The sequence below is a fragment of the Thamnophis elegans genome, chromosome 17 (assembly GCF_009769535.1).
Source record: "Thamnophis elegans isolate rThaEle1 chromosome 17, rThaEle1.pri, whole genome shotgun sequence".
Lineage (NCBI taxonomy): Eukaryota > Metazoa > Chordata > Lepidosauria > Squamata > Colubridae > Thamnophis > Thamnophis elegans.
The window spans coordinates 1911312-2031366 of NC_045557.1; the positions used below are offsets into that span (position 1 = coordinate 1911312).

At 49.0% G+C, this 120055-nt stretch overlaps 7 protein-coding genes across 12 annotated transcripts; 2 read left to right on the plus strand and 5 right to left on the minus strand.

The window, feature by feature from the left end:
- Positions 1 to 3824: 3824 nt before the first annotated feature.
- LOC116520104 (methanethiol oxidase-like) lies at positions 3825 to 8980 on the minus strand. Its single transcript, XM_032234257.1, has 11 exons — positions 8959 to 8980; positions 8541 to 8653; positions 7570 to 7758; positions 6835 to 6955; positions 6438 to 6620; positions 5929 to 6107; positions 5601 to 5679; positions 5100 to 5221; positions 4763 to 4855; positions 4193 to 4311; positions 3825 to 3984 (listed from the first exon to the last, which is right to left on the minus strand). The coding sequence occupies exons 1-11, from the start codon at positions 8963 to 8965 to the stop codon at positions 3825 to 3827; spliced, it is 1365 nt and encodes a 454-aa protein (XP_032090148.1). The 5' UTR covers positions 8966 to 8980.
- A 3891-nt stretch (positions 8981 to 12871) lies between these two features.
- Positions 12872 to 18048, minus strand: LOC116520105 (methanethiol oxidase-like). The gene is made up of 11 exons (XM_032234258.1): positions 18027 to 18048; positions 17606 to 17718; positions 16650 to 16835; positions 16231 to 16351; positions 15845 to 16027; positions 15336 to 15514; positions 15010 to 15088; positions 14500 to 14621; positions 14163 to 14255; positions 13164 to 13282; positions 12872 to 13031 (listed from the first exon to the last, which is right to left on the minus strand). Exons 1-11 carry the CDS (start codon positions 18031 to 18033, stop codon positions 12872 to 12874), a joined length of 1362 nt encoding a protein of 453 aa, XP_032090149.1. The 5' UTR covers positions 18034 to 18048.
- Positions 18049 to 22141: 4093 nt separating this feature from the next.
- On the minus strand, positions 22142 to 29187 carry LOC116520000 (methanethiol oxidase-like). 2 transcript variants are annotated; one of them, XM_032234125.1, is made up of 11 exons: positions 29145 to 29187; positions 28327 to 28439; positions 26355 to 26540; positions 26020 to 26140; positions 25589 to 25771; positions 25074 to 25252; positions 24519 to 24597; positions 24166 to 24287; positions 23583 to 23675; positions 23246 to 23364; positions 22142 to 23086 (listed from the first exon to the last, which is right to left on the minus strand). In XM_032234125.1, the coding sequence occupies exons 1-11, from the start codon at positions 29149 to 29151 to the stop codon at positions 22924 to 22926; spliced, it is 1365 nt and encodes a 454-aa protein (XP_032090016.1). In that variant the 5' UTR covers positions 29152 to 29187; the 3' UTR covers positions 22142 to 22923. The 2 variants fall into 2 exon arrangements, with proteins under 2 accessions (XP_032090016.1, XP_032090017.1); XM_032234126.1 differs by lacking the exon at positions 26355 to 26540 and having other exon boundaries at positions 29145 to 29175.
- A 4800-nt stretch (positions 29188 to 33987) lies between these two features.
- On the minus strand, positions 33988 to 47051 carry LOC116519929 (methanethiol oxidase-like). Its single transcript, XM_032234034.1, has 12 exons — positions 46940 to 47051; positions 42231 to 42284; positions 41621 to 41733; positions 39668 to 39853; positions 39327 to 39447; positions 38859 to 39041; positions 37837 to 38015; positions 36996 to 37074; positions 36394 to 36515; positions 36200 to 36292; positions 35438 to 35556; positions 33988 to 35093 (listed from the first exon to the last, which is right to left on the minus strand). Exons 1-12 carry the CDS (start codon positions 46941 to 46943, stop codon positions 34931 to 34933), a joined length of 1416 nt encoding a protein of 471 aa, XP_032089925.1. The 5' UTR covers positions 46944 to 47051; the 3' UTR covers positions 33988 to 34930.
- Positions 47052 to 50637: 3586 nt separating this feature from the next.
- Positions 50638 to 69798, plus strand: POGZ (pogo transposable element derived with ZNF domain). Of its 5 annotated transcripts, XM_032233949.1 has the most exons (19): positions 50638 to 50881; positions 56534 to 56657; positions 57605 to 57760; positions 58731 to 58906; positions 59912 to 60020; positions 60263 to 60445; positions 60596 to 60790; positions 60983 to 61092; positions 61433 to 61767; positions 62557 to 62711; positions 63005 to 63105; positions 63583 to 63729; positions 63844 to 63978; positions 64617 to 64789; positions 64949 to 65089; positions 65602 to 65661; positions 65899 to 66011; positions 66542 to 66566; positions 66655 to 69798. In XM_032233949.1, the coding sequence occupies exons 2-19, from the start codon at positions 56534 to 56536 to the stop codon at positions 68276 to 68278; spliced, it is 4062 nt and encodes a 1353-aa protein (XP_032089840.1). In that variant the 5' UTR covers positions 50638 to 50881; the 3' UTR covers positions 68279 to 69798. The 5 variants fall into 5 exon arrangements, with proteins under 5 accessions (XP_032089840.1, XP_032089839.1, XP_032089838.1 ...); XM_032233948.1 differs by having other exon boundaries at positions 60263 to 60790; XM_032233947.1 differs by having other exon boundaries at positions 64617 to 65089.
- A 1494-nt stretch (positions 69799 to 71292) lies between these two features.
- Positions 71293 to 74851, minus strand: PSMB4 (proteasome 20S subunit beta 4). The gene is made up of 7 exons (XM_032233776.1): positions 74659 to 74851; positions 73066 to 73272; positions 72354 to 72500; positions 72114 to 72195; positions 71779 to 71895; positions 71584 to 71672; positions 71293 to 71413 (listed from the first exon to the last, which is right to left on the minus strand). Exons 1-7 carry the CDS (start codon positions 74787 to 74789, stop codon positions 71401 to 71403), a joined length of 786 nt encoding a protein of 261 aa, XP_032089667.1. The 5' UTR covers positions 74790 to 74851; the 3' UTR covers positions 71293 to 71400.
- Positions 74852 to 79914: 5063 nt separating this feature from the next.
- CGN (cingulin) lies at positions 79915 to 112390 on the plus strand. Its single transcript, XM_032233827.1, has 21 exons — positions 79915 to 79994; positions 92484 to 93745; positions 94091 to 94191; positions 95057 to 95126; positions 95341 to 95427; positions 96358 to 96476; positions 97272 to 97413; positions 97508 to 97720; positions 98064 to 98212; positions 100031 to 100172; positions 100796 to 101008; positions 101122 to 101328; positions 101569 to 101826; positions 102040 to 102210; positions 102743 to 102904; positions 103482 to 103571; positions 105299 to 105382; positions 107190 to 107308; positions 107876 to 107984; positions 108462 to 108625; positions 109785 to 112390. The coding sequence occupies exons 2-21, from the start codon at positions 92513 to 92515 to the stop codon at positions 109924 to 109926; spliced, it is 3975 nt and encodes a 1324-aa protein (XP_032089718.1). The 5' UTR covers positions 79915 to 79994; positions 92484 to 92512; the 3' UTR covers positions 109927 to 112390.
- The last annotated feature ends 7665 nt before the right edge of the window (positions 112391 to 120055 follow it).

Below are 120055 nucleotides of genomic sequence, written 5' to 3' on the forward strand. Positions count from 1 at the left end.
TAAAAAGTGGGTCCAACCAAACATTACAGAGTGTGCCCAAGCTCAGGCAATTTTTATTCTCATAAGTAGTAACGTTAATCTTACCACTGTGGTAGAATTCATCTGAATTATGCCTGCTAAGCTCCTCCTGATGCTGAGTGCTAGCCACTTAATGTTCTTTGATGACTCTGAGAGCTGGAGTCTCTTTCAGCTAGAGTTTTACAACTTTTTCAACTTTCTTGCCTCCTCCTGCTCTTTATAGAGGTTTCGCCCTTCTGTCCTCCCGCCTATCACCTTTGTTGGGTTTTGATAGAAAATGGAGCTCTGCCCACCGACATTCGTGAGACCTCGCTGTAGCACCTTCCCGAATAAGGGACCAAGGACTTCCAGTCTGATCCACCTGCATTCCCACACCAGGCCTACTGCCACATACCTCCCAGCGGCCAATAAGATCCCACAGATTGGGCCTCCTTCGGATGCCATCAGCCAGACAGTGTCGGCTGGCGGGCCCCCGGAGGAGAGCCTTCTCTGTGGCTGCTCCGACTCTTTGGAATCAGCTACCCCCGGAGATCCAGACCGTACCAACTCTCATGGCCTTCAGGGAAGCTGTAAAAACCTGGCTGTTCCGGCAGGCCTGGGGCTGTTGACCTCATTGTTGAGGTCCAGCCCCGATTAGAATGAATGCATGAGGTGTTGTGATTTTAAACTCTCTTTCTCTCTCTCTTTTTTTTCTCTTCTTTTTTGTAAGCTGCCCGGAGTCCTTTGGGATTGGGCGGCATATAAATTTTGATAATAAATAATAAATAAATAAAGGCGTTAGTCTACTCTAGTCTATTCATGTTCTCTAGAGAAAGACCAACTGGGCAATGGTTGCTGGGTGCCATATTTTTTTAACACAAAAGGCAGTCTCACGCATTTCAACATTCCATCGCTTTATCAGATAAAGGCTTATTAAGCTACTGAAGGCAAAAGCAAATGAGCTTCATATTAAGGGCTCAGAGGGAAATTACTGCTTATTTTGCTTTCTTTTGTCTCAGTAGATCAGTGCTAGAGATTTCGGGGTTTTAAATGAAAGTGTGAACGTGCTGGGAAGTCTAGAAACATTCAGGTTTCAGACCTGTCAAACTCACACATTGTATGAGAAACAGTCCTTTCTCCTCTTTTTCCGTTGGTGTTATGACGGAAGGTGTGATCACTGATGACTGATGCTGGGGGATATTTGCGTTGGATGCAGGGAGTCTTAAAATCCTGGGTTAGGGCTGCCGTACACCAAGATGATGACTGCTTAGGCGCAATCTTCATGCGATCTTTTTTGGCCAAACAGGACGTGCTCCATTTGGAGGGAACCACACACACAGTCAAGAAAGAAGAAGCATCTCAAGGAAAAAGGGATTCTACACTTTTTGTTGTTTGCATGTTAGACTTCTATCTGCAGAGTCAGACAGTGATTTTTATGATCATTATGATTATCACTATTTATTAGCAAGTAAGCCTTCAGTAGGAGTTAAGATCAGGTGCCAAGATGTAGAAAGAATCAAAAGCTCAGTGTGGTTCAGGGCCTCTCTTGCATCAGGTTAAGTGGCTGGAATTCAAAGTTATATTTGCAATGCCCTCTTGCGGTCAAAGTTGGGGAGTTTGTTAGATGCAGATATTGGAGGTAGTATTGGTGCCGGGAGGGTTTTCAAATTTTCATTCTTTTAAGCTGCCTTTCTTGGTGTCCATGAGTTGTTTTTACATTTTGTCTGTGACAATTAGTGTTATGAGACTTGAAGATTAATGGATGACAAGAATTATTCTTTCTAGGTGTTTGGAGCCTTCATTCCTTGGCAGTGTTCTTGGAATTCAGTTTTAATTGGCATTATTTTTCTTGTGACAGTGTTTTTCATAGGTGTCATCCTATCTCACTACATTACAATTATATTGTAGCTCATTTAATCAATGCCAGGTGAATGTAAAGGCCCTACCACATTAAATGTTGCTCTTTTGCTCAGTCAAATTATCTCATGGAAGAAGAAAAACCCCAGACAAATTGCAGCCTCATTGAGCCTCATAGGTTTAATACAATTAGGCAGATTCACATCTTTCATCACAACATTAAGACAAGTCGGGCAGCTTCTGTTTCAGTCACATTCGCCTTCACAGATTTTGTCACAGTTCTCCACCTCCACCTGGGAAGAATCAAACCCCATGTTCAGAATTTCTCTGACTGTGGAAGGAAGAAAAACTCAAGTGAGACATGTTGGATTCAGAAGACCTTCCCAAAATGACGTTTGGTGATGATGTCACAGCCCTGAGAGGCTGAGACCTCCTCACAGGGATAGGCGTGATCTACCTTCCATCTTCTCCTGAGGAGAATTTACCTCAGGAAAGAGGAGGAGGAGGGAGAGGGATTATGGAGGAGGAGGAGGAGGTAAGAGCAAAAGAGAAGATGGTGGAGGAAGATGAGGAAAAAAGCAAAGACGATGGAAGTAGAGGAGGAGGAGGAGGAGGAGACAACACTTTCCCGCCAAATCTCAGAACTCCCCGTTTCAGGCGCGAGCCAACCAGGCAACCACGCCCCTCGCCAGTGATGTTGCCGCGGCGGCCAATCCAGCGTAGCTCGGCGGACGAAGGTGCCGTGTGGGCGGGACGGACGCTCTGGCGGGCGGAGTAGAGAAGGCGGGAGGGCTCCATAGGAAGGCGGAGGTGGGGGAGGGCGCCTCTATTTTGTCTGGGGAGGGAGCGGTTCAGTGCGCGCTCCGGGCTGTTGACGTAATTGCTCTCTGTAGTATAGAAGTGTGTAGTAGGTAGAAAGCCATGCCCCACAATGTGGTGGTGTTATTATTTTTCTTACGCAGCACGCTTTCTTATCATTCTCCAGTGGGTAACTCTGAAGTGTGTCACGTTTCCTGTGTCTTCCACACCCAGTTGACAAATCTTCTGACAGGAGTGAGACCTCACCACAAAGCTGCATCTGAGGAACCTCAGCTTCTGGGTTAGACACTGGTGGATAAATGGACTTGAGGGAAACTCCTTGCTAGGGACCGGTTCCTGGCCTCACTGGCTGAGCTTCTGTTGGAGCAAAGACCTTTCATGCTCTGCCTAAACTTCTGTGGTTGAGATGTGTATCCTACCAGCCTCACCTGACTGCTGTGGAACTTACATCCAAGGGAGATGAATGTGTTTTTCTGAGAGCTGACATCATTGGAACGCCAGTGCCTACCGTGTCTGTCAAACTAAGCCCCCTGCCAAAGTTGTGTCCTCCCAATTTTGATGGATTTCTTCCTCCCTTTGCTGATTCCCTCTTTTCCCTTGTCCAGAACAGGCATGGCCAGGAGAGCCAGTTTCTTCTCTGATTTGTTTGCTGTGATTACCTAGTAGTGATTGAGGATAGTTAAGTGGAAATCCATCTCCTGCAGCTGACTAGCATTAATTATGGCTTAAGTTATGGATGGAGTGGGAGTGTGGTGCAATTGTTGAAGGTGCTGGATTAGATGCTAGAGACCATAATTTTTACTCCTCTTTTAGGCACGGAAGCCAAGCTGGGTGACTTTGAGACACTTTAAGCCCCAGGAAGGAGGCGTTGGTCCTTAAGGGGCTTTTGAAATGCATTGTGAGAAAAATACATAGACATGGTCAACGGTTGCCGCTCTCATCTTCAAATGAAATTTACCCTCAAGAGTCTGTATTATCAAGAAAATATTTTATTGCAATGACAATTTCTCTGTTCACATCCTCCACAAACATGGAAATCTGTGCAGCGGGATTAAACTACAAACCAACACTCTAGTTTTGAGTTCCTCTCTGCTTCACTTCCCTGCCCACTAAATTCTAGCTTAGCAATAGGGTAGGCTCAAAGGAAGGTCTCAGGCCCAGATGTGTGAACTACAGTCTCCTGGGTAACTCATTTGATGCGCACGAGAGGGACCCCACGGCTCCTTCCCGAAATCCACCAGAAAATCTGGATTCACACAGAGCCCCCCTTTCTTTGTGTCCACGTCGATCTGGAGCATGACTGACCCTTCACTGCAAAGGAAGAAGAATTCAAGGTTAGGAAAAGGATAGTTGGCTTGATCATTTGAGCCTCCATAATGCTGGAAAAAGCCGATTAGGGAACTCTACAGATGGGGAAACTTTGTGTAATTCCAGTATCAATGGAGAGACAATAACAAAGTAGTAGAAAGTAAGGACAAGATTGATTTGACATGTAATACAAGAAAGGAGGAGAACATACCTGGATAGTTGTGGATAGAATTGCTCATCCCACTGTGTATAGAGACTGTTGGTGACATAAAGCCTTTTCCCATCCAAGCTGAGTTGGAGCATGTAGGGTCCACCATGTACTCTCCTTCCCTAAGGTGAAAAAAAGCAAAGACTGGTCAAGAAATATAGGCAGTCCAAGGAGGCTTATATATAGCTCCTTAGTCCAATCTGCGACAGGAGATTTATTTGTGGGCTTTCAAGAAATCCCATAGAAATGAATGAGAATGATTCTTTAAGAGGTTTCCTGAAAGTGTCTCAAACCAGGATTGTCTTTCAGTATAATGCATGACCTTGAAGAAGCAGGAGAAGAGATGCTGCCTAGGAAACAATGGCCGAAAGGAATGGCCGGTGGCTTAACAGTCAGAGAAAGAAACTTAGGAAGGACCATACCTAGTGCATCAAGCAGTTAAAAGTGGCAGCAGGAATGTTATTTGCAAGATTCTCTTAATGGAGCCTTACAATAAAGTAGAACAGGTTCATCTAGTTGTATAACCTGGATGGTTTTCCAGGGAGGGCTGATGCTCAGAAAACGGAGGCTCACCTGGATCACGAGGGGATCTGGTTGGCAGTCCAGCTCTTCATCCTTAACCACAGTCACCACCCCGCCTTTATTGATGCTGCCTCCTACAAACACCTGCAGGACCCAAAGGGTGGGTTAGTACAGGCCCAAAGACAGTCTCCCCTTCCCCAAGCTAGAGTCTTTCCTGATTGTGGTATCTGGAAGTGGACCCCATCTGAACAGGGGAGTTCTTTGCCAATGACTGGATTAGCTTTCTGCTTAACCCGACATCCTGGTTCTGATGGTGGAGGAAGAGACTTCTGCAAGGACCCCAAGACTTCCTCACGGTTGAAAGGCTTTTGGGTGGGTGGGAGCTCACCTGGCCTGTCAGCCGAGGGCAGTGGGGGTCGGTGATGTCATACTGTCGGATATCGCCGTGAAACCAGTTGCTCAGGTACAGGAAACGGTCATCCAATGAAATAACGCAGTAAGCGGCGTACGCTGGAGAAGAGGAAATGCCCAGAAACAAGATCAGGAAGAAAGTAGGGTTGCTTAATTTCCTGGCATGCAACATTTGCAAGAATTTTTGTCTCCCAAAAAGTTGCAGATCTCCTTCAGCCGTGATGAGATTCAGCCTTTTCTCAAAAGAGGCTAAAACTCCTTAAGTTGAAGATGGAGGGTGCAAACCACCTTTTACATTCCCCTCCAACATAGCCAATTCTCAATGTTAAGGCTATATTTAATATTTTAAACTATTGTTGTATCATGTCATAAGCCCTCCTGAGAGCAAAATGGGCCGCATATAAATTCATACGCACGAAGGTAGAGGGTTGAGAGGTAAGAATGAGAACAAAAGCTCTCCTGCACTCTATGTACCTACCTGGCATTTCGGGTAAATACCAGCCGGTGACTGTCTTGTCAGGAATCTGAATTACATTCTCTATGATCCATGTCCCATCCTGCAAGACACACACGGTTGGTTGGGACCTGTGGAGCTTTTAAAGTCAGTGGGGAAGTCTGGTTTTGCTTACTAACCAAGTAATACACTTAATGACCATGTTGATAAGTGGTGGATTATCGATATTATGCACTCCTTTTAATACTGCATTATGCCTGTTTCTTTTATTCTAAGCTGAAGCCTCAGATGCCAATTCTTTATGATGGAAAGGGCGGGGGGGTGGGGTGGAAGAAATTGTACTTGTTTTCACCTCCTCCTTGTAAATATGATGTATGGAACCATTGAAGCAACAGCTCACAAAGCCATGTGAGGAATCTGGGTCGTGCAGGAAGCGGACCACCAGGGGCATAGAGTCCTCCCCCATATCAATGGACTCAACGAGGCAGTGGGAGGTCCAGTCCCACACATTCAGGTGGCGTCCGAAGTAGTCTGCAGGGGAAAGGAGAAGAATCATCTTAACTTCTGGTGAGTAGGAACACCTACTACTAGACTAGGGTATTCAGGAAGGTGTGGAGATTACACAAAGCAGTTCCTTAGAAGGGTGGTGGGCTTTCTCGTGTTAGAGACTCCAAGGAGGCGCTGAGGTGCCATCTCTTGGGGAAGGTGCCCCTCTAGATAGACAAGAGGGTTGGACCAAATAGCCACCAACACCCCCCTCAGTGCCATCCTTCCACAAGGGGTCTTGGGTCCCACTTTAGGTAAGAGTCCAATCTCCCAGACCGATGGACCTTAAGCTCAGGCAACGTTCTGTCATCTCACCTTTCCTCAGAAATTCAGGGTTGAACCGGTCTACAACAAATTTGGGGTCCCCCAATTCAGTGCTGAATAAGACGTTATGCCTTGGTTTGTACGCGAAGTCGAATCCTAGTGGAGCCTCCTCCCCAGGGCGGTTCCAGGTACCCTTCACTTCCCATGTTTCCGTATCCAGAAGAATAAATGCACCTGCGGTTTGGGGTTCAAATGAATTCGAACAGATGTTGGTGATTCCCAGGGCAGGATGGCTGAAAGTAGTTTGCCCCACTCAGAATTGTCCAAGAGGTGGCAATTTCAGGTTTTAGGAGTTTGTGGAGAATGTTTCTCTCCCAACATCTTCTGAGCAACATCACAGCCCCTCAATCCGAACCCCCTTTTTGGAAAACAGATCATCCAGCAGTACCTTTTCCATTGCCAAATAGGTCCCCTGCGGAGTTGATCATGACTTCTCCCTTGCCCAGAAAGCGTGGGGTGAATAGTGAAGCCACATTGGTTTTACAGAAGACCTCTCTGGGCTCAATCACCTGCCAAGGTTGGGGAGAGGAAGGAAAAAAATAAAAACTCTTGCACTTTTTTTCTTTGTAACTCTTCAAATAGCTTGGATCTAAAACCTCCAGAGCCCACCTGAGGTCATTGAAACACAGGGATTGTTGATAGGAATGTGACAAGGGGAAATAAAACTTTTGAATCATCTCTTGTATAATTGGGTTGTTTGTCAGGATTTCTTTCTATACTGCAATAAATTGAAGATGTGGGAATGGTAAACTGGTTTCTAACCTAAGCTCATCTTGCAAAAGTGGGGTCTTTTCTGTTAAATTATTTTCCTTTTTGTTTAAAATCAACATAAACTCCCCCCTTTGGTTTTATTCCTTTCATTCTATGCGTAATTCTGCTCAGCAATTTTGCAGGGAGATTTGAGAATCACAAAATCACAGGTGTATGCATTTCTTTTTGTTCAGTGTCTATGGAAATGGATTTTGGCTTGGATCGGTTATGAAAAGGTCAATTGCAAAACTAAGGCAAGGTCAAGGGATCAATTGTGGCTATAATCAGAGGTTTAAAGTCCCTTGTACTTTCTCACAGAGTCCTTTGCAAGCCATTTCTCTGGTTTGCACCCTAATAAGATGGGCGGCCATACCTTGAACAGGCAGGGTACTTGGGGGTCAGTCCCGATGTCCACCACATAAATCCGTGAGGAGTTGAAACACGGAAGGACCAGCCAGTTGTGTTCCTTGGTGGTGTCTCCGAAGCTGCTGCTGCTGCAAGCATTTGAACCCAGGAAGAAAAGCTCATCATTAATGTAGGGCATTTGCAGCCGGTGAATAACCTGGTTGGGAAAGATTGGAGAGGCAGAGATTAAACGCGTATTGTTAGGATTAGATTTCTCCATCTGTTTCCCAAAAGTTCATGATTTGCGTATCTTTGGTCGAAGACACCATTTGCAGAACAGAATTTTGTTAGTACAAAGGTCTACTCTTATTTGATATTTCTCTCTCTGGGCGACAGGAAGGGCATCCGACCAGTAAACACTCAGCTCCATTCAGTTGCCCAGACTCCACCCCACAAGGGATTATGGGGTGATTAAAAGAAGATGATGAAAAGTTTATTTCTGCTTTGTGGAAGAGTGTGTTGGTTGTGGATTGTTACGGACAGAATACAGGTTTCTCTCTGCCGCATAGGATTCTGCGGCACCAGCTAATGATCCTTTAGGCTTCCTTCAGCTCTCATAGTTCCAGCCTCAGCTGCACCTAGTTAAGGTGTCTGTGCATAGATGTAACTAACCGTGACTCTGCTGACACAAAAATGTGAAAATGGCAAATCTTCCTGACGATACTCCTTAGACACCGAGGAATAGAATGACTAGAAACACGTTGGGAGCTGCTGAGATTTGTTGGGCTTAGAACAAAGGATTCCTGTAATTTGATTAAAGTAAATTGTTCCCAGGTTTCCAGGTGTTTTGAAAACAGAGAATGTGTCTGAACCTGTTGGTATAAATTTTTCTCGACTTATGACTGCAATGGGAATGCAAGATACTAAAAAGTGGTCGAAAGAAAAGGAAATCAAACAAGCATTTGCAACATCGCCCCAAAGGACAGAGTATCCTCGTACTTGGCAATAAGTGGGGGATTTGGGATCCACATCCACCGTGGCCAGATAATCGGGCATTTGGGTCCCCGTCCTGGTTAAGACGCAAAGCACGTACATCAGCTTCTCTGGAGGTCCTAGGGAAAATGTCCACATTTTAGGCTCCTGGGCCTGAACCTGAAAACAGTTCTGTCTTAACTACAACTAGTGTTCACCCATTCTCTTAGGGTATCGGATTAAACCACGCTGTGACCCAAATCATTGGTCAAGGAATTCCGATACCAGATCAGTTGTCCCACACCAAATGGCTCAACTTATTTGCTCCACACACCACAATGAGGCGGCTTAATATGAGGTGTGAGCCCGCCCCTCATCTCTGCGGCTGTACTCAACATCTTCCATGGCCTGCTCTCCAGAAGGGGAGGATATCATCCCTTCTTACCTTTCATGGCATCCAAGGGCGTTGGATAGCAACATTCTGGATAGCAACATTCTTCCACCTCTTTAAAAAAGAAGAAGGGAGATTTAGCTTTGGTGCATCAGGAGAAAGAAAGGAGACTCGGGTGTTTTAGGGAAGGTTGCGGACAGGCAGCATTGGTGAAAAAGTCTGTTGCCTCCGACAGAAGAAACGGATTGACTTCCTACCTTCGCTGGGCTTCTTCGGAAGTTCCTCCTTGTCATCAATTGTTCGTTGTTTGAGCATTTCTGTCTCTCTCTTTTGCTCTGCCTCTGCTTGCATATCTGAGCTTCTCCTGCTTGCTTACAGATGTTTATATACCCCATGGGAGCTGAATGACTCCTTCTCTCTGTCCTTTGGGGCTTTTAAAAAACAGAGGCCCTAATATCTTTGTTTCATCTTTTCTCATCACACTTTTGATTATATCTTCAGAACAGTTTCTCTGAACCCCCATCGCATTTTGTTAGGTTTGCTGACTCATCAGAATAACTAGATTTACAGAGGAAAAGCAGTTCGGTCTACATTGATAATAACCTGTTGGAGACAGAAGCCCGTAAGGAACAGAAGCTATACAATTTGGGAATAGTTTATGATTTGAGACCTCCGGAGGCACAGTGGTTAGAGTGCAGTATCGCAAGCTAATTCTGCTGACTGCTGGCTGCCAGGAGTTCAGGCTGAAGGTTGACTCATCCTTCCAAGGTTGGTAAAATGAGGACCCAGATTGTTGGGGGCAAGAGGCTGATTCTGTAAACTGTTTGAGAGCCCTGTAAAGCACTGTGAAGCGGTATATAAATCTATTGCAATTGATAGTTGAAGGCTTTGTGAAAGGAATGAAGGCCTGCTTGCATGTCACCTGCCGCTCGGGGTAAGACAAAGATTTTTGAGTTGGTTATCATTAAAGGTTCTTTTTCAGAAGACTAGAGTACTTCGTTTTGTTTTATTTTTTTGAAAATATTTCGTTTGTCATCCAAGAAGTATCCTAGGTTTTCTTTTATTTCACAATTTTTATTTTCCGTAGTGGTAACTTCAACCTTATCTTTGGCTTTTGAAATTATCCCAGTTTTTGCATTGGGAGGACAGGAAGGAGAGAGAATTAAGAGTTTCTGCTTTTCTCGCAATCAAGCTGGAAAAGTACCAATTGGAGAACATTGGGGTTCAGCCCTACGTTTCGGCTGCTTTTCAGGAGCTCACCGTTTTTCTTTTGGTGGGTCCTTGTGGTTCATTAGCTTTCTTCTGGTTAGGATTGGCATCCCTTTGAATTATGCCTGCAAAGCACTTCCTGTTGCTGAATTGCAACCATTCATTGGAGCCTTTTATGAGTCCGCTGTTGTTTTACAACTTTCTCTCATCCCCTCCTGCTCTTCATAAAGGTTTTACCTTTCTACCCTCCTGTCTATGACCTTTGTTTGATAGAAGAGGGAGCTCTGCCCAGCAACATTCATGGGACTTCGAGGTTTCACCGTGCCGAATGTGGGAGAAAAAACTCAGTCGGATCCCTCGCATTCCCACACCAGACAAGGGAGTTAATCTAAGTGATCTCCAAAGCCCCTTTTCCAACCCTCACATTCTACGGACTTGGACTGTTCAAAATTTGATTCAACCTCCTTGGAGGAAGCTCAACCGAGCAATGGTTAACCTCGCACATGCCAAAGTTCTGCATCAAATAAAGGCTTGTCAAGCGACTGAATGTGAAAGCAAACCAGTTTCATGTTAAGGGTATAAGGAGAAACTACAGCTTATCTGGCTTTCGTTTGTCTTGCTGATTAATTAAACTGCTTAAAATGATAATGTGAACACAGAGAGGAGCCTTAGAGCCCTTGGCGTTTCACTTTCAAATGGGACAGACTCACAATCTACAAGAGAAACTATCCTTCCTCCTCCTTTGCCACCTGCCCTTAGTGTTGTGACTGAAGGTGTGACCTCAGGTGGCTCCTGATGGCTGGTGGCTATTAGTTGGAGTTGCTTAAAAATCCTGGATTAGGGCTGTCCCACAACCATGGCTGGGCTTGGGCACAATGTGCGAGCGCCCCTTTGTGGCAGAACAGAGCATTATTCCCCCTTCTGGGCGGAGATGCACATGGGAGCAGACAGGAAAGAAGTACAGTAGCATCTCAAGGAAAAACACTGTACTCTTTGCACTGTACTCTTTTTTCAGAGAGAAATGTTGTGATTTCTTCATAATTCTCTGTGATCCTCTGTCTCCACCTGGGAAGAGTCAAATTCCAAGTTCAGAATTTCCCCGTCTGTGGAAGGGAGAAAAACTCAAGTGAGACATGTTGGATTCAGAAGACCTTTCCAAAATGACGTTGAGTGAGGTGGTGGTTGTCAAAACCCTGCGAGGCTGAGGGGGATAGGAGTGATCCACCATCCATCTTCTGCTGAGGAGAATTTACCTCAGGAAGGAGGAGGAAGAGGGATTATGGAGGAGGAAGATAAAAAGGAGATGATGGAGGTAGAGGAGAAAAAAAGAAAAGGAGAAGATGGAGGAAGAGGAGGATAATGAAAAGGAGAAGATGATGGAGGAGGAAGAGGAGGAAAAAACAGGGACGATGGAAGTAGAAAAGGAGGAGGCAACACTTTCCCTCCAAATCTCAGAACTCTCCGCTTCAGGCGCGCGGCAACCAGCCAACCACGCCCCTCGCCAGTGATGTTGCCGCGGCAGCCAATCCGCGCGTGGCTCGGCGGATGAAGGTGCCGTATGGGCGGGGCCGCCGCTCTGGCGGGCGGAGTAGAGAAGGAGGGAGGGCTCCATAGGAAGGCGGAGGTGGGGGAGGGAGGGGTTCAGCGCGCGCTCGGGGCTGTTGACATAATTGCTCTCTCTGAGGAATGGAAGTGTGTAGTAGGTAGACAGCCATCCCCCACAATGTGGTGTTGTTGTTATTTTTCTTACGCAGCACGCTTTCTTACCATTCTCCAGTGGGTAACTCTGAAGTGTGTCACGTTTCCTGTGTCTTCCACACCCAGTTGACAAATCATCTGACAGGAGTGAGACCTCACCACAAAGCTTCATCTGAGGAACCTCAGCTTCTTGGTTGGACACTGGTGGATAACTGGACTTGAGGGAAACTCCTTGCTAGGGACTGGTTCCTGGCCTCACTGGCTGAGCTTCTGTTGGAGCAAAGACCTTTCATGCTCTGCCTAAACTTCTGTGGTTGAGATGTGTATCCTACCAGCCTCACCTGATTGCTGTGGAACATCCAAGGGAGATGAATGTGTTTTTCTGAGAGCTGACATCATTTGAACGCCAGTGCCTACCATGTCTGTCAAACTAAGCCCCCTGCCAAAGTTGTGTCCTCCCAATTTTGATGGATTTCTTCCTCCCTTTGCTGATTCCCTCTTTTCCCTTGTCCAGAACAGGCATGGCTAGGAGAGCCAGTTTCTTCTCTGATTTGTTTGCTGTGATTACCTAGTAGTGCTTGAGGATAGTTATGTGAAATTCCTTCTCCTGCAGCTGACTAGCATTAATAATGGCTTAAGTTATGGATGGAGTGGGAGTGTGGTGCAATTGTTGAAGGTGTTGGATTAGATGCTAGAGACCATAAATGTTTCTCCTGTTTTAGGCATGGAAGCCAAGCTGGGTGACTTTGAGCCACTCTAAACCCCAGGAAGGAGGCGTTGGTCCTTAAGGGGCTTTTGAAATGCATTGTGAGAAAAATACATAGACATGGCCAACGGTTGCCGCTCTCATCTTCAAATGAAATTTACCCTCAAGAGTCTGTATTATCGAGAAAACATTTTATTACAATGACAATTTCTCTGTTCAAATCCTCCACAAACATGGAAATCTGTGCAGCGGGATTAAACTACAAACCAACACTCTAGTTTTGAGTTCCTCTCTGCTTCAGTTCCCTGCCCACTAAATGCTAGCTTAGCAATAGGGTAGGCTCAAAGGAAGGTCTCAGGCCCAGATGTCCGAAATACAGTCTCCTGGGTAACTCATTTGATGCGCACGAGAGGGACCCCACGGCTCCTTCCCGAAATCCACCAGAAAATCTGGATTCACACAGAGCCCCCCTTTTTTTGTGTCCACGTCGATCTGGAGCATGACTGACCCTTCACTGCAAAGGAAGAAGAATTCAAGGTTAGAAACTTTGTGCAATTTCAGTATCAATAGAGAGACAATAACAAAGTAGTAGAAAGTAAGGACAAGATTGATCTGGCATGTAATACAAGAAAGAAGAAGAACATACCTGGATAGTTGTGGATAGAATTGCTCATCCCACTGTGTATAGAGAGAGTTGGTGACATAAAGCCTTTTCCCATCTAAGCTGAGCTGGAGCATGTATGGTCCACCATGTACTCTCCTTCCCTAAGGTGAAAAAAAAGCAAAGACTGGTCAAGAAATATAGGCAGTCCAAGGAGGCTTATATATAGCTCCTTAGTCTAATCTGCGGCAGGAGATTTATTTGTGGGCTTTCAAGAAGTCCCATAGAAAAGATTGAGTATGATTCGTTAACAGGTTTCCTGCAAGTGTCTCAAACCAGGATTATCTTTCTACATGGCCTTGGACCTGGATATCTGCGAGACTGCCTCCTGCCACATACCTCCCAACGGCCGATAAGATCTCACAGGCTGGGCCCGTCGACCGGACAATGCCGTCTGGCGACCCCTCGGGGGACGGCCTTCTCTGTAGTTGCTCCGGCCCTGTGGAACGATCTACCTGCAGAGATCCGGACCCTTCCTACTTTCTCGGCCTTCCGAAAAGCCACTAAAACCTGGCTGTTCTGGCAGGCCTGGGGCTGTTGACCCCATGAACGAGGTCCAGCCCCATGTAGGTTGAGTGTATGGTGCACTGCTTTTAAATCTGGTTTTCTCTTTCCCTATATTTTAACTTTCATTTTTACTCTTGTACTTGTAAGCCGCCCGGAGTCCTACAGGATTGGGCGGCATATAAATTTATTAATTTACAATTACAATTACAATTAATGCATGACCTTGAAGAAGCAGGAGAAGACATGCTGCCTAGGAAACAATGGCCGAAAGGAAGGCGCCACCGGTGGCTTAACAGTCAGAGAAAGAAATTTAGGAAGGACCATACCTAATGCATCAAGCACTTAAAAGTGGCAGCAGGAATGTTATTTGCAAGATTCTCTTAATGGAGCCTTACAATAAAGTAGAACAGGTTCATCTAGTTGTGTAACCTGGCTGGTTTTCCAGGGAGGGCTGATGCTCAGAAAACGGAGGCTCACCTGGATCACGAGGGGATCTGGTTGGCAGTCCAGCTCTTCATCCTTAACCACAGTCACCACCCCGCCTTTGTTGATGCTGCCTCCTACAAACACCTGCAGGACCCAAAGGGTGGGTTAGTACAGGCCGAAAGACAGTCTCCCCTTCCCCAAGCTAGAGTCTTTCCTGATTGTGGTATCTGGAAGTGGACCCCATCTGAACAGGGGAGTTCTTTGCCAGTAACTGGATTAGCTTTCTGCTTAACCCGACAACCTGGTTCTGATGGTGGAAGAAGGGACTTCTGCAAGGACCCCAAGACTTCCTCACAGTTGCAGGGCTTTTGGGTGGGTGGGAGCTCACCTGGCCTGTCAGCCGAGGGCAGTGGGGGTCGGTGATGTCATACTGTCGGATATCGCCGTGAAACCAGTTGCTCAGGTACAGGAAACGGTCATCCAATGAAATAACGGAGTAAGCGGTGTACGCTGGAGAAGAGAACGTGCCCAGAAATAAGATCAGGAAGAAAGTAGGGTTGCTTAATTTCCTGGCATGCAACATTTGCAAGAATTTTTGTCTCCCAAAAAGTTGCAGATCTCTTTCAGCCATGATGTGATTCAGTCTTTTCTCAAAAGTGGCTAAAACTCCTTAAGTTGAAGATGGAAGGTGCAAACCGCCTTTTACATTCCCCTCCAACATAGCCAATTCTCAGTGTTAAGGCTATATTTAATATTTTACACTATTGTTTTATCATGTCATAAGCCCTCCTGAGCCTCATGAGAGCAAAATGGGCCGCATATAAATTCATACGCACGAAGGTAGAGGGTTGAGAGGTAAGAATGAGAACAAAAGCTCTCCTGCACTCTATGTACCTACCTGGCATTTCGGTTAAGTACCACCCGGTGACTGTCTTGTCAGGAATCTGAATTACCTTCTCTGTGATCCATGTCCCATCCTGCAAGACACACAGGGTTGGTTGGGACCTGTGGAGCTTTTAAAGTCAGTGGTGAAGTCTGGTTTTGCTTACTAACCATGTAATACACTTAATGACCATGGTGATAAGTGGTAGATTATCGATATTATGCACTCCTTTTAATACTGCATTATGCCTGGTTCTTTTATTCTAAGCTGAAGCCTCAGATGCCAATTCTTTATGATGGAAAGGGCGGGGGTGGGGTGGAAGAAATTCTACTTGTTTTCACCTCCTTCTTGTAAATATGATGTATGGAGCCATTGAAGCCACAGCTCACAAAGCCATGTGGGGAATCTGGGTTGTGCAGCAAGCGGACCGCCAGGGGGATAGAGTCCTCCCCCATGTCAATGGACTCAACAAGGCAATGGGAGGTCCAGTCCCACACATTCAGGCGGCGTCCGAAGTAGTCTACAGAGGAAAGGAGAAGAATCATCTCAACTTTTTCTGGTGAGTAGGAACGCCTCCTGCCAGAGGGTACTCGGGAGGATGTGGAGAGTTTCCTTAGAAAGGTACTGGGCTTGCTCATATTGGAGACCTCCAAGCAGAACCTGAGGTGCCCACCTCCTGAGGAAGAGCTAACTCTGGATGGACAAGAGGGTTGGGCTGGATGGTCACCAACAGTCCTTCAGTGTGATCCTTTTGCAAAGAATCTTCGGTCCGTCCCTAGGTTGAAGTGCAGCCCGCATGGGTTTTGAATTCCAATGAGTCATAAGATCACGCAGTGCTCTAGCAACTCACCTTTCCTCAGAAATTCAGGGTTGAACCCGTCTACAACAAATTTGGGGCCCCCCAATTCAGTGCTGAATAAGACGTTATGCCTTGGTTTGTACGAGAAGTCGAATCCTAGTGGAGCTTCCTCCCCAGGGCAGTTCCAGGTACCCTTCACTTCCCATGTTTCCGTATCCAGAAGAATAAATGCACCTGCGGTTTGGGGGACAAATGAATTCGAACAGATGTAGGTGATTCCCAAGGAAGGTTGGCTGAAAGTAGTTTGCCCCACTCAGAATTATCCAAGAGGTGGCAATTTCAGGTTTTAGGAGTTTGTGGAGAATGTTTCTCTCCCAACCTCTTCTGAGCAACATCACAGCCCCTCAATCTGAACCCCCTTTTTGGAAAACAGATACCTTTTCCATTGCCAAATAGGTCCCCCATGGAGCTGATCATGACTTCTCCATTGCTCAGAAAGCGTGGGGTGAATAGTGAAGCCACGTTGGTTTTACAGAAGACCTCTCTGGGCTCAATCACCTGCCAGGGTTTGGGGGAGGAAGGAAAAAAATAAAAACTCTTGCACTGCAGTTCCATTTTTGTCTTTGCAACTCTTCAAATAGCTTGGATCTAAAACCTCCAGAACCCACCTGAGGTCAGTGAAACACGGGGGCTTTTGATAGGAATGTGACAAGGTGAAATAAAACATTTGAAAATTAATGTGACATCTCTTGCATAATTAGGTTGTTTGTCAGGATTTCTTTCTATACTGCAATAAATTGCAGATGGCAAACTGGTTTCTATCCTAAGCTCATCTTGCAAAGATGGGCGGCCGTACCTTGAACAGGCAGGGTGCTTGGGGGTCAGTCCCGGTGTCCACCACATAAATCCGTGAGGAGTTTAAACAGGGAAGGACCAGCCAGTTGTATTCCTTGGTGGTGTCTTTGAAACTGCTGCTGCAAGCATTCGAACCCAGGAAGTGAAGCTCATCATTAATGTAGGGCATTTGCAGCCGGTGAATAACCTGGTTGGGAAAGATTCGAGGGGCAGAGATTAAACGTGTATTGTTAGGATTAGATTTCTCCATTTCCCAAAGGTTCATGATCTGCGCATCTTTGGTTGAAGACACCATTTGCAGAACAGAATTTTCTTAGTAGAAAGGTCTTCTGCTTGATATTTCTCTCTGTGGGCGACAGGGAGGGCATCCGGCCAGTAAACACTCAACTCCATTCAGTTGCCCAGACTCCACCCCACAAGGGATTATGGGCTGATTAAAAGAAGATGATGAAAAGTTTATTTCTGCTTTGTGGAAGAGTGTGTTGGTTGTGGATTGTTACGGACAGAATACGGGTTTCTCTCTGCCGCATAGGATTCTGCGGCACCAGCTAATGATCCTTTAGGCTTCCCTCAGCTCTCATAGTTCCAGCCTCAGCTGCACCTAGTTAAGGTGCCTGTGCATAGGTGTAACTGACCGTGACTCTGCTGACACAAAAATGTGAAAATGGCAAATCTTCCTGACGATACTCCTTAGACACCGAGGAATAGAACGACTAGATGCTGGGAGCTACTGAGCTTTGTTGGACTTAGAACAAAGGATTCCTGTAATTTGATTAAAGTAAATTGTTCCCGGTTTCCAGGTGTTTTGGAAAGAGAGAATGTGTCTGAACCTGTTGGTATAAATTTTTCTCGACTTATGACCGCAATGCGAATGCAAGATACTAAAAAGTGGTCGAAAGAAAGGGAAACCAAACAAGCGTTTGCAACATCGCCCCAAAGGACAGAGTATCCTCGTACTTGGCAATAAGTGGGAGATTTGGGATCCACATCCACCGTGGCCAGATAATCGGGCATTTGGGTCCCCGTCCTGGTTAAGACGCAAAGCACGTACATCAGCTTCTCCGGAGGTCCTAGGGAAAATGTCCACATTTTAGGCTCCTGGGCCTGAACCTGAAAACAGTTCTGTCTTAACTACAACTAGTGTTCACCCATTCTCTTAGGGTATCGGATTAAACCACGCTGTGGCCCAAGTCATTGGTCAAGGGATTCCGATACCAGATCAGTTGTCCCACGCCAAATGGCTCAACTTATTTGCTCCACACACCACAATGAGGCGGCTTAATATGAGGTGTGAGCCCACCCCTCATCTCTGCGGCTGCACTCAACATCTTCTTCCCTGGCCTGCTCTCCAGAACGGGAGGATATCATCCCTTCTTACCTTTCATGGCATCCAAGGGCGTTGGATAGCAACATTCTGGATAGCAACATTCTTTCCCCTCTTTAAAAAAGAAGAAGAGAGATTTAGCTTCGGTGCATCAGGAGAAAGAAGGGAGACTTGGGTGTTTCACGGAAGGTTACGGACAGGCAGCCTTGGTGAAAAAGTCTGTTGCCTCCAACACAAGAAACGGATTGACCTCCTACCTTCGCTGGGCTTCTTCGGAAGTTCCTCCTTGTCATCTCTTGTTCGTTGTTTGAGCATTTCTGTCTCTCTCTTTTGCTCTGCCTCTGCTTGCATACCTGAGCTTCCCCTGCTTTCTTACAGATGTTTTATATACCCCATGGGAGCTAAATGACTCCTCTGCGTCCTTTGGGGCCCTAATTTCTTTGTTTCATCTTTTCTCATCACACTTTTGATTATATCTTCAGAAGAGTTTATCTGAACCCTCATCACATCTTCCTGTTTGTTAGGTTTACTGACTCATCAGAATAACCAGATTTACAGGGGAAAAAGCAGTTCAGTGCACATTGAGAATAACCTGTTGGAGACAGAAAGGCCGTAAGAAACAGAAGCTATAAAATTTTGGGATGGTATTATGATTTGAGAGCCACGGAGGCGCAGTGGTTAGAGTGCAGTAATGCAAGCTAATTCTGCTGACTGATGGCTGCCAGGAGTTCGAATGTCACCAGGCTCAAGGTTGACTCATCCTTCCAAGGTTGGTAAAATGAGGACCCAGATCGTTGAGGGCAAGAGGCTGATTCTGTAAACCACTTAGAGAGGCCTGTAAAGCACCGTGAAGCGGTATATAAGTCTATTGCTATTCATATTTGAAGGCTTTGTGAAAGGAATGAAGGCCTGCTTGCATGTCACCTGCCGCTCGGGGTAAGCCAAAGATTTTTGAGTTGGTTATCATCAAAGGTTCTTTTTCAGAAGACTAGTGTAGTTCGTTTTGTTTTATTATTTTTTTTGAAGATGTTTCATTTCTCATCCAAGAAGCATTCCTGGTTTTCTTTTATCTAGCAAATTTTATTTTCAGTAGTGGTAACTTCAGCCTTATTGTTGGCTTTTGAAATTATCCCAGTTTTTACATTGGGAAGACGGGAAGGAGAGAGAATTAAGAGTTTCTTCTTTTCTGGCAATCAATCTGGAAAAGTACCATGTGGAGAACATTGGGGCTCTGCCCTATGTCTCGGCTGCTTTTCAGGAGCTCACCGTTTTTCATTTGGTGGGTCTTTGTTGTGGTTTATTAGCTTTATTCTGGTTAAGATTGGCGTCCCTTCTCTGAATTATGCCGGCTAAGCACTTCCTGTTGCTGAGTGGCAACAATTCATTGGAACCTTTGATGACTCTGCTGTTGGAATTTCAGAAGTGATTAACTGAGTCTGAACCTCCCATTCTTCCCTCTTTCAACCTCTTTTTTTCCCCAGTTCTGCCTTCTTAGCTGGAGTTTTACAACTTTTTCTCATCCCCTTCTGGTCTCTGACCTTTGTTGGGTTTGTTAGAAAATGGAGCTCTGCCACCAACATCCAAGGGCGTTTGAGGTATCACCATCCCAAATGTAGCAGCAAGGACTCCAAGTCAGATCCCTCGGCATTCCCACGCCAGACAAGGGGGTTAATCTAAGTGATCTCCAAAGCCCCTTTTCCAACCCTCACATTCTACGGACCTAGACTCTGTTCAATTCAAGTTCTGTGGAGGAAGCTCAACCGGGCAATGGTTAACCTCGCCCATTCCAAAGTTCCATCGTTTTATCAAATAAGGGCTTGTCAAGTGACTGGAAAGCAAAGCAGTTTCACGTTAAGGATAGAGGTGGATAGAGCGGCTTATCTGGCTTTCGTTTGTCTTGCTGATGAATTAAACTGCTTAAAATGAAAATGTGAACACCGAGAGGAGGAGCCTTAGAGCCCTTGGCATTCCAACGGGACAGGCTCACAGACTGCAAGAGGAACTGTCCTTCCTCCTCCTCTGCCACCTGGCCTATTGTAGCTGAAGGTGTGACCGCAGGTGGCTCCTGATGGCTGATGGCTATTAGTTGGGGTTGCTTAAAAGTCCTAGCAACTAAAGCCACCCCAAAGACAAAGAAATGCAAGAAAGCAAAATGGCTGTCTGAGGAACCAACGTAAGCTTGAATGAACTCCAGAGGATGGTAGAGAACAGGAAAGCCTGGAGCCGGAGGTGGAATTCAGCAGGTTCTGACCAATTCTGGAGAACCGGCAGGGGAAATTTCGAGTAGTTTATAGAACCGGTAAATACCACCTCTGGCTGGCGCTGCCCCCATCTATTCTCTGCCTCCCGAGTCCCAGCTGATTAGAAGGACATGGAGATTTTACAGTATCCTTCCCCTGCCACGCCCACCAAGCCACTCCCACAGAACCGGTAGTAAATTTTGAATCCCACCAGTGGCCTGGAGGAACGTTGTCCATGGGGTCGCAATGGGTCAGACGCGACTTCGCAACTAAAAACAACAAAAAGTCCTGGATCAACCAGGTGACGGCTGTGCTTGGTCACAGTGTGTGAGCGCCCCCTTGTGGCAGAACAGGGCATCCCCCCCATCTGGAGGGAGCCACACACAGGAGCAGGCAAGGAAAAAAAGCAATTCCTAACTCTTCATTGTTTGCTAAAAAGAATCTATGACTCCTGCTACAATGGGTTAATTTATAAGTCTTCAGGGTAGGGAATGGGAGGCTAGTTGCCCAGATGCAGAAGGAATCAAAACTTCCTGAGCTGGACTAGAAGACCTCCCTTCCGACTCTTATTCTGTTAAAACCTCAGTGAGGATTCTTTTGCATCAGGCTAAATGGCCAGATTTAAAGTCCACTTTTTGGTGTCCCCTGATGCTTAGGGTTTTTCTAGGAGAAAATTAAGCCAAGTTTGATTCCTTAATAAATTAACTAGTCAGAGCTTCTGTTGGAGCCTAAAGACCAACCATGTTTTGTCTCAATTTCTGTGGTTCAGATGTGTGTTCTTACCAGCCTCCTCTGACTGCCCTGAAACCTACGTTGAGTGCAGTTGAACTGGACTTAACTCAAGAGAATTCATTTTCAAATCTGACACGATAGAAATGTAATGCGCACAAAGAGGCAGGACTGTCACCATGTAATTCCTTCCCCAGCTATTAATATCCTGGTGGGTGGAACAGATTGATGTGTTTAATAATTCGTCTTCCTCTTCTTGGCCGGCTGTTTGCATTTGCTCCTTCCCTGCCTTCTGGCAGATGCTAGGAACAGCCTTAACTCACATTTAACGCAGAAAAGTCCTTTCTAGAACAGGGTAACCAAAATCTGGGTAACCAGGAAAACCAGCAGAGAGCCAGCTTGTTCTCCAATCCGTTGGCTGTGATTACCTGGCAGTGCCTCAGAAAGGGGAAAATCCCTCTCCTGCAGCTAACATTAATTATGGCCCAAGTTAGGGGTCTCCAAACTTGGCCACTTTAAGACTTGTGGACTTCAATTCCCAGAATTCCCTTGTGGCTGGCTGGGGAATTCTGGGAGTTGAAGTCCACAAGTCTTAAAAGTGGCCCAAGTTGGAGCCCTCCAAGGCTGGCTGGGGAATTCTGAGAGTTGAAGTCCACAAGTCTTAAAGTTGTCAAGTTTGGAAACCCCTGGGCTAAGTTATGGATGGAGAGCCAGTTTGGTATAATGGTGAAAGGTGCTGGATTAGACAACAGGAAACCATAAATATTTAACCCTCTTTTAATCACGAAAGCCGGCTGGGTGACTTTGAGCCAGTCCTTCTCTCTCAGTCCCATGAAGAAGACAGCATTGGTCCTTCAGAGGTTTCCACAATACATTGCGAGAAAAACACATGCAGACTTTCCCCCACAAACCTCAGGAACGAGGATTGAAGTGAAGGATCACAACAACATAGTTATAGATTTCATCTCACCACGCCAGGCCTATGGCACGTGGTTGAGGATTATGTGGCAAGCCAGTCATGAAATGAGAAGGAAATGTGGGAGGTGGAGATGGAGATAATGACCTACTGATGGTGCAAGGCAAACATTCTTTCCTGATTGAGTTGATTAGCACACAGAGCAGAGTAAAATTTGTATTTCTGTATTTAACCTTTTATTCAGATTTGAATGGTTCAAGGTGGCAATTCTCACCTGGCAGAAGGCGGTTATGGGGGCTGGAATTCCCGAAGGTGGCTTACAGGTAGGACTGGGTTATAATGGGAGCCCTACTTTTCATATACCCAGACGAGGTGGTTTCCAGGCATTTGCTGGGTCAAACGCCTTTGCAGAACCAGCAACAAAGGAACTTAAGAAAGACAAGATGAAGATATTTGTGGATTTATATGCATAATACTAGCTACGTGTTTGCAGGTAGAAGATTTGGACTCTGGTCCTGTTTTGAGGGCCACGGAGGTCAACCAGTTGACGTTCTCTGCTTGAAATAAAGATTATCCTGAAGAGTATATTACCAAGAAAACTTGACAATTTTAATTTCTCTGTTCGCGTCCATCAAGAACAGCCAGAAGGGGTTTGTTCCCCACCAATTTGCAAGAGTGGCGTCAGAAGACTTGCAAACATCTGTAGAACATCTGTAGAACATCTAAGCAAAGTGTCCTGATGGGCATAAACCCCAGATAGAGTTTTGCACCTGGACAACAGAATCTAGAGGAAATGCCTCTGAATGGAGCTGAGCTTGTAGCATCTGCAGCTAAGCAAGGAGAGAAGAGCGATGAAGAGACCGGTGTGCCCCTTAGCGTCATAGTGCTGAATACGGATGAGCGAGCTAGCTTATTTCCTGATTGTGCACACTGTTTAAGTGAAAATGTGGAAATCAGTGCAACGGGATTAAACTACAAATCATCATTCTGGTCTTGCACTGCTCTCTGCCCCATTTCCTGCCCCCTAAATGCTAGCATTGCAAGAGGGAGGGCTTGGAGGAGGATCTCAGACCCAGATGTCTGAAGTGCAGTCTCCTCCTGGGTAACGCATTTCGTGCGCACGAGCGGGTCCCCAAGGCTCCTTCCCGAAATCCACCAGGAAGTCTGGGTTGACACAGAGACCCCCGTTCTCCGTGTCTACGTCAATCTGCAGCATGACTGACCCTTCCCTGAAAAAGGGAGAAGAAAGGAAGGTTATTTGAGCAAGGAAGGCTCAAAAAACGGTACAGGATTGATCTGGAGGGTAACATGAGAAGGAGGAGAAGAAGGGCAACTCGCTTGCCCCCAATTTGCTCCGAGTTTCCTCCACCTGTCAAGAAGCTTCGTACCTGACCAGTTGTGGATAAAATTGCTTGTCCCACTGTGTATAGAAACTGTTGGTGACATAAAGCCTTTTTCCATCCAAGCTGAGCTGGAGCATTTGGGGTCCTCCGTAGACTCTCCTTCCCTAATGTGAAAAAAAAACCCTAAGTGGTCCAGAAATGTAGGAGGTCCATAGAGGGGGACATGTGGCTCCTTGGTTCTAACCTGCCTCAGGAAAGACTTTTGCAGCATTTCAAGTTGTCCCGCCGAGAAGAAGCCACACTTGTCCATTGACAATTATGTCCCCCATGGTTCCTATAAGTGCTTCAAACATAGAATCCTTCTGAGGAGAGAGCGCCTCACCTGGAGCATGAAGGGATCGGGTTGGCAGTCCAGCTCTTCATCCTTAATCACAGTCACCACCCCGCCTTTATAGATGTTGCCTCCGACGAACACCTGCAGGAACCAAAGGAAGGGTCAGTTCAGGCCGAAGGACACTCTCCCCTTCTGCAAGCTGTGGCATTTGGAAGTGGACCCCAATGGAGTGGTGCACTGGCTTAGAGGTGGTGCTCTCGCATCACAATAAGGTGGCTGTGAGTTCAATCCTAGATAGAGGCAGCTATTTCTCTGGGCACAATGAAAATATATCTGCTGAACAAATCTCCGCATTGGCGACAGGAAGGGCCTCCGGCCAGTAAAACACTCTACTAGCTCCATTTAATTGTCCAGACTCTACCCCACAAGGGATTATGGGGTTGTTAAATGATGATTTGGAGGTGGACCCCCTCTGAACATGGGTTCTTCTACCTCGTGGCAATAAATCAGGCCTGGATTAGCTTTCTGCTTAACCCAACATCCTGGTTCCAAGGGTGGAAAGAAGCAACTTCTGGAAGGATTCTAAGCAAGGAACCATGATTTCCAGGCCTTTAGGTGGGAGGGAGCTCACCTGGCCTGTCAGTCGAGGGCAGTGGGGATTGGTGACATCGTACTGTCGGATATCGCCGTGAAAGAAATTGCTCAGGTAGATGAAACGATCATCCAGTGAAATGAGGAAGTCTGTGAGGAACGCTGGAGAAGAGAAGGTGCCCAGAAATAAGATTGGGAAGAGAATTCAATTACCTTTTTCACGAATCGTCATTCTCCAAAATTTGTAGATCTCTCTCAGTTCTGGGGGCTCTCAGCCCATTCTCAAAAGATTCTAAAAACCCTTAATTTGGGGACAGAAGGTGCGAACTCCAAAGCTAGAGGGTTGAGACACGAGCATGAGGATAAAAGTCCTCCTGAACTTTGTTTACTCACATGGCATTTCAGGGAAGTACCATCCGGTGACTTCCTTGTTTGGAATCTGTATCACCTTCTCCGCTGTCCACGACCCGTCCTGCAAGAGACACACAAGGAGGCTGATTGGTTGGGGAGTGCAAAGCTCTCCCATGTAAACTAATTTGGATCACCCCTTCCGCTTCCTGTCCATATCTGACTCCTAATTTGAAGTTTTGATCTCAGTGGGATTTGAAATATTTCTATAGTTTGCAACTACTGAATTTTATCCCAGTTCTGTCGTAATTCTTTCCAATCTCTGCCAGGCATCTGGTCCTCTTGCCTCTGGTCTCCAGCAAAGATTAATACAGTTTCTCTACCATAGAGACAAGATGAACTAATAAGGCAGTGCTGCGTTCCGGTTCTTGTGTGTAAAGATTTCCTTATCATGATCGTAGTATACTCGTTATTACATTACATTTTGTTTTTAATGGTGCATTTTAATTAGTACTTTATACTGAGCTGAAGCCCCCGGAAGTCACTTATTTCAGAGGGAAAGATGGGGGAAAGGAGAAAGAAATTCTATTTTTTTTCTACCTCCTTCTTGAAAAAATGGTGTATGGAGCTCTGAAAGGTGCATCCCACAAAGCCGTGAGCGGCATCTGGGTTGTGCAGGAAACGTATCTCCAGGGGGGCAGAATCTTCCCCCACATCAATGGACTGGACGAGGCAGTGGGTGGTCCAGTCCCACACGTTCAGGCGGCGGCCATAGCGCTCTGCGAAGGAAAGGAGAAGAATCATCTCAACTTCTTCTGGTGAGTAGGAACGCCTGCTACTAGACAAGGGTACTCAGGAGGGTTTTGCTAAGCAGTTCTTTAGACGGATGGTATGCTTTCTCATGTTGGATACCTCCATCCAAGCAAAAACTGAGCTGCCATCTCTTGGGGAAAAGCTGGATAAGAAGGTTGGGCTAGATGGCCATCAACACCTCCTCAGTGCCCACCTTTCTCAACTTCTCTTCAACCCTTCGAGGATGTAGTCCCCCCCCCCCCGGCCCCCTGGATTTTGGATCCCGATGGGCCTTAAGCTGACACGGTGTTCTGTCATCTCACCTTTCTTCAGGTCTTCAGGGTTAAACCCGTTCACAAGGTATTTGGGGACACCCCATTCGGTGCTGATCAAGACATTATGCCTGGGTTGGTACCAGAAGTCATATCCTTGCGGCGCCTCGTCACTGGGGTGGTTCCAGGTGCCCTTCACTTCCCATGTTTCCGCATCCACAAGAACAAATCCGCCTGCAGGTGGGGAGAATGCAAATTAGTTCAGGCAGGTATAGGTGGGTCCCAGAAAGGGCCGGCTAAAAGGGGTTTGCGCCACTCGGAGAGGCGCGAGAGGTGGAAGAGAGGCCAAGACTCAAATTTCGGGTTTCTGGAGTTTGTGTGATAGGTTTCCCTCCCAACATCTCCCAAGTCATACCTGCTCTTACAGTGCTTTAATCCTGATCCCCGTTTTGGAAAACAAATCCGCCCAGCCTTTTCCGTACCTTTTCCATTGCCATACACGTCCCCAAGGCAGCTGATCATGACTTCTCCACTGCCCAGACAGTGCGAGGTGTGTAATGTAGCCATGTTGGTTTTAGAGAAGACCTCGTGTGGCTCAATCACCTGCCAAGGTTGAGGAAGAGAAGAAAAGAAGACATTGGTTAATGTCTGTGGAAACCATGGATTGTGGCTTAAATCTCTTACAAAGATGAGGTCAGGGAATCATTGGTGGTGGTCACATGTTCGGAGCTGTAAAGTCCCTTGGGTTTAACCCTCAGAGTCCTCTGCAACCCGTTTCCCTGACTTGCACCCTCTCGGGGTATGTGGGTGGACCTACTTTAAATAGGGAGGGAGCCAGGGGGTTGGTCCCGGTGTCCACCACGTAAATCCGCGAAGTGTTGAGGCAGGGAAGGACCAGCCTGTTGCGTTTCTTGGTGGTGTCTCCAAAGCAGCTGCTGCAAGCGTTCCAGCCGGTGTGATGAAGCTCATCGTCCACGTACGGCATTTGCAGCCGATGAATAACCTGGTGGGGAAAGATTGGAGAGGCAGAGATTAAGTGTGTCCTTAATCTATTCGCCTGGATCTGAGCTTCTCCATCGGGTTTCAAAAGGCTCGTGATTTGCGTGAGTCTCTGGTCGCGGAACACCGCTTGTGGAATGGAACTTTGTTAGCAGAAAGGTCTCCTCCTGCTGGGTGGAAGGGGGCATGGATTGTAGCTGGAAGAATGTAGGTTTCTCGCTCTCCTAACTGGCAAGCAGAACCTCACCAATGGTAGCCTCTTGAAGCACATTGCTTTTCCTCTCCCCAGTCATTCATGCACCCTGTGCACAACAGTTCCAACACGTTGGATAGGCACCTGCAGACACCATCGGGTCAAAGAAGAGCTCTCCCCGCAAGTGTGAGTGCCAGAGCCAGCGACTCAAATTTTTTGGATTGTAGGCATTCCCAGTGCATGATAGCATTGGTGTCTGCGGTACCCGCTAATGACCCTCCCTTGCCTTTAAGATTCCCACGGTTCTCACGTGACGGTTCCAGACACAGCTGCATCCAGTTAGGGTGCCTGTGTGGATCTAGGCAATGACTCTGCTGACACAGACATGCGAGGAAGGCAGATCCGCCTCGGGAGTATGAGCAGACAAACCAACAGAACGACTCGAAACGGTCCAGAAATCGAGAGCAGCTCAGCTTTGCTGAGCTCAGAACAAAGAACTCCCTTAATTTGATTTAACTTAATTATTCCCAGGTCTTGATGTTGTGAGTCTAGTAATTATCAGAAAGTGTTTTAGAAACTGACAGTGTGTCTGAACATGTTGGTAAATGTTAGTTGTTTTTTTTTGCAGAGTCCCCTTTTAGGTCTGCAACCTGGTGTATAATGCTTAATGTTGCAGTAATAATTCTGCATTCTAAAGCAACAACCTCCATTTCAATCAAAGTCTAGCAGTTCAGGGAGAGAATTTGAGGCGTCGTCTTGAAGTGACTAGGACTTCTGTTCTCCTCGTGTCTGTGCCTACCAAGGGTCTTTCTTCAACCTTTAAAGCAGGACTGGGGGTGATGCCCCTTTTATGACTTGTGGACTTCAACTCCCAGAATTCCTAAGCCAGCATTGTTCCCCAGCCTTGCTTTAAAGGATGTTCTCCAGCCTTAGCCTTTTCTTTAGGAAGTTGCAGATGTTCACAAGGGACACTGTAAAGGGTAAAGATAGAGGTTCTCCTTGCACGTATGTGCTAGTCGTTCCCAACTCTAGGGGGCAAGGCTCAACTCCATTTCAAAGCCGAAGAGCCAGCGCTGTCCGAAGACGTCTCTGTGGTCATGTGGCTGGCATGACTCAATGCCAAAGGCATACGGAACGCTGTTACCTTCCCACCAAAAGTGGCCCCTATTTTTTTACTTGCATTTTTTACGTGCTTTCAAACTGTTAGGTTGGCAGAAGCTGGGACAAGGAACGGGATCTCACTCTGTTATGCGGCGCTCGGGATCCGAACCGCTAAAGTGACGACCTTCTGATCCACAAGCTCAGTGTCTTAGCCACGGAAACCACCACAGCTCCCTTAAGGAACACTGTATTGCACTGAATTGCACCCCAATTCGTTTGTTTCTGGATGAGCGTGACATGAAACCCAGGAGCCATTGGCTCATTCAATAAGCTATGGTTAAAACTAACCACAGTTTAGCCTCATGGGTCTTTATGCAGCCTTACTCCGCTTCCAACCCCCGCCACCAAATATGAGCTATGTTCAAGAGAGGCCCAAGGAAAAGGAAACCAAACAAGCCTTCACAACGTCACCCCGAAGAACGAAATCATCTCGTACTTGGCAGTAATTGGGAGATTCAGGATCCACATCCACTGTGGCGAGATAATCCGGCTTCTGGGTCCCTGTGCCGGTTAAGATGCAAGGCACGTAGATCAGCCTCTCTCGAGGGCCTGGGAAGCGGGGCAGAAACACACATTTTAGGATCCCGCGTCTGAATCTTAAACAGTTCTGTCGGAGCTGTAATTGGCTAGACTCCTGTTAAACGTGGCTCCTGGATTAACCCAAGCTACGGACTGAATCACAACAGAAGACTTCTTAGTCATCTGCAGTAACACAGAATCCTAAACCAGATTCATGTTACCCGAGCTATGCGGTCTGTGCAGAAATCGCTATCGGATTTTTCCTGACAGTGAGAACACTTAATCAGTGGAACCGTTTGCCTCCAGAAGTTGTGGGTTCTCCAACACTGGAAGTTTTTATGAAGTGATAGGACATCTATTTGTCTGAAATGGGTTAAGGTCTCCTGCCTGAGCAGGAGGTTGGACTAGAAGACCGCCAAGGGTCCCTTCCAACTCTGTTAATTCTGTTATTTGCATAAAGGCCGGGTTGGACCCATTGGGCAATAGGGGCTGCCCCATGGCACGCTGAGTCGCTTCCTGGATCTGTGGGATTGGAGCGCATTGATGGTTGGTCAAGGGTCCCAATACCAGGTGGTTGCCCCTCATCAAATGGCTCAATGTCCATGTTGAGCTTGTTCCACACACCATGGTTCAGATGAGTAGTTTAATATGAAGTGTGAACCTATCCTTCCTTTCCGTCTAGTTCCAACATCAGCTGCCCTGCCCTGCCATCCAGAGAGGATCTTTCACACTTACCATTCATGGCATCTAAAGGCGTTGGATAGCCAGGGCCGTGACAGCCACATCCTCCTCCTCCTCCTCCTCCTCCTCCTCCTCCTCCTTCTCCTTCTCCTTCTCCTTCTTCTTCTCCTCCTCCTCCTTCTCCTTTAGAAAGAAAGAAAGAATAGTTTAGCACCTCAGCATCAGGAGAGAGAAGAACCATCCGTGCTCGGGACCGACCAGAAGAATCCATTATGGACCCAGTTCTTGATCTAAAGGATCCTCCTACTGCCCCTCGGCAGGGCTCATCTTCCCTCTAGCTGGTATGAGGGAAAGACCTTGAGTGGGGAAGATATAGTGCCTGGGGAACAGTCCGATAAGAGACCGCATAGCCTCCAGCTGCACCATGGATGGAAAAAGAGTCTCAAATGGGACCTTCTCAAAATTCTCAGTCTGTAAAGGAGATGGAGAGAGATTGGTACTTTCAGACGTGCAATATTTTGTCAATGGAGCTTCACAATGAGGCGGGGTCAGCTGATCTGTTGGTGCTTCCTACCTGACCTACCTGGTAAGGCAGGACTCCCTGTGAGTCAAGCGGTTCAAGGAGGGCAAAGGGACCGACTCCTCAAAACATTAACTAAAAGGCTTGGCGGAAACAAGCCGGCAGCTCATTATCTCTTCGGATTTGTCTGTTTCATTCCTCCCATTTATTTTGATGCCGTGATCAGTCTGTGATCTAATTCATTGCTCATCCCTACCTGTGAATTAATTGTTCTGCTGTGGCAACTCGTATCTCTGATTGCCTGCCCGATACTCCTCCTCGTTTGACGATGATGCTGTGGCAATACACACACATACACACACACACACACATACACACTGCCTGGATGCTAAAAGGAGGAAGCCGTATGGCCTTGGCATCCAGTCTAACGTCAGGTGACTAACTTTTGATATGGCTGGCAATTCCATTAATCGGCTCCTCTGATGCAAGGAGGTGACCGTGTCTTCCTTCATTCCACACCCCTTCCTTTCGGTCCCTAGTTGATTAATAGCAGGAAAATAATCCACCAATTTTCATATTAGTCTTCATTAGGTATGTTTCTAGGACAGGATGTAAGGCACATCAATCAGGAAGCCATCAAATAATTTTCCTCATGACTATCGGCCAAAATAAATTTCACAACGGTGGACAAGGTTCCCCATTGGACCCACGTTGCGCTCCCCATGGAAGTCACAAACCAGTTTGGGCTCTCCTCATTAGCTTGAAACAAACTCGTCGTTGGGAATTTGCTTCCCTCCTACCGATGGGAAAAACCATTTTAAATAAATCTGTAACTCAGAAATAACAAAATAAAAGAAATAAAAGTGTTTTTTCCTTCTCCCTCCCAGTCAGTTTTCCTGGTGTGCCATGCTAGGCTTAAGCTCATCTCGTTTGGTAGATTGTGTAAATATTGATTTCTGGAAGCTTCTTTGGTCGAGGAGTGGGATGAAAATGTGTGAAATGGGAAAATAGAAACTTGGTTGGGTCACAAGTTAAGAAGATAGGAAGCGGAGGGTGGTAAGAATGGGAATTCGGAAGAGGCAGAAAGAATCCCCTTTTTTCCAAGCATTGTCCCCCAAAGTCAAAGTGATCGAGTATTGGCAATAATTGGAGATCAAAGAATTGGGGCTCCCTCCCTGTTGAAAAAGTTGCTGGCCTGAGCTTATGCAGAATACAGAAGTTGTGGGTGTTCCAACACTGGAGGTTTTTAAGAAGAGATCGGACGACCATGTGTCTGAAATAATATAAGGCTGTCTGCTTGAGCAGGGGGCTGGACTAGAAAACCTCCAAGGTCCCTTCCGACTCTGGTATTCTGTTATTTTATAAACCCAAATCAACTCATCAGTGGAATGGCTGGCCTCCAGATGTTTTAGGGGGTCCATCACTGGAGGTTTTTGAGGAGAGATTGAACAACCCTCTGGAATAGTATAACGTCTCCTACCTGAGCTGGGGGCTGGGCTGAAAGACCTCTGAGGCCCCTTCCAACACGGAGCACCTGTGAGGTGTGACCCCCACTTTTGCAACAGTGATGTGGGTCTTTTGAGAAAGGCTGCCAACAGGTGGAATTGGGGCAGAAGTCGGATGTCCGAGAGGCAAGAGAAGAGATGACTTCCTACCTTTAGTCAGCAACTCGGGAAGGTCCTCAGCATCCTTTCTTTGATGTTGGAACATTTCGCCCTCTCTCTCTTCTGCTCCGCCTGGACTCGCACACCTGACATTCTCCAGGTTGCTTGCGGGTGGTTTATATAACCCTGGAGAGCCACAGCGAGTCTTCCCCCAGAAGGCGTGGTCACCGGAAGGAACTCAAGGAAAGAAAGAGCTGATTCTTGAAACCCCAAAGGGCCAAACAACCCTCCCTCCTTCCCTCCCGCCATCTCCCACCCGAGACGCTCTGCCAGCTGATTCCACACCCTGTGGGGCTGTTCAGAGCCCGAGGCCCCCTGGCATCTGTTTCGACTTCTTCTCCCAGCCTTTTAATTACTCCTGATTCTTATCTGATTCTTATCTGAAGCCCCATCACCTCTTCGGGTTTTCTGGCTCCCCCAGCTTCTTTGTGAAAATCCAGATTCAAAGGGTGAATGCAATTTGGGGGCGCATTGAGAATGGCAACATGTTAAACCAGTACAAAAGATACCCCTGCTGAAACAAGCTGGGTTCTGCGTGCGAGTTCTGAGATTCCATCATGTCTGCAGATGGATTTGGTCCGTGCAACCCTCGGCTGGAAACAGAAAATTGATTTACGGCTTTAATTTCTCTCACTCCGTCTTCCCTTTTACCCAGCAACCCAACAGCAGAAACCACAATTCCAGTGAAACATCTGCCCTGGCAGATGTGAATGTGTACTTAATATTTTTCATCTGAGGTTCAGATGACGCGCACTGAGTTTTGAAAGGTTCAGTCGAATGGAGAGATTCGGAGAGTTTCCCGAAAGGAATGGAGGCCTTGCCTGCACGTTATCTGCCTCCCGGAGTAAAGCAAAGTTTTTTTAGTTGCGTTGCGTTCTCGAGAAACTACAATTGGAGTCGTCAGCAACTTTCTTCTCCGAACCCCAGGAAAGCTCAGAATTTGGATCCAGCAAACACAGTGGGCCAAATCTCACCCCAGATATTAACTCACCTCCCATCTTATCACTTATCACATTTTGAAATAATACCACGTTACTTTTTGTGTGGATGAGACGAGGGGAGAGGAAACCGAACCGCGAAACTTGCTGTTCTAGAAAGTCAAGTCAGAAAAAGCACCGGGAGGGCATGAAACTGAGAAAATTGGAGTTCTGCCTGGTGGCTCGGCTTCTTTTCAGGAGCTCAGCGTTTTCGCTCGGTATCTTTCTTCCCCCCACAATTGTGGATTATTAGCTCCATTCTGGCTAGGAAACTAACCAAGGGGAGAAGCAACCTAGAACTAAGGAGAACTTTCTTGACAGTGAGAGCCATCAATCAGTGGAACAGCTTCCCTCCAGAGGTTGTAGGTGCGATTGGACAACCATTCGTCTGGAATGGTGTATAGGCTCTTCTGCTCAAGCAGAGGGTTGGACTAGAAGACCTCCAAGGTCCCTTTCAACGCTACCATTAGTCTATTCTAAACTTTGACATACTCCTTCAGATCCTTACTGCCTAAGCTTTCCAGCCTGAGATAGGCAATCGGTCCTCCAGTCCGCATCTCATTTGTTGATTCATCTAATCCCTCTGAAAAGCACGACTCATGTCAATCTGGAGTTGTGTCAATCACACATAAGTGACGCCTGCTAAGCTCTTCCTTGTGCTGAGGGCCAGTCAGTTGGTGTCCTTCGATGACTCTGCTGTTGGGATTTCAGAAGTGATTAATTGCGTCTTACCTCCCTCCCACCCACCTTCCTTCTTTCAATCTCTTTCGTTCAGCTCTACCTTCTTAGCCAGAAGTTACACAACTTTTAAAACTTTCTTGCCTCCTCTTGCTCTCCGTAAGATTTTATCCATCTGCCTTCCCTTCTATTTTTTTTTGGGGGGGGGGGGTTGATAGAAAATGATCTGTAGCCACCCACATTCACAAGACCTTCAGGTAGCATCCAGTGGTGAAATTCAATTTTTTTTAACTACTGGTTCTGTGCGCGTGGCTTGGTGGGCGTGGTGTGGCTTGATGGGTGTGGCAGGGGAAGGATACTGCAAAATCGCCATTCCCACCCCACTCTGGGGCCAGCCCGAGGTGGCATTTGCTGGTTCTCCGAAGTATTCAAAATTTCCGCTACCGGTTCTCCAGAACCTGCTGGATTTCACCCCTTGTAGCATCGTCCCGAATGAAGGCGAACGGCATGTCTGTCTGATCCCTTTGCATTCTCAAACCGGACAAGGGGGTTAGTCTAGGTGATCTCCAAAGCCCTTTCCTCAACCTTCACACCCTATGGACTTGGACCATTCAAAGTTTGATTCGGGTTCTGTGAAGGCAGCCCAACTGGGCGACAGTTGTTGGGTGCGATATCTTTTAACATAAAAGGCGCACTCGCACAATCCGGCGTTCCAACGCTTTATCAAATTAGGGCTTGTTAAGCTACTGAACCGGCTTTCTACGAAGGGTTCGGAGGGCAATTACCGCTTATTTGGCTCTCTGTTTTCCTCTCCGTAGATTAAAGGGCTAGATATTTCAGAGCTGAAAATGAAAGTGTGAATACTGCCGGGAGCCCCGGAGCCCTGGGCTCCAGACGTTTAGGTTTCAGCTTCACGCACTTCGTGAGAAACACGCCTTTGCCACCTGCCCTTAATGTTATGACCGGAGGGGCGACCGCAGAGGTCTCGTGACGGCAGGTGGCTCTTGGTGATTAGCCCACAGTCAGATTGGAGAGAAGAAATCTGCGTAGGCGAGAAACCCTTTGAAAAATTATTATTTTATTTTTTTTAAAAGAACCGTGAGTAGCAAAGATAAAGAAATATATTATTCTGTTTCTGAAGCATTATGCTAGAGGGAATGCTAAGATGTTCCGAGAATGGCTCCATTGCTCATTAAGTCACAAACAACCCTGGGTTCCATAATTAAAAAGATTTGACATTTGCCCAAAAAAACCACGAGATGAGTTTGTATTACTCGGAATACAGTTAGTGCTCGACTTACAACCATTTGCTTAACGACCACTCAAAAGTGCTGAAAAGGGACTTATGACTGATCCTCGCACTTATGAAGTTACAACGGCCGCAGCTTCCTGGGTCATGCGATCGATATTTGCGACCTTCCAACAAGCAGTGCGGGACGTCGGACTCAGCTCGTGATTGACTTGAATAACTGCAGTGATTTCGCTCAGCTGCCATGATGAAAAAAGGGCTCACTTCACAATTTCCTTGCTTAGCCATGAAAATGCTGGTCATGGTTGTAAGTCGAGGACTGTCTGCACACAAGCGATCAGATCAGTTGCTTTGTTAATTTAATCCCATAGCATTTCGAGGGGCGCCTCGGCTACAGGAGTCTCAGGATAGAAAAACATGGGCTTTGTGCTCTCGTGCCTTCCCTGAGAAAATTGTGGGAAAAATTATTGTCTAAAATATTTTCTTCTGGGTAAAAACGTGCAATTCCCTGGCTACACAACAGTGAAAGCGGGGCAAAACTGGGAACACGGGAGATGCTTAAAATCTTGTATCAAAAGTCCTGGGGTTAAGACATGGTCACAGCAAAGAGGATGCAGGGGGTGTGAGCGACCTCTTGTGGCAGAACAAGGAATATCCCATCTAGAGGGAACCGCACACAGAAGCAGGCGAGGAAGAAGTAGCATCTCAAGGAAAAAACTTATTAGCGTGACAGCTCGAAGACGGGGAGATCGTTAGATCCAGATATCGGAAGTGGTGTCGCCGCCCGGATAGCGGATCTCGTGGGCCAGCGCTGGCCCATTTGGCTCTTTCCCGAAATCCACTAAGAACTTTTCGTTCACTTTTAAGCCTCCTTTCTTGCTATCCACATCGATTTGCAACATGACGGAGCCTTCCCTGGGGAGGGGGAAAAAAAAGAAGACAAAAGAGAATTTTACCATGCATTTCTGAGGACAACTACAGTCACAAAACTCGAAGATGGATGGATTCTCCCTACTCTGGAAGTCGACGCTGCGGACACACAAACGTAACTCCCTAGCCTGAAAGAAGAAATGCCTTTTATGTTTATTTAAAATGTCATTTTAAATTCCATGCGAACAGTGAACTGAGGCCTAATGACTCTAGCAACCATCAAAAACTCCACCACGCAACTTCCAGATTTATTTCTGCTTGAGGATCTTCCAAGTTTGTTTCTGTTTTTTAATAAACAAAGGAAAAAAGCGAAGGAAAGGCCGTCTTACTTGACCATGTCTGGGTAGAACTGCTTATCCCATCCGCTGTAGAGAGAGGTGCTGACGTACAGCCGTTTTCCGTCCAGGCTCAGCTGGATCATTTGTGGGGCACCTTGAACTCTCTTGCCCTGCGAAGGACAAGAAAACACGCACGACTTAACTTGGGACCCAAGAGGCAGAGAAGGCTTTGAGCCAGAATTCCCCATGCTGGCTGGGGGATTCTGAGAGCTGAAGTCCACAAGCCTTACAGTTGCCAAGGTTGGACCCCCCCTGGACTAGAAGACCTCCAAGGTCCTTCCAACCTGGTTGTTCTGTGTTCTACAAAAATGGTTTGGCCGTGAAATTTCCTGCGGAGCTGAACATCCCTCGCACCCAGAGGTGGGTTGCTGCCAGTTCGGCTTGGTTCGGCTGATCCGGTACTGGCCCGGACCAGCTGAGAACGAACCGGTACAGTGGCTCTTTTGGCCTGCCTGCCGGCCTGCTCTGTACCTGTTTTTATGGCAAAAGGCAAATTGCGCACACATGCAAAGCGTACGGTGCCCCGACAATCAGCTGGTTGTTGCAGGGACGGTGGATTGTGCATGCGTGTGCAGCGTGAGTCAGGCAGGCACGCGCGCACGATCAGAAAGCCGGTAGGTGCAACCCACCACTGCTTCCACCATTGTGAAAATGAAATTTCAGAATGGACAGAGAGGTTCTTTGGAAGACAGTTGAGATGGTGACCTAACAAAGAGAAAAAGTAAAAATAATCCAGGTGTGGAGAAGACCCACCTTGATGACGAATGGATCCGGCTGGCAGTCCAGTTCTGGGTCATCGATCACTTTGACGGGGCCCCCTTTGACAATGCTTCCTCCCAGAAACACCTGCATGGGCGGAGACATGGTTGGGTGAGGATGTCCCTCATCACCCGCAGACTCAGCGACTCCCAGCAGCCCTGCATCCCCTCCCCTGCCCCAGAGTCTACCTGTCCCACCAGCTTGGGCTTCCGACGGTCGGAAATGTCATATTGACGGATGTCTCCGTGAAGCCAGTTGCTGAAGTAGAGGAAGCGGTCATCCAGGGAGATCAGGATATCGGTGATCAAACCTACGGGAGAGCTTCATGTTAACAGGAGGCAGCAAGTTGCAGGAGGAACCAGTTTCACCCCAAAATTCCCAGCTGGGCCAGGAGCAGATTTTGCACGCATCCAACAGAAATATGGACTCGTTGCGCAAAGACCACATCGTTGGTTGCGTAAAGTCGCGTTGAAAGTCACAGCTGAGACATTTACCGCCTTTATACAACAAGTCAATATTTCTTCTGTAGCTACCGCTACAAAACCCGTCTTGTGTAACGAATATAGCAACTTGCTAATGCCACGGCTTTCCCTGGATCCTCTAATAAGTGATCAAAGGAATAAATTAAAGAAGGGGAAACCCTCCTGTCTCGGAGATGAGATGCTGGAAGTTTATATCTAGCTAGAGTTTGAATTTAGTTCCAAAGCAAGACTTTTAAATCTGTTATTGGTGGAGGAACACAACTTGGATCGATTACAGAAACAATCAATATACAGCTCGTTGCACTAGCCTGGCATTTCCGGGAGAAGCCATCCTTCGACCTTCTTGGTGGGAATTTGGATCACCTTTTCTTCTGCCCAAGTTCCTTCCTGAAGGGGGGGAAAATAGCCAGAAGGGGAGGAGTTATCCTTGGTGTAGCCCAATCCACAGAGACACCTATGCCTTCAGGCCAGGTTACTTAGCAGTTCCGTTTTAGAGCATGCCCAGGAACCACTTAGCAAAGGGGCAGGTTAGAGATAATTGTTTACTCATTATATTTATTAATTACCACTCTCTTGAAACTCCGGGCACTGCACGCCAGAGCAAAAAACTAAACGAAGAGGCATGTTTATCTGATTTCTTTTACATGATCTGCCAGTTGACGTTTGGTGACGCAAGGAAGGACCGGAAGGGGTGAATTTGTGGCACACACCTTGGCAATCTGTGACTCGGGAACCCCTACTCGGATTTGGGTGGCCCAGTTGTGGCACCAAGTTGACCTTGGCTGTCTTGTTGACTTATTTTCTCTGAAAATAAGACCATCCAAATCTTGGATGATCTTATTTTCAGGGAAACGGGGTAGCTAGGTAGCATTTCGAGGTCACCTTTCTGCATTCCGAAATACAAAGGAAAATCCTCCAAAATATGAACATTGGGGGGGTAGGGGGGGGGAATGTGCCTGGCTTGTTTAATAGGCAGCAGTTCTCAGGACCCTAAAAATTCTAGAGGGCCTAACCACACCCTCTAAAGCTCTGGGGTGTTGGCTGTGTGCCTGTGCTCAGCTGTGAGCTCTTCCCAGACACTCTTCTACGCTCTGTTCTGCTGCAATTATTTCTCTTTTCTTTGATTCGTTTTTTTTTTGTTTTGTTTACCGGGGTCTTGTAGAAACGGTGGACGGCGCTGCTGAGGGCGCAGCCGATGTACCCCTCGGCTGCATCCGGATCGTGGAGAAATCGGATCTCCAGCGGAATGGAGTTCTTGCCCACGTCGATGGTCTGGATGAATTCATGAGTGGTCCAATCCCACACGTTGATGTTTCCACCATAGCAGCCTTCGGAAGTGGGCGTGAGAGAAGAAAAAGATGATTGTGGGAACGGAGGGAGGGAAGGAGGGAGTGGGGTTTGGTTACTAGTGTGTTTTCTTTGCGGGATCCTCGGTGCTCTCTGGGTTTGGCTGTCTTCCTGCACACAGAGTTCATGATCCAGCTAGGAAACCTCATTGCTGCTAGAAGGAGCATTTGCAGCAAACCTCACTAGCCCTGATGATGTTTCCTAGTTGGGTCATGAAGCGTCTGCAAGAAAACAACCAAGCTCGGAGAGCACCAAGGAGCCTTGGTTTCAATCCGGAGCTACAAATATTCTCCTTTATTGGTAAGTTTTCTTTCTCTACTCATTCCTGGTAGATAATATGAGTTTGAGCCAGGTTCTGAAACTGGCCTGTGTAATTTCACAACACATGTGCATACACACACACATTTCCTCTGGATCCCCTACAGATGTGAACTGGACCTCACCACCAAATAGTTAATGATAGCTATTTATAATATAATAGTCCAACTTCTTGAGAAATTGGCCTCCACCCTTCTGTAGCTCCTGGCTGCCTTGTGATCCATCTGTGCCCTATTAAGGCTCCTCCTCTAAGTGTCTCCTCATTGGTGGGAAGAGATGCTGCCTTGAATCTCATTGGCCCTCGGACCTCAATTCCTGCCTAGCTTCGCCTCTTTCTTCTCCAGTCTTTATTCTGGACCTCAACTCCATCTTCTGGACCATGGAAGATGCTTCCAACCAGGTTCTTCTTGATCTGCCTGCTTGGCTTCTCTGAAGATACCCGGTGCCTGTGGAACTCCTGGAAGAGGCCTCTCAGATGCAAGGACAGCAAGGAGCCGTTCTCTCACCTTTCTCCAAATCTGCTGGGTTGAACCCGTAGGCGAAGCACTTGGGCGTTCCCCACTCCGTGCTCATCAAGACGTTGTGCCTGGGCTGGTACCAGAAATCGTAGCCAAACGGTGGGACTTTGCTGCCTTTTTCCCAGTTGCCCTTCACCTCAAAGGTCTCACCGTCCAGCAGGACAAAACCCCCTGCAGGGGAAAACAAAACATTGTTTATTTGTTAAGCTTAATAGCCGACCATCTCGCCACAAAGGGGTCTCCAACCTTGGCAACTTTAAGACTTGTGGACTTCAATTCCCAGAGTTCCTCAGCCAGCAAAGCTACAGGATCCCTTCCAACTCTATTAATCCAGAATATTTTATTATCCAGTTGTGATTGGGCACACAAAGAGTATTAGATATGTCAGCCCTCCCTTGAGTTATTTATAAAAAATAACAAAGGCAGAATTTAAAAAGGAACATTAAAAAGACATACCTTTTCCATTGCCAGAAGGGTCAGCCATGGTGCTAATCATGATTTCGCCATTGCCCAGGCAATGTGAGGTGTGAGGATTTGCCAAGTTGCACTTCCAGTAGAGGTCAATGGGCTCGACCACCTGCAATCATGCAAGACCATTGCGAAGAAGTGAGGATGGGCAGATGCACCACGGATAGATACACCCAGCCCTTCACCCTCCAAGCTTTGTACGGGGCGAAAAATGGGGCGTGTCGGTCCCCAGGGCGAAAGAAGCTTGCAAGGGGAAGAGAAGGAAGGTGGTTCTGTGAAGTCCCCTTCTGAGGGGCCCGCTCAGCACCAGCCAGGCCGGACGTGTGTACCTTGTGGATCCTGGGGGCCCTCAGGTTGGTGCCGGTGTCGATCACATAAATCCGGGACGAGATCAAGCTGGGAAGAATGAGACGGTTGCGCTTCTTGGTGGTGTCTCCGAAGCAGCTGCTGCAGGCATTCCAGCCGGAATGGTGCAGCTCATCGTTAACGTTGGGCATCGGCAGGCGGTGGATGACCTGTGGAGTGGCAGAGCCCACTTAGGACCAGCGGTGAAATTCTACCGGTTCGGAATGGTTTGCCCGAATCGGTAGGAAAAGAAATGCGACCGGTTCGGGCGAACCAGTTTCCCCGACGATCAGCTGTGATGCACGACTTATAATCTAAATCGTGTGGCATTGTGGATTTCCCCCCCCCCCCGCTGTTCGCTTACTTTTGCATTACCTGCACTTACAGTTTGCATGCGCAGAGGTGGCACGTGTGAGTGAAGCAAGTGTGTGCACGCTCACATTGCTACTGAACCAGTAAGTGGATTTCACCCCTGCTTGGGCCCTTTGGACAGGTTCTCAAAGAGCTCGTGTTCCTCCCCCTGCACTCTTTCTAGAGCCTTTTTGCTATACATTTACTATACATGCCCTATTCCCAAGTGCAGCCTTACGTAGCCCAAAGAGAGTTCAGTTCTAAAGCTGACTTGTGTCATTTCTTGTCTGAACTTAATGTCTTGCAATGCTCTGCCCCTTTATTCTTCTCTCCCCCCCCCGATTATTTTAATCAACCCCTAGGGGTCTCCGTCCTTGGCAACTGTGGACCTGAAGTGCTGGCTGAAGAATTCTGGGAGTTGAAGTCCACAAGTCTTAAAATTGCCAAGATTGGAGAGCCTTAGAATGCAAAACAAGGCTTGAAGTGAATCAGCTCACATGTCTGTACACACACACACACACACACACACACACACACCCCAAACAAGCAATTTAACATGATTTATTGGAAGAACCTATTGCTGGGAATTGGGAGGGTGGGTGTGGATGGGTAAACGTCTTGCATTACTCAGGCCACAAAGCGTGCAGGAATCCTTGGTGGTTTCCGATTTCTAAATTCTTTGAGAGAGGGTTGTTGGTCTTTGGGCCCATAATTATTAGCCAACGTTTTTTGGAATGCAGAACTTTGGGTTATCTCCCTCCCCACCCACCCCATGGTAAAGATAAAAACGGAGGTTATGAAATGGGCTTGCACGGCGTGTCAATCAAGAACGCAGGATTTCAGATATCGGCAGTATCGCTGAAATAACCACAAAACATGTCCTCTGCAGGAAAAGTCCGCGGTTTAAGATTTGAGCAGCTGCTTGAGTTCGACAACTGTTGGGCCAGTTGTCCTGGGTAAATCCCGAGGGACTGCAACCCCCAGATTGCTCCAGGAAAAAAGAAAGGAAGCGATTGGCATTTGATCTGAAAGGAGACGCTCTCCAACTGGAATTTTAGGCAGCAAATAAAGACAACTGCAGGCTCAGGTTTCCCAACAGACGGCAGGGAAGAGAACTGTTTGCCTTCAGCTTTGAAGGAACCACAAAGTATCTGGAGATACTTTGCTATATTGGACAGCAATTTCTTCCTGATAATGTGGAATTAAATCTTGAGAATCCTGGGGTTTCCTCCCCACCCCCAAGGCTTGATGGAAAGAGAGTCATCTAAAAGCCCAGGTGTGCTCAGATTCTTTCTAAGATTTAAACATTTCTTCCTAAAAGACGAGAGAAAAGCAGCATTTGAAGCAAGGAGAAAACCGCGGGCTCATTTCTGTGAATCAAAAAGTCCGCCATTAAGCGTTTAAAAATGAGGTGTATCCTATCTATGCTGGGTAGAGACATCAAGTCATTCCCAAAGCGCCTTCCCTATCTTGGGATTTGCTTTGCTCAAAGCTCTCCCATTTGCCGTGATTAGGATATTGAGCTGCTGTTAAGATAAAGCAGCTTTGAATTTAAGATCTGAGCACAGATACTGAATTAAACCTACTTGGCAATAAGTCCGGGATTTGGGGTCGACATCCACAGTGGCCAAATAATCCGGTTTTTTTGTTCCAGTGTTTCGGTAGATGCAAGGCAGGTAGACAATCTCTTCCCGTGGCCCTTTTGGAAGAAAGGCGAGGAAAGTTGCATATAAGTTACATATAACTTCGAATGATGCCTAAATGATTATTCATTTAGTGATAGGGGGCTGCTGCAAGGAGAAGGAGTCAAGCTATTCTCCAAAGATACTGAGGGTAGAACAAGAAGCAATGGGTGGAAACTAATCAAGGAGAGAAGCAACTTAGAACTGAGGAGAAATTTCCTGACAGTGGGAACAATTAATCAGTGGAACAGAAGTTGCCTCCAGAAGTCGTGAATGCCCCAACACTGGAAGTCTTTAAGAAGATGTTGGATAGCCATTTGTCTGAAACGGTATAGGGTTTCCTGCCTAGGCAGGGGATTGGACTAGAAGACCTCCAAGGTCCCTTCCAATTGTAAGTTGAAAATTCCCTGTAATTGGGTCAGGTTTTGTGCAAGGCAAATATTGAGGACCCAATGATTATCCAAGAGTGGTTTCACTTTTAGGACGCACACACACACACACGGTGTTTCCTCACCTTTCATTGCATCCAAGGGGGTTTTATATCCCGGCCCACACTCTCCACATTTTGCTGCAATGTGAAATGGACAAAAAGAAAGTTAAAAACACACAAGAGGACATCAGCTCGGGAGAGGCTTTTGAAATACTGTGCCAATTTCTGGCTTTTCCTGATAAAAATTTCTCCATAGCTTCAGGTAGGGGAATTCTAGAGCTGAATTCAGCTTCCTGCGAGTCCTTTTAAGATTTCAAGTTGCTAGTGCTCATGACTTGAAGGATATCCTTCCCCACCGAGACATCAGGGGTGTGGTGAGTGTTAAAAGAAGTGATTTAAGTAAAATAAATTGGATAGCATTGCCCTGGTTTGAAAGCTTGTCCTAAGTTTCATTGCTTTGGTGCAGAATGAAGTTTTGTCTTCTTCAGAATCTTTCTGGCTCAGTTTGACCTCTTTTGTTTGCGTGGAAGGGGGTCGAAAGATTCCTTAGGAATCAAGTTAGAAATCAGCACCTCTGTTTTCCCTGGACAAGCCCCAGTGGCAACCCAGCGATTGGTAGGTTAAAATGCAATGATTTAAGTGTTATGGTGATTTCCCGCTCCACCCCAAGGAAATGGTTGGTTTTATTGACCTATGAATCATTTTCAAGGATTCAGACAAATTTATAAGCTATCTTGAGACATGCAGTGACCGGAGCTTTTGTGTGACAGTGTAAGTGTGAATTGCGCTTGGCTACAGGTGTCATTTGGCTGACGCTGCAAATGCACTTCATTCCTGCAGTCCTGGTAGGTATCCTGAAATCAAGCCTCCAGGTTCATGAACAGTCTACCTGTGAAGCAAGGGAACCTTTGGGGCTCCTAACCAGCCCTGGCTCCTATGACTTTGCAGCAACCCGTGTGGGAAAGATTTCAGGACATCAGCTCTTCCGTGCGTCTGGGGAAATGTGGGTCAGCTTGGCTCGGGATCCGCAGCCGTGCGCCTGTCCCACGTTTCATGCTGGCTGCGCGTGGAGGGAGGGAAGGGAAACGGCACGAAGGAGCAATTCCACCGGGACCTTCTGAACGCTAGAGCCCCTTGGCTTAGCCAAGGATTGTGCAGCAGATGCTTCCAGTCTTCGGAGGGAAGCTGTGCGCCGCTCCCTTGTCATAAATTTTATTCCCGCGCGTGACTAGTGGGAAGAACATTTCACAAGCCTCCTTGGGCCACTGCCCAGTTGCTGCCCTGCCGTCACGCAAGTGATGTGGTGGGACTGGCCCGAAGACCATTTGGTGGGCAATTGCAAAATCATTGCAGATGTTCCGTTTCTCATGTGATGCTTTCTGGGTGTTTGGGAACTTAACTCTCTCAATCCCAAAACAAGTCTCTTCTACGCACAGGGACCCTGGGAAGCTGGTCACTTTATGACCCAACGTAGAAACTGCCCAATGTCCCTTCAAGAGGCTGGGACATTTAGTCCCAGATTGGACCACACCTATTTACCTCACTGGCTTATTTATATTGCATTGTCTGCATTATCTCTGCACATCTGGAGGCCAGGGGTGGGCCCCTACCTCTTGCAAAACCCATCAAGTAATTGTTGGGTCTTTAACACACTTCCTTTTTGTGTTCGCTGTTGATTCTCTTGCAACAGAGCAATACAGCCGTGATTTCCCATATTGGCCTGTTTGATTTAATAGGTAACGTATTAAACCACAGACAAAGGAAGAAATTATGACCATCGAATGGCTTTATGGCTGTTGAGGATGGAGCGAGACCGTCATAAACGGAGATATATCCTCATGACAAACTTCATCAGTTGCACTACAGTTCATTGTGCTAAGGGTGCCGGTGTTTTATTGGGCTTCGGCTTAGCATCTGCGGACCCAGTCCATTAAGGTTCGTTGCACAAACTACGGATTAAGCCATCGCTTAACGCGCTGTATAAACCCAGCCGCCGTAATTTTAAAGTAGCCAGAAGACCGTTGGCTGCAGGCTTAGCATTCTGGGTCTCTTGTTTCTGTCACTCAATCTGGCGCTGCGAGTAAATTATGGGTTTTAAATTGGACGGGCTTCCTAATCGAAGCTTAGGCAAGATAGGTAGATGTTGCTTGTCAGTTTCTGTGGAAACTGAGTTAGAGCAGGCCTCCTGAGTCTATCTTGCGGCTGAAAGTAGCCATATTAATTGGCTTATTTGACTGGATTTGAGTGGATCCCGGAGTTGGGGGAAATGCCATCTTAAAAAACCTTCAGCTACGACTCCGTCTGGGAGAGCCAAGCAAATTTTACGTGTGGGTTTGGCTGCAGAGAACTGAGTTTATTGGGTGGGTTGGATGGAAGCTGAAAGGATCAAAGGAAGCGTCACCTTCTGGTAGATGATTATATATCCATGCAGCTTGTTAATCTACTGAATGCCATAGCTTTTCATATCTTGGTCAAATGGATCCCAGTCATAAGTGGAATTGGTTCATCTTGAGGGTCCGTGGTTTTGTTGCAATAGGCCCGTGATGGCAAATCTATGGCACGCGTGCCGTAAGTGGCACGCAGAGCCCTCTCTGCGGGCACACAAGGCGTTGCCCACCTAGCACCACCACGCATGTGCATGTGCCCTCCCGCTGGCCAGCTGGTTTTGGGGTCTTTGCCGTATATGCGCAGAGGTGTGTGTGCACGGAATGGAGTTGTGTGTGCATGCAGGGGGTCGTGTGTGTGCTCGTGGAAACGTGGGAGATTGCACACACATGCGTGAGGGGTGGGGGAGCACAGGAAAGCCCATGCATGCGCAGGGCATATCGTATGGGGGGAGTTGCGTCCGTATACTATGGGGTGGGTTGTGTAGAGGAGGTTGTGTACGCATTGCATCATGGGTGTGTACACGCACTTTTGCCCTGGGATGACAATAAGGTTAGCCATCACTGCAATAAGGCTAATTTGTTTTAATTTTTTTAGAAGCCCAAATTTTACCCATCTTGAGCAATCCCAGGAGTACCGGGGTAATTTCTCCTCCCTCTTTAAATCCACCAACAAAGCTTTCTTGCTGAGCAAGTCCATGCCAAGGTTAACTCGGTTATCGGATTCTATTTGTTCAGCTTATACACCCACTTTCTACTAAGCAAGTTCTCAAGCCAGCCAACAAAATTAAAAGAAAAGGCAAGGTTCAGAAAGTCAGAAGCAGACAGGAAAACCAACAGTAAGAGCCAGGTGGGTGAAGGGGTTGAAAGAAACGGGCTGGAAACCAGGGGACGGTGAGTTCTAGAACTTAACTCAGGCATGAAGCCGGCTGGGTGATTTTTGGGCCCGTTGCTCCTTTCACCTTAGGAAGGGGAAAAAAAATGGCACTTTGGAAAACATTTCCAAGAGAACTACAGAAACTTGTCCATGGATGTTAAAACTGCACATTTAATTTGAACGGCTCGGCAGCATCTGGAAGGACAGGTACGACTGACACCAAGGAATGGTTTTCAATTCTTGGACCATTCCTTTTTTTCCCCTCATAATAACCCAAGGAGGCTGATAGTGAGCCCTGGACTCAAAATTAATTAGTTGGTTAATTGCAAGGTTGAGTAGAGATGGCACAGCATTGGCTCCCTCCCTCTATAGATGGGTAATTCAAATAAGTCCTTTTTTTCACCTTTATACTCTCTACGACTTTCCGCCTGAATGCTCATTTCTCTTTACTTAAAGGCTTATATAAACAGCATAATCTTATATTTATTCAAAAGCCAACCTCGCTGGGTGTTTCCACATAAGACCTTTTATGGCGCAGTTCCCTTGTTTCTACACAGTTTTAGGGGGTGGAGGTGGGATTGGGAAGAGCTAATATTCTCCCCAAAGTGCCTTTCTGCTTTTTTTCTTCATTTCCTAATACAAAAAGCAACCCATCTTAAGAGAGAAAGACAGAATTGCATACAAATAATAGTATTTTTTTAGACCAGATTCTCACTTTCTCATACCCGGCTTTGACCCCCCCCAACTAAGAGAGTTAAAATGCAAAGTATTTGGAGAGACGTTGTATGCATTTTCCTGCCAATGACAGGATCCTTTTGCCATTGCTGAAGGAGCTGTCCTCCGGGGGATTTTTTTTTGAGGGAGGGTACAACAGTGGTTGGGAGATTCTAGAGGACACAAGACACCAGAAGTAAAGGACTTAAGTTTCAAAAAATTTTTTAAAAAAGACATGCCAAAACGCAGATAAACCTGTTTCATATGTAATCGGAACGGCAAACGCTAAGCCAAAACGCTTATCAAAGAAAATAGGGGCTTCCTTCCAAGCATAGATACAGAGGATCAAACAGTGCAAAAACATAATATAAAAGCAGAGGTATTTTTTTTTCTCCATTGCAAAGAGCAGAATCCTAAGTATTCATCTTTGGAAATAAACGCGTGTGAGTTATTGGCATCCTATGGCAATAAGAATGGGTTTTTTAACCAATCGGGATTTTTAGGGACAGAAAGAAAAATGCTGCTAAAAAGAGAAGTTCTGAAATCTCATTGGTACTTTTGCACTTCACAAGCTAAACTCCCTGAGGGTTAGGTTACACCTTTTAAAGCACACCTGCATTAAAGTTGATACCTGACCTCCTGCCAAGCTATTTGCATCAAAAAAAAATTGCACAAGCGTTACAGTAATAATGATCATCATCTGTTCCTGAACTTCTGCATTGGGAAAGTCTGAGCTACGCAGGAAACCCTGGAGAAATCATGGCTGTTTCTGCAGCCGAGCAAAAGAAGCTCGCCTCTGTTCTCGTTTTCATGCTTACCCATGGTGGTGGACTTGGATTATTCCTGCTCTCTTCCCTCCAAAGAATTCCGGCCAACGAAGAGGATCCTCCAGACCAGAGGAACATTTATCTCTGTACTTCAGTGGGTGGAGAAGAGGCGTGTTGGGGGGAGGACTATTGCAAACTGCTGAGCAATTCCAGATGGGGAGGGCTGCATTTCCCAAACTAAATCCAATGGTTTCCTTGGATTCTGTAAGCTGTCTCTTGTTTCTGTCTTGAAGGGTCAATAGTTGATTGCCTCATCTCTTAGCTTCCTCAGACAGAAAATCCTCCTCTGTTTTGGGCTGGAGGAAAGAAAAGAAAAAGAAAACTCTTAGCTGGAGGTGGTGCTTCAAAGAGTAAGTCAGCGCCCAGCACAGGCTTGGCACAAGTATAGCTTTGAAACTGGCCGGCAGCGGAGATCTGGCAACTCATTTGCTTTCCTGTCAAGCAACTGTCGGTGGACTTTGGAGATGGTTTTTGTCCCTCTTTAGTTGAAAGTGCCCTTAGGAATGCCTTTCTTCCCTGGTTACTGTTAATTAAAGCCCTAATAAGCAAGTATTTAATAAGATGGGGGTGAGTAATTGCTCAGTTTTGCTCAGTTCTGAGTGAATTCTTTTTCTGTTTGAATCTTGCACAGACCAAGTACTTTTCATGGTGAATGTTGATGTTTCACATTGCATTTTTAACGCCATTAGCAGATTTCAGCACCTTCTTGAATTTTTAAGCTGTTCCTTTTTTTCTGCTCAAATAATGACAAATTGTTTAACTGAAGCAAACCTGTTTCACACCGTTATATGAAGATTATTAATTTTTTGTAATTTTCATTGCATATTCCAACAATCCCTAAAATATATTATACTGATCCCCCCCCCCTTAACAAGATCTGTGAACCCTTCTTTGCTAATCTCTACAAACCAACAGAAATTGTTAAAATCAATCTGGATTGGCAGCCCTGTCACTAGGAAAATTTTCTGAATGGTTCCTTTTGTGATTTAGAAAAAACTCAAAGGGTGTCTTGGAGACCACATATTGCCAAAAATGCACAGCTACACATTGTATACAATTATTCTTTAGAATGCATTTACTATATTTTTGCCTTGCTTTTCAGAAATCTACTGTCTTGTAAAGAAATTTACACCAACTAAAAAAAAGACGCTTCAAGCTACAAGTTAAAAGAAAAGAAACATGAGGAAATTGGACTCGAGGAAAAGATTAAAAAGGAGAAAGACCAGTTACACAGGGCCATAAGAATTTAGAGAACTATGGAAAAGCATTTAAATGCGCCTGAATTATTTATTTATGCTGGTGAGCAGATGGCAAAGTTAACTCCTATTTCTTGGTGGATGGATGGATGGATGGAGAGGCAGCTCTTCATTTCTCCAGTTCATGATAACTTAATTGAAACAACAAAACACATTTTACTATATGTTTAAGTTTCAGTAAGGGGCAGATTTTGAAGAAAGAAAATATTAGTCATATGATTCTGTATGAGATGCAGGTTCATTAGCAGGTTATTGTTGGCAGCTTATGGAATCCCAGTATATTTAATTTGAATATGTTGCCTGTTTACTAATTAAAATACTTTAAAAGAAAATTGATCCAAATGCATGGAAGAGGGGGGGGGGTTGCATACTGACATCCATTAAAATTGAAATTTGTTCTACTTCGCATGGTCCTGACTCTGTATCTCTCTCTTGGAGTCTGATGATTGCAGACTAAAATGTGACAGAACTTTGAAACTAAATTTTGAACAGACCAAAGTAAACACACTTTACTTTAACAGCACAATATATAACTTTTCAGTACAATTTATTTTCCCCAAATCAGTTTGCAATGTCGTGTCCTTTTCATAAGGAGTTACAGGCAGTTTCTGGGTTTAAGGATGAATTCTGTTCCTAACTCTATTTTTAACTGTAATTTATATATAAATTGGAACTTGTACTCATGAACGGTCTGCATGTTACTAAAAATGTGGACATCACATTCTCCTTCTTCCAGCTGATGAATTGTTCAAAGCAGGCAGTATATCAGAAACCTCCAGTGATTCATAAAAACATTGTGGGGCTTCAGTGGTTCAACTCGAGGGAGAATGCCGTTTGCCCTTTTTAGTAGTAGGGAGCCCATTTGTAAGTACGGCTTGTGCCTAAGTATACATAGGGTACACCAAGAGAGTTATCGCTGTCTCTCAATCAACTAATGATTTTCAAAGCTTTGGTCCATTTGTTATCGAGAGATGCTCCATAGTTCTATGTTCTTATGGCTAAGCTACTGAAGTGTAGCATTTGCGCAAAAGCATGGGCCTTTTTCTTTCGGGGTGCTTCCTTTGAAAATGTTTCCTTTGTAATTGAGGAGGAAAACCAAGAATTTTTGCTTTCCGGGTCTTTGGGAAGGTTCAGCATCTTTGGAATTGAGCATTATTTTTCTCGCAATAGTATTATTTTTTTAGCTGTTATGCTATCTGGCTACAGTATAATTGTAGATCATCTTAGTCCAGTGGTTCTGAGATCACATCTGCCCATTCCTTCAGAATTTGGGGCAAAATCCATCTGGTCCTGGTGATCTTGTCAAGGCCAATTCAATTTATAGGCCGCCCAATCCCGAAACATTGTGAAGGCAGGAGAGCCTGTCGTTGCATGGTCAAAGAGACACAGAGCCGAGGTGGCGCAGTGGTTAGGGTGCAGCACTGCAGGCCACTTCAGCTGACTGCTATCTGCAGTTCGGCTGTTCAAATCTCACCGGCTCAAAGGTTGACTCAGCCTTCCGTCCTTCCGAGGTGGGTGAAATGAGGACCCAGACTGTGGGGGCGATATGCGGACTCTGTAAACCGCTTAGAGAGGGCTGAAAGCCCCATGAAGCGGCATATAAGTCTAACTGCTATTGCTATTGCCAAAGCACCCTATGGAAGAGTCAGCCAGTCGTGAGATGGACAGTATATAAATAGAAGATATCACAGTGCAATGAGAGCTTCAGGTTTAATGAGAGTATGACATAGAGCCGAGGTGGCGCAGTGGGTAGAGTGCAGTACTGCAGGCCACTTCAGCTGACTGCTATCTGCAGTTCGGCGGTTCAAATCTCACCGGCTCAGGGTTGCCTTCCATCCTTCCGAGATGGGTAAAATGAGGACCCGGATTGTTGTTGGGGGCAATATGCTGACTCTGTAAAACTGCTTAGAGAGGGCTGAAAGCCCCATGAAGCGGTATATAAGTCTAACTGCTATTGCTATTGCCAAAGCACCCTATGGAAGAGTCAGTCAGTCGTGAGACGGACAGTATATAAACAGAAGATGGAAAATCAGGCAATATCTCAATGCAACAGTGCAATGAGAGCTTCCAAGTTTAATGAGAGTATGACATAGCCAGGTCCGCATCTTCCATCCAGGAGATTTAAGACACATCCCAGAGGCAACTGGACTTTCTGGTTTTTCCCTTCGGAGGCACTTCGCTTCTTCTCATCTTAAGGAGCTTCTGCTTGCTCTGCATCGCTCAAGGGTCGCCTTTGCTCCCCCTCCCCAAAATCTCCTGGGAATTTCTCAGCTTCACACAAACTTCAGCCAGGGCAGCCTCGCTCGGGGTTGAGCCCCCCCCTCCGCCGGTGACGTCACGCGCGCCGGCCAATCCGCGCCCCGCTCGGCGGAGCGAAGGAAGTGACGAAGGCGCCGTATCCCTCCGCCGGGCCCAGGACCCCCTTTTTGTGTGTGTGTGTGTTGTTGCCGCTTCTGTTGTAACCAACCCGCAACCCTTTAAAAAAAAAAAAAAGAGGAGCCGTGTGGGAGGGGGCGGGGAGGCTCATGCGAGCCGCGCCGCCGCCGCCGTCGCCCTTCTCCCAGAAGCCGGCGGGGGGCGCGGGTCCCTTTAAGAGAAGGGACGAGCCCTGCCTCGGAGCCCAGCGAGGGAGGCGAGGCAGCCACCAACGGCGGCCGCCGCCGCCGTTCTGGGGAAGGTGAGTCGTAGGGCCATTCCGTTATGTGTGGCGGCGAGAACTGGCGGGGGGGGGAATGTGTGAGAGGAGGAGGAGGAGGAGGGAGGTGGTGGGAACAGCCAAGCGCGCGGTCGGTCGGCAGGGGGTCAGCGCGCGTGCGCGGGAGCCCTTCAAAGGTGTGAGGGTGAGGAAGAAAAAAAAAAACCGTTGGAAACCGGTTCGAACCGCTCCCTCAGGGTGGGGGGGGGTGGGGGGGGGAGCGCGCGCTCCTCTTTTTCCCCCCCTCCCTCCATGAGGAGGAGGAGGAGGAGGGGGGGCAAGCGGGCTGAGGGAACAGCGCGCGCGCGAGAGAGAGAGGGGAGCGCGCGCGCGCGGTAACACACAAAAGCGAGCGCGAGACGGGTTTTTTTTTTTTTTCTCCCCACCTCAGCCGGGGAGGGAAATCGAGCGGCTCAGGGAGGACGGCGATTGGCTGGCTCGTTGGGGAAAAGAGGCGTGGCCTTATCTCTCTCTCTCTCTCTCTCTCTCTCTCTCTCTCTCTCTCTCTCTCTCTCTGCCCACCCTCTCCTTCTTTCGTAGGTAGCCCTCCGCTAGGCGGCGGCCTCCTCCCAGGGAGGACGGCGATTGGCTGGCGGTTGGAGAAAAGAGGCGTGGCCTTCTCTCCCTCTCTCTCTCTCTCTCTCTCTCTCTCTCTCTCTCTCTCTCTCTCTCTCTCTCTCTGCCCACCCTCTCCTTCTTTCGTAGGTAGCCCTCCGCTAGGCGGCGGCCTCCTCCCCCCCCGATTGGTTAGGAGGGCCTAGCGCGGAGCGATACTCTCTCTCTCTATACCGGGATTTTTTTCTCTTCTCTCTCTCTCTCGCCGTGAGAGGGGCGGGGCGAGCGGCGCGCGAGAGGTGGAGGGGGAAAAAAAAGGGGAGCGAAGCGTCGGATCCCTCCGCCGCCCGCCTCATCCCCCCCTCCCCCTTTTTTTTCTAGGCCCTTGTTGTTGGGGGGGGGGCGTTGAGTGGGGGAAAAAAAAAAGACGCGTGGCGACCCCCCCTCCCAAACGTGTGGAAATAATAATAATAATAATAAGGGGTGGGTGGGTGGCGTCTCTTACAATCCACCCCCAGTAACATTGTCCTCACTTCTGGGCAGGCGGCCATGTTGGCTGGGAGGGATTACTTTCTCTCCCCCTCCCCCTTTTGGGGGCTGGTTCAGGACCCTCGTGGTTGGGGGGAGGCGCTGTTTTGGGGTGGGGGGCGTTTGTGGGGGGCAGTGGGTTGCTGGCGTCCCATTTGGTGGGCAAGAACTAGGGGTGGGGAGGGGTCTGCCTGGTGGGGCCCACATTGCCTCCCTCACAGAGCAGCTGCTTCCACACACACACACACCTTTTTTTGCAGTGGCCTTGTGGCCCCGGACTACAGTTCCCATCGTCCTGGCATGCTCCATCTGCAGGGCACAGCGGCACCACCCTGGCAGGGTGCTCCATGCACCTGTTGCACAGCAGCCTCACCTTCCTCCCTTATAGTTTGGCCGGGCATTGTCCTCCAGCCACCCCCCCAAGGCAGAGAAGCGTCCTTGGGCATCAAAAGCCCGTTTGGCTGCTCTCATTTCGGCTTCTCCTCATCCTTCGTCCTCGTTTCATTTCATTTCATTTTCATTTATTTGTATGCTGCCCTTTTCCCTGCAGGGACTCAGGGCGGCTCACAACTCAAAGGGAGGGGGAAAAAAAACAAAGTTACAAAAAACATAAAACCATACATAGTTAAAAAACACAACAATCATACCATTCGGAGTGGGGCAGCGAGTCTTTAGTCCTAGGCCTGTCGGAACAGCCAGGTTTTAAGGGCTATGCGGAAGGCCTGGAGGGTGGTGAGGGTACGAATCTCCACGGGGAGCTCATTCCAGAGGGTCAGAGCAGCCACAGAGAAGGCCCTCCCCCGGGTAGTCGCCAGTCGACACTGGGCGGCAGATGGAATTCGGAGGAGGCCTAGTTCCTGAATAGAGGCGGCCATGCTTTGCCCAAGTCCCATCATCCCCATCCCACAACTGCCCTACGTACAAGGGACAGGTGGCACAGTGGGATTGCCATCTTTGTGGGCGTACCTGCGCTTTGGACATGGGAAGTGCCAGCGTTGGTCACTTGGCCGCTCTCCCCAGAACAAATCCGTGTTATAAACCCCCCCCCCCCCCGTTGTCCTTTTTCCCAAGTCTAGGAAGTTCCATCCGGGGAAAACTCCCACCTGTCGTTACGGTTGGCAACCAGGCTGCTGAGTTTTTACCTTATTCTTGCGGCGCTCGAAGCTCTCGTTGAACAAGCCAAGGTTGCCCTGATGTGCAACAGTTGGTGTGACTGGCAAGGTGGTTTTTAAGTCGCCTCAGATGGGATGCAAAAACCATATTGTGGGGATGGTGCAGGTCACCCTTAACAAATCCTTTTGCATTTCTTCCCGGTTGCATAAAACGGGTGTAATTCTGGCCTGCTGTAAAGTGTGAAACACACTTGTGCACAGAGGTTCTTCCTCCTCAGTGGATTAAAAACAATTAAGAAGCACAAGAGCTGCACATTTGTAGATCGTGTTCTAAACAGCCTCCGCTTTCTTCCCCTAATAGATACCTAAAACGTTTATCCTTCCTGTACGACTCTATTCCTGCCTTTTCTGAGATGCTGAACAATATAGTATCGGAATAACAGAATAGTTGTGTGGCTGCTTCGGTTTCTGAATCTGACCAACTGTCGAAACAGGGCTGGATTTTTATTTTTTTCCCCATCATATAACCTGTTGTGTTTCCTCTCTTTAGTTTATCCTGGATAATTCCTAAACTGCCTGTTGTGTTCACTAATAATTTCCTGTGTCGTGGTTCATGTGCTTGGTGCTTCTGACGCGTGATGTTGTCTACCTGGGTCGCTTAATATCACCTCCGACCCAGATCATTCGGAATTTGGAAGTACTGCTTCAGAAAACGGTTGTGTTTTCTCCTATACGCCTGCGTTTTTGTTCTGTTGAGTATTTTGTTAAGAAGTAGAATAGCTTTAGAATGGCACGGGGCTCAGAACTCACCCAACCTATCCTGAACCCAGTGGGAATTTGCAGTAAATAACCATGCAAAACAATGTGATGCTATGTTATTTTGTGTACATTTTGTTTATCAATTTGTAGTTAGTGTTTTTAGGTGTGTGTATATTTCAAACTGTTTTCTTGCGTGACAGTTTCTTCTATCCTCCCCTCACAAGGCTTCTGGCAGGTGTTATGAGACCTTACCTTCATAAAACACTTTATAGGCGTCCTTCTGTCACATAGGAGGCAGAGCTATCTCTAATTCAAAACATACGTTTTCTGTTAATGTTAACATTTAAAATGTCACAGCCTTTTTGTCTAGTTGTTACAGTAAGGGTGCCTTCTGTAATTTACATTGTATCTGATGAGTAATCGGTTATACAGCTGGGTCACTACTACGTTGTAAGGCCTCCTATTTTCCTATTTTATCTTGTGTTTCTTATCTTACGAAAAGATGGTCTAATTTCAAGGGAGAAACAGAACATTGGACCAGCCGCATGTTGCAACTGAAGGTTTACCAGATTTTATAATGGATTCCTGGCCACTGTCGGTTGGCCTGCAAAAATCAAATATTGTTGTTTCCGAGTTGCTTTACAAACGAAATAATCAAAAGCAGTTGCTTCTCTGGCCAAGGTTGGGTTAAGTTCTTTGCATTTTTGATTTAGGGTTGAATACTTGGAACGGTTGGCTGTCTTTGGAAGGAAAATTGATGTCTTCTTCCTAGGCAGATTGACTGGCTCTAGCTCTCAGCTTCATTTTTTTTTGCCTAAATATCTGTGGTTAAGACGCGTATCTTTACCAACCCCATTTGACTGCTGAAGTCAAGTGGGTTTTTATTAAGTGCATTCTTTTCCAGAGCTGACATCATAGAAACGTCAATCCCCCCATTTGTTTACAGTGCAATTATTACACAAAGTATGAAAAAAAAAAACCAGGGTTGCTGTAATGGGCTTTAAAATTAAAGAAAGAAAAGAAATAGACAAAAATATGCGATGTGTTTCTGAACAAGAAGACAGACTTTTGCTCCTCGAGAATCCCAGAAGTACAATACAAAAGGAAATAATGTACGTTGATTTCAGTTACAGTTTTGATCCCATAATAGCAGTTTTAAGCGGACAAACATTTGAACGTGGATGGAGGAAGAAAACCATTTTCTAGACAAACTTTATTCTAGCACCACCGTCTTGGCAGATAGTGGGTATTATGCAGGCATCACCTCTCCTATTTTGCCGATGGATTTGAACAAATCCTGAGCGATTCTTCTGATCTGTTCGTCTTTTGGGTGTATTTTTTAAACCCTGAGTGATTCTTTTCTGCCTGATGGTTTGCAGAAGGGAGACATGGAGGGATAGGAGTCTTTTTCTGTGGAAGTGCATAATATTCCAAGGTTCCTTTCTGAGCATTTTAAGAGAAAAAAAGTAAGGCACACAGCAATATTCTCGGGGCTCCACTTGTTGCCTGCATCTGTTGAGCTAGGACTTCTGTACGCAGCTGTTGCTTCCAAACAGATGAAAATGTATATTACTGGATTCAACCCTGTGCGGAGTGAACTTTGGAAAAGCACCTTGTATTCCAAAGGTCCTTTTTTTTTTTGGCTAACCATTTCTTAAAACCTCCCCTCCCTCCTCCTGAGGCTGGTCTCTTTTCTTTAGCATGAAGTAGCATTTTGCTGGCTTTTCATGACAACAAACCCTTCCCTGAACAAGAAGGAAACAATGCTGGTTTTGCTGGGCATTTGTAAGATGGTGTATTAATTCAAGGGAAGTCGGTTTTAATAGGAGGTCTACCCTCCAGCATGTCCCGTTTTAAATAAGCGGCGTCATATATTTAGTGCATTCTCTCGGCCTGCTTTTGTGAGTGAGTGAGAGAGAGCATCTGTCATCAGTGTAGCCGAAAAGTAAATGTTAGCTTATTTATCACAAGGATTAAAAATCTTATTGAGCAGAATAATTTTGATGTCCTCCTAAAAATCCACAAGGGGAGTTTTGGAAGGAAGAACGGGATGGGATTGTAGAAAGATGAATGAACCGGTTACAGTTTTGTCTTTCTGTATTGCGGATAGTTTACAATCTATTCGTACGTATTTTAAAACTTGCAAGGTGCCTGCTGCCTTACTAAAATGGCAAAAAAGTTCATTAAAAAAAAAAAAGAAACTGGTTCCTTCTAACAGCTCTTTCACCAAGGTGCAATTTATTTGTCATGATGGAGAAATGGATGACAGCGTATCAGGCAGTAAAGCTTTTTAGTGTGGTTCCTAAAGGTTTTATTAAGATGAAGGCAACGTGGAAAATTTTGCAACATTTCCTTTTTTTAATTCTGTTTTAAGATGAGCAGGAAAGATACAGGGATTTTTCAACCTTGGGTCCCCAAATGAAGGCCCTTTTTACTTTTTCAAACAAGCTGGAACCAAAACTAAAATCAAAGCGTAACTTAACAGTTGATGCAACCTGGTTGGTTTAGCAGCTTTTTGGAGCGAGAGGCCCAAACCAGAAGAGTATAGATCAGAACTTCTGCCCAAGTTGTGCTGCTCACACAAACACACACCCCAAATTAGATGGACATCACCCCCCTCTGCTGAATTGCTCCCTTGTCCCGAAGATGACCTCCTCTTTCTTCTCCCCCCCCCCAAAAGATGGCTGACACGGACCTGTTTATGGAATGCGAAGAGGAGGAACTTGAACCCTGGCAGAAGATCAGTGACGTGATTGAGGACTCTGTGGTGGAAGATTACAACTCGGTGGACAAAACGGCTACAGGTGATGCTCCTCTTCCGAAGCCCCATCGCTGAGCTACGTGACTGAACTCACATTTCGGTAGACGGTCGCAGTGGCCGGTTCTAGTCCCTGTCGTGCAAGAGATCGAATTGCTATGTGGCTTTTTAATTTATTTATTTTTTTAATTTTTTTGGCTGCACCTTGGCATTTTCAGAGGGCACAGACAGAGCCTCCAGAGAGATAGGAAGCAGGCCTGTTAAGCCGTCCGGGTCTGTTCCTAGTGAGAGCTGCTCACGTTTGACGGGGGGGGGGCCACAGGCTCCGCTTCCTTCCTCGGTCTTCCTTTCCTGGTGGGTTGCACCTGCCTCTGCCTGGGGTCCCAAGCAATCACCCCCATTAGGAGGGATGGTCTTCTCCACTTTAAATCATCTCCTAGTCTTCGGTCACCTGCAAAGGGTGGGGGCGGGGAATTAAAACAGTCTCTACGTAATTCCTTCCCCCAGCTATTAATATCCTGGTGGGTGTAACAGATTGACATATTTAATAATTCGCCTTCCTCTTCTTGGCGGGCTGTTTGCATTTGCTCCTTCCCTGCCTTCTGGCAGATACCAGGAACAGCCTCGGCTCCCGTTTAACGCAGAAAAGTTCTTTCTAGAACAGGGTTGCCAAAATCTGGGTAACCAGCGGAGAGCCAGCTGGTCCTCTGATCCGCTGGCTGTGTTCAAGTCAGTTGCCATCCCAGGTTTGAGATCTCCCAGCCGGGGGCCTAAGGCCCCTGGCAGAATAAAAGAAACCTTGCAGAATACGTCAACGAAAGTTGCTAGTCTGTAATGCCCGTCACTGGGGAGCTCCAAAAGACATCCTGTTCCCCCCCCCCCCATACACACACACCTGTTTTAAACCTGGCAGTTTTCCAGGGGGGGGGACGGCGAAAACCTGTTGGTGCTTGCAGGTGACCCGATAACCATTCTGAGTTTCCTCCTCGACAGTTTCAGTCAGCGTGCAGCCGGTGGCCGCCCCGGTGCCAACCGTTGCCCACGCGTCCATCGGCAGCGGCCTCCCCACCACGCCCGTTAGCAGCAGTGGCACCTCCAACAGTGACAGCACGAAGAAGACGTTGGTGACTCTCTTTGCAAACAATAGCAGTAAGGATCATCCCGAAGGGTCTCGGGGGCATCCAGGGGAGCTGAGAGAGGAGAGGTTTCCCCCACCTCCACCTCACTGTCAGGTCTCTGGCGTCCCTGTTGCCGGGACGAAACCAGGGTCCCCCTCCTTAGAAGCGCCCCAACAATTTAAGGGGGGGGGGGATTGAAAAAAATGCACATACTTGTTCCTGCTCTGTCTGTGCCCTGTCACTAACCTGGGATGGGCACCAGCCCAGAGGATTGCGGTGCAGTTCCTTAGAGAGAGGAGGCAGCTGGGCTTTTCTGCGCTTTGCTCTCGTAGCATGTTTGAATCCTTCGCCCGTCTGAACGCCAGGGGTTTCAAACACAGGCGGTCCTCGGCTTACGACCACAGCGGAGCCCAACATGTCCGTTGTTAAGCGAGACATTGGTTCAGTGCATCCTGCCCCATTTTACGAACTTGCTTGCCTCCGTTGCTAAGCGAATCACTGCAGTTGATAAGTGAGTCACCCGGTTGTTAAGTGAATCCAGTTTCCCCCTCTGGCTTTGCTCGTCAGAAGGTCGCAAAAAAAGGGGGGGTGTCACATGACCCTGGGACTCTGCAGCGGTCGTAAAATGAGCATCTGAATTTCGACCTCACGACCAAGTGTGAAAAAATGGTCCCTTTTTGTCAGTGCTGTTGTAACTCTGAACGGCCGCTAAATGAACGGTGTTGTAAGTCGAGGACTACCGGTATTTAAATCCACTCCGCAGCATGCCCGCTCCTCTTATAAGCGAAGGAAGCAGACACACACACAGACACACAATGTCGCTTTCTCTGTGTGTGGGAAGAACAGGAATTCGTCCAGCTGGGCTCCCCTTCTAGAGGGGCCCGAACTCCTCAAAGCCCCCCCATCATCGTGGCAGAATTAGAAAGACCCCTTAGCCGTAGGAGGGCGGCCTTATTGTCACCCCCCCTGCAAGTAACGTCCCTCTCCTCTTTTCCCCCCAGCCGGCACGCCTCTGGTTCAGCAAGGGGGCCAGCCCCTGATCCTCGCTCAGAACCCCACCTCCGGCCTCAGCACGGTGGTGACCCAGCCTGTTCTCCGGCCTGTGCAGGTCATGCAGAATGCAAACCACGTGACTAATTCTCCCGTGACCAGCCAGCCCATCTTCATCACCACTCAGGTGAGGAGGAGGAGGAGGAGGTTCCTTCTCTAGTCCACTGTTTCTCACCTGGGTGGACTTCAACTCCCAGAATTCCCCAGCCGGCATGTCCTTCGTGTAAAAGGCTCAAGAGAACAGGCCGAGCGTGACTTATTGCCCTAGCCGTCGATTGGGGGAAGGAGGGGTGGGGGACGTGGTTTCCCAGCAGTCGCCCACCCGCCTGAATGCCCCTCGAGACCCAGAGGTGCTGGGAATAAACCGATCCTACCTCTGGGGCAGCTTTCTACAGGTAACCCCGCTGGGTGCCTGTTGCAGTTTGTAGCGATCCCCCATTCAACGTAGTCCTGCTTCCTGCATCAGAAGCTTCAGTCATGGGTTAAATTTTGACTGGTAGAAAGCTATGAATGTATACTGAAAACCCAGCCTGATACTTTTTATTTGAGATTTAACTTTAAAATAGCAATATAGCAATAGCAGTTAGACTTATATACCGCTTCATAGGCCTTTCAGCCCTCTCTAAGCGGTTTACAGAGTCAGCATATCACCCCCAGAGTCCGGGTCCTCATTTCACCCACCTCGGAAGGATGGAAGGCTGAGTCAACCCTGAGCCGGTGGGATTTGAACCGCTGAACTGCTGATCTAGCAGTAGCCTGCAGTGCTGCATTTAACCACTGCACCACCTTGGCTTAAAAGGGTACAAGGTGGCCGTTTCAGTCCTGCTATGACCCGGAGACAGTGCACAATTAGTAGGATGGTTTTTTTCTCTGGAGTTTTAACGAGGCAGAGCGGTCCAAAGCGCACAGCCTGGGCAGTTTCCACCTTCCGTCCGTATCCTTCAGGCGCGTCTTTACGGCCAGAAGACGGGCGGCGGTTGAATGATGCAACGAGCCTTGGAAATCTTGATCCCCTTTTAGAAACGGTCTCCTCTGGCGAGATCAGAAGGTGGCAGGCAGGCAGGCCGGCCGGCCTCGTTCTCGCCTGGGCTCCAGCTCCTAAATCCGCTTTTTCCCCCCTTGTCCGAGAAAGGGTTTCCCCGTGCGGAACGTCCGGCCTGTGCAAAACACGATGAACCAGGTTGGGATCGTCCTGAATGTGCAGCAGGGTCAGACCGTACGGCCGATTACGCTCGTCCCAGGTAAGGTGGGGGGAGGGGAGGGGGAGGAAAGGCAGCCAGAACTGTTGGGGAGGGGAGCCAGGATGGCAGGACGATGAGCAGAACGATCCCCTTGTGGGCAGAAAGGCTGGGGAGGAGGAGTGGCGGGGCAAATGACCCACCCACTTTGGGTAGCCAGACAGGTGGCCTATCAGTTTTTTTAAAAAATAAATAACGGTAGCAATTCCCGGCAACCGCCGGGGCCTTTTCTCCCCTCCCTTCAGCCCCAGGCACACAGTTTGTGAAGCCAACCGTCGGCGTCCCTCAGGTTTTCTCCCAAATGGCCCAGATGAGGCCTGCTCCCGCCATGCCTGTCCGACCGGCCTCCAACACGTTCACGACGGTCATTCCGGCCACCCTGACCATCCGGAACACGGTCCCACAGTCTCAAGCGCAGCAACCGCAAAGTAAGTCCTCCTTCGGCATCTCCTCCTCCTCCTCCTCTTCCTCCACCACCCCATCGCTCGTCCTGGGACAGTTCCCCGTGCAGCTGTCCCCGGGCGTCCCTCCCTCTTCCGAACAGAAACGATCGGCTTCTCTCCTCCTTTTCCCGCCAGTGAGCATTGCGAGTTTTGTCGCAGTGAAGAAACCCGGCATGGCGGGCGACAACAGCAACGAGGTGGTCAAGTTGGTGAATACCCTGAACACCGTCCCTTCGCTTGCCCAGAGCTCGGGCCCCCTGGTGGTGCCCAACAACAGCCAGGCCCATGGTTCCCAGAGGACGGGCCTCTCGGAGTCCTCCTCGCAGAAAGGTGCATCTCCTAACCTCCTGACCTAATTAAGGAATTAATTAGGATGCTGTTCGTTAGGAAAGGGGTGTGCCAGCCACCCCTTCCTTGCTCCTCCCCAGGGGGAAAGAAATCGCAGCAGAGAAGAAGCTTCTGCCTTCCTCCTGTCCCTCTTTTCCCTCCCCTGATTCTCTCTCCTTCTCGTGCCGCCAACAGTCAGCTCCTCGCCGATCCCCGCCTTCGACCTGCAAGACAGCGGGCGGAAATCCTGTCCTCGCTGCAACGCCCAGTTCAGGATCACGGAAGCTTTAAGAGGCCACATGTGTGTAAGTAACCACTCCTGGCCCGGGAGGTCAAGACGGTAGCCGAGGGGAGAGCCACAGGTAGAGCTGTGTGCGCTCCAGGCTTACCATTTCTGGATCACAACCATCCAGAAAGACGCCCAAAACTCAACTTTGGGGGAGCAGGCAGAGAGAAAGCTCTCTAGAGCACAGCGGATTGATGGGTTTTGCTTGCCCCAGTGCTGGAAAAGAGATTCCCTTCCCAGAGGGACTAGCCCGGGGGTCTCCAGCCTTGGCGACTTTTAAGACTTGTGGACTTCAACTCCCAGAGTTCCTCAGCCAGCAAAGAATCCTTAACTCTCTCCCCCTTTTTTCCTTCCCGCAGTACTGCTGCCCCGAAATGGTGGAATTCCTGAAGAAAGGGAAACCCCTGGAGTCCGAGCCAAATATCCACGCCCCCAAGCCCCCTTCCCCGGATAAAACCGCCGCCGTGGCTTCGCCCCCCTCCTCCACCCCCATCCCCGCCCTGTCGCCGCCATCCAAGCTCTCCGAGCCGGGCGACGGCGCCAGCGAGGGGGTGCAGAGCAAGCTGATCATGTTGGTCGACGACTTCTACTACGGCAGGGACGGGGGCAAAGTCAGCCAGCTGCTCAACTTCCCCAAGGTGCCAACCTCCTTCCGATGCCCGCACTGTACGAAGAGGCTCAAGAATAACATACGGTAAGAATAAGGGTGTGTGTGTGTGTGTCTTGACCTTTTGAGAAGCATCGTCTCCCCTGGAATTGAGACTTGACTCTTTATTTTTAAAAGCTGCTTCAGATCAGGGCCGTTGGTGAAAAGAAACACCTCCAGTTCCCTGCTTTTAAGATATTTTAAAATGTTGAACGTTTTTCAACGTTTCAATTCTTTTGTCCTTTTGCTTTGGTGGCCGAAGCTGCCCAGCGGGAGGGGCAGAGTCTGAATTCAATGAAATAAATGAAAAATAAAGGAGCCACCTCTGCATATACGCCCGGATGAACATTCACAGGGTTTGAACCCTTAACAGAGGGGGGGATGTTATTTTATCTCTATAAAAACATCCAAATCCAGTATTGCTTAAGAGCCGAGGTGGCGCAGTGGTTAGGGTGCAGTACTGCAGGCCACTTCAGCTGACTGCTAGTTCGGCTGTTCAAATCTCACCGGCTCAGGGTTGACTCAGCCTTCCATCCTTTTGAGGTGGGTAAAATGAGGACCCAGATTGTTGTTGGGGGCGATACGCTGACTCTGTAAACCGCTTAGAGGGGGCTGAAAGCCCTATGAAGCGGTATATAAGTCTAACTGCTATTGCTATTGCTATTTCCTTTGGGGGGGGTGTTGGTGTGCTTCCACTGGCCAAACAAAGACTTAGAACGGGTCCCTGTGTTTTAGGGGGAGCCCTTGAAACCCCACCTTGCTGTGGTATTCCAGGGGCTGCCGCCTCTCTCCCGTGGCCTGCCAGACACACCCAACCGTCTCCCTCCTTGCCTGCAGGTTCATGAACCACATGAAGCACCACGTCGAACTGGACCAGCAGAACGGAGAGGTGGACGTCCACACCATCTGCCAGCACTGCTACCGGCAGTTCACCACGCCGTTCCAGCTCCAGTGCCACTTGGAGAACGTCCACAGTCCGTACGAATCCACCAGTAAGTCGGCACACACACAGCCCTCTCCCCCCCCCAAAAAAGGGCCCTTCGCAGATGGAAAGAGGGACGCCGAGGATCCCCTTTAAAAAAAAGAGAGAGAGATTTCACCCCTTCCGGCTTTTCCCTATATGACCCCACAGGGGGCTGCCTTTCACTTGGCATGGCTTAGAGAGGGAAACTGAAGCGGGAGAGATTAAAATGCCAGGCTTCACACACCGACGGAGAGCCTCGTTAGCCTCAATTTGCGCACCTCTGAAACGGAGGCCCTTCTGACCTGCTCCCTCTTGTTACAGCCAAGTGCAAGATCTGCGAATGGGCTTTTGAGAGCGAGCCCATGTTCCTGCAGCACATGAAGGACACCCACAAGCCCGGGGAGATGCCCTATGTCTGCCAGGTACTGCCAACGCTTTCGTGTCCGCGTTCCCAAAAATTAAACCAGAGCCCGAGGCAAAGGATTGCCCAAAGTTCCAATTTATCGAGAGAGCCACGTTGGCACATCTGGGGAAACCCGGATCTGGAGGCTTCCCGGTTTTCCCCCACCCAGTTGGAAGTTCCAAGATCTTGCACCCCCCCTCCCACCCCTACAAGCCCACCACATGGTCCAATCTCCCACTGCCACGCTAGCAGCTTCCACCCATCCAGTTCCGATCAGGTGCAGAGACAAAGGATGATGACCTTGGATTTCTAGGAAGGAATGTTGTTATGGCTGCATGTCATCTAACTCCATACAATCCCTCCTTCCATTTCCCCACCATAGAAAAGGCCTAGTGGAATAATATAGTGGAAAGAAAGCTGGCTCCCCTCTGGGAAAAGCACCTTCTGGCCCCTTTTAACAAGAATGGTTCCCCCCACTCCCCACCCCCCTCTCCAGGTTTGCCAGTACCGTTCGTCGCTCTACTCCGAAGTGGACACCCACTTCCGGATGGTGCATGAGGACACCCGTCACCTCCTCTGTCCGTATTGCCTCAAGGTCTTCAAAAACGGCACGGCGTTCCAGCAACATTTCATGAGGCACCAGGTGAGCCCCCCCCCACCCTCCTCCTCTTCCCTGGGCGGGGGGGGAGTAGGGGGAAGAGAAGGGCCCACCCTCCTTCAGAAAAATCAGCGCTGGGTCTCCCCCCCCCCCTCGCAGAAAAAGAGCGTCTACCACTGCAACAAATGCCGCCTGCAGTTCCTCTTCGCCAAGGACAAGATCGAGCATAAGCTGCAGCACCACAAAACCTTCCGGAAGCCCAAGCAGCTGGAAGGGCTGAAGCCGGGCACCAAGGTTGGTGGAGACGTTTGCAGGGGTGGGGGCAGGATGCTTCCCCCCCCCCCCCCCCTCCTAGGTCAGCAGTCTTGAGGAAGAAGGGAGTCACCCTTGTCTGGGCTTCTGCGCTTCCAGATTGGGGAACAATGAGAGGGGTGGGTGGGAAGATGGCATGCAGAAAACTAGCAACGCAGTGCAGCCCCCCCCCCCCCCCATTTCCACACCTGCTTTTCTTTCCTTCCTGGGGAGCAAGACCGGAGGGCTGATCTGGGGCACTTGGGGCAGGGGTGAAACCCAGCCGGTTCTGGAGAACCGGTAGCGGAAATTTTGGGTAGTTTGGAGAATCGGAAAACGCCACCCTTGGCTGGCCTCAGAAGTGGGGAGGGAAGGGGGATTTTGCAGTATCCTTCCCCTGCCGCCACGCCCACTGAACCGGTAGTTAAAAAAAATATTGAATTTCACCACTGATGTGTGGGGTTATTTTGACTCAGATATTCGTGTCCCAGGATAACGTTGCAGGATCCAATCTGGGCCGGTTACGGGGGTGAACCGGAGCCTTCCGATCTTTCGGACTCGCCCATCCTCGGGGTGTCTCTCTCTCTCTCTCTCTCTCTCCAACATGTGATTTATCCTTACTGTCTCCCTTTGGGCCACAGGTGACCATCAGGGCCTCCCGAGGCCAGCCGCGGACGTTGCCCCTCTGCGCGAACGACATGCCCCCGGGCCTCCTGCAGGACACGGCCTTGCTCTCGGCGTCTCCGGATCCCCAGCCGAACTTCTCGTACCCGCCCTTCCAGAGGAGCATCCAGAAGAAGGCCGTCCGGAAAATGTCAGAGCTGCTTCTTCCCAAGTTTCAAACTCACCTTAAGGGACTTTCCCCTCTGTGTCGATATTTCATCCCCCACTGGGCTGTCGCTTTGTTGGGGAGGGGTTACACACACACAAACACACACAGAGACTCTAATTTAACTCTCCCTCCCTCTTGCAGGAGCGTCCTCGGCCGGCAGACCTGCCTAGAATGCAGCTTCGAAATCCCGGACTTCCCCAACCACTTCCCCACCTACGTCCACTGCTCGCTCTGCCGTTACAGCACCTGCTGCTCCCGCGCTTACGCCAACCACATGATCAAGTGAGTGGCCCCCGGCGAGGCTGCCCCACCCGTAGGGGCAGAGGGCCTCTGTCTGCCTGGGGCTGGAAGGCAGCAGGGAGCCCTCATGTGGCAGGGAGGGTGGGGGGAGATTCTTCACACCTGGCCCTGGGGTCTCCAACCCCCAGGCCATGGCCCAGTATCGGTTCAAAACCAGGCTGTGGGAGAGATGTGTGTGTGTGAAGCTCCATTCACACGAGTGGAGGGCGCAAGACAGTGGTGTGCGCCTGCCACTCGCACACATCCCTGTGCCGGGCCGAGCTGCCAAGCTGGAGAAGTTGGGGGCCTCTCTCCTGGCCTATCAGATTCCGGTTTTTTTCCTGCCCCATGGAAAAAGGCTGCTTGCTCTTGGGAGCCCCACCGACGTGGCTCCTTCTCCCTTTGGGGCACAAAGCTTTTCTTGCTGTCGGGGGGGAACTGGGGGGGGCTCGATGTAACTGAGTGGTTGAAGCCTTGTGGTTGTGTAACGACTGCTGCCTTGCCTCTCTTCCCAGCAACCACGTTCCTCGCAAAAGCCCGAAGTACTTGGCCTTGTTCAAAAACTACACTGCTTGGTAAGGGCCGCATCCCTCCGACCATGGGGTTCCCCCCCCTCCTTTTGCTGCCCAGGTCTTCTCCACTGGATCCCCAAGGCCTGGGGCGGTGTGTGTGTGTGTGCAGCCACAGGGGTCCCAACTGCCTTTCCCAGGGTGGCAACCCCCTTCCAGTGGTTTTTTTTTGGGGGGGGGGGGGAGAGGAATTCTAGGCCCTGACTCCGCCCCCCCCTGCGCCTCTTGCGTTCTCTTTACCAGTGGGGTCCGGTTGGCCTGTTCCGCTTGTCTCTTTGCTACGTCGGAGGGCGACGCCATGGCCAAGCACCTGGTCTTCAACCCGTCGCACGAATTCAGCAACGTCATTCTGCGAGGTAAGAAAGGGCCCGATCCTCTTTCTCCTACTCTGGGGGGGTGGGGGGGGGCTTTCCTTGCTTCAGCCAGTAGAAAGTTGGGAGGGGGGAAGAGGGAGCCCGATGAGAACAGGCAGTCCTTAACTTACGACCGTTCAAAGTTGCAACGGGGCTGGAAAAACAACAAGCAGCAGAATCAACTGGAAAACCAAATCCGCTTCGTTGACCGTGTGATTCGCTTAAGAACCGAGGCCAAAAAAAAGGTGGTAAAATTGGGCACAACTCACTTAACGATTGTATCAATTAACACAAATGTTCGGACATAAGTTGAGGACTACCTATAATGAGGCTCAGCGTCCCGTCCCCCCCATTGATACCCTGTTGTTCAGCTTATCCAACTGAAGAGAGGGCAGTTGGGCTGGAGCAAAGAACTTTGGCTCAGCTCTAAAGATTGTTTTTTGGGGGGGACGGACTTTTGCTGCCCCCCCCCCCGCTTGTTTATGAGGGCGATTCTTGCCATAAAATGAACCCCTCCTTTCTGCTTCCCACAGGTCCGGCTTGGGGCTCCCATATAAGGTAAACCATCATGCCTTTTCTGTTGGGGTAGATTTTGTCCTCTCCTCCCCCTGGGTGAGGCCTCACCTTCTCCCTCTCTCCCCTCCAGGCCTGCCCAGCCGTTTGAAGGAGGCACGAAACCCTCCGTCTCCACCGCCTCGCCCAGCAAAGCCGCCACTGTGAACACGCCGCCTCCTCCTCTTCTGCCCGAGGAGGAGGGAGAGGAGAGAGTCCCGGAAGCGCCGCCGGTGGTCCCCGAGCCGACGCCCGAGGCCAGCTGCTCTCCTGCCGCGGTCCAGGAGAACGAGGGTTCCACCGCCTCGAACGTCGACAGCCGCGAAGACGAACCTTCGCCCAAGGAGGCTCCTGAGCCCGTCAGCAGGAAGGAGCAGCTCTCTGTGAAGAAGCTCCGGGTCGTCCTCTTTGCCTTGTGCTGCAACACCGAGCAGGCGGCGGAACACTTTAAGAACCCGCCCCGGCGGATCCGTCGCTGGCTGAGGCGCTTCCAGGCCTTCCAGGAGGAGAACGTGGCTTCTCTGTCGGAGGCCAAGTACCTAAGCTTGGAAGCGGAGGAGAAGCTGGCCGAATGGGTCCTCACGCAGCGCGAGCAGCAGCTGCCGGTCAACGAGGAGACCCTCTTCCAGAAGGCCACCAAGATTGGCCGGTCTCTGGAGGGGGGCTTCAAGATCTCCTACGAGTGGGCCGTCCGGTTCATGCTGCGGCACCACCTCAGCACGCATAGCCGCCGGGCGGTGTCTCACCCGCTCCCCAAGGACGTGGCGGAGACCTCCAGTTGTTTTATTGAGTTCGTGCAGGGCCAGATCCACACCCAGGACCTGCCCCTCTCCATGATCGCGGCCATCGACGAGATCTCCCTCTTCCTGGACGCTGAGGTCCTCTGCAGCGACGACCGGAAGGAGAACGCCTTGCAGACGGTGGGCACCGGGGAACCCTGGTGCGACGTGGTCCTGGCCATCTTGGCCGACGGGAGCGTCCTGCCCACCGTGGTCTTCTACCGAGGCCGCCTGGAGCAGCCCGCCAACGTGCCGGAGACGATCCTGCTGGAGGCGAAGGAGAACGGCCACAACGACGACGAGATCATGGATGTCTGGTCGTCCAAAGTCTGGCAGAAACACATCGAGCACCAAAACGGCAAAAGCATGCTGGTCCTGGACTGCCATCGGACGCACCTTTCCGAAAAGGTCCTCTCCATGCTGAGCTCGTCCAGCACTTTGCCCGCGGTGGTGCCGTCCGGCTGCAGCTCCAAAATCCAACCTTTGGACGTTTGCATCAAAAGAACGGTGAAAAACTTTGTGCACAAAAAGTGGAAAGAGCAGGCCAAGGACATGGCGGACTCCCCCTGCGACTCGGACATCCTCCTGCAGCTCGTCCTGTGTTGGCTGGCCGAAGCCCTGGAGGTCATCAGCGACTGCCCTGAACTGGTGCAGCAGTCGTTCCTAGTGGCCAGCGTCCTGCCCGGCCCGGACGGCACGGCCAACACGCCCAGCCGCAACGCTGACATGCAGGAGGAGCTGATCGCTTCGCTGGAGGAGCAGCTGAAGCTCCGCAACGAACTGCAGGACGAGGAGGGCGACCTGAACAACGACGAGGGGGGGAACCCCTCGGAGGAATCCGCTAACCCCGAGATCCTCCACCAGCTCTTCGAGGGGGAGAGCGAGACCGAATCCTTCTACGGCTTCGAGGACGCAGACCTGGAGCTGATGGAAGTGTGAACGCGGCCGAAGGAGAGGGGAATGAGATGAATTCCTTCTCTCCCCCCCTTTTTTTTTCTCCTTAAATAAACTGTTGGACGAGACCGTTTCTCCCCCCCTCCTCTTACTTCCCTGTGGATTTTGTGGCTGCGGGAGACGCGTAGGCGAAACACGACGCAAATTTAAGGATAGCCATGTCTGCTGTTGGATTCCTTCAAAAAGAAAACGGAAAACACGTGGGGTTTTTTGCCCCTCCTCCCCTCCCTTAAATCACTGTTGTGGCATTTCCTGAAGATATATATTGTGGGTGGATTTATTATTATTATTATTATTTGGTTTTGGTTTATTTTTGCATTTCCTTTACCTCACTGTATTATAGTTTCTGGGTTTTTATTTTGTTGGTCTTTTTATATATATATATATATATATATACTGTGCAAAACAATTATACCACATTATCAATGTGGCTTTTTTTCGGGGTGGGCAAGGAAAAGAGATACGGAGCTGATGGAAGATTTCTCTATCTCGTTCTTTCTGCAGATTATTTTTATTTTTCCCTACAACCCTTGGACACGGAAACGTAGATTTCCGGGGTAATTTTATTTTATTTTTTTAGCTACAAATGATTTTTTTTTTTTTTTTTTGGAACCTAGAGTTGCCCACAAGAATAATTGGGAGATGGTTTTACGGAAAGGAGACCAGAACGGCGATTCAATGCAGGCATTATTGTTCAGGAAGAGGCAAAAATCTCTTAACGTTTTTTGTACGAAACCTGGATGTGGACGTTAAAACGGAAACAAAAATCTACTTGTAGGGGAAAAAAACCAACAACACACCCAGATTTCAAAGTTCCCAGTGGGGGAAACGTTTTATCTGAGTTGCTACCGAGAGAGCGCAGTGGGGGAGGCAGTTCGTACCTCCACTGCCGACCCCCCTTTCTACAGCGGCCGATCGCCAAGGGATTCTCTGAACGGAACCCCCCCTCCCTCCTCCCCCCTTGACATCGCCTTTTAAAAAAAAACTCTGCAAGCTACTGACGCCTTTCGCCGAGACACACTACGTTCCCTGACTTAAGTGCTGCAATCAACCCCAAACTCCGACGTGCACAAAAACGAGGGAAATTTCTTTGTTTTATTTTACACTGCCAGCATAAAAAGAAAAAAAAAATCCAGAGACATTTAAAGAAAGAAAGATGTTTTTTCTACTGTTTGCATGTTTGAGAGTTTTTTAAATTGTAACGTATTATGGTCTAAATGACAAAAAACATTTTGACACATAGAAAAACAACAACAACAACCCACCCACCTGCCCGCTGTCTCACCCTGTACATCCTTTTCTGTTTTTACCTTTTGAGGTTGGGGTGGGGTGGGGGGAATTTAAATCCTCCCTTATCTTTCCCCTTCTCTTCCCCCCCACTCCTCCCAAGTCCCCCCCCCCGAGGCCTAACTCAAGGGAAGCAGGAAATAGGGTGGTTTGACCTGTAAATGGTTCATCTTTAAAATGTACATATGTGGAACATTTAATAAAACCAGGGAAATGGATTTATAAACACGTGTTTTCATTCCAAAGAGTTTGGCAGCCAGCGAGGGAAAACTGGGTTGGAAATGGGGTCGCAAATTGGACTTATTCATCCTGGTTTCATTTATTGAGCCAAGGTTGGCTTCAAGCCCGTGTTCCCAGTCTCGGGGTGTGTGTGTGTGTCTCAAAAGACCCTCGTGTGCCCACCCCTCAAAAAAAACACAAGGTAATGCTAGTTTCTTGTTGCCCCCTTCCTGGTTGTTAGCTGAGTTTAGTTTCTCCCTGTGATCGTGAATTTGTCCATCTGCAGGTAGATATTTCTTCAGAGCACCTGAAGCGGCAGAGAAACCAGGCGCTGCGGCTCCCCTCCGCCTCTGGAGCTGTGAAACCCAGGCAGATGGTGAGCAGGAAAGCCCCCTCACTCACCTGCTTGTTAAGTACTCTGGGTAGGATAGCCCCCTCCTCTTCAGGTGAAGAAGGGACTCCCATTCTGTTATTTGAAAATACTGCCCTCTAGTGGTTCGGCAAGGTCACCGGGCGTGCTCTTCCAAGCTGCTGGCCCCCTCTGGTGGCTTAGCATGGTCACTGCAGTTCCCATAGACGTCAGGGTTCCAAATGACACCCAAAAGCAAATCACATTCAGAGGCAAAAGTATTGCTCAAGAGTTCCCATTTATTAAGACAGCCCTCTTGGCACATCTGGGGAAACCCCGAATCTGAAAGCTTCCTGGTTTTCCCACCCAGTTGAAAGTTCAAGATCTTACACACACACACACACACACACCCCAACAAATCCATCCCATGGTCCAATCTCCCAGTGCCACGCTAGCAGCTTCTACCCATTCAGTTCCGGCCAGTTTCAGAGGTGCAGAGACAAAGGATGACCTTGGCATTCTAGAAAGGAATGTTGTTATGGCTGCGTATCATCTAGCGCCATACAATCCCCGCTCTCATTTCCCTAACCATAGAAAAGGCATAGTGGAATAATTGAAAGTGTGGCAGGCCAAAGATCCTAAAGAAAAGAGGGCTGCAGGCCTGACAATAGATTTTGCACACAATTATTGCTAGTTTGGCGGAAGAAGAGGGCATGTCTGAATAGCCCCCCCGACCCTCCCAGGCAGAAAACAGATCTCAAACTCTACTAGAACCCACAAAATTCCTGGTGTTCCTCGGTAGAAAATCTTTGAATGAGTAACACCTCCCAAAAATAGTGTGTTGTTTTTTTTAAACGTTCTGGTAGGAGCTACCAAAATTGTTTTTAACTCCTAGGCTGGTTTGGAGCTGGAGGATTATGGGAGCGGAAGCTGTTTTGGAAGGTTGAAGGATGATAAAAAGATCATATGAGGACCCAGATTGTTGGGGGCCCAGATGCTGATTGTGTAAACCGCTTAGAGAGGGCTGTGAAAGCATTGTAACAAAGCCTATTGCTATGTTTACAAGGGACCCCTGTAAATCTTGGGCGGGGGGGAGGGGGAGAACCTTTTGAGACTGAAAAATTCTCACGCAGCAGAGTCCTCGTACAATAGCCAAGCATCTTTATTATTAAAGAGAGGAGCTTCAAACAGTATAACAAAAGGATTTGGAGTTTCTGTCTTCCAGCAGGTAGAAAAACTCCCGTTTTCTGTTTCATTCGAAACCACTGCAAGGGGGGGGGGGGGGGAAAACACCACCAGCCATATTAACAACACGCAAACATCGCAGCCAGTCTTGAAAATCCAACCGTTCTTAAAATTCCAGGTAGGGAGGAAGGGAAAGCAGCCACGAGAGAATTGTGAGGACAAGACCACTGGGCGGCCCGGCCCACCTTACCTGATCAGGTGAGCGATCTCCCAGTTGGTCTCCAGGGAGAGGGGCCCTTCCACCTCCATGCCTTTCTCGGTGACGGTGGTGATCTCGTACTGAGGAGGGAGGGTGGAGGGTTAGGGGTCTTCCTTGCCTTCTCTTTTGAGAGGCCCGCCTTCAAGGGGACCCCAGGGAGGGAGGACACCACGATGCCCCTCTTACCCGGTTGAACGAGCGGGCGTCCCGGTAGTAGAGGATCTTCATACACCGTTCAATCAGAGCTCTGGCCGCCTGCTGGGAGAGGTTGGGGGTCTTCTCCAGCGCCTCCCTCATTAATGGCTGCGATGGGGCGAAAGAAACGGAGGGGTGGGGGTTCAGTCACACAGCTTAAAACTGGAGCCCCGTCACTCGAACCCGTCTCCGGCTTGCCGCAAAGAGCCGCCACTCGGCACACAAAAAAACGCTTGAAAAATGAGGCTGGGGCACCGATCCAGAGAGAAGCCATGATGGCTTCCCCCACCCCCCCCCAAACGCCAGTGGGTTTACTTTCTGCCCACCTGTGCCACGTAAGACCCGTATCCGGTTGCCAACGAAGAAGCCTCGTACGCCACTCCCAGCATGTCGACGTAGCCTAAGAAGCTGAGAGGGGAGAGATTATGGGGGACTGCAGCGCCGAAGGTCTTAGCCACTAAGCCACCGCATCCCCCTAAATAAAACGGGGACTTTGGTGCAAATGAGACTTTTGAGAAATATTCAGCCCGCCGGGAGTTTTTCCCTCCCCCATTTCCCGGCCTTACCCTTCCCCGTGGGAATAGCCGCCGATGACCACTGTGTTCCAGAGAGGATTCATCTTGGACCGGTGGTTGTACATGACTCGGGTCAGCCAGGAGTGAATGGCCTTTGGGCTGTAACTGTGCCCGTCGCCCAGGAGGTCCTCGTCAATCCTGCGAGACGAGAGAGGTCCCGCTGAGACGCTGCGTCCCCAGCCCCTCTCCCCGTCCAGGCTCCCTTGCGGAGGCTGGGGGTGGGTGGGTGTCCAAGCACCTCCCAAGGAGGAGAAGGGAGCCCCGTGGAAAGGGCCAAGGGGTCTCCAACTTTTCAGCCCCAAAGGCTATCAAGCCAGCTTACGGACCCCCAAATATTTTTATTTACAGGGTTGATACAGGAATTGTGCATTGGGATGTTGATTTCAGGTGGTCCCACCTCAAAATTCTCCGGACGTTTAAACCTTCACGCTGATTTAAATTGGAAAAGCTCATGGGGAGATTAGCTCCTTCACAAGCTAATCAAAGCTGGATTGCATTGCTTTTAGGTTGGGGGGGGGGTCCTCCAAAGTTGGCCGCTTTAAGACTTGTGGAAGTTGAAGCCCACAAGTCTTAAAGTGGCCCAAGTCGGGGACCCTCTTTTAATTCCTCCTTTCATTGTTTTCAAGACCAATTCAGCGGGTGAAGGAGCCAGCTGGGACACTCCCACCCACCCACCTGAACGCCGGACGGCCCGGCCACTTACACCATCTGCTCCAGGACTTGCTTGAGGTACTGGAAGTCGGCGTAGTCCCCCGAGGCGCCCAGGGCGGTGCTGTCGTTGACCTTCATGATCCGGGAGAGGTTGCGGAACCGAGCCAGGGAGCCATAGGACCCAAGCGTGTCGGCGGCGATCATCACCCCTCCCTCGAACTTCAGGCCCAGGACGGAGGTGCCCGTCACCATGGGGCTCCTGGATGGGGGGGGGAACGGGGAGGGAAGAGGGGCAGATTAGTGGGTAGGTGGATGGATTGGTAGACGCGGAGAGAGAGAGGGGGGTAGATGATGGGTAGAAAGAAGGATAGAAATAGATAGATAAGGTAATAGATTAGATAGATAGAGATTGAGAGAGAGAGAGAGAGATGATAGATATAGATAGGTATAGATTAGGTGATTGATAGATACTGTAGATAGATAGATAGATACGATAGATAGATAGATAGATAGATAGATAGATAGATAATTAGGTGATAAAATAGATTAGATAGAGATTGAGAGAGAGAGATGATAGATATAGATTAGGTGATAGATAGATACTGTAGATAGATACGATAGATAGATAAGATGATAAAATAGATTAGATAGAGATTGAGATTGAGAGAGATAGATGATAGATTAGGTGATAGATACTGTAGATAGATACTGTAGATAGATAGATAGATAGATAGATAGATAGATAGATAGATAGATAGATAGATATAGATAGATACGATAGATTAGGTGATAGATAGATAGATAGATTGAGAGAGAGATGATAGATATAGATATAGATTAGGTGATAGATACTGTAGATGATAGATAGATAGATAGATAGATAGATAGATAGATAGATAGATAGATGAAAGATAGATACATACACAGATAGATACAATAGATAGATTAGGTGATAGATAAAGATTGAGAGAGAGAGAGATGATAAATAGATATAGATTACTATCTATAGATATAGACAGATACGATAGATAGATAGATAGATAGATAGATAGATAGATAGATAGATAGATGTACTTAGATAGGTAGGTAAATGGAAGGAAGGAAGGAAAGGATGTGTTGCCAATTCCTACAAGGGGGGTTTGTAGATCTGGATGACCCCTCCCTGCATGCTGGAAGGATCCTGTTCCCCCCCCCCACTCCAATTGCTGATCCAGGAGACCCGAGATCTCCCCCCACATCTCTCAACACCCCCCTCCCCAAATCCTCCAGTCCCATTCGCAATAATACCTGCGGTCGAACTTCCCTAGCTAGGAGCAGTCTACCTTTAGGACCCAGGATGTGTCTGTGGGTGGGTGAGTGGGGGGGCTCTTTAATTAAAAACTGAGTGGGGGGGGGCAGTTACAGATCCCATCAAGGGAAAGTCCCCCCCCCACCCCAAAAAAACTGAGCCACCAGGTGACTGCTGGGACTACAATTCCCATCCATGCAGGAAACTCTAGTTCAGCACCCTGATTTGCACCCCTCCCCGCGAGGTTGTTCCCTTCCCCCCCCTCTCCCATCATGACGTCACACACGGGGTCTCTCCCCCCCCCCCCGTGGGAAGGGGCTTCCCCCTCTTCCTCCCCCCCCCTTTCCCCAGCCTTACAGGGTCCTCTTGGAGGCCTCGGTTTGGGCCCGGGAGTCCTGGGCCGGGCTGCCCAGTGGGAAGAGCCTCCCCGGGGCGGGACCCCCGGCCCAGAGCAGCGAAGGCAGCGGCAGCATCGCGGGCGCCTCCATCTTTCCTTTCCCCGAACGGCCGCCGCTTAGTCACGGAGCAGGAAGAGGCGGCGCCACGGAGCATGCGCAGCACCCGGCCAAGCGGCGCGGGACGCCTCCCGATTGTCCGCGCCGGCACTCCGTAGGCCGGGAAAAGAGGCGGCCGCCATCTTGGGTGTGGCGGATACGAGGCAAAAAGCGCCTCATATTCTACTCGTGGGAGGGGCGGATTTTCCGTGGTGGGGGGGCAGAGGGCAGAAACGGGGAAGCCCAGCCAGAACCCGAGGATTCCCGTTGTGAAATTCTTTTAGAGGGGTCGGGAAAGTAGAAAGTCCTCCTGGAGGAGGCCGCCCTCTTGAGCGTGGCGCCCTCCGACGCTGGAAGAAGCACTTCCGGGTCGCGGTGGCGGGGGGGGGACTTCACGCAGCGAGGGAGCTGCCCATTTCCAGGAAGGCGGGTGATTTTTTTGCAAATTGTTTTTTGCAAATGATTTTTTTATTTTTATTTTGCAAATCTCCGCACACCCGAGAATGAAGGGCGTGCAAGCATGAAGTTGGACCCCTTCCAATGCGCATGCAGTGGCGTTGCAAGGGAGCAGCTGCAACGATGGGGGGGGGGGCAAAGAGCACGTGTGGAACCCCCCCCCCCCCAAATTCGCTTTATATGCGCTGCAAAAACCAGCATGGGAATTGCCCAGCAATAAAGTCTCTCTTATCTGCTTGCAGCTGGGAAAACTCAGATTTCAGGCCTGGGATTGAAACATTTTATCATTCAATGTATTTTTTGCAAAGATGCAAAAACTCCCTCCGGGCCTTCCAATGCAAGGACGTTGTGAAACGAGGCTCTCTTGCCCAAGGGGAGGATTCTGCTAACAAGAGTTGGAAGGGACCTTGGAGGTCTTCCAATCCAACCCTCGGCCCAAGCAGAAGACCATGACAGAATCACAAAGTTGGAACGGACCTTGGAGGTCATCGAGTCCAGCCTTCTGCTCAAGCAGGAGACCCTTACAGAATGACAATCACAGAATTGGAAGGGACCTTGGAGATAGCAATAGCAGTTAGACTTATATACCGCTTCATGGGGCTTTCAGCCCTCTCTAAGCGGTTTACAGAGTCAGCATATCGCCCCCAACAACAATCCGGGTCCTCATTTTACCCACCTCGGAAGGATGGAAGGCTGAGTCAACCTTGAGCCAGTGAGATTTGAACTGCTGAACTGCAGTCAGCTGAAGTAGCCTGCAGTACTGAACCCTAACCACTGTGCCACCTTGGAGGTCTTCTAGTCCACCTCCCCCCTTGCCAAGCAGGAGACCCTGCACCATTTCTGACAGATGGCAATTCAGTCTCTTCTTGAAAGCTTCCAGGGATGAAGCTCCCACAAGCTCTGTTCCATGGGTGGATGGCTCTCACGGTCAGGAAAATGTCTCCTCCTCTCTAGGTTGAATCTCTCCTTGATCCGTTTCCATCCATTTATTCCTTGGCAGGAACGTTGAGTCGCTGGTGGTCAGCTCGGGTGGGAGAAGGGTGAGACAGACAAATCCAGTCACGAAATAGTTTTAAAAAAAATCTATTTGGGTCATTGGCAATGTTTGTGGACGGCTCTTTGGTGCGACCTAACCCTCTTGAAAGGCCTAAGACATTGAGCTTGTTGATCAAAAGGTCGGCAGTTCAGCGGTTCGAATCCCGAGCGCCACGTAACAGAGTGAGCTCCCGTGACTTGTCCCGGCTTCTGCCAACCTAGCAGTTCGAAAGCACGTAAGAAAATGCAAGTAGAAAAACAGGAACCACCTTTGGTGGGAAGGGAAGAGTGTTCCATGCGCCTTTGGCGTTGAGTCATGCCGGCCACATGACCACGGAGACGTCTTCGGACAGCGCTGGCTCTTTGGCTTTGAAACGGAGATGAGCACCGCCCCCTAGAGTCGGGAACGACTAGCACAAAGGTACAAGGGGAACCTTTTACCTTTTAAACCCTCTTGGAGAGCTGCAGACCTAACACTCATCAACTGGAAATGGAATATAGTGAATGAAGGGAGAGTTACGGCTTTCTCCAGCTCTTTTTTTCAAGGTCCAAGTATTTCAGCATCCAAGTATTGGGCGAATAAGCCCCCCAGATTGTCTGAGCAGAGGGAGATGGGAAAATGGCACCACTTTTATTGACCCACTCAGTCATTTTTTTTTCCATTTTGTTTTGTTTTTTCTGCTTCGCCTGGGAACAAGAAACCCTTTGCAACATTGCCAGCCTCGTTCCAGCTGCTTCCACTTCAGAGCAGCAGCCGGATACCAAAATATGACCTTGGCTCGCTTGTTGGCATGTTCGCATTCCCGCTCCCCTCTCCAGGCCGCTGAGCTCCTTCATTTTTCATTGAAAAACTAGCCCTTCGGCCCTCCAAAGTCCAGTTCTGGCGCATGGTTTTTTTTCCACTGCTTTTCACCAGCTGAAAAGAAAGTGACAGCCAGCGTGATCTGATTCCACCTAACAAGCTCCAGATCTCCCAGCGCGGAACATAATTGGGGTGACCCGTGTGGGGGGGAGTGACATGCCACCCTGAATCCCCTGGGTTGTGGGGGGGAAGGGGAAGAAGGGAAGCAGGATTTTTATTCGGGCTGCTCTGGAACAGCTGGAGAGAGCGGATGGGATGCGGTTCCACCAGAGAAGAAATTTCTGGGTGCCCTAAGAGTTGCTTTGACCTTTAAAAGCTCCACATCCAAAGTGGGGTTAAGAAAACAAAAAGGTTTAGGGGCATTAAATGACAAACACGATCGCATTTTGCAAAAGTGCAGTAAACGCCTTTTGCAGCACGCAGAAAGCATGCATTTACAAATGTGCAGTAAATAAAGTAAATTTGCAAGGAGATTGCAGCAGAAACTCTGTGAAACTTAAATCAGGACTTGTAATCAGGAGATACGGAGCCAGTGGGGGGAGAGCTAACCTCCTCCAATTGCTTCTGTCCACTGCAGAAGTTGGAAGACTTCAATGGGAGCCTTTGTCCTGGCTGGATAAGTGATCAGAAAGAAAACTGGAGTTTCTTCTTTGACCTGGCATCGTTCCGCAAAGCTGCTGAGCTCACAATGGATTCAGGATCTATGCTGCCTTTGTTTCACTTCACTTCCCAAAACAAACAGAAGATGCCTTTTTCCTCCAGCCCCAAATGATTCCAATTGGAGGTGCTTCCACCTCGGATCGATCACATATTATCAAGTCACTGTCAGCAGTGACTAGTTAGACAGACACGCATTTATAAATTTTTAAATAATATTTTTTATTCAGCATGTTTTAAACGTTAAAATCACAATTACACTTTTACACCTCTCCGTTATCGGTATTCTTTTTTTCCAATTTCGGATTTTCCATTCTACGATCCATGGTTTTATACCTATATCTCCTTGTTCCATGATTACTCCTTTTTACAATACATACAATATTTACCACCACCTCTACTACTTTCTGAATATATACCATCTCCTTTTGTTATATTTTCCATGTATTCATTATGCATTAATTTTACATCTCTTTCCAAGCCAATTATACCACCTATTCCATGTCTTCCAATACTCAATTTCCTCTCTGTCCCTTAGTTCCATTCTTAATTTATCCATTTCCGTGCATTTTTTTTTTTAACGATTTCTGCATTTAAAGGGGCCTTTTTTGTTTCCAATTTTGGGCAAAATGTAATTCTGGCTGCAATAATTATGTGAAGTATAACATATTGAATTTCTTATATTTCCTTTTATTATTCCTAGAAAGAACAGTTCTGGCTTCATATCAATTTTTTGTTCCGTTATTTCCTCCAACCATTTTTGAATTTTTATCCAGGATTCCTTCGCTTAGGCAGAGTCTTCCACTCATGTTTCCCTCTTACTTGACTTGGGGGGAAAAATTGAGGACAAGAAATGTAGAAAAATCTTTTATAAGATACAGCAGATAACTGGACCATGCACCAGTTGGGCATCATGGATCATGTTGGACTCTGGAAGATGGGCACCATGGATCATGTTGGACTGTGGAAGATGGGCACCATGGGTCATGTTGGACTGTGGAAGATGGGCACCATGGGTCATGTTGGACTGTGGAAGATGGGCACCATGGGTCATGTTGGACTGTGGAAGATGGGCACCATGGATCATGATGGACTGTGGAAGATGGGCACCATGGATCATGTTGGACTGGAAGATGGGCACCATGGATCACGATGGACCATGCACCTGTTTCAGCACCATGGATCATGTTGGACTGTGGAAGATGGGCACCATGGATCATGTTGGACTGTGGAAGATGGGCACCATGGTTCATGTTGGACTGTGGAAGATGGGCACCATGGGTCATGTTGGACTGTGGAAGATGGGCACCATGGGTCATGTTGGACTGTGGAAGATGGGCACCATGGATCATGATGGACTGTGGAAGATGGGCACCATGGATCATGTTGGACTGGAAGATGGGCACCATGGATCACGATGGACCATGCACCTGTTTCAGCACCATGGATCATGTTGGACTGTGGAAGATGGGCACCATGGATCATGTTGGACTGTGGAAGATGGGCACCATGGGTCATGTTGGACTGTGGAAGATGGGCACCATGGGTCATGTTGGACTGGAAGATGGGCACCATGGATCATGTTGGACTGTGGAAGATGGGCACCATGGATCATGTTGGACTGTGGAAGATGGGCACCATGGATCATGTTGGACTGTGGAAGATGGGCACCATGGGTCATGTTGGACTGTGGAAGATGGGCACCATGGATCATGTTGGACTGGAAGATGGGCACCATGGATCATGATGGATCATGCACCTGTTGAGCACCATGGAGCACACTGGACCAGGGAACGTTACAGCTGGGGAGAATGGGACTTGGGATCCCACACAGGAAGGCAGCTGATCCTGATCCTTGTGTGTGTGTGTGTGTTTTGGGGGGATTTCTCCACTTTCAATTCCTGCAAAGAAGGGGTCGCTTTCTGCAGCATCTCCCAGGCCCCGTTGCTAGGGAGGCGGCGGCGGCGGCGGCCTGCGCTCCCGGTTGCTAGGGCTCCGGGCCCCGCCCGTGCGGAAAAGGAGGCAAGGCGGCGGGAGAGGGGCGTGGCGCGGCGCCGCGGGCTGCGCCAATGGGGAGCGCCGGGGGCGTGGCCGAGGCGCGGGCTCAGGTAACAGGTTGCGCCCGCCCGGGGCGGCGGCCAGAAGCGGAGCGGAGGCAGAGGCGGCGGGTGGGCGAGGAAGCCGGGCGGGTAAGACGGGGGGCTCAGCGGGTGGGTGGCTTCCCCGTCCCCTTCTCCTCCTTCTCCTCCTCCTTTTTCTCCTTCCCTTCTTCTCTGCTGCCTTCCTGGGCTTCCCCGCCGTCCCGGATAGCGACGGGCGCCCCTTTGAGTGTCCTGCGGGAGGGAGGGGGAAGGAGAGACTCCCGCCTCCCTTTCGCCCCCCCCCCGGGGGGACATCCTCTCTTGGCATCCCCTCCCTCCCTCCAGGACTACACCGCCCATTGTCCCCGGCCGGCACCTTCGCGGCTGCTTCCAGCTCAGCCGGACTGCAGCACCCATGGTCCGCGGCCAGCAGCCAGGCAGAGAAGCCCCCCCATCCATCCATCGCTCTGCGGACCCCCGAGGAGGGGAGACACGCCCTTCCCATCCCCTCGGGCTCGGATGCCCCTTGCGGAGGGCGAGGAGGCTGGAGGGGAGGGGGCGTCCGACCCCCAGCCCGAGGGGATGGGAAGGGGAAAGGGCCTGGGTCTCCCCTCCTCAGGGGTCCGCGGATAGATGGGTGGGGGGGTTTCTCTGCCTGGCTGCCGGCCGCGGACCATGGGGGTTGCAGTCCGGCTCAACGGGAGAGGACGGGGCTCTGTTGAAAGTCCAGGGACGCCCCTGTGCCCGCTTTGCCCAGCTGGCATGCTGCCCCCCCCCTCATCCCGCCCTGAGCTTTCAACGGGGCAAAGGAGCAAGCCTCCCCCCCCCCCCCGCCAGCCCTTTGACTGGGTGGGGAAGGGTCCGAGGCAGCCAAGCCCAGGGAGGGTCCCGGAAAGGCAGATGGGGACTTTCGGATCTGTGACCTGCCCTTCTCCCCTCTGCCCAGGAAATGGCCCCACCTTTGTTCAGGGGTGGGGACTCCACTGAAATGAGTGGGATGGGCTTTGGAGGAAGGAAGGAGAAAGGAAAGGAAGGAGGGAGAGGAAAAGGGAATGAGGATGGAAAGGGGGAAAAGAAGGAAAAAGGGAGGGAGGGAGGGAAGGAAGGTTGTAGGAGGAAGGAAGGAAAGAAGGAGAAAGACAGAAAGAAGGAAAAAGGAAAGGAGGGGGCGAAAGGAGAAAGGAAGGAGGGAGAGAAAAAGGAGGGAATGAGGATGGAAAGAGAGAAAAGAAGGAAAAAGGGAGGGAGGGAGGGAAGGAAAGGAAGGAAGGTTGTAGGAGGAAGGAAGGAAAGAAGGAGAAAGACAGAAAGAAGGAAAAAGGAAAGGAGGGGGCGAAAGGAAGGGAGGTTGTAGGGGAAAGGAGAAAGGCGGAAAGAAGGGGAAGGAAGGAGGGAACAAAAGGAGGAAGAGAAAAAAGGGAAGGGGGGAACGAAAGGAGAAAGGAAGGAGGGAGAGAAAAAGGAAGGAAGGAGGAAAAAAAGGAGGGTGGGAAGGAAGGAAGCATCCGTAGCCTTGGCAGGGTCTTAAAACATTCCCCCAACCCTCGCAGATAGCTTGGACTACAACCCCCACCATCCTCAGCCAGCCTCCCTCCTGAAGTTCCATCTGCTCTTTTCTCTCTCCTAAGCCCCCCCCTCCTGTACCCCAACACACCCAGAGGGGCCTAAATCCTTTAATCCCTGTTGTGGGGGGGGGGATGCTCTGCTGCTGCTCTGCTGCTTTTAAACCGATTGTCTGAATCTGCAGCCTTTTAAATACCTTTCTGGGCTTCCCCCCTCCCCCTTTCCCTCCCCCCCCCCCCCAACCCAACCTTTCTCTTCTGGTTTCCTTTTACACCTGCAAGGTCAGCCTGGATCGAAACTGGAGTAGAGGGGAAAACAACTGGCCAGGCCCAGGAGCCATTTCCCTCTGCTTTTGTGTGCTTGTGAAATTGTTGTCTCCCGCTGTGATTGGGGGTGGGGGGTGGGGGCTTAAAGGACCCTCCCTCCAAACAGACCTGATTGTTGTCAAATCCTGTTTGCAGACAAGAGAGAGAGAGAGACACACACACACAAGGGTTTAATCATTTCCTCAAGCGGCTGATGAAAGCAAAACAAAACTTAGTTTGTCTAAGGTTGGCGACCACCAAAATCCAGGCAGGGCGACAGACGCAGAACCTCCTCGACTTACAGCCATAATTCTGTGGTTAAGCAAGGCGGTTGCTAAGTGAGCCCTGCTCCCCGGGGGTCCAGCTTTTGAACCAGATACTTTTAATTTATTTCCATTCCGTTGCTTGAAACGTCCCTCGCTCTCTCCCAATCCGGTCGGGCAGGGAAGTGGTCTGCACTCTGCGCTTGCTCAGGGGTCCTCTTGTTTGCTTTAGCTCCGCTGTGGCCGTAAGTGACAACTCGGACTTCCTGCGGCCTCTTTAAAAAATGCCCCCTGCGGAACCTGACCTTCCTGGGCTCGTTCGGGGCAGGAACACTATGGCCTGCGCTGGTGATCGCCTGCTGGCCCCCTTGCCACGACTGGTTGTCGGAAGGATGAATAATGGCCCAGTGAGGGTTGTGGACACCCGGCTGGCCCTGCCACTTAAGGGCAGGGATGTTGTTGGTTCCCCCTGGGTGACACCTGTGTGATGGTGTTGGCGTTGGAAGGCTCTTATTTCCGCCCTCGGCTTAAACCAGCCAGCTTCCTTTCTCTTAATGTCGATTTATTCCCGCTCTCCAAAAAAGACTTGTCAAAGTTTTAAAACTTTCCCCCCCCCCCCCCATCTCTGCTTCAGGAAAAGGGACGAGCGGCTGCAATTCTCCCTGGGTGGAATTTTTTTAAAAAAAGGATTATAATAATAATTATTTTTTCCGCCCTCCCTCGGATAATCTAAAAACGATTTGCTCTCGGCCGGTCTCCGCTTCCCTTCGGCCCCTTGAAGTTGGTGTCACTCCCTGCCTGGTGCTGATTAGGTTTCTCCCTCCCCCCCCACAGCCCCCTCCTCCTCCCAGACCCCCAACTTATCTAGGTGGGATTTCTAGAGATTAAATCTGGACGGGGAATGCGGTTTTTCCAGAGGTTGAGTGACCTCTGATCCCAAACCAAGCACAGCCGGAGAGATGGGAGCACAGAAGGGAATGGGAGTAGCCAGAACTGGAATGTGAGATAACCGGGAAAAGACTTCCCACACTTTATTGGAAACATTTGGTGTGTGTGTGTGTTTGTGTGTGCGCCACATTCCTGGTGCTTTGGGCTATGGGTCCAGAGAGGTCATCTAGTTCAGCCCTAGTTCTGGGTTAAAGTAAATGTTTATTGTTTTAATGGTTTGTTATTGTTTTGTTGATGATGACTATAGCATTTTAAAAACAGGCTGCCCTTATTCTTAGCGGGTAGAAATCATATATCTGGGATATCTTCCCACTGAGTCCAGCCAGGACGTGATGAGAGCGAGGTGTTTGATCGTGGTACCTGTTGTTATAAAAACAAATAAGAATTAATTCTGTTTCACTAGGATAATCCAACCTTCCTTCTAAACCAACTGCTTGTGTGGCTCTCTCTTGTTGAATATAGACTGATTTCTATTGATTCGTTCCCCCTTTCCTTATCCCCCTCTGGACCTGTTTGGCTGGTTTTTTTTCCCCTTCTTCTTCCCCTTCTTGAGAAAGTTTCGAGTTTCTGTTGGAAAACACACACACTTAAGAACCTATCCAGCAATCCGGATAGTTCCTGCCAACTTTTGATTCCTGGTTTTAACGTTGGAACAGCGTGTGGCCGCAATAAAGCACTGAAAAATGTTTTAATTAGAGTACGGTGAATCTGTGCTGCGGTGGCCTCACAATAACCCCACGTACTCACGAAGAGAAATGTCGAAGGAAACAGCATCAGGGTTTTACCTCCATAGAATGACGGGCAGGTGGATTTTTTTGGGAAGGAAATGGCAGAAAAATGTCAATAATAGTTTGAACGGTCCAAGCGACTTCTCAGCCTCAAACTTCAAAACCCTCCAGATAATCTTGATATTTTGGGAGCGGCAGGTTCTTCAGAAAAAAGCATTTTCAGATGTCCCGGTGTGTTGTGAAACGCCGAAGTGAAGTTCCTAACAACTTAGTTGATTAAGTGACTGGATTACAGGCTTCTTAACACCCAACCCCTGTTTTCCAACAGATTCTCAACCAATTTCTTTTATTTCGGATCCCAGAAGCGCTTCCGGGATATTTTGGGGAAGGCGAAACGGAAATCCGAACGCTTACAGGCCTGGGAGTTCAGTCCTCTTCTCCAGGCAGAGCCTTTCAGAATCATTTCATGTATTTCAGGGCGCTGCGAGGCACTGGCGGCCTCTTCCGCTTGGCTCTTTCTGGAGCAGTTTCGGTGTTTGCATTCCAGGAGCTGAGCTGATGATTAACGTGAGCTCGGTTCGCCTGGCCTGGGGGATGGCAAAGTGGGAATGGTTGGTGATTCAGACCTTTGCGCCCAACCGGGGTTAGCGCGAGTCCAGGTTGGGAGAATGTTGCGCACACGAACACACTCCCCAGCGGTGACTCACGGGTGGATCTGGGAGGGGGGGAACTGTGCTGTGCAAGGTTTTTGGATCCGGGTTGCTTCCGGACATCTTCCTGCTAAACACACAGTTTGTTGTGAATCCAGCTCTAGCCATTCCTGCAAGCCACGGTTCGCTGTTTATGTGTGAATCCGGCATGAAACACGTTGCGGTTGCAACAATTCCCGGTTTAGCTTTGCTAACTCTGCTGTCCCAAACTCTGGATAAGGACGCTTAATGCGGATCAGGCCTCTGAATTAGTGGATGGTTTGGGAGAGAAACCTGGATTGGGAAAGGAAGGTAGCATTCAGCCAGCCAGCCAGGCACACCCTTTTCTTGCAACTCCAATATGTTTTCTACTTCTTCCTTTCCTTCCCAAATCTTTTTGCGTTATCCCATCCTTTGTTGACTACCTACCCACTTAATCTCCTTTTGCAATCTGTCTTTGATAACCCAGGCCACGCCTTGACGCTCTTATTGGTTGGGGTTTTTTTGGTGTGTTTTTGTTTTTGAAATGAAGTTTCTAGCTCTCATGGAAACGCTCCAAGTGGTGATTCGAACAACCAGGAATTTGGCTTTCTTGGCGCACCGGGTCAGGGAGAGTCAAAGGTGTCGCTGGCACTTGGAGGTGCTAGATTTCTCTGGCAAGGAATGCCAACTCCGGGGGCGTCACGGCTGTTTACTCGGCCTTGCACAAGAGAGGAAAGGTCGCCCCGCCTTGCCGAGTTCCGTTCGGCCTGCTGCACCGGCTGGGTTGGTGAGCTCACCTCAGGTGCGGTGTCCGTTTCAAGTTTCTCCGGCATGACAGAGTCGCTCGGCCGGGGCCCTTCCGGCACGGTGGCCTCCATTTCAGTCCTTTGCAATGATGCTGGAGGGTCTCCCCAAACGTTCCCACGGTACCCTGTTGTGGGAAGAATTCCCTTTTTTTTAAATGGTGGTGATGCAGCCTTGGAGAAACCGATTTTGGACGCAGGTTTTGCTGCAGAACTGGGAGGAGCGGGCTTTGGCCTGCTATCTTCAAGCAGCGATTTTTGCCAAATCTCTGAAAAGAAGGCTGAGAGGCCACGCAAGTGCATCACACACACACACATACACAATATGTACTCAGTGGCGGACCAGCTCACGTAGTTCAGGAATTGGACGACTTGTGAGCCAAAGGAAGTGTTATGCACAAATATAATCATGATCCACTTCTGGCGCTCTTTGCCTTAGGCAGTTTTTGTGGAGTGAATTAATGTAGGAGGATTTATTCTTTTTTTAAAAAAAAAATTAGGTTATTTGTTAACCTTAATTAGAGGAATGGAGCCTCCATGTATAGCAGCATTGTATCTCGTGATTGGTTTCCTTTCCTAGACTCCTGTTAACCGCCTGCTTGTGGGATTCCCCAAAGGTTTATTTATTCTGGCTATTCAGATGCTGGGTGTTTAATTTTGAACTCTGCGTAATTTAAAGACATATAATTAATTTTGAGGCTGGGGCTAGAAGAGTGTGGGGGGGGGGGTTGAGAGGAAGGCCCACCCAAGCAGGGGCCTATAAGCAGGACCCCCACCTGAAAAGATTGAACTGTCCTGTTGTGGTAACTTGTTTCTCTTTGTCGCAGCATGGAAGAGTATAATAACAGGCTGTGGCTTATGGGCTTGAGGACACCTGGGACTTTCTTGTCCCCCAGGAGAGGATTGGTTCCCTAGGTTTTTATGCTCCAGAGGCAACTTTTGACCTTAAGGCTGACATGCACAGGCATTTTTATTTATTTATTAACAAACATGTAAAATACACACACACACAAAACTTAGACGTACACCACATTTACACAATACAATACGAACAGGAGCTTCCTGTTCTTTCTAATAGCAATTGCCAATCGATACTGCTCACCTTATATTATTTCCCCTTCTATTGTATTTCATTTGGATTTCACCCTTCTTAACCCTCTTATTTTACCCATAACTGTTATTTTTTGAGTTTTGTTTATATTCCTTCATTGATTCTTGTTTCTTCCCTCCATCCACTTAAATCATTTATCCCATATCTGGTAGAATTCTGATTCTTCTTTTTCCCTGGATTTCTTTAGTTAGTTTGTCCATTTCGGCCCAGTTTATAACCTTTATTATTTCATCTTTGTTTGGAATTAATTTGTTTTTCCATTTCTGGGCAAAGGCAATCCTTGCCGCTGTAATTATATGTAGTGTTAAATACTGGATTTCTTTTTTGTATTTCGCAGACATTATTCCTAATAGGAAAACTTCAGGTTTCCATTCTATTTTAACCCGCCAGCCAATTTTTGATTTTTTCCCCCAAAATTTTTTAGCCTCCTCACAGGTCCACCATAAATGGTAATATGTTCCGTGTATTGATTGGCTTTTCCAACATTTTGGGGAGGTATTTAAGATTTTAGCTAACCTTGTTGGTGCCATCTGTGAAACATTTTGTACTGGTTTTCCTTGTATGCAACTGATAGTGTCATTTTTAAGTTTGTTCCCATTTTTTTCCCATTTGTCTAATACAATATTATAGCCAAAGTTCTGCGCAGGCATTCACAACACCTTCCACAACACAACACAACCACACATTCTTTGCAAATCTTTGAACATAGCTAGAGTTCCTAAACCACAAAAGGAAACTTTTGCATTGGACTTCACACAAAATGTGTGTTGTGGCTATGAATCAGATTGACCAGAGGTGGGTTGCTCCTGGCATGCAAAAAAATTTGCACATGTGCATGCTTGCTTCGCTTATGCGCACACCAGATGCATCAATGTACATTTGCACAAAAATAGGTCTCTCTGCACATGTGCAAAATGTTAAAAAAAAGGAAGAACAATTTACATTTGTGTAATTGTTCTGCTTATGCACAGGACCAAAAATCCAAGATGGCAGGCCTGGTTCCAGTGACCCAGGCCACCAACTACCAGTTTGGCCAAACTGGTAGGAGCCCACCTGAGATTAACCCACTCCACCCCCATGTATCTGATTTATAACCTGTGAGCTCCAGTCACAGGTAGTTGACATTCCTCCCCCCCCCCAATCATGTGAATGCCCTTCCTTTCTGTTCAGGATGGAGGGCCAAGCAGAGATCATGGGCAGTGGCTTAGAGCTCTTTTTGTCTCCAAAGTGACTCCTCCAGCTCCTGCTTTCCTGGTGGCCTCCTTTCCACCTCCTGAGGTATATAGTGACTTCAGCTTTTTACCTCAGGGGCTGCTTCTACTCTTCCTAATCTTTGGCCTTTTGGGGTCCAAGTGGCTTCAGCTCAGGGGGGTCTCTTCCTTCTGAATCATGCAGCATCTTCTCTCCTGGTGGTCTCCTTTCCACCTTTTAGCTCTTCTCCCCTCCAGCTGCTTCTCCTTCCTTCCTTCCTCCTGCAGCTGAGGTGGCTTCAGCTCTTCCAGTCTAAGCTCTTCTCCTCAGGGATCAGCCATGGCTTCAGCCCTCCTTCCCTCCAGCTCTCCTTCTAGGCAATCTGGCCCTTTGCCTCAGCAGCGCCTCCTTTTATACCCCTTTCGCCCCCTCAGCTGATTGGTGGACCCTCTCCAGCTTCTCATTGGCTCTTAGCCGGGCCCTTCCATTGGTCCCCGAGCCCGCTCAAAGCGACCAATGTCCGCCCGGCTCGAGGAGGCCACCTCTTCCCAATTGGCTGGAAATGGCGGGCTTTGGAACCCCAGGGGGGATATATAAGGGTGAAGTGTGAAGGCCTCACCTCTTCTCCCTAGGCCCACTGCTCGGCTGTGCCTGATTGGCTTTGGAGTCCAACCTTAAAACTGTTCCCGCTCAGTCCTGACAGAAATAATAGCAATTATAATAATAATAATAGTTCTTCCTGGCTTCTTGGAAAGAACTTTTACCACAGATTTTTTCCCCCCTTGAAAATGGCAGCTGTGGTTCCACATTGTTGTGTGTCCAATAATAATAATTTATATTATAAATTATTATAAGGGATGAGCTGCCCAATTCCTACCCACTCAGGGCGGTGATACAACGTTTATCTTTGTAAATCAACATATATAAAAGCCAAAAGGGAAATGGTGACGCCCCCCATGGTGCACTCCCCTTCTTCCCAGGGACTTCAAACAGGCCGGCAGGGGACGATGGGGCTGGTGGTAGCCAGAAAAGGCCAGCTGGGCACGCTGCCCGGTCTGCGTCGGAGTCCTTTCTCTGTCCCTTATCTGGCCTTTCCGGCTGTCCTGGCTCCATCGATTGCGGAGGCCTCTGGCCCCCCCCTTACCCCCCCCCCCGGGATCTGGCCTCTGTCCAGGGAAGTTGGACACTGACCAGCAGCCACAGCCGGGAACGTTGGGGAGCCCCGAGTTGGAGTCCGGCTCCCTTCCGGGTTGCAGTCAAAAGGAACGGTTCCAGAAGGAAGTTTCCCAGGGTAGACTGCTCTTCCCCACGGAAGCTCCACGCCGCTCTCGAGCCTGCTAGCGACCGATCCTTTCTCAGCGCTTCGGGGCCGGCCATCGGGCGACCTTCCTCCTCCGGACGGAAGTTGTCGATATCCTTTTCCCAGCCTGCCTCTCTTATTCCCCTGCTCGTCTCTGGCTGTTGGGCTGCGGTGCTCCCCGTCCCTTGGGTGATGGGCCCTGTAGTCCAACCAAGCTGGAAAGTCGGGGTTGGAAAATAGCCTCGTTGGCTCTCCTGTCCGTTTTTCCGTTCCTCCCTCTCTACCTCTCTACTTTTCTTTTTCTCTTTTTCCTTCTCTCCTTCCCTCCCTCCCTTCGCATTTATATCTTCCTTCCTTCCATCTTCTTTGCTCCTTCTTTCCTTCCTTCCTCCTCTCTTCCTTTCCTTTTCTCTCTTTTCCTTCCCTCCTCCAATCCTTTCCTTCGCATTCAGATCTTCCTCCCTCCCTCTCTACCTTGCCTTTTCTCTCTTTTTCCTTCCCTCCCTCCCTTCGTATTTATATCTTTCTTCCTTCCGTCTTCTTTTCTCCTTCCTTCCTTCCTCCTCTCTTCCTTTCCTTTTCTCTCTTTCTCCTTCACTCCCTTCCTTTGCATTCAGATCTTCCTTCCGTATTCTTTTGCTTCTTCCTTCCTTCCTTCCTTCCATCCATCTTTGCTCCCTCCCTCCCTCCCTCCCTCCCTCCCTCCCTCTTCCTTCCTTCCTTCCATCTATCTTTGCTCCCTCCCTCTTCCTTCCTTCCTTCCTTCCTTCTATCCATATTTGCACCCTCCTCCCCTCTCCCTTCCTTCCTTCCATCCACCTTTGCTCCCTCCCTCCCTCCCTCTTCCTTCCTTCCTTCCTTCCTTCTATCCATATTTGCACCCTCCCTCTTCCTTCCTTCCTTCCTTCCTTCCTTCCTTCCTTCCTTCCCATCCACATCTCCCGCCTTTCATCATTCACTGATTCCCCCCCCAAAAAACCCCCCTAAATTTGAAGCATCTCATTATCTTTCCTATCTTTTGATCCCCTCTCCTTCTCCCCTCCCAGCTTGGCTGTCCAGCTCGCACATCCCGAAAGGACTCTGCAGTCGTCATCCCCACCCCCCCAGGCTCAAGAAATGCTCTGCGATACCCTCCCCCCCCTTCTCTGGCCCCAGCTGACCGGCTGCACATGGGCTCTGTGTGTGTGTGTGTGTGTGTGTGTGTGTGTGTGTGTGTGTGTGTTGCATCTCCTCCTCCTCCTCCCTGCCTCCATCCTCGCTCTCACCTCTTGTTTCCTCCTGGGGGAATATTCTCCTATTCTCTGGGCCTCCAGCAGTGGAAGCTCCTGTGTTTCGGTGGGAGTGGGGAGTGGGTGGTGGAGGGGAGGGGGAGGCTGTGGTCAGGCATCCAGTCTGGAGAGGGGAGGCGGAAGAGGGCAGGGAGGAGAAGCCCATCCGGCCGTTCGGAAGGGCAGCTCGGCCACCTTGGTGGTTCTTGCATCATATTGCAAAAAGAGAGAGAGAAAAAGTAAGAGCTGAGACCCAGAGTTTTTTGGGGAGGGGAGGGGGAGAGCTGGCCCTGCAAACTTCTAGCCCCCCCCCCCCCAATGCCGGGCCTGCTCACGTCCCTCCTTTGACGAGGGAGGGGTCTTTCACACAGCTTCCTCCCAACCAGAATCCTGGATGACTTTCTATGCTGCACCAGCCGCAGTGAGTACGGAGCCTTGGATCACGAGAGATGTCGGTGTGTTTGTGTGTGTGTATGTGTGTGTGTACGGATCAAAGGGGGGTTTCCAGCATGGTGTTCTTGGGAGAAGCCCAGGGGCTCTGTGGCAGTGGGGAGGGGGGGTCCATTTGACAGTTGAAACAGCATTGCAGAATCTCCTCCTCTCTCAACTCCCTGATCGCGAGGTCCTACAATGCTTTCTGCACGCTTGTGCAGTCCGTATCCACAGCTTTCCTTCCTCCTCCTCCTCCTGTGGACGTCCAAGGTCCCCAGCCCCTTCCCCTCCCTCCCCTTCGGCGTCACCATTATGAGGACGGCTTTCTTCCGAGTTACGCTGAACGAGAGACCAGCCCTGCGCCGGTTAAAACACGGGATGCCCGGTGGGACATGAGAGCGATCCGAAACTTCCCGTAAAACTGGCAAGCGGGAGGCCAATATAATTAACGGTAATAATGTGAGGAAAAAAAATAAGCGAGGGGAGCATTCCTCCCACCACTGCCAGGGGCCGGGAGCCAAGTTTCCCCACCAGATGGGGTCTTGGGTCCCTCGGCTGAAAAGAAATTGGCAGCACCCGCAGAGCATCCGAAGCGAGGAAAGAGATTGTGTTTGCCCTGCCTTCGCTCCACACGCCTCCTTGCACGCCGTGTGTGTGTGTGTGTGTGTGTGTGTGTGTGTGTGTGTGTGTGTATTCCAAGCCACCTTGCGGCTTTTTTGCTTGTGAAAAGCTAGATGTGAACCCGAGCGAAATGGTTGTTACCTCTCCTTTTGCGGGTTCTTTTCGGTTCCTATTTCTAATGTTTTCGTGCGAGGAAGGCCTTGGGAGATGGAGATGCAACCGAAGACGGCTGTACCCGTATAACGACACAACGGGCAGAGAAAGACACTTTAGAAGGGACCCTCCCTGGTTTCTCAGGACGTATAGGAGACAGTTGGGAATTGGATACTTTCAAACCTGCAAGATTCTGATAAATGGAGCTTTATAATAAAATACAATTAGCTGATTTGGTCGTATGTCAGTGGAAACTCAACCTGTGGTCCGCCGGCGGCCTGCAGAGCTGGCGGCAGATTCAGAGAGTGAGGAGGGTTGGGGAGGAACATGGGCCAGTCCTGGAGTCCGGGGAAGGCTCGGACGAGGGCGCTGCGTCGGAGGTAGAGAGGGGGCCAGGGCCATCTGGGAATTATGTGCTGCCTCTGGAGCCTCCAGAGTCGGACATCAGCAGGGCAGAGGAACAGGGGGAGCCTGTTTTCCTGTGCACGCATGCGCAGAGCTGCTAGAAGGCAAGAACAGTTAACACAAAAGGGGCGACTTGGGAGTAAGGCTTGGAGATGATTGGCCCCTCCCATAAGACATAAAGGAGGAGCAAAGCCTTTGCAGGAAGCAACTGTATTCGTTCTGGTCGGTGTAAATTCTGAAGCTCCGTGTGGCCTTGCAAAGCTAATGGCCAATTAGGTCTGGCAGAATTTCAAGGGTAATAAAGGTGGGTGCTTATCAGCCTTATCCCGAAAGACTTTGGCAGACTTCGGTCAGACTCTTTACAAACTATTTGGGACTCATTACGGGCTGTGAATGAACATAATTCACAGCCGTTGAAATAAAAAGAGGGTTTTTGGGACTAAGTGCCTGCTTTTTACTGTCTCAGGAAACACAACCAGATCCAGGCCAAAAGTATCTAAAAAAGGTTTAATGTCACGGCACCTGGACCAAAGTTTATCCTACCTGGTCATGTTTCTGTCCGATCTATCGCGTAAGGCGGGGAATTTGGGATGTAGAAGCCGAGTTTTTTTTTATTTCTAGACTTTCCACTTCTGCCTTGTGAGGTTTGGAGAAGGAGCCGCGTTCCCTCCAAGCTTTGTGACTCAATGCACCTGTGTGTAATGTTGTGTGTGTTAAATAATTACCGTCCTCTCCACCCCCTCTTCCACCCCCAAATGACTGCAATAACTTTCCTTGCTGCTCTGTGATGCTTCATCTTCTGTCTTGTCTTCTTCGCCTTCTCCCCCCCGTTCAGGATCCTTCGCGACCGCCGACTCGTGGAGAATGGACCATTCTGTGAATGGCACCCTAGTGGAGAAGCACAGCCCCATAGATTACGGAGTCCAGATCCGGTTCATCGATGACCTGAAGGAGCCCAGGAGATCCCAAAAAGCCCGCCCCAAGGCAGGCAAGCCGGGCTCCTACGGTGTTGCCGTGCGAGTTCAGGGTATCGACGGTCAACCTTTTGTGGTCCTCAACAGCGGTGAAAAAGGAGGCGATTCCTTCGGGGTACAGATCAAAGGAGGAAACAAATATGAAAGGCCGGCTCAGACTTTTGAGGAGACTTTTCTGGGCTCTCCCAGAGCGGGGTCTTCATCCAAGGACATTTCGGGGTCCATCAGCTCCGACTCAGATCTTCCCGAAAATCCTTACGGGGTGAAACCTTCTCGATATGGGTCTCAGTACAGCACCTCGGATGAGGAACCGGGTCTCCAACGAGTGCCCCAAGCGGATAGCTTGGATGGGATTCGCGTGTCTCGCACCAACCCTTCCTCTGCTGCCCATAGTGGCTATCGGACCCTGCCCCACAAAAAATCCATGGGGCAGCAGCACCTGCGGCGCACTCAGTCCCACAGTTCTTTGCTTGAACCTGAGACGAGCGAACCTCAAGAGGCGAGCCACTCTCGAACTCATAACTTGGGTTATAATTCCCAGTCCTCCACTTCAGGCATCCCAGAAAGGGGTTCTGGTGCGCGGAATCCCTCTCCCCCCAGGCTCCCCAACCTCAGGGAACCCACAACCACCAATTTCTCTGGTTTGCGACCAGTCCCCAAGCTGGTGTCCTCAGACACAGACTCACCTGAACCGACCCAACCAATCCGGACCAACAACGGCGACATTGACACAAAGCCTCTGTCCTCCGTGGACTCCTTGATCCACAAATTTGATGGGAAGGCTCCCCCGAGGGGCCGAGCTTCCCGCAGGACCCGGGTCTCCCCTGAGAGCCATCAGCGCTCCCGGAGCCTCGACGGAAGGAGCGCTTACCGCGATATGGATGACGAACGAGAACGAGAGATCAACAGACATCATCCAGGAGATTTCAAAGAAGTAGCACAATCTTCGGCGGCTAAGCCGCTCGTTTCGGCGAACTCCCCGGGCAGCCGGGGAGCTTCCGGTCAAGAGGTGAAGAAGGAGAAGGAAGTAGACAAGTCTAAGATGATCCAGGATTGGGTCAACAAGAGTCTGGACGAGCCCGGGACGGAGAAACAGACGAGAAAAATCCAGTCTGATTTGCAGGTAATTTTCTGGATATCTTTGCTAGACTCTCAATTTCCCGATCAGTCCTGGGTCTGGTGGGGAAACCACAATCCTTTTGATGATGGGACTTGTAGTCCAGTAGCATCTTTGTCACCCCCTTCTCTCTGGGAAGTGAATTACGGCTGGATGCCATTAAGGTAGCCACCGGGAGAACGTCTTTCTTCTTAGCGCATACGGTGATCTGTAAAACAGACCACGATCAGGTTACTCTAACCCAGAGACACTTAAGTGGACTTTGTCTGGTCAAGGATGGTCACTTCTGTGATTAGCCGCCCACCCGCCCAGGCCCTCTTTGACTCACCAAAGTTGGCTTTACTCTTCCAGCTGAAGTCCACCCCAGACCTTCTGAGGGATCAGCAGAAAGTGGCCCAGCCGGGGAGCAGCGAATACACCAAGGAAGTCATCTACAGCATCCTGAAGGACAGGTAAACCCCGAAAGCCGGCTTGAGCTGAGCCTAACCCTGGTTGAGCTCACCCAGGCATCTCCCTGAATCTTATCTGGGCGGCCCCCGTGGATTTCCTATCTGAATGCTTAAACTCTCCCCATGTCAGGACTAACCAGGTTGGATCCTGGTTATCTTTTCCCAGATCAGCCACTTTCCCCCAGCTTAGAATACTTTATTTTTCGGCATTTAAGACAGACCTTCCACCCCACCCACCCCCAAAAAAGAGCGTGGAAATGTTGGTGCGCCTTATACATTGAAGCCCTGTCCCCGCTCCCGTTTTTGCAAATAATGATCCTTTTTTTGCAAAAACGGGGGCGTTTTTGCCTCCCCCCCCCCAGGCCTGCTGAAGTTTGCAGAGTGCTCCTGGGGGCCAGGGAGGACAATTTTTTTTTTCTTACTTAACCTCTTCGAAATCTTGGTGCGTCTTATAGTCCGAAAAAATACAGTATGTTTTCACATTTTTCCTTTTCTTCCTTTGGCCACGGTGCTCTTTGAAGTGGTGAGAAATTTGAAATAGCCCTGCGGGAATTCCACCCTCTGTTTCCCACAGCGGGCAGCCGGAAGCTTCCGGGAAGTCCACAAACACCTGGTTAGACAGGGCCTTCCCTCATATTTTGGTCCAGCCCCCCCCCCCCCCCCCGCCAGCATTTGGGGTAGACTCTCCCTAAAGCTGGAGGCTCTGTTGTCTCAGCCCCCTCTCCTGCTTGGTCAGATTTGATGGGACCCTCGCCGGCAGTTCCTTAACCAGGGTTACCGCTCGTCAGGAGATTGCCGTTTATTCAGGATTATAAGGGTGCTGCAAACCCTCCTTCACTTTCGCTGGCCGACTCTTGTCGTTTTTCAGGAGCAGCGATAGCGACGCCACGGCGAAGCGGAAAACCAACCTGATCTTTGAGAAAATCCAGGCGTTTGCGGTAAGTTTGCCCCCGAAATACACACCACAGTTGCTGCTTCCGAGGGGGGGGAGGAGCGTCCCCCCTTTCAACCATGAGGTCTAGCCACTTGACGCGAGGGTTCTCTTAAGAAAATGGCCGCCCCTAAGAAATGGGAGTTTGCTTCCTTTTTTTAAATTTGGAAGAAAATTTGAACTTAAAAGCACTTTTTCTTTTCTCCTGGCTGGGGAGGAAGGCCGTCCCTTCATCGGAGCTGAGGGAGTCCAGCGCGGAGATAACCAAAACAAAATCAAAAATGGACGAAGCGGACAGCCGGAACAAGGTGGACGAAATAATCTTATATTTCTTGCTCCTGGCTATAGGTTGTGTGTCTATGTGTGCTTGGCTGCAGTTAATTCCCTTGGAGGAGGGGCAGGAGACTTTTGGACTCCGACTCCCATCTCCCACAGCCACTGGCCGTGCCAATCAGAGCTGGGGAGAAAAGACTTCCGGCGAAGTGTGAAAACAGGCACCCCAAACCGTGGCTGACTCACTCTGCCGAAGTTTATTCCTCTGCGTCCCGCTCCTTTTAAAAAATTCAAATCCAATTTAAATATGCATATATAACGTATGTAATTTAGACGTATTTGCCGCCTGGCCTCTGGGCACCTCTGGGGCAGCTTGCAAAAACAGTAACGACGCAACCTTGCGTGCACAATGACTCACAATGACAGGAATAATTTAATAACGGTTTAAATAATACGTCAGCGTTCCAAATAGCATCCAAAATTAAATCGGAGTCCGAGGCAAAGTATTGCTCAAAGTTCCAATTTATGGAGAGAGCCATGTTGGCACATCTGGGGAAACCCGGATCTGAAAGCTTCCCAGTTTTCCCCACCCGGTTGAAAGTTCAAGATCTTGCACCCCCCACCCCTACAAGTCCATCCCACGGTCCAATCTCCCACTGCCATGCTGGTAGCTTCCACCCATCCAGTTCCGGTCAGGTGCAGAGGTGCAGAGACAAAGGATGACCTTGGCTTTCTAGAAAGAATGTTGTTATGGCTGCATATCATCTAACTCCCATTTTCCCACCATAAACAAATGGCTAGTAGAATAGTAGAAAGTGTGGCAGAAAAGAAAAGATGAATACACCTCGACGTATTCCTTTAAACCAACCAATGAAACCGTCTCCATAAACGCATTTCAATCAATAACTACGATTGAAATGAAGGGATGAAAAAGGAGGGTGACTGAATCGGGGTTCCACACACAGGTGGCCCAGAGCCTTCCTCGACACCTCCAAATCCGGCTGCAGGAACTGGAGGAAGAATGCCAGCGACTCCGGGAAGCTTTTGAGAAGAAGAGCCAGGAGCTCCAGAGCACGGGGAAAGAGTGAGTAGGGGGTCCTTGCAGGGGAGGGTGCAAAGGGGGGGGCGTCCAATGCAGACCCCGTCCCCCTTCCAGGCTTCCCCCCTTCCCTCCCCACCCCCCCAGGCTGGTCTCCCCAGCTGGAAATTCAGGAACTTGCTCGAGGGATGAATATTATTCCAAATATAAATAGTACTGTGCAATAATCTATTTAATGACCATTCAAAGTTTCGACAGCCCTGAAAAGAAAAGGACTCGGGCCCCCTTTTCACACTTAACGACCATTGCAGCCTCAAACCCTTGGCCATGGACTCATACTTATGACCGTTGCCGTCTCCCAAGGCCGCGCGATTCCCGCTTTGCAAAGTGAGCAGGGGGAGCCGGATTCACTTAACAACTGGGTCAAAGGAGACGAAACTCGCTCGACGGATGTTTCACTGGAATCTGGAGCTTTTCAATGGTGGCCGTATGTCGAGGACCCCCACCGTCACGAGATCAAAATTTGGGCCCTTGCGATCTCCAGTTGTGACCTTCCCAGCTGGCTTCCAACAAGCAAAATTGGGTTTTGTTTCACCACGATTCACTGAGCAACTGCAGTGATTCACTTAACGTCCGTGGCAAAAAAGAAAAGCTGCAAAATTGGGCCCCAAAAGCTGTCAAATTGGGCCCAGCTGGAGGACCCCTGTGGTTAGCCGTGGGTGTTGTGTTCGTAACTCAAGGACCATCTTAAATCAGGCGGGTCATTGCGTGAGAGCTGATGCGTCCAGAATTGTGTCTTTCTTTCGATCAACACTTAACGCTTCTTCCCTCCCTTTAAAGGTTGAGGGACGTCCGAGCTGTCAAGGAGCAGCTGGAAGCCAAGCTGACCGACCTCGAAGACCAACTGACCGAGATGCAGAAGGCCCTGGACCGCTTTCAAGAGGTCTCCTCCACCAGCCCGGATCAGGAAGCCTTGCTGAAGGTCAGCGGAGAGACACCCAAGTGGACATGGGACGAAACCCCTCCGGCCGAGCCAGGCCCAGAGACGATGTTTCTCTCTTCCTTGTTTTCCTCAGGAGCTTCTGGAGACCCGCGAAGACCTGGAGGAGATCTTGACCGCCAAGCAGAAGCAGGAAGACCAGCTCCGCCAGAGGGAACGCGAGTTGACGGCTCTGAAGGGGGCCCTGAAGGAGGAGGTGGCCAGCCACGACAAGGAGCTGGATCGGGTCCGGCAAGAGTACCAGCAGGACATGGAGCAGTTGAGACGCAACATGGAGGACGTGTCTCAGGTGAGTGGCCTGGTCTGCCTCATCTTGCAGGTGGAAGTCCCACCTGTGAGGATGCGCGCCCAACCTCCCGTTGACATGCCAGATTAGGGGTGTCAAACTCGCGTCCCGCGGGCCAGATCTGAGAGGTGACCACGAGACCAGGATTTAGGCAAAGAAAGGGACGTCACTTGTTAACCTTGGACCTTCTGAGCTTGAGAGCTTTAGTTCCTGGGATGTCTAGGAGTGAGACGTTGAGAGGACCCGGTGATCATTCTCCAAAACGAGGTCCACCTTGGGTTTGGAGATCTTGTTTTGGGTTCTACCTCTTCTTGGAATCTCTGAACGTTGGGTTTCTTCTGGGTAGGATCAAGACAGCCTGGAGGCGGAGAGGCAGAAGGTCAACTCCCTGGTGAGGACTCTCCAGACGGAGCTTCAGGAGAGCCAAGAGGAGGCCACTCACTGGAAGGAGGTGTCTCAGCGGAACAAGGAGGAGCTCCGTAGCGTCAAACAAGAGTGAGTAAGCCACATTTCCCGGTCCACCGTCTCCTCTGAAGACCCCGCCCCCATCGCTTTCAACCATCACCTTGAGGGGCTTCACGCATGGATTCCATGCATCTCGGCTGGTTCTCCAGCCGCCGTTCCCCAGACGGCTTCAATCATGGTGTGAAATTGTCTTTGACAACCCATTGCTGTCGTTGGCTTTCTGACTTCCTGCCTCCCTTGGTGGTGGTCGTTTTTTTGTATAAAAAGTTTTTTTATTAGATAAAGATTAAAAACATTGCAACATTTCTGGCATAAACGTTTCCATATAGTGATTAGATCTTACAACAATTACATTTTCTATCCTTTACATAGGTGTATGTAGTCAGTTGATCCTTTCTTTTATATAATTACTAACCGTACAAATGCATATCCAATTCCTACCTTATCACACGTTCGTAATACCATATTTTCCAGTTCTTAACTTGTCTGTGTTTTTCTGTCCCGGCCTTTTCTAACCATCGGTACCATTTGTCTCAGATTTCACGATAATTCCGTCTCACCCTCGTCTTTGAGTCAGTCTGTCCATCTCTGCGCACGTCAGTACCGTCTTTGTTATTTCTTGTTCCAAGGGAGTCTCCTTATTTTTCCATTTTTTTGCGCAAAAAAAACCAGTCTCTCCGCCATTAAAATATGCAGCATTAAATATAGTCCGCCTTTGACATGCTTTTTTTTTTCCCTTTTGTGATCCCTAGTAGAAATAATAATTCTGGCCTCAACTCCCATCTTTTGATTTAGCATCTTTTCCAGTGGTGGGATTCAGCCGGCTCGCACCTATCCGGGAGAACCGGTTGGTAACTTTCTAAAGCAGTTCGGAGAACCGGTTGTTGGAAGAAATCTCATTTTGTTTTTTTCCCCACTTTACAGAGCTGATCCTGTAAGGAAGGCAGGAAGGGAACATTCTGGTGTTGTTTCTAGCCTAATCGTTAGTGCCCTGCTTACAGAAACTGCCTCTCCAGTTAACCCTTATTACATTGTAGCAATAGCAATAGCAATAGCAGTTTGACTCATATACCGCTTCCTAGGGCTTTCAGCCCTCTCTAAGCGGTTTACAGAGTCAGCATATTGCCCCCAACAACAATCCGGGTCCTCATTTTACCCACCTCGGAAGGATGGAAGGCTGAGTCAACCTTGAAGGAAGGAAGGAAGGAAGGAAGGAAGGAAGGAAAAGGATGGAGAGAGAGAGGGAGAAGGAAGGAAGGAAAAGGATGGAGGGAGGGATAGAGGGAGAAGGAAGGAATAGCAATAGCAGTTCAACTTATATACCGCTTCATAGGGCTTTCAGCCCTCTCTAAGCGGTTTACAGAGTCAGCATATCGCCCCCAACAACAATCCGGGTCCTCATTTTACCCACCTCGGAAGGATGGAAGGCTGAGTCAACCCTGAGCCGGTGAGATTTGAACAGCCGAACTGCAGTCAGCTGAAGTAGCCTGCAGTGCTGCATTTAACCACTGCGCCACCTCGGCTCTTCATGTAACAGCTAAGGCAAAGTGCCCATCGACCTGAGTGACGTTGAGTTGGCCACGTCCGCTCAGTCACATGACCACCGAGCCCCGCCTACCCACCTGGTCATTAGGGCAGAGAACCGGTTGTTAAATTATTTGAATCCCACCACTGACCTCTTCCAAATACCCCCTTATCTGGTGCCAAAAAGCCCTAGCTTTTGTTCACTCCCACCACGTGTGGTAGAAGGTCCCTAGTGCAGCATTACATTTCCAGCATTGTGGCGATACATTTTTGTTACTGGCTCCCTTGGTGGTTGACGCGGTCGGTGGCCTTCACCTCTTCCAGGCTGATGCAGGTGAAAGTGGAACGCGAGGAGTTTGAGGAGGACCTGAAGGAGAGCCGCGAGCACTTTGCAGCCGCGCGGAAAGAGATGGAGCAGCTCCGGAACCGTTCTACGGACGCCGAGGGGCTCCATAAGCTAAGAAAGGTGCGCTTAGCAGCAGAGAACAACCAACTAGACCACTTTCAAGGTGGTTGCGATGGACTTCAACTCCCAGAATTCCCCAGCTTCCACGGGAGTTGAAATTCACCGTGGAGAAACGCTAAGATGGACCTCGTAACTGTGTGTGGAAACACCACCAGGTCGGGACCTCCGATGATGGTTGAAGAACTCCCAAGCTCCATCATCCTCTGATCACATTCCCGTGGCCTGATGGGTGCTTGAGTGCCAGATTGGTCCTCTACTCCTAGTGTAGAAAGGACATGTTTCTATGTCTTCTTCGTTGCTCATCCTCTGTGTCTTCGATTTCCACCAAATAGGACAATGGCCACAGGTCCAGATATGTATGTCCATATTTTGCCATTTTTAAGAGCTGAGGAACATGGGCATGTTTTAAGGATGAGTCTTAAGGGGCTTTGTAGTATCCCAAGCTTGGATTTCTGAGAGGTTATGCCTCTTACCTGGTCCTCCAACAGTTTTCCGGCTCTTGAAATGGGTTCGCTTATTGGTTGGGCTGCCATAACTTGACATGCCAATGGAAGCCACGGACCATTCGTGGTCCTTTCCTGCAGGGAAAGGGATGGCTCTGACTCATTTTATCCTCCCGCCAGGAGCTCCGTCAGGCTCAGGAACAGCTGCAGGACATGGCGGAGGAGAAGGAGGACCAACACAAGGTCCTACGCTTGCGGGAGAGTGAGATTATTGACCTGAAGGAGAAACTTGACGATGAGGTTGCTTCCCATAGCCAGGACCTTCAGGGATTAAACTTGAGGTTCCAAGAAAAGATGCAGCAGCTCCAGAAGGACTACGAGGAAGCGTTTAAGGTAAGAAGAACCTCAGGAGGTAGATCTGGCTTTTCCAAACGGGTTCAGCGTCCAGCTTAGTGGTGAATTGCGATGGGGCACCTGGTTGTCTTCTCCATCCTTTCCTCCTGTAGACCAAGGAAGCCTTGGAAGGCGAGAAAGAGGCCATGGAGCAGACCAGGAAACTGGTGGAGTCCACCCTGCAGGAAAGCCAGGAAGAGAACGATAACCTTCGGCGTAAGATCTTGGGGTTGGAGACCCAACTGAAAGAGTACCACCATTTTGCTGACAGCTGGCAAGACGTGGAGACCAGGCTGAAGGAGAAGATTTTCAAGTTGGAGGTACGGGGAATGAGGGGCGAGGTTCTCTTGGTGACTTGGTAGTCAACTTCTCAATGTCTTCTTTGAGTAGATGTGCGTTCCATCTGTAGGCCCAGATCTGAGGAGGGGGTCTCTTGCCTCAATGACCCTCCCAAATCCGGTTCTGAAACTTTCCTTGAGCGGAAAAGGAGCTTCCTCCTTGGCCGATCTCTTGGTCCCTGCCTCAGTTTCCCCTTTTTGCTTTCCTCCTCCTGCTTCCAGGCTGACCGCAAGCAGATGGAAGAGTCCGTCAACAACGCCGCGGACCAGGAGCAGGACTTCCTGCTGGCCAAGAGGTCCCTGGAGAGTCGGCTGGAGGAGGCTCAGCGCAACCTCAATAGGCTCATCCTGGAGCACCAGAACTTGAGTACCTCCTACCAGGAGGAGCTGAAGCAGAAGGAGGCCCTCAGGAGGGCCAAAAACGACCTGGAAGAGGAGAAAAGATTGCTGGACAGAAGCATCGTGAAGCTGAGCAAGGAGGTCAGTCTTGTTGAGGGCCATCAAAACGGGTTCCCCAGGCTCAAGAACCATAGATTGAAGCTTTCTGAGGTGCCACCTTGAAGACATCCCAGGACCTTCTACCTCTGGGCACCTACCCCAACTTTTCTGAATGCAGAGGAAGGTCAATGGGGGGCAGGATCCAGGGCGAAAGCAACCCTGTGGTGACCCCTTGGGTGTCCTCTCCTCCTCCAGCTGAAGCAGATGACCGAGGAATCTCACCAGGCCCTCTCGGAGCTGCAGTCCCAGCTGGAGGAGTACAAGGAGAAGTCGCGCAAGGAGATCAGCGACTCCCAGAAACAGGCGAAGGACCGGAACGCGGAAGTGGAGAAGATGCAGTATGAGTTGGGGAGATGCCAAGATGAAGTAGGTACCTCTTGCTCTCTCTGTCTCTCTTTCTCGTCTCTCTCTATCGATATCTCTCTATCTATTGATCTATCTATCTTCCATCTATTATCTCTCTTTCATCTATTTCTCTGTCTATATCTATCCATCTATTCACCCACCCTAACCCTATGTCTATCCAACCTTTCTGTCCTTCCTTCCTTTCTTCCTCCCTCCCTCCGCCCTTCCTCCTTTCCTTTCTCTCTCTCTCCCTCCCCTTCTTTTTAATTTTCTTCCTCTCTGTTCCTTTTTTTCCTCCCTTCCTCTTTTTCCACCCTCTCTTAATTTCCTTCCTCCCTCTGTCCCTTTCCTTTTTTCTTCCTTCTTCCATCCCTTCCTTTATTCCATCTTCCTTCCTTCCCTTCATCCCTTCCTCTCTTTACCCCCTTTTAATTTCTTTCCTCCCTCTGACCTTTTATTTTTCCTTCCTTCCTTCCTTCCTTCCTTCCTTCCTTCCTTCCTTCCTTCCAACCACCCACCCTTCCATCCATCCCTTCTCCTCCTCCTCTTCCAGGTGCTGCGTCTCAAACAGGCCCTCCAGGACAGCCAGGCTGAGCTCGAGAACGCCGTCCTGGACAAGGAACTCCTGGCCCAGCGATTCCGCAACCTGGAGCAGGAGATGGAGACCAAGCAGCGATCCCAGGACGATCGATCCCGCCAGGTCAAAGCATTGGAGGTTTGTACGGTCTCTGAACGGATCTCACTCTCTTCCCCTTTTGGGCACAGCTACAGGTAGTCCTCAACTTACGACCGGAGTTTACCAGAATATCCATCACTAAACAAGGTGCGAAGTGAGCCATGCCCAATTTTACGGCTTGTTTTTGCTGCCCGTCATTGCTTCCACCCACCAGCAGAGGGCAGCGCCTGCTCTCAAACTAACCCTCCCCTTTTATTAAACTCCGTGCTGCGCTAATCAGTTTTTGCAATAACCCCAATTAATTTTCTGTGCGTTTCCCTCCCAGAAAAAAAAAAAACGAAAATGCTGGAGACGGCATTTTCCATACTGCAAAACTTTGCATTTTCCACAAGCCAGCATTTTTCTAGAAAAAAATTAGAGATCCCCCCCCTCACCCCCCCCCCCCCCGGTGTTAAGAAAGGCAGCCAGTTCCACAACAGGAAAAAAAAAAATTTACCAGCCCATTTGCTAAAACCCAACACAAAACAGGGACTTTTCTCTCAGTTTTTTAAGCGCTTGGCGGATCCAGAAAGGTTCCCCCCCCCTGCCCTTGCTAAGCCCCTCCCCGTGTTTGCAGGACAAATTGAAGCGGCTGGAAGTGGAGCTGGACGAGGAACGCAACACGGTGGAGCTTTTGACCGAGAGGATCAACCGATCCAGAGATCAGGTGAGACGCGATCAGGCCTCGGACGTCGCCCCAAGTCCTACTGAGTAGGAAATGGGGGTACCTCAGTGGTTGCAAAACAAGCAATCCCCACTTTTAATGGCGGGGGCCCCGAAAAATCTCACATGTTGCATGTTATTTGGACGCGAAAGTTAATTTGTCTCCTTCCCTGCCAAGTTACCTCCGTATTTTAGACTTTAATGTCATTCCAGAACTAGGCAGACCTGAGGTCGGCAACTTTAAAACACTCAGGTGCAAAAGTCCTAACCGGAAGCCTCCCATTCAATTCTGGAGCTGACCGGAAGTCCGGTTCCCCCACCATAGAGTCTCCTTCTAGCATGGCTTCCTTTTTACTCTGCCGACTGGAAGTCCGGTTCCCCCACCGTAGAGTCTCCTCCTAGCACGGCGTCCTTTTTCCTCTACCTGTCCTAACCGAAAGCCCTATCAATCAACTGCAGCCAACCGGCAACAGGGAGCCGCAGCAGAGGGACGAAAGAGCCACATGCGGCTCTTGAGCCGCAGATGGCCGACCCATGATTCTGACACATGCTCGGCCCTGCCGTTGGTTTGCAAGCAATAAAAGAAAAAGAAAAATACTTCTCTCGCATCTGGACCAGCGAGCTTTCGGCGTGTCCTGCATTTCTGTTTTGTACAAAATCCGCCGGGCGCGTCAAAGCAGATTGAGGCTCTGCCTGTCAGTGTGTTTAAATCCCTTCCCGTATCCTCCTCCCAGCCCGCTCCGGCACTGTCAATGCCTGTATTTAGCTTTCTGCAAGACTATCATTTCCTTGGTTTTTAAAGCTGTGTCTCACCCAAGCAGTTTTGGGGAGGGGAAAAAAAAAAAACACATCTGGGAAAAAATAAATAAAAAACCCAAGCGAAAGGTGTTATTATTACTATGATTTGCAAATGTCTAGACAATCTTCAGCATAAATATTGTCATCTCGCAAAAGGGAAGGGTTGGGTTGGGTTGAAGATCAAAGGCGTTTGTAACGTAAAGCCGGACTCGAACTTAAAGACTCCCTGGTTTTCAGCTCGCCCTTTTTGGCTGCCGAGGGGGGGTCCCAGTTGTTCCATGGGACAACTGGGACCCCCCTCGGCAATGCCATCTGGCTACTACCCGGGGGAGGGCCTTCTCTGTGGCAGCTCCGGCCCTCTGGAACGAACTCCCCGCAGGGATTCGGACCCTCACCTCTCTCCAGGCCTTCCGGAAAGCCGTCAAAACCTGGCTTTGCCGGCAGGCCTGGGGTTGATGAGTTCCCCTCCCCTCTCGACTTGTGTGGTTGTGCGACTCTTGCTTATTTTAATTATTTGTATTTCGTTTTATGTTCCCCTTTTGAATTGTTCGCCACCCTGAGTCCTCCCGGAGAAGGGCGGCATACAAATAATAAAATTCAATTCAATTCATGGTTCCGGAGAGGGTATTTGTGCTAGGATATTTCAGGCCTAGGATTCCTCCTGGGCGGTGATGGAGCCTCCCCATTCAGAGGCAGTGTATCCCCGTGAGGTTTCAACCCGCATTCCTGGGGGAATTCCTCCGTTTCTTGGGCTGCCCCCCCCACCCCCCGAAAGAAGAACGCTCTTCAGGGACGAGCAGAAAAAAAAAAGATGAGTTTATAGTTCAGGGAGGCGTCCATCGGCCGGGATGGGACACCCCCCCCCCCCCCCCGGCCAGACTTAAGTTTATCCCCCCTTCTTCTTTCTCTCTGCCGTTCCTCCCTTCCTCGCAGATCGACCAACTGCGGGCGGAGTTGCTGCAGGAACGGTCGGCCCGCCAAGACCTGGAATGCGACAAAGTTGCTTTGGAGAGGCAGGTAAGGCTGTGACAGGAGGGCAGAGCGGAGATTCCAGGCAGTCCTCGACTTACGACGGTGTTCTGAGCGAGGCTTCCCGAGAGCCTGAAGCCAACTCCTTGTCCCGACAAAAACCCCTTTTATTAATTGACTGTGAATTCTGCCCATTCAGCTCCAGCAAAGTTTTTCGAGGGAGGATTTACGGTCACAGACCTTATCAGGCTTGGAGAGCTGCCAGGCCGATCTCTGTAAAACTTGGCCAGGATTCTCGGAGAGTCACGAACCAATTAAGGGAACTAATTGTCTCCTGCAAACTCCACTCCCCTTTTATTTCCTGGGGGGGGGGCATTCACCCTAACCCAAAATTCATTGTGGGCCAGTTTTTAGAAGCCCAAAAATGCATGCAATGCCCACCTAATTATGAAATTAGTTACATTTTAGCTTCCCGTAGGGCTGAAATTTGGTCTCCTTTCCCCATTTTTCGATGGAAAAGATGCATTTTATTGCTCTTTCCTGCAGATTCTCCACCCTCCCCAGGACTTCCCCTCTTTTTCTGCTTTTGGTGGGGGGAAAAAAACCCCAGGAATTCAAGAGAGGCTGAATTTTATTCCTGTGCTAAAGCAATAAAACTCTCATAGGTTGCTGATCCCAAAAATTCTCCATTTTCTCCACCCCCCGTCTACCCCTGCGGTAGACCAACCCCGACAAGTTTGAACTTGGCTCAAGGATGTTTACGGACCTTTTGAGGCTCAACACAGCACTTAAATATTCTTTTTAAAAGCATTTTTCTTTTCCTTTGTTCCATCTGGCCACAGTTGGCTGCAAAATAATAATAATAATAATAATAATGCCTGTTATATAACCCAGGAGATGAAGAAGAGAGATTTCTCTCTCTCTCTCTCTTTCTTTCTCTTTACTGAAGTCAGACAGGAATTACACAATCTTACGTTTTAATTGTAGGCTTGTTGTTTATAATTGTGACGTATGGACTCGGCCGAATTTTTCACGCTGCCTTTCGCTTTGCCCTGGCGTCTCTGCAACCACGCCGACGCCCCCCCTCCTCCCCCCCTGCGCATTTGGCAGCCTCTGAGCATGCCTTGATCGGGCCCGAATCGCTCCGCTCGGCGGAACGGCTTTGAGTAACTCGAGCCAGTGAGCCAAGCTGCACCGGGCAAAATAATATTGATTGATTTATCGCATTTTCCGGCCGCCCATCTCCCTTGCAGGGGGATGGAAGTTCTGTCTGCTTTAGGAGTGGGGGGAAATCACCCCCTTCCTTGGTGTTTGAAGGAGGCGCCTCTGTCTACGGATTGATTTTACGTTTCTGTGCAGAAAGAGGAAATAATAAATAATAAGGAAGATGGTGGGGGGAAAAAACTTGGCTTTCCTCCTGATTTTTCAAGGAACACAAATGCAGCTGTGGGTTTCAGCTGTCACCTTTCCCAGGTAGACTCGGCACATATCCTGATCCTATTTTACTGTAAAATAAATAAGTATTTTACTGTAAAGGCTACACATGTCCTTGCAGGTCTAAAAGGATATATATCTCCTTTCCCCACTCGTTACGCAGCTGAGGGCTCCTTGTTCCCTTTTCCAATTCTTCCCTAATCATCATTTCATTCCTCCGTCCTTCAAGGTCATTCCCACATCCCACTTTTGGGTCTCGTTTTATCGACCCGTTTTATTTTTTCCTAAGGGATCCTTTCCCGCTGCCGTCTAAGAGAGAATGGAAGGATTTGAGGGGGAGTGGGGTGGGATCCCCTCTAAACTTCCCCACTCCTTCCTGCTCACTTTCTATCATATTCCCCCCCCCCTTTCCTGTTGCCAGAACAAGGACCTCAAAAGCCGGCTGACCAGCAATGAAGGACTGCAGAAGACCAGCGTCAACGTCTCTCAGCTGGAGTCGCGGATCCAAGAACTCCAGGAGAAACTCCTGGCGGAGGAGAGGTAACCCCTCCGCGCGTTCTCTTCGTGACATTCGCTCACCTGGGACGTCCGGTCTCCCGAGGCCGTCCCACTTCCGCCCGGATCCGGCCAGGTGCAGAGCGTGCAGAGACAAAGGATGACCTTGGCTTTCTAGAAAGAATGTTGTTATGGCTGCATGTCGTCTAACTCGGTACAATCCCCTCTCCCATTTCCCCACAATGGAAAATGCACAGGGGGAATAATAGGAAGCGTGGCAGGCCAAAGATCCAAAGGAAGAGACGGCTGCGCGCCTGACACAAACAAAATCACAACCAAGTTGTGGTGTTCATCATCGGACAGGCTTTTAATTCCGTAAAGTAGCGGCTTATTCCATCCGTGGCTGAAACACGAAGTAACGAGGATGTGGTTTCTGGCCTCTCTTTGAGATAATTGCCTCCTCCTGTCACACGCCATGAATGTGTGGTTGATCCCGGAAAGCTTCCTGGGATCACATCCAGGGATCCCGCCACCCGGCTTGCCTTACCCCCAAGGCCATTTGTCCGGTGGCCGGGAGGACCTGGGAATGACCTGAGCCTTGTGTGCCCACAGGGAGAAAAGTGTCCTGCTCTCCTCCAACCGGAAACTCGAGAGGAAGATGAAGGAGCTGAGCATCCAGATTGACGAAGAGAGGCAGCAGGTCAACGACCAGAAGGACCAGGTGAGACGCTGCCCAGGTGGGAGGCTGGGAAGGTTGGAGCTCTGGTGGTGTGAGGCGTGTCGCAACTCACAAACGTGTCTTGGAAAGGATTCGATCCCCAGCAGCTGTGATGGGGATCAGGGAATGGGGGCATCTCCTGCACAAGATCTGGAGAAGGTTGGGTTTTGCTTTGAGCCAAACCGTTCCCTGATGTTGGCTTAACGGGTGGCGTTACGGTTTGTCCCAACCCTAAACCAAGCAAGGCTTAGTTATCCTGATCAATGATCACAGCCTGGAGCCCGTGATTCCTGCCACAGACTCTCCAGATCAGGGATGGAGAACTTCCAAGAAGTGACCCACCTAAGAATCTCGGCCCCAGAGCATGCTGGGAATTGGCGAATTCGCAAACATGGGCGAGGGAGAGGGGGAGGCTCCAACCCACCTCTCGGCTTTGGGGGGCTGACCCTCAACGTGGGCCTGTTCTTCTCCCTCGCCAAGCTGAGCCTGAGGGTCAAGGCGCTGAAGCGGCAGGTGGACGAGGCAGAGGAGGAGATCGAGCGGCTGGAGGCAGCGCGTAAGAAGGCCCTGAGGGAGCTGGAGGAGCAGCACGAGACCAACGAGCAGCTCCAGAGCCGGGTCAAAGCCCTGGAGAAGGACCTCTGGTGAGCAGAGTGGGCCCCTGGGGGTCCACCTTTCTCAGGTGTCCCCTAAACTTCTCCTCTGGGCTCAGCACCTGAGACTAAGCGGATGTCCCTTCTACAGCTCAAAATCTGTCCACCTACTTGGTTGGTCAGTCTGTCCATCCACCCACCCACCTGCCTATCCATCTGTCTGTCTATGTATCCATCTACCTACTACTACCTGTCTGTCATCCATCCATCCACCCACCCACCTATCTACTTGACTGTCTGTCATTGGTCTGTCTGTCCTTCCACCCATCTAGCTACTTATCCATCCATCCATCCATCTATCCATCCATCCATCCATCCATCCATCCCTTACCTGTCCATCCATATCTCCATCCATTCATCCATCCATCCATCCCTTACCTGTCCATCCATATCTCCATCCATCCATCCATCCATCCCGTACCTGTCCATCCATATCTCCGTCCGTCCATCCATCCATCCATCCCTTACCTGTCCATCCATATCTCCATCCGTCCATCCATCCATCCCTTACCTGTCCATCCATATCTCCATCCATCCATCCATTCATCCATCCCTTACCTGTCCATCCATATCTCCATCCATCCATCCACCCATCTACCTTTCTACTTGGCTGTCCTTCATGAGCCAAGGTGGCGCAGTGGTTAAATGCAGCACTGCAGGCTACTGCTAGATCAGCAGGTCAGCGGTTCAAATCTCACCGGCTCAGGGTTGACTCAGCCTTCCATCCTTCCGAGGTGGGTAAAATGAGGACCCGGATTGTTGGGGGCAATATGCTGACTCTCTGTAAACCGCTTAGAGAGGCCTGAAAGGCCTATGAAGCGGTATATAAGTCTACTGCTATTGCTATTGCTATTGCTAGACATCCATCCCCTACCCACTTGTTTATTTATCTACCTCTTCACCCATCTGGGAGGGGCGGACAACCCGCTTATGGACATCCGATGGCTGAAAGCAGAACCTCCATGCACAGAGAGTCTCTGACCACAATGGCCGATTACATTTGGTAGCCCATAACCTTGGACCTTCCCTTTTCTCTGATCCCCGCAAAAAAAGTCTCCTTCCCTTTGGAGCCCAGGAAGGGCGTCCATCGTCCTAGAGTGGATCCCCCCCCCTCTTGACCATGTCCCCTCCCCTGTTTTTTTGCCTCCAGGCGCAAGGCAGCGCGTTCGACGGCCGAGTCCTCTCTCCGGGACGACCAGCTGAGTTCGGACGAAGAGTTTGACAGCGCTTACGGCCCGTCCTCCATTGCCTCGCTTCTGACGGAAGGGAACCTCCAAACCAGCTCCTGTTAAGGCCCTCTCGGGGTTCGTTTGGATGCTCTCTAAAGATCCCCCGGGAACTTGGCAAAACCCACGGGGGGCAGGGGGGGCGGAGAGGGATCTCCAAAAAAATGGTTTCTTCCCCAATTGGGGTGCGTGTCACCGAAGCAACCAACTTCTTGATTTAAAATAATTGGAGGGAAGGTTTTTTAAATTTTTGGTCGCTGCGGGAGAGAAAACCAGAGTCTGTGAAAAGAAAAACTGAGTATTATTTAGGGGAATTTCTTTTTAAAAAATCTGGTTCTCAGGGCATTGACGAGCGGTTAAAGTGACACAGCCTCCTTTTAAATATGTATATATATATTTTTTGTACATACGTCGGTTTGCATGGAGATGGCGATGGGCGTGCAATTATACGGTGGAACAATCCGGGGCGTTAGAAAAAAACGGGGCCTTGGTGCATGGAATTGGCCTTTTCAAGTCCCTCTGGAAAAAATATTTGGGGTTTTCCCCAACTGAATCTTCTCCGCTTTGGCTTGGCTTATGTCCCCCCCATGCGCCCCCCCAGAAATCTCAACCAGAGGTGGCCTTCCAGGTGTGTCCGAATCCCCAAACTCTCTTCAGACCGCTGGCTGTGAGATCTGGTGGCAGGGAGTTCCGCGGGATCTGGAAGACGGCTGCCCCTCCATCCCTGGTTTTTTTTTTCTTCTTCTCGTTTTAAAGTAGTGCCTTTCCCACCTTCTTCCCCAAAAGAGATTATTTCCAGTGGGCAACTAGAGGTCACGTAGACCATCCCGCTTAGAAAGCCGTGAGCAGTTTTGGCGCCCCCTCCCCTCCTCCCCCCCCCCCCAGGAGGGGCTCTGGCCGATCCCTGGTGTTTTCCTCCCATTAAACCAGCCAGGATTCAATCGAGGGCTGTGAAGAGATGCCAGAAACCCAGGGATGTCCATTCCACGCTCATATCGGTGGCAAGAAGCAAATTTATGCAAAAAAATAATAATAATCCCCCAGCCAGATTTAATAATCTCCAGTCTGTACGTCTTTCTGATTTGAGGTGTGTTTCTACAGACGATAACTTGTTTTTTTGGTCGGATTTAAGTAATCGCCATGAAATCGCCACTCCTTGACCAAAACATTGGTCAACAACAACAGGCCCATCAAATGCTCTCCGCCATCTTTGGTTTTTTGGGCAACCGAGAAGTCCCATCCTCCGTTCCTCCGAGCGCAGAGGCTGATGGGCCCCGGAACCCACGTCCGATGGGCATCTGGCTGCAGGAGACCCCTTCCCCTAAAAGAGAGGAATGTCAAGCAGTCAATATATCTCTCCGGTTAGGAGGAACGCAACCCTGTTGTGACACCGGAGCGGAGTCAAAAAAACATCCGAGAAGGGGAAAGAAAATGGAAGAAAAAAATAACAACACTCTCCTTTTTTTTTTAACAATTCTCTCCTTTAAAATGGAGCATCGAAGCTGCCTTCCATTAGCGCGTCTCTTTTCAAAGGCAGGCTGAAGTTCGGATGCCAAATGCGCATATTTTTAAAGCACCCGTCTCTTCCCGTTTGAAAAAAAAGTGTTCTTCCAGTCCCGGATTGTGTTTTTACGGCAAAAGAGGCAAACCCATCAGGCTCTCTCTCCACGCGCCGACAGCTCCTTGGCATCCCTGCGCGATCCAGATTCCTGTCGGGTGAGGCTGGTTTGGTGAGCTGGCACAGAAGAACGCGGCTGGCTTGCAAAATCCTGCCGCGTTACCCAATTTATTTTTCTGCTTCCTCGGTTTTTCCTCCCCTGGGACACCCCCACACACACACACACTCTTCAGGTCCACCCAAAAATCACCTCTCCAGGCCTCGCCTGGCACCTTAACGTGCCTTATCGCCAGCGAGCACTTTTTCCTGGATTTTTGCCCCGACCGGTTGCCCCAGGAATGTACTCGGAGAACGTAACGCATCTCCGTACCTCTGCACCCATCCGGGGATGGGGATTCTGGGAGTCGAAGTCCCCAAATCTTCAAAAGTGGCCAAGGTTGGACATCCTCCTGACTTCCACCGATGAATCGGAATTAAATCCCAATCCGTAGGAAATTAGCGTCATTTTCATCAAGGCATGACTTTCCATTCCACCCCAGACAAAACTCAATTTTATCCCCAAGCCCAACTCCAAATCTTTCCTTTCCTATTCCCAAACTCTCTTCAGACCGCTGGCTGTGAGATCTGGTGGCAGAGAGTTCCACGGGATCTGGAAGACGGCTTATTATTATTATTATTATTTTGGTCAAACGGCCAGTAGTTCGCCGAGAGGGCAAAATTCCATCCAAGTTTTGAGCCGAGACAATTTTTAAATAGCTGCTATTGCAATCCGGGCTGAATTTTAAGAATGGATCTTTTTTTTTTTAAATTTCCTGGAGCTTTATTATATATATATATATATATTTTCCTTGGACAAAAATCAAACCCCCCTTGTATGTTGATTTTTTCAAATAAAAGAGCTATATTTATCGAGTTGCGTAGCTACTGGTCCTTATTCTTGAGATTGGATTCGTATCCTTTAAACAGGTTTAACGGAGTTGGAAGGGACCTTGGAGGTCATCTAGTCCAACCCTCCTCTACCCAAGCAGGAGACTCTACACCGTTTCTGACAGATGGCAGTTCAGTTTCTTCTTGAAAGCTTCCAGGGATGAAGCTCCCACATCTAGGTGGAAATTTCCCATCCCTTCAAGAAAGTTTTCTTTGGGGTGTTAATTGCAAATATTTTCACACATTTTCATGGCGACGTGCAAAAAGGCCTCTTATTCTACATTTCTATCCCACAAATATCCCTTCTGTATTCCATATTTGGCGTCCTTCCTTTCCCACAATCCTAAATTTGTGCAGCGTAATTCGATTCCAAAGAAGACTTTCTGTCTTTAAAACTTCCTTTTTCTCTTTCTAATCCCCGGACATTTATCTCACTTCCCCACCCTGCATTTTATCTCTGGGGAAAAAATCCACTTTATAGAATAACAGAGTTGGAAGGGACCTTGGAGGTCTTCTAGTCCAACCCCCTGCTTAGGCAGGAAACCCTACCACCACTTCAGGCGAATGGATATCCAACCTCTTCTTTAAAAAACTTCCAGTGTTGGAGCATTCACAACTTCTGAAGGAAAGCTGTTCCACTGATTCATTAACAGAATAATAGAAGGGATCTTGGAAGGTCATCCAGTCCAGCCCCCTGCTCAAGCAGGAGACCTTATTCTATTTCAGAGTGGAGAAGGCTGTCCCGATCTCTTCTTAAAAAGCCTCCAGCCTTGGAGCACCGCACGACATCTGGAGGGAAGCTTGATGCCCTCAAGGGTTCCCACTTCCCATTCCCTTCCCCTGACTCACAGGAGATCGGCGGCCTCAGTTTCCCTTCCGTGAAACACAAACACAAGTGAGTCACGCTCGAGTGCATTCCTTCCCGGTGTCAAGGCGCTTAAAATGCCAGCTTTAATCTTAACCCGGGTGCAAATTGGAGTTTTTTCCCCCCCCCTTCTTTTCTTAAGCTGCTTATTAGGATGAAGACAGCAGCTGGTAGGGAAAGGAGGATTGATTGACAGCCTTTTTGGGGTGGTTTCCTTTTTTATTTCCCCCCCTTCGGGCAGGAAAGAGGAAAAATAAACACATCCTTCTCCATTCTTGGCTTTAATGGATTAAAAGGCGAGGGAGAAAAAACCCCTGCAGAAAAATGACACAGATAAATTCTTTTTCTTCCTATTCGACCTCCTTTTAAACCAGGAGATTAAAAAAAAAACAAGTGCAAATTAATATAAAGAAAGGAGGGGAGGGGGGGAAAAACCCCGAATCAAAACCCCTGTATGTTGATTTTTTTAAAAATAAATAATATTTAATAATAAAGGTGAAAGAAAGAAAGTTGAACGGGAGTGAAAGAAAACAATACGTAGAAATGGCTTCCCATCCCCTCCGCAGCAGTTATAAGTAGAAAAAAACACAGTTAATTCTTTCTTTTCAGAGTTTATATCCCTCTTCTTCCCATCCTCGCTCTTGTCGAATGGCCCAATAATAATAAAAAATGTTTATTTATTTTCTTTCTGAAAAGGCGATGCGAGGAAATTCCAAAGGAAAACGTCGTTTATTACTAAGAATTTGAAGTTGCACTCAAAAAAAGTTTTAAAAAAGTTAGAATCTAAAGCTAGTCTCTTCCCCTTCCAATTCCTCTTCGAACATAAAATTAATAGACAAATTAAAATGACATATTAATTAATACAAAAAATTAATAAAAAACCCACTACTTTAAGAAGGGACTGAAAGATCTGTCTAGAATTCTAGATCTAAGAGCTATTCGCCTCATGAAATGGAGCCTCCGTGTATAGGAGCAGTGTATCTTTGCAGGGACCGAGCACAAGCCAAAGGCCATCGTGCTCGCCTTACCCAATTAGTCATTTTGCCAATGAGATCAGTTCGTTCTTTTGGTGACACGTTTTAACCACGTTTCTTAGGCAACCTCAACCTGTCAGGGGACGTGACCTAGTCAGTTTCTCCATCTGGAATATCCCCCAAGGCCTAAAAGCCCGAGGCAGCCCAGGTGAATCGCAGCTCAACGGGGCGACCAGCTTAGACAAGGCAGGATAAGTCATCGGAGGGGTCATTGTCCTCCTTTCGCCTGCTTACACAAGTGTGTGTGTGTGTTAAGACAGACAAGGTTGTCCCCGTGTCAAGGTTGTGTGTGTGACGTCCGGCTGGCAAATCGTATTTTGGAAGAAGGAGAAAGGAGAGAGGATGAAGGAGAAAGAAGGCGAGGTGGAGGAGGAGCAGAGTGAGGAAGAGGAGGAAAAGGAAAAGGAGAGATGAGAATCGAGAAGGAGGAAGAAAAATAAGTAGGAAAAAAGGAAGAGGAGGAATGAGAAGAGGAACGGGAAGGAGGAAGAGAAAGAAGAGATGATAGGGAAGGGAAAACAGAATGAAGAGGAGGAGGAAGAGAAGAGGGGAAGAAGGAAGGAAGTAGAGGAAGAAGAGATGAAAAGATGAAGAGGAGGAGGAGGAGGGAAAGAAAGTGGAGAGAAGGAAGAAGAATGAGAAGAGGAACGGGAAGGAGGAAGAGAAAGAAGAGATGATAGGGAAGGGAAAACAGATTGAAGAGGAGGAGGAAGAGAAGAGGGGAAGAAGGAAGGAAGTAGAGGAAAGAGAGATGGAAAGATGAGGAGGAGGAAGGAAAGAAAGTGGAGAGAAGGAAGAAGAATGAGAAGAGGAACGGGAAGGAGGAAGAGAAAGATGATAGGGAAGGGAAAACAGAATGAAGAGGAGGAGGAAGAGAAGAGAGGAAGAAGGAAGGAAGTAGAGGAAAAAGATGGAAAGATGAGGAGGAGGAAGGAAAGAAAGTGGAGAGAAGGAAGAAGAATTAGAAGAGGAATGGGTAGGAGGAGGAAAAAGGAGGAGAGGAAGAAGAAGGGGAAAAGGAAGGAGGGAGGAGGAAAGATGGAAAAAGAGAAAGAAAGAAACAGAATCGAACCAGTTACAAATCAATTCCGCTCTGCCAATGCAAATCCCCAATTCTCTCCACCTTTAGACCTCCAGTCCACAAACTTATCCTTTCCACTTTTCTATCACTTCTTCGTCACAATCAGATGCAGGGGTTTTGGGTGGGTGGGTGGGTGAAGGGTGGGCTCCTTCTCTTCCGGGCGGTTGGAGAAGAGCCACCTTTAAAAAGAGAGGGGGGAAAAATGCATCCTTGGCCCAGCCCCAGATTTTTATTTTTAAGCTTTTAATCCCCTGCTTTTCCCCAAAGGGTCCTTTAGCCTGCGTGGCTGCTGGCCTCTTCCTAGGTTTTCCCTGCTGTGCCAGCCTCGCCCGGGTGGTGATAAGAGAGAAAACTCTCCTTTAATTGCCCAGCAACGTTGCCTCCTTCCACCTCCAACCTGGTTATCAGTCACCGTGACTCAGCTGAAATCAAATCGCCCTTTAATTCTCTTTCCCTCCTTCCTGGTCACTTCCTCCGTCTCTCCGCAGCTTCCCTCTTTCCTTCCCTCTCTCCCTCTTCCCTCCAAGCCTCCGTAACCCACCAGGGGGAGATTGTATCGCCCTCCCCTTGTCTTGAGCGGAACCCCCATGGGCAGGAGCAGTCTATAGTAGTCCTTGAGCCCAAAATCTCGGTCCTTAACCAAGACAGCGAAGGGGTCTTCCCCCCCTCCCCTTCTACGTTTTACAACCTTCCTCGCCGCGGCTCTTGAGCGAATCGCAGCAGTTGTTAAGTGAGTCGCGTGGCTCTTAAGCGAATCCGGCTCCCATCCCCCTTGACTCAGTTGGTCACAGCGGCCGTGAATCCCGTCACCCTGCAACCGTCATAAATGTGAGTCAGTTGCCAAGCGCCTGGATTGTGATCACACCACCCCGGGGAAGCGGCCGAGGGTCGTTAAGTGTGAAAAACGGCCGCGCGTCACTCTTTTGAGGTCACAAGTGTGAGAAATGGTCCTAAGCCTCTTCTTTTCAGTGCTTGTTATAACTCCAAATGGTCGTTAAATGGACTGTTGTAAGTTGAGGACTACTTGCGTAGGGAGTTAGCCAAAAAAACATTCATTCTATCTATCTATCTATCTATCTATCTATCTATCTATCTATCTATCTATCTATCTATCTCTTTATCATCTGTCTATCTCTTTATCATCTATCTCTTTTCTCTATCATCTTTCTATCTATCATCTATCTATCTATCTATCATCTATCTATCTATCTATCTATCTATCTATCTATCTATCTATCTATCTATCTATCTATCTATCTATCTATCTATCTATTTAGAGTCACAACCCCTGGTATGCCCAAATATGGGAGGAGGCATTCTGCTTCCTTTCTCTGTCTATCGGCTCGTCACAAGAGACCATCCAGACAGAAACCCAATATTTTTACTGTTGCCTTTGTTACATTTGTGTTGCATTTGTGCTGATAAATAAATAAAGGGAGACTAGTATAGATCTATTTCAAGCTATTTAGCTCTCGTCAGGTTCGAATCCCAGTAAGGGTACGGCTAGCTGATGAGAGCTAAATAGCTTGAAATAGATCTATACTAGTCTCCCTTTATTTATTTATCAGCACAAATGCAACACACACACACACACACACACACACACACATGTCATGTTTTAGGGTGGAATTCCGTCTTCTGGTATTTCACAGATATTCTGCCCCTGTACATGGAGGCTCCATTTAACCTTTGAAACACCTCGCATGATCTGTGCAAGGTTCACTCGGCTTGCAACGAGGCAAGTTGGCCCTCCTTATTTTTATTTTTATTTTGCAAACGAGCTGTGTGTAATTGTGCTCCTTCCTTCATTCCCCGGAGGGAAGTGGGGGGGGGGCATCTCTGCCCAGTTTGGGGAGCCCAACCAGTTGCCCCAGCCACTGGTTCCTGCTGGGCAAACAGGTGCCGGAGGAGGAGGAGGAGGAGGAGGGCAGCTGCGCTGCTGCGGACGGGGTGAGCTCACCGCTTAGGAACGTGGCAATTACAGCATCCTCAAGAAGAGGTGAAGGAGGAGGCCGAGCGACACACCTTGACGCTCAGGGATGGAGAGGTGGCGACAGGACCGGCTGGGCAGCTTCGGAGGGCAGGTGAGGCGATGGTGGTGTACGGAAGGCCTCAACCCCGCAGAAGCCAAGGAGCTCTGGGCCCGGTCCAGGAGGCTCTCCCTACCGGCTGCGGCCTTGCGAAACCCACCTGGAGCCCTCCTCGCCGCTCCTGCTGGGGAGGAGAACAACAAATGGTGGTGCATCCAGGTGAGTCTCAAACACAGCATCCATGGAGAGAGTTTCCGTGTGTCTGTGCATGTGTGATTTTTGGAACCGTTGCACGGAAAATAAATGACACACAGGCGGCCTTTCAGTTGTTGTTCCGCTTCAGTTGTCACAACTCGTGTTTTGCCACAGCCCGAGCAGACGCCGGTGGTTATTCACATCCGCTACCGTGGGAGAGTAGCTGATTTGAAACGTTCGTAGCGGGCTCATTTGCCTGGCGTTTATTCCTTTCCTCGTCAGTGGAATAAATGTGCATTCTGGCAGGACTGCCGTGCCGTTTTTTCCAAACATCCAGGAAAAAGGCAGAGCGGGAAACGCCAGAAAAGTTTAAGACAAGCATTTGTGTGAAATAATGCCGGGACTCCTGCTTGAGCAGGGGGTTGGACTAGAAGACCTCCAAGGTCCCTTCTGACTCTGATGTTTGTATGATTATTTGGCTTAAAACACCAACAATTAAAAGGAAAAACACTGTTTAGTTTATCGTATATCTGCTTTGCTCAGAAGGTTCCATTAATGAGTGTGTAGATAGATAGATAGATAGATAGATGATAGATAGAAAGAAAGAAAGAAAGAAAGATATACAGGGAGGATAGATAGATAATAGAGGCGGGAGATAGATAGATAGATAGATAGATAGATAGATAGATAGATAGATAGATAGATAGATAGATAGATAGATAGATGATAGATAGAAAGAAAGAAAGAAAGAAAGATATACAGGGAGGATAGATAGATAATAGAGGCGGGAGATAGATAGATAGATAGATAGATAGATAGATAGATAGATAGATAGATAGATAGATAGATAGATAGATAGATAGATGATAGATAGAAAGAAAGAAAGAAAGAAAGATATACAGGGAGGATAGATAGATAATAGAGGCGGGAGATAGATAGATAGATAGATAGATAGATAGATAGATAGATAGATAGATAGATAGATAGAGATAGATGATAGAGAGAGAGAGATATAGAGATATAGATGGAGGATAGATAGATAATAGAGGCGGGAGATTGATAGATGGTAGGTAGGTAGGTAGGTAGGTAGATAGATAGATAGATAGATAGATAGATAGATAGATAGATAGATAGATAGAGATAGAGATGAGATAGAGATAGAGATAGAGATAGAGATAGATGAGAGAGAGAGAGAGAGATTAAAGATATAAAGGGAGGATAGATAATAGAGGCGGGAGATAGATAGATAGATAGATAGATAGATAGATAGATAGATAGATAGATAGATAGATAGATAGATAGATATAGATGGATAGATATAGAGGGAGGATAGAATAGAGGCGGGAGATAGATAGGTAGATAGATGAGAGAGAGAGAGAGAGGGAGGATGGAGGGATGGATAGATAGGATTAGATTAGATAGACAGACAGTCAGACAGGATAAATGGATGGATGGAGGGATGGATAGAATAAAATATTGCCCAATTTATTCCAACCAACAATTCCGATGTGTTCAGAGGCCTCAATGGAGAAGCCAAAATCTTTGGAGAAAACCAATTTCGATCCCTTTGGAAAGAAAACGCAGCCGATGAAGCCTCTTGAGCGATGGGGAGGGAGGGAGGGAGGGGGGCATCTCGGGGGGGCCTCCGATATCCGTTCTGATGGCCCGTCGTTCCGTGCAACAGGCGCTTCGCGAGCACAACAAAAACGACGCTCTTTCTGCAGGGCAACCGACAGGATCCGGCCAGACTCGTTGGGCCGGTTGTTTCTTCCACGGTTGCAAAGTGCAGCTTTTATCAACGCGGCTCTTGCGTCACCCGGGGATGAAAGCAGCCAAATCCCAAACAGGTCAAGGCGTTCGCGGCCTCCGGCATGCCTGGCGGTGGGAAAAAACGAAAGCCAGGAGGAGGGAAGCAACGGCAGCCGTTGGGGGAGCGAGTAACTGGGCTTACGCCTCGTACGAAGCCCCCGTGGCGCCGCTCAGTAGCTTCCCACGTAGTCCTCGACTTACGACCTCAATGGAGCTTAAATTTCAGTTGCTACCTCAGACGGTTGTTAAGCGAGTTGGGCTCCATTATCCCCTTTCCTGCCGCTGTTGTTAAGCGAATCACGCTCGTTAAACTCGCAACAAGGTTGTTGAGTGAATCTCGCTTCCCCGGGCGCGCTGCGACCCTCACAAAGAAGAGTCTGTTGCCAAGCATGCAAATTTTGACCATGGTCGTAAGTGTGAAACATAGTCCCTTTTTCCCCCCCGTTGCCATTGTTCTTTGAACGGTCGCTCTGCATTTATGACGGTGGAAGCATCTGGTGGTGGGGGTCACATGTTCCCCATTGGCGACCTCCGTTAGCAAGCAACATTGATGGGGAGACTGCAATGTCTCACTTAACAACAGTGCCCAAAAAAAGATGGTGGAATCCATCTTAAATAGCTGGGTTAACACCTGTT

Coding starts and splice junctions, on each gene's coding strand:
- LOC116520104 (XM_032234257.1), bottom strand. Junction 6,956..7,569: donor AAGTACCCTGCCTGTTCAAG/GTATGGCCGCCC, acceptor CAACCTTGGCAG/GTGATTGAGCCCAGAGAGGT. Junction 4,856..5,099: donor GCCCTCGGCTGACAGGCCAG/GTGAGCTCCCAC, acceptor TGGGTCCTGCAG/GTGTTTGTAGGAGGCAGCAT.
- LOC116520105 (XM_032234258.1), bottom strand. Junction 16,028..16,230: donor CCTATTTGGCAATGGAAAAG/GTATCTGTTTTC, acceptor CCCAAACCGCAG/GTGCATTTATTCTTCTGGAT. Junction 13,283..14,162: donor CAGATCCCCTCGTGATCCAG/GTGAGCCTCCGT, acceptor TTTTCACCTTAG/GGAAGGAGAGTACATGGTGG.
- LOC116520000 (XM_032234125.1), bottom strand. Junction 26,541..28,326: donor AATCTCCCAATTACTGCCAA/GTACGAGATGAT, acceptor TTTCCCCACCAG/GTTATTCATCGGCTGCAAAT. Junction 24,598..25,073: donor ACCATTTTTTCAAGAAGGAG/GTAGAAAAAAAA, acceptor TGTCTCTTGCAG/GACGGGTCGTGGACAGCGGA.
- LOC116519929 (XM_032234034.1), bottom strand. Junction 41,734..42,230: donor CCCCTTGGATGCAATGAAAG/GTGAGGAAACAC, acceptor TTCTTCCAAAAG/GGCCACGGGAAGAGATTGTC. Junction 37,075..37,836: donor ACCGTTTCTACAAGACCCCG/GTAAACAAAACA, acceptor CCCCCCCTTCAG/GAAGGAACTTGGGCAGAAGA.
- POGZ (XM_032233945.1), top strand. CDS start 56,534: ATGGCTGACACGGACCTGTTTATGGAATGCGAAGAGGAGGAACTTGAA. Junction 56,658..57,604: donor GGTGGACAAAACGGCTACAG/GTGATGCTCCTC, acceptor CCTCCTCGACAG/TTTCAGTCAGCGTGCAGCCG. Junction 60,021..60,262: donor GCCGATTACGCTCGTCCCAG/GTAAGGTGGGGG, acceptor CCCTCCCTTCAG/CCCCAGGCACACAGTTTGTG.
- PSMB4 (XM_032233776.1), bottom strand. CDS start 74,789: ATGGAGGCGCCCGCGATGCTGCCGCTGCCTTCGCTGCTCTGGGCCGGG. Junction 72,501..73,065: donor CAAGTCCTGGAGCAGATGGT/GTAAGTGGCCGG, acceptor CTCGTCTCGCAG/GATTGACGAGGACCTCCTGG. Junction 71,896..72,113: donor ACGGGTCTTACGTGGCACAG/GTGGGCAGAAAG, acceptor GCCCCATCGCAG/CCATTAATGAGGGAGGCGCT.
- CGN (XM_032233827.1), top strand. CDS start 92,513: ATGGACCATTCTGTGAATGGCACCCTAGTGGAGAAGCACAGCCCCATA. Junction 100,173..100,795: donor GGCTCCATAAGCTAAGAAAG/GTGCGCTTAGCA, acceptor TCCTCCCGCCAG/GAGCTCCGTCAGGCTCAGGA. Junction 101,329..101,568: donor AGAAGATTTTCAAGTTGGAG/GTACGGGGAATG, acceptor TCCTGCTTCCAG/GCTGACCGCAAGCAGATGGA.